The 135,890-nt window shown below is 42.2% G+C and overlaps 5 protein-coding genes across 7 annotated transcripts in view; all 5 read left to right on the top strand.

Moving 5' to 3' along the window:
- The first annotated feature begins 35,675 nt into the window (after positions 1-35,675).
- Positions 35,676-53,031, top strand: TLR3 (toll like receptor 3). Its single transcript, XM_063402086.1, has 5 exons — positions 35,676-35,957; positions 38,716-39,164; positions 40,401-40,592; positions 42,215-44,040; positions 44,824-53,031. Exons 2-5 carry the CDS (start codon positions 38,721-38,723, stop codon positions 45,050-45,052), a joined length of 2,691 nt encoding a protein of 896 aa, XP_063258156.1. The 5' UTR covers positions 35,676-35,957; positions 38,716-38,720; the 3' UTR covers positions 45,053-53,031.
- A 1,730-nt stretch (positions 53,032-54,761) lies between these two features.
- LOC134552913 (uncharacterized) lies at positions 54,762-80,387 on the top strand. Its single transcript, XM_063402085.1, has 2 exons — positions 54,762-56,374; positions 77,628-80,387. Exons 1-2 carry the CDS (start codon positions 55,863-55,865, stop codon positions 77,773-77,775), a joined length of 660 nt encoding a protein of 219 aa, XP_063258155.1. The 5' UTR covers positions 54,762-55,862; the 3' UTR covers positions 77,776-80,387.
- A 9,858-nt stretch (positions 80,388-90,245) lies between these two features.
- FAM149A (family with sequence similarity 149 member A) lies at positions 90,246-104,935 on the top strand. 3 transcript variants are annotated; one of them, XM_063402082.1, is made up of 15 exons: positions 90,279-90,402; positions 90,868-91,073; positions 92,399-92,509; positions 93,459-93,591; positions 95,109-95,251; positions 96,034-96,159; positions 96,303-96,479; positions 98,303-98,493; positions 99,936-100,090; positions 101,200-101,303; positions 101,501-101,719; positions 102,103-102,223; positions 102,889-103,017; positions 103,375-103,456; positions 104,264-104,935. In XM_063402082.1, the coding sequence occupies exons 2-15, from the start codon at positions 91,018-91,020 to the stop codon at positions 104,335-104,337; spliced, it is 1,821 nt and encodes a 606-aa protein (XP_063258152.1). In that variant the 5' UTR covers positions 90,279-90,402; positions 90,868-91,017; the 3' UTR covers positions 104,338-104,935. The 3 variants fall into 3 exon arrangements, with proteins under 3 accessions (XP_063258150.1, XP_063258152.1, XP_063258153.1); XM_063402080.1 differs by lacking the exon at positions 90,868-91,073 and having other exon boundaries at positions 90,246-90,402; XM_063402083.1 differs by lacking the exons at positions 90,279-90,402; positions 90,868-91,073 and adding an exon at positions 90,542-90,561.
- A 7,148-nt stretch (positions 104,936-112,083) lies between these two features.
- Positions 112,084-125,925, top strand: LOC134552912 (cytochrome P450 4V2). Its single transcript, XM_063402084.1, has 11 exons — positions 112,084-112,411; positions 114,632-114,744; positions 115,312-115,397; positions 116,892-117,082; positions 117,485-117,554; positions 118,554-118,680; positions 120,471-120,662; positions 122,554-122,656; positions 122,991-123,125; positions 123,294-123,473; positions 125,061-125,925. The coding sequence occupies exons 1-11, from the start codon at positions 112,195-112,197 to the stop codon at positions 125,234-125,236; spliced, it is 1,590 nt and encodes a 529-aa protein (XP_063258154.1). The 5' UTR covers positions 112,084-112,194; the 3' UTR covers positions 125,237-125,925.
- A 7,738-nt stretch (positions 125,926-133,663) lies between these two features.
- The window catches only part of KLKB1 (kallikrein B1), a 27,272-nt gene continuing 25,045 nt past the window's right edge, over positions 133,664-135,890 (top strand). The window contains 4 exon segments of the mRNA XM_063402079.1: positions 133,664-133,705; positions 134,200-134,293; positions 134,416-134,461; positions 134,914-134,972. Coding sequence (XP_063258149.1) covers positions 133,664-133,705; positions 134,200-134,293; positions 134,416-134,461; positions 134,914-134,972 — 241 coding nt within the window.

Genomic DNA, 135,890 nt, shown 5'->3' with positions numbered 1-135,890 from the left:
GCAAATCACTTCAAACCCAGACACTTTGGACACAGCTTACAAATTAGTCTTTTTGGCATAAATCCTAGTTCAATAGCTTGATTATTCAACTGTAGTTTTGCACTCCTGCTACAAAAGGAAGGAATTTCAAGCACGTTGTTTGTGAGCTGCTTACAAGCCCTCCCCTATGAACCCTGGACCTTTTTCTTAACTGCAGCAAAGCAGGCTGAGAACATACCATAGAGCAGTGTGCTGGAATAGTTTTTAAATGTTAATGAATAATATGATTACTTTATTAGAGGACCCTTCTGTGATGTGTTTCCAGGCACTGTTCAGGAATGTATTTATGAACACAATGTTTTATTTGCTTAAGAGAACTAATAATTTTTTTTGATATCCTTTGACCTTCCCCCCCCCACTCCCTCTTTTCAACTTTTCAAGTTGTTGATGTAAAACTTCTGTGAAACAAAGCAGGGTAACTGGCAGAGAACAGTGTTCTAATGTCTGCTGTAAGTACTTTTGAAGAGTCACCATCTATTCTGTATCCAAATGATTAAGGAGATCCTGTCTATGAAACAGCATTAATCACTCCTTCAATTATGTCCCTGAACTGCTTCCAGATCTCTGATTTCTCTTATTTCTTTATCTCATATTACATGTGACAGGAATGAAAAGTGGCTGTAAAAAAGTGGGTACTACTTCCTATTCTAGTCCCTGGTATACATAAAACCACAATTCTACTTATATCTGGTATTAAAAATTTGGATAATATTCTCCCTTGTGGAGAGGATACAACAACATTGATGGGAATAATTTAGGTATTTTTCTTTAAAGCAGGTTGACAACTTGAAAAACTGTCCTGTAAATTAAAACAGCTCATCCAAGCAGCTGTAAATTGCATGACTAGCACTTACTCAGCAAATGACTTCCTGTGGACCTCACTAACCTTGTCAATATTGTGAAGGGCATGGCTTCAGAAGGAGAAAAATTGCTTTTGAATAGTTGCTCTGAGAATGTACAAACAAGTATCTCCATAACAAGGAGGCATAACTTAAAAATAACATGAGAATTTTTAAAACATAGAAAGAACATACAAAAATTTTCTGTACATTTGGTGTTCCAGATCCACAGCTTTCTTGCTTGTCTCACTGTTTTGTGTTTAAAGCTATAATTTTAATAATAATTCATTAAAAAAAAAACACAAAAAAACAAAAAACAAAACAAAACAAAATCTCAGCTTGTTTGGAGGGAAGGTTATTCATTAGCTGTCAAATTTATGTAAGAGCTTCCAGCTGTCAACTTAATTGGACTACACATGCAAAATAAGGCTTTCTTAGCCCAAAGTTTTACTCCTGATGTAAGGTCAATTTCAAGCCAAGCAGAGTTTTTCTGAGAATCTAAATTATGTGCATGTCATGGTTCCAGTTGGCAATACTGGTGAGAGCTGCTGGTCTGCACTAGATTCCTCTCTGTACTTGTTTAACTTGAAGTAAATATTACCTATTGAAAAGACACTTTTCCAATGCATAATATTCATTTTAGCTTTAAGATCCTGGATTCTGTGAAATTTCTTCTTTTATTTTTTTTTTCCTTATAACTGTTTCTAACCAAAAATTTATCCAGGTAACTCAATAGACAAAATAAGTTTTGAACCCCTTAATTTTTAAATATTTTGTTTCCCTGCATGATTTTTTTTTTCGTTCACCTCTGCACTTGTCTACAAAGTAGACAAATTACAGAGCTGTTTTGTGAACTGTCTTGCTTCTTGACAGTGATGCCTTGGGAAGGCTGACCTGAAACAGAGACTAGACAGAGCTAGAGAATAAAGTAGGTATTTATTGAAATGCCTCCATGATCCACCTTGGGCAGGACAGGGCTTGACCAGGTCTACACCCAAGGTGGACTAAGAATGGTCACAAAAATGATTGACTGGTCACGAGATCTTACAGTTTTATAAGTTTTGGTCCATTTGCATCTTAGGGTTTAATTGTCCAATTACAGCTTCAGGCTGTGAGGTCCCATCCTTCTTGTTCCTCCCTTCAGCCCACCCTTGTTTATGCTTTTGGGCCTGAAAGTTGTCCTTGGTCTACAGCAGGAAAAGGATTTGTTTTGTCTACCTGCTCTGTGAAGAGAGCTTACAGGCACTTAATATGAGGCTCAGAACTACACCCCTAGGCAACACAGAATCTGAAAAACATGAAAGCTAAAACTTAAAGGCATCAACAGAAGTGATTTTATTTGTAACTTGAAGGACTTGCTGTCTCTTACCTACTGTTTCCTGAGTACCTACTGTAATGGTCTTGGTGGCAGAAATGTTTTGGAAGTTAAACAGTGCAGCTCAAGGAAGCACTTTTTGACTCAAACAGTTTTGCTGTGTGCTTAGGTATGTCCAGCCATCGTGACTTAGGTAAGACACCCAGAAGTGTTCCTGGACTATGGAACTTGCAAGGACTGTAGAACTTGCAATGTGGCTCTTTTGTAGATTTTTTTGACATTTCAAAATTGCATCTTTCAACCAGCACTAACACTATGGTAATGTCTAGGATTTAAGGCTGTCGGGCACTCTGTAAATTCAGATACTGTCTCTGCTAAAGGACTTAATTCACACAATACCCAACTGCCTGTAAGAGTAATTTCAATGGAACAAGAGAGAAGGGAGAAAATATCAATACAATTATCAGCTTAAGGAAGCTGTTAAGGCCCTGGATTTCATGATCAGTTCACTTTAAATACAGGTGGGAAAAATCCCATGGAAGGAACTGATTTGGAAAACCGGTTCAGTTCTAGGCTGTTCATTCCTGACTGCACACACAAATACAGCTGATAATATGCAGTATATTCCATCTGCAGGTGCCCATGTTTGCTCTAAAAATTGAAACCTAATTTCATCTCCACCCATAGGATAGAGAAAATTATAAAAGTGTAGTAAAATAGCCAGTCCAGGCTTACACTGTAGGGGACCATCAAAGGACAGTATTTCTTATCATCCGCATACTATTTGCAACATACTTTCCCCTTACCCTTATCTGAAACAAAACTAATAACATGACTTCCTACTGACATTGTTTAGAACAAAAGTATTACATCAAAATTATTCATCAATTCTGCCTTCAATTCATGTCTTTTTAGATACAGTAACCTGTATTGTAATTTAAGTACAAAAATATTCCACTACCTATGCTGCCTATTCAAAACAACTTATCATTACTGTGGATGAATAGATTTTATGGCTGGCTTTGATGAGCAGTGCAAAAGTCTACATTCCAATACCAAGTGTTCCTACATTGTGAATTTTCACACTTTGTGTTCAGATTGGCTTGCTTTGACAAATTAGCACAAGAATTCAGAAAGAAAAACCAGGTCAAAGGCATTTTAGTAAGGCATATATCCTCATAGCAGGAAGTAAAGCTGGTAGAAGAGACAGTTAAATCAGAAGAGAAATTCTCAGGTGCCTTGTCTGTTGCAAAAAAACTCCTTCCAAGTGCTTGCAGCTTTCTGGTTTGGCATTTTGTTTGTTTGCTTGTTTTCATAATTGTAATGACTCCACCACCAGAAAATCCTATGAATAGTTTGTGGGCAGTTTTTGGGAAGGTTAAGGCTCATGTCTCAGGAATAATAAGCCATGTATTTTAGGTGTCTCAGCACTGTCATAATGACGCACCTCCGAATTTTACAGGATGTAGTCTGTTATAAAACTGTTAAAGTGCAGTTCTGTCCATATGTTACTCCTTATGTTATTTGGATAAAATTCTGGCAAATTCAGTAGCAGCAGCAGGCGGCTTAGGAGTACTGGTGCAATACATGTACAAGATTCTATACGCTGTGGTCCTGGCTTCCCTTTTTTCTTTTTTCTTTCAGCTGAATAAAATGATTCATTCTATGTGTATTAAATGTTCAGTTCCTAGGGATAAGACAGTGGAATTTCTCATAATTCTAAATTTAATTCAACAAATTGAGTCGTGCCAGCCATGCAGCCCTGGTTCTGAAGCAGCTGAAGGATCAGTTACACATTTTCTGTAGCGAACTTTGGACTTCACGAGATAGTTTTAGGATTTGTACCAATTTCTGAACAGAAACCAGCAGGTTGGTTAGCATTTTGCAGAAAGTTACTGCTGACATCTAGTGGTGTTTTCTGAGACTACTAAACCCTGACAAATTTGTCACCTTCATGAGTAACTGTAACTGCGAACCTGATACTTCGATGCTGCCTTTTCAAAATAATAAAATGTGACATTTCCTCTTAAAAATAGATTTCTTTGGGAGGGGTGGGGTGAAATAGTGCCAATAGCACCATTTGCAGCCCTATGCTTTTGAAATTATTTTACTTTCTTATACAGAAAAGGTGATTCAATGCATTTCTCCTAACTTTATTATAGTAAAAGTACCAAAAATAAAATATTTCTCATAGTTCCATTATTAGGTCAGTTGCTAAATAATGAAGCGCAAAAAAAAGGTATTCCATTATTTTTGTAATTAAATAATGGATCCATTATTTTTGTATCAATCTACTTGTATTTCAGCTATTAGTCATAATAAAGCAGTGACTAATAGTTTCAGGTCTAAAAATCTCAAGGAATTTCAAGAAACCTATTCAGTATTTGCTTATGTATTTGGCCAGGTAGTACTATATGGGATCAAATCTGCTGCCTTTACTACCTCCTATGGTTTCTCCAAATGAAAAGCTCATTTTTTGTTTCTTTTGCTTTTAATTTAAGGTTTTGGTTTGTTTGGGGTTTTTTTTCCCCATTCTGTTCACACAAGGAATTCAGATCAGAAGGGATGCATACTATCTACTCTCTGTTTATAAAGTACAGTAAGGGAGATCACTTCCGAAGCAGATTCTTAGCAGTTAGAGAAACTTCAATTGTGTAGTTTGGAGGATAGAAATGACAGTTCTGAGACACTCTGGCTGATGCAATATACACATGCATTTGTTTTCATTACAGGTGCAGATATTAGGTATATAGAGTTAAGATGCTGAACTTCAGTTGAGGAGAAATTAATTTGATTTATGGTCATGCTTATGCAGATAAACGACCCTGATTTTACAAAGTGTTTCCCAGTGTGATCAGGAGTGATCTGGCATGAAGAACATAATATAGCACCCAACTTGTGTGCTGTAGTTAGAAGGAAAAATTGATGTGAAGTCCCTTTTAGACAGCAAAGCCTATGTACTTTATTTCCCCAAAATGGATTATGCTTTATGCTTGATAAAGCCATGCATGTTGAAGTAGGTTACTTAGATATACTGAGGCTTCATTTCTCACCTAAATTTCAGGAAATCAAAAATGTTGGAGCTATTCACTAGACAGAGGCGGACAATGCCCAAATTATAATCGTAGACTTAATATTTGGACAATTAATAAGAAATTCCTGATGGGTTTTGTTTATTCATTTGGCCAGTATTAGGGCAAGGATGTAAGATGCTCCTACTACCTAATACATGACCGTCAGAACGTCAGCCTATATTGTAAATTTAAACTGTCAATGATCTTTGTGCAAATCCTATTTTCACATGTGTACATGATCAGAAACAGTATGGAAGCCCAACATTGTAAAGAAATTGCACTAAGGTTGAAGCAATCAAAAAAGGCAATATTCCAAAGGGAAGGGCTCCAGGGAAGCTAGAGCTTAGGCATGGCGTTTTGGCTAAATACATGTTCTGGGTTTACTTCCCTCATCTTCAGTAGTGATGTCAAGGCAATGAGCTGCAGGCTGGTGAAACCCACCAAAACTTTCTCAAATCTTGCAGCATGCAAGACACGTGCAGAAACTGCTGTTTCAGAAGGCTTCTAGACAGTCCAGAAAATGCTGCTTGGCAAGTTCTCCCTTTTTCTTCTCCAGTGTGTGTTGCTCCTACAGACTGTAAGGCTATAACATTAATGTAACAGTTTTTCACAGAACTTTTTAATGCTCTTCTTATAATTTCCTGTTGCTGTCTGTCTCTTTACACTTGCTTCTCCTTGAGCAACTTCCAAATGAGCAGCCCTGCTTTTATCATCCAATAAGCAGAAGACAGAGTTGAAACCTTAACAAAAAATAAAAAACTAAATCTGTGATTTTTTTTCAGGCTATCTTCACATCTGGAAAAATATCATAGTAGTAGTTTTCACTTGATTTCTATTGATCAAATGACAAGGAGCCTATAAACTTGTCCTTAAAAGACAGTTTTTAACTGTGCATAATGTGAATGACATAACCACAACCAATAGTTTAACATGTTAAATTTGCATTTTCATTTTGGAGAAATAGAATACAGGGATTCTAAAATCTCACATTCTTCTGTTAAAAATAGCTTTAGTTTCCTAAAAAAGTAATGTCTGATTGCTGAGAAACTCAGCAATTGAGATAAGTGTGTGGTATAATATCTGTAAAGCATAAGCAAGCTATCAACGGACAGGAGACAATGTCTTGCTTCATGTGACAATTTTTCTAATAATCCTTTGCACTGTACACATTATAGACAGGTCTATAACAAATTTTCTTACTGCGGGATGCTACCCTTGTCAATGTATGTTCTCTCTCCTGCACTTTTCCTGTGCAATACTCTCTTTGTTTTTCAGTTTGTACTGCAGGTTTGTGGTTCCTCACACTGTAGGTAGTGTTTTGTGGTCTGTGATAGTGGCCTGTGCAGATGTTTGGCAGATCCTCCTGATCTAAACTGTCTGTAAAAGCAGGAAGCAGATCTCAATGATATGGACTGTCACTTACAGTGTTGACTGTCATAACAGTGGCTGTGTTGCTTGACAAGATTTTCTGCAGAATGTAAAATAATCTCTTGCAGAATCTTTCTAGCTCTCAGTAGCTTTTTTTTTTCTTCTTTTTAATTAACAGTGATCAGCAATTGGTTGCATAACACAAGGTTTCAAATTGATATTAAAAACTCATTAGACAGATTTAAGTAGTCTCTGTGGTGACCTTCAATTGTCAGGTTATCTAGCATATTTCCTGTGTTACTAGCAGTGGATGATAAATCCTTACTTCTGGTAAATTAAGTCAGAATTCACTCAATGTAACCTGCTGTGGAGCAAGATGCTAGTCTTAGAATTTTTCTATATGCTCTTTTCTGATCCCTGGTCCTTATGCTTCCTACGTGTCTCTGTGCCTGGGGTGGTCTCATCACTGCAGCAAGGACCCATATTTTAAGTGCATAAATTCTATATCTCATTTTCTGTTGTTTGCATAGATGCACAACACACTGCAGGATTTCTTCTTGTCTTTACTGCCCATTGATATTATTATCAAGCACCCCCTGATACTTTAGAAAATAGAAACCCTACAGATAACCAGTTTCCAATGTTACAGACATGCTGTTTTAGTTGTGCTAAACAGAGTGGTGATTCACACTTCCTTACCATTGTTCTGCAGTTCTACTTTTCCTAATGCAAATCAGTCTGAATGTTATGCTGTTATTCCATTAAATTCCCCACTGGGTCAAAATTACAGCCAAGTTACTGGTGCATTAGGTAATTAAATCCCCTTTTCAGGACGGTTAATGGAGAGCAGCAGAGCTATTACCATGCAGGGGAACATATTTATATGGAAATGTCTATTTGTGTTTACAAACATTTGTTTCCAAATTTATTTTATATGCTCAAAGCAATAAACTGTAGGCAAGAAGAAACTGACCTCAAGAAATGCGCTTTGTGCAATACAGTAAAAAAATTGTAAAAGTCTCTAGATTCAAGACATTGAATCAGGCCCAGTGCTTTACATTTTTAATGTTTTCCTGAATTTCACAAATTTTAATAGACAAATTTCTGTCTATAATAGTAATATTTCCTCTACTTACATAAAACTTGACATACTAATTAACTGAAATTGTAAATGTGTATCAACAGTTAAATCTAGTATTTTATTTCGCCAGTTACAATAAGACACACTTCTCTATTTTTTGTGACCTTGTTCTGACTAGGAGAAGGAATTGAAAGATATTGTTCCATGCTTTATTTATAGATAAAAGTTTTCACATTCTTAATCTTAGAAAAACAACAGATGTTTAAGGTCTGTAGACAAATTTGGTAATAATCTAACACACAGGTCTTCATATTTCAATCTAACAGGATTATAGTTAAAGCCTGATATTTTTGCTAGCAGTTATGATTGATCTTTTTTTTTCTTCTCTCTGAATAATTTTCTAACTCTCTCTGTCTTGCAAATAGAGGGCTACAATGGCACTGTAGACAATGGACCTAAAAGACCTGTTGATTGGATTAGCTATTCAAATAGCTGTTGTGTTCACTTGGATTCAGAATGAAAAATAGAAATTTTAAACACCTGTAGAACCAAAGTTTTAAGAACATTGAATCATGTTGTTAGCGTAGGAAAACATATAACCACACGAAGGCGATCATATGCGGTTCTTTATTCAAGCACGCGGGACACAGGGGTGACGATACACCCAAATCTGATGTCCAAAGGATACAGAGTCGATTCGTGATTTTTATAGTTTAAATTATACACATGTTAACTAACTCCCACCCTTAGATACTGATTATCTTATTCCTTAGTTACTATCTTAAATCATACTTACGCTTCTACCCTGATCTACACTTGATTTGGTTAAAACAATGCTTCTCAATTATCCCCTGAGCTGCAGTCACACTTGATTCGGTCATTACAATAGCATGGAGCTGTTTGCAGAAGCTGACGCTTGTTTCCGAGCTAGCTGCGTCAAGTTCTAGTTGTACGTTCTCTACTTTTCTCTCTCTACACATTACTCAATCCAGAAATTATATTTTTTAACCCTCCACCAACATTCCCCCCTTTGAAAGTATTTTCACTCTAATATACTAAGTGTAAATGCTTTCACTTAATACAGTCTATTAGGCTTCAGAGTTCATACTGGATGTTTATTTTCAAATCTTCTGTTGTCGTAGGCTTTGTCCGGGATGTTGTTGCGGATTGAAGGTGCTGGGTTCTGTGCTAATGCTTTCATTATGGTCCTGTTCTAAGATGCTTTTTTCTGTATCTCTCTCTTCAGGATTCTGTAAACTAACTAAATTACTAAAAATATAATCAGTAAAATTATCAGATTTTCAAGGATCGACTTTATCTATGAACTCACATTTTATTCTAATCTTTCAAAGATTTTACTCAACTAGCTAGTAGCTAAATCCTTTTGTTCTTTTTGTGCCTCATGCTCTATTTGTTTTAACTGACTGATGTCATGTTCTACATCTGCAGTTACATTTGGGATGTGGATGCAGCAATGGTCGATTTGTCTCTTTAAATATCTACACACTCTGTGTTCTTTCAAAAGTAACATATCTAAAGCTAAACGATTTTGCAGGGTCATTTTGGTGGTGGCCTGTAATTGCACATTGAGTTCTTTAAATCTCTCTCGTGTGATTCTTGTAAATCTGTCTACCTGACCTGTGAGTCTATATAGCATTTCTCTATTTCGATAATTTGCAATGGGACCAAACAAGGATTCTAGGGCTCACTCAATCTTTACTCCACTAGAGGGTTCTTTCTAAGTGTCATCTGGGTTCTTGTCTTCTGAGACGTCTCGCTTTGCTTTTATTTGCAAGGCTTCACTGCTCTTGTTAAATGGGGATTTCTTCTAAATTGGACATAAAGTGGGAAGGCCCAGGGTGATTTCTCTTACTTCTCCGTCTATAGGCAAGTGTGTTGTCCATGTGCCATCACTCATTGCTCATACAAATGGTCTTGGACTTCAAATTGTACTCCTGCTACATCTTACTATAATCTTAGAATCTATTTTGCCTTGTTTGTGTTTAATTTTCCTGCAGGCACAACTAATTCGTAAGGCTATTGCCAATGGTGACTACTGTTTCATTTCTAGATTATCAGAGGTGCAATCATAAATTTTCTTACATACTTACTAACTTACCTTATTTGCTTTTTTCTGACTGCTAGTATCAGTATTCGTCACTGTGGGATCTGTCTCATTTTCAGAGCTTTTCTATTTAATGCACCAGGGTGTGCTTTTCATATATTGGAATTTCTGGAGGATGCTCACAGACCATGCACTGTTCTAAGGTTCTAGTCTTTTCTAATCTTTCTCTTCACATTTCCACACTACAACACTTTCTGTAGCGTTGTCCCTGATCTTTTGATAGTGTAGAAACTAACATTGCCATTTTGCAAGGTCTTGGTCTTTAACCTACTACTCTATGATTTGTTCTAATTTGCTATTACTAAGAATGCACTCTGACTTTTTCATGGGTTGTATATAGGAATCTTCTGTTATCTTCTAGTATTCTCTGACTACTACCCTTGACTCTGGTACTTGTTTACAGTTAATTGTTTTGTTCTCTCTTATTTCAGGTAATTTTGACGTTATTATTCTCTAGCTTACTGGGTCTCTTGCTGCCTTTGGTATTGGCAGACAGGCTGTTATTCTGCTGGTATTATGCATTTTGGCAAAGTTTCTGACTAATCTAATCATTACATTCTCAGCCCGGATTTCATTAGAAATTTCTATTACTTGTGTTTTTGCCTGTATCTCTCTCTTCATTCTAGAATGAAGAGTTGTTAGTTGACCCTTCTGTATCCCATATCCCAAAGTAACAGCAATCCCTACTGGTGACATTAGTATCTATGAAATTAACATTACCCACAGGAAGAGCATGAGCACAGTTACTAATACTATTTGAACAGTTACAGACGTTTTAGCCTCAGCTTTGTTGGTCTAAAAGTTTCTACAGCCTACGACTGGACTCTACGAGGGACCTTCTTCACACGCGTGTAGTGTATCTAGGGTTCTACTCCAGCTACTTTGACTGCTGTAAAGGTGGTTAGCAGTACTTGATGGGGACTAGTCTATTTCTCTTTTAGTGGTTCTTTGTCACAGTGGACACAGGAAGAACCACACGAGGACACGCTGGTGAGCGAAGCAGGAAAAGAGAGCGAGTTTATTTACAAAACCCAGTTTTATACATTTCCCATGGTGCCCGTGGATTGGAGGATGGAATTCCACCTCTCAATCCACGTTGGTCGAGCTAACTGTCAATCACATTTCTCCTCCTACCTAGAAATATGTAAACAATAAAAGACAGTTAGCAAAACATGGCCAGTGTTTATAGTAGAAAGTGTGATAAGGTGAAACTTCTGACTCCAATATGAAGAACATAACAGAAGGCTTAAAAAAGTCTTCAAAACCAGGGTGACATCTCACCCTTTTTATCTTTAAAGAAAGAAAAAGGAGAAAAAGAAAAATGAACAATTTTTACAATGGAAAAAACTGTACAGAGTTCAATGATTATCCATGGAGGAATCATCAGAGCGATCACTCGCGTCATCTGCGTCCGAGTCATTGCCCAAGGATTCATCCATTTGATGACCTTCCGTCTGGTCACGGCCTCCATCTCGCCTATCGGCCGGATTCTGCCTCTGCTGTCTCAGGTCAGGACGGACACACTTTGAAGGTACCCAGCGTGCCCCAGTATCTGTGGACACGCACGCATACCCACGCCCCATAACGATCAGGTCATAGGGTCCTTCCCATTGTTTGGTAACTAAATTCCGGACCCGAACCTTCGCTCGAGGCTGATGCGTGTCATCTGAAGCCTGCAACGAGAGGAGGTGGTTTACAATCACAGGGTTACTTGAGTTCTGCGGAACTGTAAGGTAATTGATGGTGTACAATGCTTTGGCCAAGCGACTGTGTGGTGTTTCACCCTGCATTCCTGTTTTTGCTTCTGGAGGACATGCTTGAGAGTACCATGAGCACGCTCTACAATTGCTTGTCCTGTTGGAGAATAAGGGATGCCAAAGTTGTGAGTCACACCCCATGCCTGTAGGAACTGCCGTACCTGTTGAGAGGCATAAGCAGGACCATTGTCAGTTTTCACGACAGAAGGTATGCCTAGTACAGCAAAGGCCTGCCTCCAGTGGGCAATGACATCGCGGGCTTTCTCTCCAGTGTGAGCCGAAGCCCACATCGCAGAGGAGAATGTGTCCACCGTGACATGCACATACTTGAGCCGGCCAAACTCGGCGACCTGGGTGACATCGGTCTGCCAAAGCTCCAAGGCCTTAAGGCCCCTGGGGTTAACCCCTGCCGGCAACGGCGCACCAAGGGCATGACAGTCGTCACAAGAGTCAACAATGTCACGAGCCTCAGTGGCCGTCAGGTGAAACTGCTTCTGCAGCGTATGCGCATTTTGGTGGAAGAACCCATGCGATGCCTTGGCCTGTGCGAGTGTGTCAGGCTGAGGAGCAACCCATGCTGGGTTAGCCAGCTTGTCAGCCCTTGCATTACCTTCCGCTACGAAGCCTGGCAAATTTGTGTGACTTTGAACGTGCAGAACGTAATAGGGATGAACCCTGGACTGAATTGCACACCACAAGGTCTTCAGCAGATGAAACAAGGCAGGGTTACTGACTTCCTTCAAAACTGAATACCCTAATCGCTGTGCAATGTCGGCAACATAAGCTGAGTCCGTGACCAGATTGAAGGGTGTCTGAGAGAATTTTTCGAATGCCATGACGGCAGCCCTTAGTTCAACCAGTTGGGCTGACCCGTCCTCATGGCCTTCCAAAATCTGCCATTCAGATCCATCCTTCCAGGTAACAATGGCTTTTCCTGTTTTGCCTGAACCGTCAGTGAAGACGGTGGGTCCTTGCACTGGCTCTTGGCTATTTTTGGGTCGTAATGAAAATCGAGTATCTTTTGCCACTTGCAATAGCTTGTGGCTGGGCAGATGATAAGTGATCTGCCCTGAAAAACCCTCTAGAGCACTTTGTAGCGAAACGTTGTTCGCATAGCTCCAATCAAATTCCTCCCTCTGAACTGGGAGTATGATCTTTGAGGGATCTGCACCCATCAATTGTAAGCAGCATTGTCGACACTTGATTATCAAGTGCGCAATCAATTCAAACAACGCAGTTGCCGTCTTGTGCGGCTGATGAGGCAGGAAGACCCATTCCAAGACGTGCAGAGGATCAGTCCAATCATCGTTCCATTGGCCAATGATACCTGTAGGATGTAGATCAGGAGTGGTGATGAACACAGTGACATCAATGGAAGGTTCAATACGGTACACCTGGCGGGCTGAAACAGCTTGTTGCACCTCCTCCAGCACTTTTTGTGCCTCAGGGGTCAATTGACGAGGTGACTTTAAATCAGTGTCCCCTTTTAATAATTCAAACAAGGGAGACAGTTGTGCGGTGGTTAGTCCTAAGTAAGGACGTAACCAAGTGATGACACCTACCAGCTTCTGAGCATCATTCAGTGTCTTCACAGGTTGCACAAATTGCACCTCCTGATGACGGATAGTCCGTTCCAGAATTTTGACACCTAAATATTTCCAGGGAGGTTGCTGTTGTACCTTTTCTGGAGCCACCTGCAGTCCATGTGAATGCAGAGCATTCAACAACTGAGGCTGTATCCTCAGCAGCTCATCCTGGGTGGGCGCAGCCACCAAAATGTCGTCCATATAATGATAGACGTGAGCGTCAGGAAACTGCTTGCGGACTCCAGATAAGGCACGGGCCACATACCATTGGCATAGTACCGGGGAATTTCGCATTCCTTGAGGCAAAAATTTCCATTGATATCTCTGTGCCGGTTCAGCACTGTTTATTGTTGGTACCGTGAAGGCAAATTTTGGTCTGTCATCGGGATGCAGAGGGATCGTAAAAAAACAATCCTTCAGATCCACGATGAGGACCGGCCAGTCCGCGGGAAGCATGGTAGGCGATGGCATGCCCGCCTGTAATGTCCCCATGCCTTCCATCATGGCATTGATTTTTCGGAGGTCTTGTAGCAACCTCCATTTCCCAGACTTCTTTTTGATACAAAACACAGGAGTGTTCCAGGGACTGGTAGATGGTTCTAGATGCCCCTGGTCCAACTGCTCCTGAACAAGTTCACGAAGGGCGACTAGCTTGTCATGAGAGAGGGGCCACTGATTCTCCCAGATGGGTTTGTCCACTAGCCACCGTAAAGGAGGCGTGGGACACTCTGCGCCCTTCATCACAGTGGCCCCCATTAAAAATCCGTGCTGAGTCGCACCCCCCACGTGGCCAAGACATCCCTCCCACAGAGGTTCTTAGCAGTGTCCGTAACATAAGGCCAAATCGTGGCCGTCTGTCCCTCCGGGTTGGTGATGATCACAGGATTCTGGCTCACATAGCACTGCTTCGTTCCTCCTATGCCCGTCACAGGTGTCTGCACCAGGCTCAAAGGCCACTGAGGGGGCCAAGCCGCCAGGGAGAAAATCGTAACATCGGCCCCGGGGTCCAGGAGGCCGCGAAGTTGAATCTCTAGCGGCGTTGCACCAGCCATGGACACAGTACACACCATCTCAGGACAGTCTTTGGTCAGGGCAACAGTCCAGTGCATTTGAGGTGGCCCAGTAGAGCCGAAGCCGCCGTCACCTCGTGACCAGTCCTCCGTCCTAGAAATAGAAGACTTAAAAGGAACAAGTTGAGCAATTTGTGTGCCTTTTGGGATAGTCAGAGGGGGGGTAGATGTGGAGACCATCGCGTGAATCTGCCCTGAAAAGTCGGCATCGATGAGTCCTGTGTGCACAATGATACCCTGAATGATGGCACTAGACCTCCCCATGAGGAAAGCACTCATACCATCACCCAAAGGACCAAAGGCATCCAAGGGGACCCTGTGTATCTTGTCCGAATTTATGAGGACAGATTCTGCTGTGCAGACGTCAACACCCGCTGAGCCGCGGGTGCTGGCTGCAAGCCTGCTAAGCAGACCTCCATCGGTTCGGGTGGGGGCAGAGACACTTGTGTCTGAGCGCGTCTCTGCTTCGCGCTGCGTTTCGTGTTTCCCGACACCAGAAGGGGATGGCCATTAGCATGCACCGTCGCCCTGCAATTATTTGCATAGTGATTTGGTTTTCCACATCGAGCGCACAGAAACAAGGGGGCCGTGGTTTTTTGCACTTTCTTCCCCTGTTTTTTCCTGGTTTTGGGACTGCCCTGCTGTTGCAGCCTGCCCTGAGGGCCCATCCAAGCAGGCTGCATCACAGGGGCCATGGCTGGTTGTACAGCCATAGCCACAGGTGACTGCACAGCATCAGCCAAGGCAACAAACTTGCGGCTACGTGTGCTTATCTTTGCACAGGCCTCTGCCATCTGAGCGATGGACGGATCACCAGGAAGTGTGTCGATGATCCTCCTGCAATCAGTATTGCAGTTGCCTTGGCCCAGGTGCTTAAGTAATACCTTCCTATGCTCAGGATCACCGACCTGCTTTTCCACTGCAGCAGTCAGCCTTCCTGCAAAATGCAGGAATGGCTCATCAGCTCCTTGAACAATTGTGGCAAACGGTTCCTCTGGAGCAGCCATTGCTATGGTCTGAACCAGAGCTGCCATGCCTACCTGTTGGCACTGCTCAAGCACCAAGGGCGCAAACCCAACTTGTCCATTGGCATCGGCATAATTTCCAATGCCCAGCAGCTTATCGGTATCAACCGTGCGCCTGACATCAGTTGGGCCTAATGTGGCATTTTGCTCCACTGTGCTGTTTGCTAACTGACTCCATTTTGATTCGAAAATTTCATATTCGACAGGTGGAAACAGAGCGCGAGCTAGACTCCGGATGTCATAAGGTGTTAAAAGATGACCGTTGAAAAACCTGAGCATCTGCATTACTTCACTAGACCCCAAGCCATATTTCCCCACCTTATCATGAAGCTCCATCAAGGCTTTCCAATGCAAAGGCTGGTGGGTGTTATGGGTAACACCTGTTATGACAGGGAAAGCCTGGAGACCTCCTGGTAGGGTGGCAGGACCTGCCACATCCCGTCCCGTGGGGTCCACAGGGACAGAGGCAGACACTTGGCTGGGGGCCAGCTGAATGCCAGACACCGGAGGTCCAGCGGCGTCAGAAACAACAGCAGTAGAGCTAATCTTTTCAGACTCCGGAGGACGATGTGTACACATGCAGTCCGTCACTTCCTCCATCTTGACTCTAACTCCCCCCCAAAATCGCTGCTTGTCCTTTGGCCGCACTGTGACATTACAAGGAGGGAGTGTCCAGGTGGAGGATCCCAGAGCGCGGGGTCTCTTGGCCCTGGGAAGGGCCGGCCGGACCCCAGCTGCGTCCCCACCAGCGCTGAAATTAAAAACTGTAGCGCCTGCTCCCATCGCAGGCGCAGCGCCGGTGAGAGGCTGCGGGGGCGGGCCCGCTGGCGCTTCCGCAGCCCCGGCGGTGCCTGCGTCCGCCGCAGCACGGGTACAGGGCTCTTCAGTAGGTGTAGGTTCCGATAGAACCCCCGAGTCCCATGCAGGCAGATTACAATGTGCTGGGACGGGTGCGGCTGGCGGAGCTTTCGCTCCACTGTGCGCCGTGCTCAAGGGCGCCTGCGCACTCAGCGCGGGGGGGGAACGGGGGGCGGGCACCGGCGCTGCCCGCGGGGCTGCGTCCCCGTCTCGCGCCGCGATCAACGGCGCAGGCGCGGTTCGCGGGACTGCACCCTCTCCACGCGCCGTGCTCAGCACCGCAGGCGCGGCCGGTGCAGTGGGGGAGGGACCCAGGAAGGGAGCAGGGATCGGCGCCGCTCCGCCCTTGCCCGAGCCAGCCGCCGCTCGGTCCGGGATCCCGCCGAGTAAGGTTTCACCGAGGCTCCGCCGGCCAATAGCAGGCGGCAGCCCCCCCGACAGGGAATGCACGGACTGCCCACTCAACAGGACAGGGGCCGGCAAAGAGCCGATACAGGCCCCGCCTCCAGCGGCGCCCGCCCCCTGCACCCTCTGCAGAGGCGGCGCAGGCGCAGAGGCGCCCAAGGAGCCACCCTCGGCGCCCAAGTGGGGCTGCGCGGGGGGCGGCTCCACCCTTGACGTATCCAGAGGATACGTCGTGGAAGTTCCGCATTTCGGGCAGAGCGTGGTAATAGAATCATGCTCTACAAGGGGCGGGGCCCGCGCCGCGGTCTCCTCCCCGCCCGTCAGTGCTGGGAAGGCCTGAATGGAAGGCTCTTCCATCCCCACTCTCCGGCGCTGTGGGGCATGAGTGGGCGGGGCCGGCCGTGACGACTGCGGGGCCCCGCCCTCTCGCTGTTCGAACGGCCGGGGCGGGTTCAGGCTTCCCTTGTTCCCCAAAAATTCGAAATCCGAATCGGAGAGGAACAAATCTTCCAGCGCATCAGCCGGAGGGGGAGGAAAAGAATCCTCCGACCTCGGAGACAGGGGATCGAGCTCGGACGGAGATCCCACGTCCGACACCGCGGCCGCGTCCCTTTGCGGCCCCCCACCTACCACCGGAGAGGGAGGGTCGCTCAGAGAATCTGCCGAGATCTCCGAGCTAGCGGGATCCATTTCCCGGAAAAAGAGATCAATCTTTCGCCACACAACCAACAACCTGGCTGCCTCCAGCACGAGGGGGGGGGGAAGAGAGAAGGTCCATGAGGCACTCCCCCAAACTGCCCCACACCTCCCCAGAAAATGCGTCCGCCGGATCGCTAAAGAAGCCACGCCCCCGGGCCCATTCCAACAAACCCTGAAGTTCTGCCCAGGAAACAGGAACGTACTTTCGTTCCACAATAGACTTCCAGACATCCAAAGCTATGGAGTCCTCTTTCAAGACCGTATCGAAAGGCATTGTGCAGCAGAAAAGGGGGGTAAACCCGCCAAACAGAGCCACAGAGCCTAGGGAAGGAGTGAAAGGCACTACAGAGCCACAGAGCCTAGCCAAAGAGTGAAGGGCCCGACAGAGCTCACCCAGACAGTCCTACCAAACACGTCAGGGTCACCAGATGTCACAGTGGACACAGGAAGAACCACACGAGGACACGCTGGTGAGCGAAGCAGGAAAAGAGAGCGAGTTTATTTACAAAACCCAGTTTTATACATTTCCCATGGTGCCCGTGGATTGGAGGATGGAATTCCACCTCTCAATCCACGTTGGTCGAGCTAACTGTCAATCACATTTCTCCTCCTACCTAGAAATATGTAAACAATAAAAGACAGTTAGCAAAACATGGCCAGTGTTTATAGTAGAAAGTGTGATAAGGTGAAACTTCTGACTCCAATATGAAGAACATAACAGAAGGCTTAAAAAAGTCTTCAAAACCAGGGTGACAGTTCTTCGTTCCAGGTTTTGATGTATACTTCATTTCTTGGTTTGATATTGTGGACTGGATTCTCCAGGGCCAGTGGTCTGTTCTACACGAGAACACTTCGAAGCCGAGCTAGAGTTTTTCCGAGGGACAGAACATAATTATACACATCTTGTTTCCCTGTGACATGAACATTTGGATTGGGGTTAGGAGATTCATATGGTTTCTCATACAATATTTCATAAGGACTAACTGACATCTCACTCTTAGGCTTTATCTGAACCCTCAGCAATGCGATCGGCAAAGCCTGTGGCCACTGCAGTTTGGCTTCCTGGCATATTTTACTGATCTGCTTCTTCAGTGTCTGGTTCATTCTTTCTACTTGCCCACTTGACTGGGGTCTCCATGGTGTGTGGAGGTCCTAAGATATTCTTAATAACTTGCTTACTTTTTGTACCACTGTGGCTATGAAGTGTGGGCCTCTGTCTGATGATATCTTTAGGGGCACTCTAAACCTGGGAATGATTTCTTGTAATAACTACTTAACTGTTTCCTTTGCTTGGTTTGTGTGACAGGGAAGGGCTTCTGGCTATCCAGAAAACGTGTCAACCCCTACTAACAGGTATTTGTATCCTTGAGTTTTTTGGCAGTTTTGCAAAATTTACTTGCTAATAGTCTCTTGGTTCTATTTTTATCTGAATTCTGTTTAACTGTGCTTGTCGTCTAGCTACGGGATTGTTTTTCAGACAGATTTCACATTTAGACATTACTGACTTGGCCATTGTTTGCATCTGTACTGAGATTAGGTATTGTCTTAACTACTTTACTAACACTTCTGCACCTTAGTGACACTCATTATGTTTTACTTGTAAGATTTCTTTCATTACTAAAGGAGGTACTACTATTTGCCCTTGTGCGGTTACATACCACCCTTCTGCGTTCTTCTGTGCCTTCAGCAGTTGTGCTAGTCTGTCATCTTCGATTGTATAGTTTGGCTTCGGAGGCAAATTAAATTGAGAGATATTAAGTCTTGATGGTATTAACGCCATTGTTTTCTGCACTTCTCGCGCTACCTGACGGGCTGCCCAATCTGCTTTTCGATTTCTTTCACAAATTTTGGAGTTGCCTGATTGATGTGCCTTGCAGTGCATGATTGCTACTTGTTCAGGTTTTTGTACTGCATCTATCAATTGTAGGACTGCATCTTGATGTTTAATATTTGTCCCTTGGGAGGACAGCAGTCTTCTTTCTTTCTATAAAGCTCCGTGTACATGCACTACTCTGAAGGCATATTTTGGAGTCAGTCTAGATATTCACTGTCTTCACTCAGCTCGAGTGCTCTGATTAATGCGATTAGTTTTGCCCTTTGTGCAGACGTGTTAGGTGGTAGTGATTTTGCTTCTATTACTACATTAATTGTAGTTACCGCATATCTTGCGTATCTGGCTCTGTTCTCCATGAAGCTGCTTCTATCTGTAAAGAGTTTCCACTCTGGTTGCTCCAGGGGGACATCCTTCAGATGTGTTCTTGCTGAATAAGTGTGCTCGATGACTTCTAGACAGTCATGCTCTAATGGACCTTCCTCAGCTGTGGCACCTAGAAATAGAGCTGGATTCAAGAGGTTAGTTGTTTTTAGTGCAACATCATCTTGCTCAGTCAGGGTTACCTGAAACTTCATCATGCGGCTTGGAGAGAGCCAATGGCCCCTCTTTTGTTCTAGGACTGTAGTTACCATGTGTGGCACATAGACATCTATGTGTCTTCCCATTGTGAGCTTCCTGGCTTCCTGTATCAGCAGCACGGTAGCTGCCACTGCCCGCAGACATGAAGGCCATTCGGCACTTACGTTGTCGAGTTGTTTGGAAAAGTAACCTACCGGCTTTTTCCAGCTTCCTAGTCGTTGGGTCAGGACTCTCAGTGCCAGTCGCTGCTTTTCATGCACGTACAGCTGAAAGTCTTTAGACAGATCAGGTAACCCTAAAGCAGGAGCAGTTGTCAGTGCTTCTTTTAACTTCTGGAAGACCTCTTTCTGTGGTTTGTCTCAGGTGAACGGCTGCGTCTTCTGAGCTTCGTACAAGGGTTTTGCAATCAGTCTATAGTCCATGATCTACAGGCAACACTACCCTGTCATTCTGAGGAAGATCTGCAGCTCGTGTAGATTCTGGGGCTCTGGAATAGCACAGATAGCTTGAATACGATTAGTACCTGTTACATCCCCCTGGGGAAATGGTTTCTTCTCCCTCAGGGACCCCTGGAACTCCTGTCATGTAGTCTGACCCTTCCTTCCCCTTCTGACCCCATTGGCTGTGTGCCAGCTAGCCCCTCCCTCAGAGACCCTGAGAAAAAGGGACCCCTGTCCCCCGGGAGCTCTCTCTCTCTCTCCTGGGACATCAACCTGGAATAAAGGACTTGCAGCTAAAAGGGTAAGAGAGCCTCTTTTGAATCCTTATCCTGTCTTTCTTGATATAATCCTATTAGGCCTGAGAAGGGCTGAGCTAGCTGAGACCCTTTGAGGGAAACAGGATTGTATCAATTGGCCCCCAAAGTGGGTTTAATTATAGAAACCCATGCGGAGCTGGAGACCTTTCATGGTCTTAAAAGCTCTTTGGGAAGTTCAATTACCCTAGGCACTTTGGCCACATGTTGTAGCTATAGGTGAGTAGGGATAAGCTCGTAGCTTGTGGTTGCCCAGTCACGAGTGAGCTAAAGACAGGACCTTCAGTTGCTTCTGACTCAGCATATGATACCACGGACCAGGTAAAGTCCTCCGTTTGATCGGTACCGCAAACTGGGAGGGCGTAATTTTACCTTTGCTAGTAGCAGCGGGTGGATTTTAGGACCCTGCGGTGGCGATTTTTTTTTCTTTTTTTTTTCTTTCGTTTCTGATTGCCGCAGCCCGCGGACCCGTGGGGCGGCTCCGCACAAGGAGCCCTGCTTTTCGGGGAAACCCCGGCCCGGGCACGTATCCCATCGGCCAAGCAAGGCTGCGGGGACCCCCCCGGTGCCACCGGGGCTGGAGAAACGGCGCGAATAAGCGACCGCAGCCCCCGAGTTTTCCCCGCCTGTTCTCTCTGGTTATAGGAGACACAGGAGTTACATACAGCTGACTGTAGCAGCTGGAGGCTGGATTTTGAGCTAATAGCTTTCAATAATATCGAATCATGGGCATACAGCTATCAGCTCCTCAAAAGAGTATATTAAAACAACTCCAGGACCTTTTAATTAACGTTAAAATTTCCAAAAGGCTGCAAAAACGTTTTGTTCGCTGGTTAGAACATGAATTTACTGAAGCTGAATTGTTGCAGATAGATTCTGTTTCCTTTTGGGACTACGTGGGTACGGTGATCACAGATAAAGTCCAAAATAATGATCACGCCGCTTCTGTATTTATCCCAATATTTTTGCAAGCCCGTAAACATCTGTTAGAGTTAAACAAACCCAGCCAGGAGCAAAAACTTACCCCATGTAATCCTCCCTCTGATCCACCTTTATACCCGGGTTTACCTTTGTTCCGGGATCCTTTTAACAAAGCCAGTTTCTCTCCTCATGATCACGGCGGGGGGGCAGGGGCGGCCCGGGACTTCTGCGAGGCGGCAGGGTCCCTGGGAGACCCCCTCCACGTGGCTGATAACAATGGCGGCTGCCATGTGCCCCGACCTTCCCCCCACGACCCCTTCCCCTCCCAACCCCCTCCCTCTGCCCCCGCCCCCACCCCATACCCCTGTGCCAACCCCTGCTGGCCTCCGGCAGCCCCACCCCACCCCTCCTCCCCCTGCCTCCCTCCCGGCTGTTGCGGCGGCTCAGAGGGGGCCGGCCCCTCCTCCCACTGCCTCCCCGGCAGCAGGGAGAGGGCCGCCCCCCCCACCCTGCACGGCCACGGCGGGAGGTATGATTGCCACACGGCGGGGGGAGGGGGACAGCCTGGGCTGCCCAGCCAGCACGGACAGAGCACGCCTTTCCTTCCCAACACACAAGGGACTGCTAACACTGTAACCCCGGTATCCCCAGACACGGGGGGACCGGCAGCAGCTTCCAGACCCTTGGCAAATGCAGATGAACCCATTTTCTCTGTAGCTCCAGTAGCATATGTAGGCAGGAGGCAGGGTTCTAGGCAATACCAGCCACTCTCCTACCAAGACAAGAAAGAACTATGTAAAGTACAACGTGAGTTTGGCAGGGACACCCCCATCTTTAAAGGGATGTTTAGAGCCACATTTGATTCTAATGAAATGGTCCCTAATGATATTAAGGACTTATTCAGATGTCTGTTATCTCCCTCAGAGTATGATCTGTGGGACAATATGTGGAAAAGAGCTTTAAGAACACTTTTACAGGAGATTCAGCAAAACCCTAATATGGCTAAGGACACTGAAAATAATGATATTACATTTGAACATCTGTGTGGTGAGGGTGCATGGGCTTGCCCCGAAAAACAAACCCGAGTATTATCCAAACAAATTTTACTTAGGATTAGCAATGTTGCAGAGAAAATGTTTTATCAGCTACCATCAAGGGAAGGGAAAGGAAGTTATGTCAATGTTAAACAATTTCCTACGGAGAATTTCTTACAGTTTGTTGATCGTCTGAGGACACAGGTGGAACACCAAATACCAGATCCCGTGGTGCAGGCAGAGCTGATCAAAGAGATGGCTCAAAGAAATGCTAATGAGACCTGTCGTAGAATTATCCTCACTTTACCCTTGGACCCACCACCTACTCTGTCCCAGATGATAGAAGCTTGTTCCAGACGGGCAGAACTGTTCTGCACATCTGAAAGACATCCTGGAACAACACACCCACAGCATACAGCCCCTGCTGGACCACACCCCAGCAGGCAACAGATGCCACCAGACCAGCTGCAGCGCATCATCTGCCTCCGCTGCAAGAAACCAGGACACTTCGCCAGATCCTGTCCCCAGACGCAGAAGCAGAAGAAATTCAACAAACAAAAAAACTGAATTTACAGTGCGTGCCCGCGGTTGATACTACAACGCGCAAAGATATAAATGTAGCGGGACTCACATTGGCAAAAGCTTCTCTCTTAGAGAAAAAGGGGGGGGAGGGCAGGTCACGGGGTGTGGGGGTGCAGAAAAATGTAAATGTTAAATGCTCAACTAACAAGGTTTGGCAGCCATTTGGCCGTTTTAGACTTGTAACTACCAAAGGTTTCCATTTCAGATCTACTGAGTGGATGGTTATAACAGTTGACCTGTCTAACATCTCACAGGACCTGACGGTTTACCACATGGGATTGGACAGTGAGTATTTTGTTATTGGGGACACGGCACACACACCCTTGGAAATTGAGATAGCTCCCATGACCATAAAGGGAAAAATAATAGGCCTCATGTTGTTGGCTCGTTGTTCACACCCACCCTTTTATCTGGTAGCAGGACAAATTCTTGCCCAAGCTATACCAGTTCCAGCAGAGATCACAGCAGACGGTAAATCACCAGAGGTCTACTGGACAGAGGTGGTGGGGGAACCTAAACCCTCTATGAGGTGCAACATCACCTGTGGATCAGAGCGCCTCCAAGTGGCGGGAGTGCTCGACACGGGAGCTCAGGTCACCGTAATGCCACAAAGCATGTGGCCTTCAAACTGGGAATTAGAGCCGGTAGCAGGCAAACTTCAGGGCATAGGAGGAATCTCAATGGCAAGGATTTCGAAAAACGTGGTGCAAATTGAGGGACCTGATGGAAAGGTGGCGAATGTCCGTCCTTTCGTAGCAGATTATAACGCCCCACTGTGGGGGAGGGACACCATGTCTCAGTGGGGAGTCCGATTGGTCATTCCTAAAACACCCCAGGATTTTTGCAAGTAGCCACTGTGGAGCGCCCTACCCAGAAGTTAAAGTGGTTAGAAAACACCCCCAGATGGGTAGCACAGTGGCCTTTGAGTAAAGAAAAGCTCAAGGCGCTGGAAAAACTCGTGGAAGAGCAATTGGCTCAGGGACACATTGTGGAGACAACTAGCCCCTGGAATTTCCCGATCTTTGTGATAAAGAAACCGGGAAAGGACAAGTGGAGGTTGCTCCATGATCTAAGAGAAATTAATAAAATAGTAGAAGACATGGGACCCCTCCAACCAGGGATGCCCACTCCAACAATGCTCCCCCGAGATTGGAAATTGGCTGTCTTAGACATCAAGGACTGTTTTTTCCAAATTCCATTGCACCCTGAAGATGCCCCTAGGTTTGCCTTCTCAGTTCCCACTGTCAATAGACAGGCCCCAATGAAGCGTTATCACTGGAGGGTCCTTCCCCAGGGTCTCAAATCGAGTCCTTTCATATGCCAACAATATGTAGCCTCATTACTGTCTCCAATACGCGCACAGAGGAAAGAAGCCATCATCCTTCACTACATGGATGATGTGCTAGTGTGTGGCCCCAATGACTCTATACTCCAACACACGCTTGACCTAGTGGTTAAAGTTTTAACCTCTGCTGGATTTCAATTACAGGAGGACAAGGTTCAAAGGATGCCACCTTGGAAATACCTGGGCTTGCAAATCAGTGCAAGGACTGTTGTTCCACAGAGCTTAGAAATTGGTTGCAATCCAAAAACTCTAGCAGATCTCCACTCCCTGTGTGGGTCCTTGAATTGGGTAAGACCCTGGCTAGGCCTCACAAATCAAGATCTAGAACCCCTCTTCAATTTATTGAAGGGGGAGAAGGAGCTGACGTCTCCCAGGGAGCTGACCCCAGAGGCGAAGACAGCAATCGAAAAGGTACAAAAAACCTTGTCAGAGAGACAGGCTCACCGGTGTGAGCCAAAGGTGCCTTTCCAGTTCATTGTTCTAGGAAAACTGCCACACCTGCATGGCTTGATCTTTCAATGGATCGAGGAAGAGAGAGATTCACTGTTGATAATAGAGTGGGTTTTCCTCTCCCACCAAAGATCCAAGACCATCACAGAGCCACAGGAGCTGATAGCACAGCTGATTCGGAAGGCCAGGGTAAGATTGTGTGAATTGGCAGGTTGTGACTTTGCATGCATTCACCTCCCGGTCAGACTTTCAGAGGAGGGAAAGAACTCTCCTGAGAGATTGACCAAAGAGATGTTTGAGCATTTGCTGCAGAGCAATGCCAGTCTCCAACTATCTCTGGACAGCTACAGGGGACAAATATCAGTCCATGCCCCGTCCCACAAGTTGTTCAATGAGGAATTCCACCTTATTCCTCATGAGAAAAGGAGTCGGAGACCACTCAAAGCTCTCACAGTCTTCACAGACGCATCGGGTGCTTCCAACAAGTCCGTCGTGACTTGGAGGAACCCACGGACTCAGCATTGGGAAGCTGATGTTGAGTTTGTGGAGGGATCCCCCCAAGTGGCTGAACTGGCCGCAGTGGTAAGAGCTTTTGAGAAGTTCTCAGAACCAATCAATTTGGTAACCGACTCTGCCTATGTGGCGGGAGTAGTGTCCAGAGCGGAGCAGGCTGTGCTCAAAGAAATAGAGAATGAACATCTCTTCAGGTTGCTTTCAAAGCTAATCTATTTGGTTTCTCATCGACAGCACCCGTTTTACGTGATGCATGTGAGGTCACACACTGATTTGCCAGGTGAGATCGCAGAGGGGAATCGCCAGGCAGACTGCCTTGCTGCCCCAGTTGAAAAGGCACATCTCCCTGATGTCTTCCAGCAGGCAAAACTGAGTCACCAACATTACCATCAAAATGTGCCAGCCCTGATCCGACAATTCCAGCTAACACGGAGCCAGGCTCGAGCCATTGTAGGTACCTGTCCGAACTGCCAGCTCCAGGTCATGCCATCGATGGGCATGGGGGTTAACCCCAGGGGCCTGGGCAGCTGTGAGGTATGGCAAACAGACATCACACACATTCCTAGTTTTGGTCGCCTCAAATATGTTCATGTGAGCATTGACACATATTCAGGTGCAGTGTATGCCTCTGCCCACGCAGGAGAAAAATCTATACATGCCAAGCAGCACCTAGTGCAAGCCTTTGCAGTGTTGGGAATTCCAAAAACAATCAAAACTGATAACGGCCCAGGGTATGTGTCCAAGGAGTTCCTGGAATTTGTCCAGCAGTGGGGAGTGGAGCATAAAACTGGCATCCCTCACTCCCCCACAGGTCAAGCTGTGATCGAGCGTGCACACCAAACGCTCAAACAGGTTCTGGCTAGGCAGAACTGCTCGGCTTCGTGGATGACACCACAGCAGAAGCTCTGCAAAGCCATGTTCACCATCAATTTTCTAAACTGTTCATTTGAAAACATGAGTCCACCTGTGGTACGTCATTTTAACAGTGGTGATCAGTTTAAATTGTCTCAGCGTCCACCGGTTTTGATTAGGGATCCTGAAACTTGGGAAACCAGAGGTCCCTATGAGCTTGTGACCTGGGGTCGTGGCTATGCATGTGTGGCTACTCCCTCAGGCCCTCGGTGGATTCCCCAGAAGTGGGTGAAACCTTTTGTCCCCAAAAATCCAGCTCCAGCAGAAGGGGACGAGAAGCAAGTGACTGATGCTTCGAAGAGAAGACGCCGCCGGATGGAAGAGAAAGAACCTCCTTAGAGGTGAATTCCTTCTGGCAGAAACAGGAACCTTTTTAACATGTTTTAAAAAATGTTTATTTTTCCCTTCCAGAGAAAACCTACCTCCCACTCAACCCTATGATGAACCCCATCCAAGTTGTCATCCTGCTAATGCTGAACAGTCTGGCAGCTGCATGGATCCTCCAAACATCCATGCTGCCCTCTGAAGCATGAACAACATGATTGGACAAGTGAAGCAAGAATCAGAAGATTGGATCAAGGAACTGTTCAAGGGCTGGGGATTCACTGGGTGGTGGACTTCTGTAGTCAAAACAATTTTGTTACTTTTTGTTATCCTTTTCCTTGTAACCATAGCATTCGGAATCCTACGCTGTTTGATTTTCAAGGCTATTAATGGCCTCATATCTTCTACCTCAGAAGTCAACCATATAGAGTTGGCAAATCTAAAGCGGTCCGGTCTCCCTACCAACCATAAGTGGTGGGAAACCCACACTCCGTGTTAAACAGAATGTGAGAACTTCTCTCTGTATCTTTTTAAACAAAAAAAGGAGGAGATGTTACATCCCCCTGGGGAAATGGTTTCTTCTCCCTCAGGGACCCCTGGAACTCCTGTCATGTAGTCTGACCCTTCCTTCCCCTTCTGACCCCATTGGCTGTGTGCCAGCTAGCCCCTCCCTCAGAGACCCTGAGAAAAAGGGACCCCTGTCCCCCGGGAGCTCTCTCTCTCTCCTGGGACATCAACCTGGAATAAAGGACTTGCAGCTAAAAGGGTAAGAGAGCCTCTTTTGAATCCTTATCCTGTCTTTCTTGATATAATCCTATTAGGCCTGAGAAGGGCTGAGCTAGCTGAGACCCTTTGAGGGAAACAGGATTGTATCAAGTACCCAGTTTTCTCTGCCCTTGTGAGATTTCACATCTTAGGTAAATCACAGTTTGTTGGGCAATTTGTGCTTTTTCTCTGGATACTTTATACCTTCTCATTCTTAATGAATTTAAGATCTTAATGGTTACCTTTATGCAGGTCATTTCTTCCTCTGTTGCAATCAAAATGTCATCTACATACTGGAGTAATAAATATTGGTCTCTTGGTACTTGCTTTTCTCTGGTCTAGATTTCTAGTTCTTTTGCCAGTTGACTTCTAAAGAGAGTGGGGGACTCCTTGTACCCTATTGGTAATCGAGTCCAGGTGAGCTGAGTTTTTCTTCTACTTTCTGGATGTTTCTACTTAAAGGCAAATAGTTTCCTACTTTCTTGGTCAAGGGGTATACAGAAGAAAGCATCTTTTAAGTCAATTACAGTAAACTATTTATATATCTCCTTTACGGATGCTAACAATGTATAGGGATTGGCAACCACTGGATGAATGTCTTTTGTTATTTCATTTATACCTCTTAAATCTTGTACAAGTCTATACTCACTATTGGGTTTCTTCACTGGGAAAATTGGGGTGTTGTATTCCGATTTACATTCCTCTAGAATTCGATATTTTAAAAATTTATCAACGGTCTTTGCTATTCCCTGTCGTGCTTCTGGTTTTATAGTGTATTGTTTAATTCGTACAGCTTTTGCTCTTTCTTTTAACTTTACATGTACTGGTTGTGCCAATTTAGATTTTCCAGGTACATCTGTTTCTCAGACAGAGGGAATTACTGCATCTTCTACTTCTTTAGGAATATTAGAAATTGGTTTTTCTTTTATCATCAAAATCTTTCTTGTCTTAGACTCCGGAATTTTCATTACGAGTTCACTATTCTCAAAAGTAATTACTGCCTCCAGTGCTGCCAGTAGATCGCGCCCTAAGAGCGGAGTTGGGCAGTCTGGCATGTATAAGAATTCATGGGTCAAGATCTTATCTTCAAAGCTCAATTCTAGGGGTTGCAAGAATGGCCGTACCTCTTCTTTCTCTGTGGCTCTAATGACTGCTGCTGACTTGTTCCCGATTTGCGCCTTAAGATAATTTAGTACAGAATGTGTGGCTCCCGTGTCAATGAGAAAATTTACGTCTTTTCTTTCTAAATGCAAAGTCACCATGGGCTCTCTTGATCCTGGCTCTCTCTCATGTAAAACTATGACCCTGGCTACACTATCTAGCTGATGCTCACTACTTTGATTAAACATACTGTCTAACTGAGGCTGACCATTGTGGCTGAACCGGTTTGGACACTCCTTTTTCTAGTGTCCTTCTATCTGACAATATGCACACTGATTCAGACTTAATCTACTATGACCAGAACTTCTGCCAAAGCTACCTCTATTAACGCCACGACTACTTCTACCACGTCCTCGCTCTTGTCTCTGTAAGACTGCTAAAAGGCTTTGCCCCTGTTTCTTGACAATTTCTCTGTCCCTGTTATTATAAACTTTCTAGGCAATCTCTAAGAGTTTATCTAAGTTTCTTAACTTTTCACCTTCTAGTTTCTGTAGCTTTTTCTTAATATCTTCTTGTGCCTGACCCAGAAAAATAAAGGCAAGCTGAGTTCTTCTTTGCTCACTGTTTACTTGAAGATCAGTATATCTTCTTTCAGCGGGTGTGGGCGGGGGAGCAGGATAGCTTTGAGCAGGTGTATGTGGAGAAGGGGGGGGTTCTCTGAGCAGGCGGAGGAGGGACAGGCACCTGGGCAGGCGGAGGAGGGGCAAGCGGAGGAGCGGCTGGCACAGGCAGAGGAGGATAATTACCTTCAGCAGACAAAGGTGGGGGTGAAACATATTGTGCTGGCGCGAGCGAGGGGGGTGTAAGAGAATCAGGTGGGGTCAGGGTGAGCGGGGTAGAACTTGGTGTTGAGGGGGCCGTGGTGGTTCCGGGAGCTATGGGAGATACTAATAATTCCGATTCTAGTTCATCTCTTTTTTCCCTTAAAATTTCACTTAAAACTGCATGTTCTATACAATGCTTATTTTGGACGCAAGCCAGACACTTATTATTCTCAAGCTTCATTGCTTTCATTTTGTCAAGCTACAAAACCGGTTTCTCAAGTAAGCACAGAAATAAGTCAATATATGGTAATTGTTCTACTCTTCCATCTTGTGTACAAAGCGATCTAAGTTGCATAATAACTTTCACATCAAAAGACCCGTTTTTCGGCTATCTCTGATTTTCAGGCAAAGCGTATTTTGGCCAGTGAACATTACAATATTCAATCAACTTATCTTTTCGTAATTCTTGACGGAAGTTCTCCTCTTTCTAATGTGCCAACAAACAACTCAACGGAGAAGAACTTGGTATAGAGGCATTATTGCTGCTCAAAACCTCTTTTAACCCTTTTAGTTTCTCTATATTACAGATACATAAAAACCACAGATGCCGAACTTGCAACGCTTTCGCGATGTCTGACGGACGGCTGCCTAGGCAATACTACCAGGAATTCCTTTTGCCCAACCAAGCGTAGCTTTCGCTGCGTCTTAATGGCAGGCCCCCAGACTAGAGAATAAAGAACTTTACCTCTCACCAGGGGTCGTTGTGAGCGGCGAGGGTCGCGGCTCCGATGGGCTCCCCGAGAAATTACCCAGTGCCGGCTGGAGCGTGATCGGGTCGCGGGGTCCTGGCTGCGCCCACAAGGTCCCATCTGGGTCGCCAAAAATGTTAGCGTAGGAAAACATATAACCACACGAAGGCGATCATATGCGGTTCTTTATTCAAGCGCGCGGGACACAGGGGTGACGATACACCCAAATCTGATGTCCAGAGGATACAGAGTCGATTCGTGATTTTTATAGTTTAAATTATACACATGTTAACTAACTCCCACCCTTAGATACTGATTATCCTATTCCTTAGTTACTATCTTAAATCATACCTACACTTCTACCCTGATCTACACTTGATTTGGTTAAAACAATGCTTCTCAATTATCCCCTGAGCTGCAGTCACACTTGATTCGGTCATTACAATAGCATGGAGCTGTTTGCAGAAGCTGACGCTTGTTTCCGAGCTAGCTGCGTCAAGTTCTAGTTGTACGTTCTCTACTTTTCTCCCCCTACACATTACTCAATCCAGAAATTATATTTTTTAACCCTCCACCAACAATGTTACTTCGCCCTATACTTTTACTGAGTTCATAATTTCTATGTTATATTTGTTACATTTAAGATTACATAGGTCACATTTACCACTACTAAAATAAATTCTAACATGTCAAAATTTAATGAGGAAATTGAAATTATTTGGTATTTCTTCTTCAAAACTTTGTCCAAGTTGTTCCCCAGATACCAGAACCTGGTTTTATAAGGACTGTTACAATTTCTTCAGCTGTCCTGCTTGGCCACCTCAAACCTGTAACTGAAATTGTATTATCTTGATTTTAGTAGTTAATTAAAGGCAAATTAAACAAAGTTGTATTTGGAGCAATGTACGAATGTCCTTGAATTCTTCACAATAAAACAGAGCATTGCCAAATCCCTCACAGTTATGTAGAATAGACAGAAGAAGGATCATCTGTGTGAAGTCCAGATCACTGTAAACAGTGATATTTCCAGAAGGCTCACAATCAATATTTACTGCATTTAAAAGTATGCTCATGATTTGTTTACTACCTTGTAAGGGAAGTTAGATGTAGCAACTCGTGTATGTGGCTGTTGTGATACACCTTAGAAATTTTTAATACCTGGAAGCTGAGATTGTCTTCTTTCTTTGCACTGGAATTTGGTAGGATTTAACATATATTTCTTTTCATGAGTTAAAAACAGCCTAAAGAATAACTTATTGCTCCTGTTTCCATATTTTCATGAGAGCTATTAGAAAACAAGTGTGGACAAGACATGTGCTTGGGCCATTGTAAAGAAGCAATTTTGGATTTGAAGTCACCTGTCAGTACAGCCAAATACTTCTGGGAGACGAGGAATTAAAAAGTATTGACTATCTGGCTGTGCTTTCACAGTTATTTCTGTGCACCTTACCTTCTGTGAGCAGAAAGGGAATCTGAGCACATAGGGCTTTGAGGCCACAGTGATTCCTCAGGAAAAACATCAATGCAAAAAGATACTGGACAGAGATTTCAGTAAATGGAAAGCTAAAATGCAGCTGTGGCTCTTTAAAATACAGGTTACCTTCAGAAGCCAGAGACCACATTGCCTTCAAAGCACAGTGGGGAAATATTTTTAAAAGTAGTAGGCTTGTCCTAATGTTTGCTTTTGTGCTGCAAGCATGAGCGTAAATCAAATGATGGAATTTCTGCTTTATTATTAAAGTTTGCCGTCTTCACAGTGCAACCACTTGGCATGGGAGCCACTGTACGTGACCTGCACTGAGTCCTGTTGGAAATATACTGTGAAAACATGCGTGGCAATGTACCAGAAAAAGGGGGAAGAACAAAAAAGGAAGGGATTCTGAAACTAGACAAATACATACTTTGGGGAGATGCTCTTAAATAGAATCTATTGCAATAAAAATGTTTAATACACATGCTTAATTGAGAAATCTGGATAAGAACAAGATTTTAGGCAGGCTGTCACCTTTTGGAGAGAGTTCTTTGAGGTACAAAAATATTTCCAGAACACAAGAATATCTAAGTCCTAAATTCTAGCTCCTTTACTACTTCCTTAGGAAAAAAGGCTAAAACATTTAAGAGCAGTAGTTATGTATACATGAATCCAGTGCTGCAAACATGAAACATTGAGGGACCCCTTTTATAAAATGGTGGCATAAGGAACTGAAACATTTTGACCTCCTCTAACCCTGTCTAAAAGGTTAACTTAAAAGTTACTCACTTCTCCTTTGTCTGGCTCCAGGGTTCTGTCTTTGGGATTAGAGTTCCCTGGATGAAAAGTAAAAGTATTGACGTAATATGTGTGCTAGTATTGATGCATCCTTGCTGGAGCAGCGGAAGATGCAGTGAAAAGGGTTGCAAAGGCTGCCTTTGTAAGTGTCCCAATAAAGAGAGAAGAGGTAGTGTTTGAACGGGAATCCATCCTAGAGCTGAATTCTCAGTTCTCTAATTTGCCTCCTGGCTAGGCTAAGTAAAGCAACCTAACTGTAGTGAACTGAGCTTTTGTGAATGCTCTTACAGGCCAGAATATTTCAGATACCTGTTCTGCTCAGGTAATGTGACCTATTCTGCAGTTGCAGTTGATCTTTACAGTCAGTGCAATACACCAAAACATGTACACCACGGTGTCAAAGCTGATGAGTCAGTGCTGTACTTTATCTCTGCATGTTCACTGGCATTTTGAATGTTATTTGCAGGTGACAAACACTTTAGTCAGAGCCACTGCTCTTGGCTGGCTCCTAGATAGTTTAAATCCCCCAAAATGGATGGAGTTCTCAGATACCTCCTAAGGTCATGTTCTCAGGTTTTACTCACAAACTTTTTTTTTTTTTAATTTTCCAAGAGGAATTAAACAAAGAAATCCATAGAAGCAAATTCTTCTGCCTTTGATGTTTGGGAGGATGCTAATGAACATATTCTGTCTGTGATTTCTCACATACTCTTTTCCAATTTTGTGTCAACAAAAAGCTAATGTAATTTAATTTTTATTTTCATTTTAATTTGTAAATTAGCAGTATTGACTGAGCAGCCTTAGAGGAACTATTGCACCCCAAAGTCATGTGACCTGCTAGATACTTCAACAGTACAGTTAAACTTAGCCAAATTTATGTAATCACAAGAGAAGAAGCATCTACTCTTGTCTCAGGAGGCAAATCCAAGCTAACTCTGTCTGCCACACTGTCCTGCCTTCTAGCTGCCTTGATGTTGCAGGAAGTCTTCTGTCAAGACTTGACTCAGATCTCTAGTGTTCAGGTCTGCTCTTTCCTGCTTTCTTTCTCCTGGTAGTTGTACTCACTTCCAGGCATTTTTTAATTCTGTTTCCATGACCCTGTACATTGCTGCATAGGGTGTCTGAATCCAGCCACAACAAAAGATGCTTCCACCTTTTGAGCGGCTGACAGTCATTGAAGTGTCTGCATGTGTTCTCTCATTTTAGGTCTTCCCCCTGATGCTTGCAGCATGACTTGCAGTTTACAAAAACACTGAAGTCCCATTAGCCATGTGCTAAGTTAATACACTTCTTTGTATCTGTAGATCAGTTGAGATCAGTAGATTTCCTTTTTCCCTAGGCTCAGGTTTGGTGGCATGTTAGCTCTGGCAGTGTTCCATGAGATACTGCACATACATCCCCACCCTCTTGTGTTTGTAGACTGGATAAGCTCAAGCTGGTTACTCTGCTCTTAAATATGTAAGTGAAATGGCTGCATCTCCAGTATTTTGCCTGACTGTGTTTTGTTACCATTCAGAACCACCTCACTCAAGCTTACCCGGACCACAATATGAAAGCCTTGCCTAATTTTTGTACTGCTTTTTTTCTAAATTATTCTCTGGACATGTGGATTGCTTGGCTATGCTCTCCATTATGTGCTGTCATGTTCTTTCCAGAACTTGAAAACATAAGTATAGCATAAAGTAGGCTACACAGTGGAGTTATGGCGACTTGGGAACTGATGAGATTGCACACCACTGAAGTGAGCACAAAGGTATCCACTGTGTTGTCTGCCTCAGAACTACCAACCGTACTTGTTGAATCTGCATGGTTCTGTATGCCCTAAAGTGTATCTTGCACAATACTATCTTGCAGGCGCTTGTAAATCACACTGCAAAATATTTACAAGAGCCTAGTTGCTTTGAAATTTTCTGCACTAGAAGAAATGTTCTTACCCCCACTGCAAGACCTCCAAAAGAGTGAAGATTTTGACCACTCCCTGAGCCACTGATATTTTTGTATGGCTAGAGTGTTGAGAAGGCCTAAGTAAAAAAATAACAGCTTCACTAGCATTAGATGGTTTTCCTCCATTGTGCCTGGGAAAACTGTAGCTTCCTAATAGTCTCCTCTGTATATAGGGAAGAGAGGTTTGAGAAGCAATAAATTGTAAGGTGAGATCAAAGAGCACATTTTATCTGTAGTTATGAGTATGGTGTAAGGAGAGATAAAATACCAGACAGCATTGCTATGCTGGAATAGTGATCTGCAAAGGTTGTTATTATTATGTTTTATTATTAAGTTGTATTATTTTGTTTTTTACCATCAATGTAATCTTCTGTGTTCTAAAGCAGCAGAATTATAACACACAAAGCGAAAATCCTCTTCAGATTAACTTAATGTGACTTCAGCTGGCTGTGCTTCTGATCAAATGACCTTATCCTGACATGAGCACATTGGACAGCACAGAAGAGAAATTTACTCTTCCCACACCAAGAAGAAAGGGAGGATCAAGTTCGTTAACTGTGAAATAGAATGAAAGGCTTTAGAGCCTTTCAGCTCCTCAGGATCTTGGTTCTGGTCTCAGTTTGTGTCCCAGTTCCAAGAATTAAAATTAATTTCAATTCTGCAATTGCTGAAAGAATCGGAGAACAGAAGTAGGAAATAAGGGCCTCCATCTCTCTGTTACCCAGCCTATCTCCCAGATAACCTCCTCCACAGCAAATTTGTCCCAGATTTAGGGCAGAAACCAGCACAAGATCCCTCCCTCCCCAGAGGGCCTGATGGGCAGGCAGTTAACACATTGCCGCAGGTTATAATTTCAAACATTTCCAATAAAGAATTAAAGCCCAACTTTATTATTTCCTGGGTTAGTCTGCAGCTATTCACTCTTCACTTAAGAGGGGACTGCACAACTAAAAATATCAGCTGTTGGTGTGTTCCACATATAGCTGCATCAGTTCTGCAGAATACTCATAAATGCCAATGTTGTTGAAGCAATAGCACTTCTTGTCATGTCAAGAAGCTGGTACTGAGAAGTTCCCCCAGAATACTGATGGTCATGTCCTTTGGAAAGCCAGGACACACAGATCCACAAATAAAAGTGTGAAGAAGACACACATCTGAAAGCTGTACCTGAAACTTGAACTTAGACTTTTAAAAACAATTTGTTGGTTTGTTTTTGGGTTTTTTTTAATACAAAATATTTTATTTTCTCTCTTAGAAATTAAATCTATTACTATATGAAATAATCAAATTCCCTTTTAAAAGGAATACTGTACATGGCTCTGTAGGAAACATTGTTGCTGTTTCTACTTTAAAAACTAATATTCCTATGTCAGTAATCTGTCTGTCAGGATATCGGCTTTTGGGATATGCCCTTGAGGATTTTCAGAGACACTGGAAACAGCCAGGAATAAACTGTAACTGAGTTTTAAATAGGATCGTGTGATGCTGCCGCTCACTTGTGACACATCTGCGTGTTTCAGTCGGTTTACTTGTGGTCAGCAACCACAAGCGGCAGCCCAGCTGTGAGGGTAGGAGCTGTCTGCACCCCAGCACCTCTGCACCCCTCGTCTCAGCGGGCTCGGTGCGGACGGGGACGCGCGGCTGCCGCTGCCGGGATGCTCCTGCCGCGGGCTGGCGGAGCCGGGCCCGCCGCTCCCCTGGCCGCGCTTTCGCTTTCACTTCTTCCGCCTCTGGGCAGAGCGTTTCCCCACTCTGTGCTGAGAAACTAGTGCAGAGCTGGGATGCTTCCAGACAGAAGGGGATAAAGCCCGCACAGGTGAGTCGGTAAAATTCTTCACTTCCTAGGAATAAATGTGAATGTTGGGGTGCGAAGGCAAAAGTGCTGCTCAGGAGTTTGGCTGATTTCCTTGATCCTGGATTTCTCTTAACTTGCAAGTTAGCCAAGTTAGTGCCAGTTTTTAAAGTTCTTGCTCATAATGTTAAAAGTGTATTTCTTTCTCTTGCCCGTCTGAAACGCTGTCCCTGAAGTTTGATAATGGTGTATGCTTTCTTCACTGGACCCCCAGACACAGCTAAAACACCTGAAGCTGTTTCCAGATTTCTTGCAATAAAAAAACCAGGAAAAGGCAGCCCATTGGGCCTTCCTGGAAGCCAGCTAAAGAACCAGTTTTGTGATTGCACAATAGCTTTCTTCTGCCTTTCAAACATAAAAGTGAGCTGGCAACAATCGCTGCAGTACCCAGCAGCTGCCTGATCACCCTAAAACAAACCCTGAGAACCATGCAGACCAGGATGCAAGATTCTGTCACAGATAAGATTCCCTTTTGTTTTTCATAGTGTTTCCAGCAGTTGGGGTGCAGAGGAAAGAGGTAGAACAAGTGCTCCTTTATTTTCCTCAGCTGCCAGGACACAGGTGCTGTGTTTGGCAGCAGCTGTAGTGGGCCAGGCTGTCCGCAGGACCAAGAGTTTGCTGTCCCCTCCTCTTCCCCATTGACCAGTGGCAGATGAGTGGAGAGCCAGGCTATGAGAACTGCAGGATGTGGGTCAGCCTGACATGCAGTCCCCAGCAGGGAATTGTTTTTTCGTTAAGGTTTATTTTAAACCGTCTTTTGTAGTCCTTTGTGTGTACCTTTGCTATGTTTTGTGTCCCCCTATCTCTTGCTTGTATCCCCACTCCTATTGGATCATACAAATGTCTCTCCTTAGATGGCCAGGTTGCTCCCCAAAAGGCAGCCATGAGGTTCCCCTCTGGCTACTATTATGTGACTTTTTGTCACTGGAGCAGTCCTAGTGCATGCCCTCCTAAAAGGCAGGTCAGCTATGGAGTCAGACTGCTGGGGTGTCACCTTCTAAGCTCCTGTTTGGCTGCAGGTTGCCGTGTCAGTTCCTTAGAGTGTTTTTGTTATGCTAGTGGAAATTTGTCTCTTTAGAAAACACCAGTTATGAATAATTTTTCTTTTTTTTAATGCAAATGTGCTGGTTTAATTTCTCTTCTCATTTCTTGTTTCATTGTTTGCTAAAGTGCAATACTCTAATGTGCTCAAATCTTGATCATATTAATTAAACACAGGTTCCTAGCAAAGGAAAATAAGAGCTATAGAAGTAAGAAAGCTCATACTTCCCATGAGTTGGTCTTTTGAAAAGCTCTTCTAGCTTCCTGTTAAGTCTAGGCAGATTTATTCCCATCTATAGCCTGTTCAGTACCAGGCAATAAGAGCCTTCTCTGCCTGGCAGCCCATGCTGCTGAGACTGAAATCATGGGTAAATTGAGGTTGGTAGGAAGGTCCCAAGTTTGTTGACAGAAGGCCATACAGATATGAGTATATCAAGACTGAGACACTAAGTATCAAGGTTGAAAGTATAAGCTTTCTATTTTTTAAAAAAGAAAAAATTGAAGACAGGAACCTAAGCTTACTGTCCTCTGCTAAAGCATGGAGAAAGACCTTCTAGTAAGCACTCACAAAGTTCTCCCTCTACTAAAGATTACTTCTGTAGAGAATAATATGGGAAATACAGAGGACTTTTCTTTTGATTAGAAGAAATCCCATTTAATTAGAGAAGCTCTGTGACTCAGAAGACTAGCTGAGTCATAGAGCCTCAAACCCTTCTGAGCTCTTACAGCTCTGTTCTGGTTAGAATTTATATGGAATTATTTTCTTCCTTGTGCAGTAAAGTTTTATTACCAAGTGATGAAGATTAGATTCACCAGGTGAATTTAAATCTAAGGGATACTACATGGAAAATCAACAAAGTATGAAAAAGCCTAAGTTTCATTAGAAATGTAATGACAAAACAGGTATAGCAATTGAAAACTAGAGTTTCAATTTTGATATCCTAATCTAAATGACCAAAAGTTATGGAGTATATAAATTAATAAATATGTACGTTTTCCTGAAAGTATTTGCATAAATCTGTGGGCAGTGTCTTCTCTATACCTTGGCTCTTCTTCATTTCATTCTCTGATTAGGTTGGTACTGATTTATTTTGTGTGTTCTTACTTTCTCATGTATGTTGCTATAGCCTGGTATTTCTTCTTTTTCTGTAAGATGGAATGACAGAAATTTGTTTGATTGACTTGTAAAATAAAAATTGGCAAGAACAGTAAAAGAAACAAGTGGTATGTTATGTATTTTTATGTATTTTTGCTGCATATAACTATAAATATTTTCCATGTAATTAATCTCAGAGATCAATTACTAACAATGAGATGCTTATGCACAATTTGTCATATTTATTGTATTTCATGAATGTTAAAGCAATGCAAAATTAATCAGAAAAGAGAAAGCTATTGGAAATTTTTATCGATAATAGATAAAGTTGGTAGATTTTGAACATATCTATTTTTACATAAGACAATATTATTGCTTTTAAATAAAAGTCTTTATTTAGAGAGATTATTAGACATAACTCTTCTGCAGAAATGAATGCAGAAAAAAATTCATGGGTTAAAAACATTGACTGTTTGCTCACTATGAAATCACATCTTTTTTAAGCCTTCCTTGCTTAGCCTTCAGTTGAAGATGCAAGTTGTGTCAAAATGATTGTAATTTGCAGTGTTCATTTTGCCTTTGCAGATAGAATGATGCGAAACTCTATTCTTTGGTGGAGCAGCTTATATGTCAGACTGATGTTTGTCTTCTGGCCATGTGCATCAGCTGGAAAGCAATGTCATATCCAAAATGAAATGGCTGACTGCAGTCACCTCAAGCTGACTCAAATTCCCTCTGATCTTCCAAACAATATAACGAATTTGGACATTTCTCATAATCAGCTAAGACAACTAGGTCCTGCAAATCTGACCAAGTACAGCCAGCTGGTTTACTTGAATGCAGGCTACAACATCATCTCTAAACTGCAACCAGAATTGTGCAGAAATGTGCCCCTGTTGCAGATTCTGAAGTTAGAACATAATGAATTGCGTCAGCTCCCTGACAGAACCTTTGCTTCCTGCACCAACCTGACTGAGCTCAGTCTAGGATACAACAGACTAAATATAAAAAATGATCCTTTCAAAACCCTGAAGGTAAGAGTTAGAAATGTACCTTTTCCGTAAATAAAGTATAAAGGGGGAAGGTCCTGTATTTTCCGGTGTGTAGACAGAACTGCTGCCTTGGTATCTCAAAATACCCAACGTATAATCTTTCACTGATTTTTGCTGCAGAGGCCTTGGGGCTTCTTCTGTTACAGCATGTTGGAGTCTCAGTGATCTTTGTGAGTCAATGCTCTCCATTCCTTTTTCTGTATTGCATCCCTTTGAAGTGCCTCTCCATGCAGGATATGTGCTGAGCGAACAGCAGCAGCAGATGATGAGAACAGCAGCAAGGTGGATGGTGTGGAACCTGAGCTGCCTGGGTAGCTGGTAGCCTAAATTCTCAAGGTTGAGGTTTAAGTATTCAAACCAGGAAGGCCAGTGCTTAGGCTGAATGTAGTGTCTCTCAGGATTTTCAGAATGGAGACAGAGTAAAAATGTTTTTATTGTACCTTTGCTTTACTTAGTAGTTTACATGTGGTTAAATATTCTTGTCTGTAGCAGAGATTGGGGAACCACCACAGAAAACAGGAAAGGACTATTTCAGTGTCTTTACACCAGGCAGGAATCACACAAAAGGAAGAGGCTAAAGACAAAAATAAGACAATATCAAAAAAAAAAAGAGTAATTGTCACTCAGTATTCTAATGAGTGTGAATGTAGTTTTGAGTAAGTCTGAACTTTTCTGCTAAACTCAGTATTCCAGTTCAATTACATCAAGTCCACTTTCTTGCATTGTAAGACTGCTGATACAACTAAATACAAGTGAGTGCAGCCAGCTTCCATGCTGGGAACTTCACCTTCCTCATTCCATTTACGGGGCTGGACCATGCTGAAAAAGCGCGGAATGCAATGTTCAATACTGCAAGAGTTGTAACTGCAGCCAGCTGTTGGCGTTTGCACTGATCACTTTCTCTGAGGCAGGAGGGCCTTCAGTGGATTAAGGAACTTCAACTAAATCTACTTTGGCTTGCAGTAGTTACTTTAGCAGGTTAATACTATTTAGCAGGTTATTACCATGAAAGTTACTGGTGTGAAAGAAACAAAATGCTTCTTCCAGCAGGAGCTTGAAAGCTGCCATTTCTCTATTACAAATTTATTTTAAGTGTAGTATTGCAACTAATTTCTAATCAATTATACTTCAAAGAAATATTTCTAAATTTTTTGTGTATTACATAAAATAAAAATTTAAAAATAATTTTATACTTTTTTTCTTGCATTGTCTCTCCAGAACTTGAATATTTTGGACCTATCTCATAATCCTTTGAAGTCAGCCAATTTAGGATTGGAGCAACAGTTGGAGAAACTCCATAAGCTCATGTTGGGTAGCAACCAAATCACTGAGTTGAAAAAAGAAGACTTCCGTTTTCTTAGCAACACCTCATTGAATAGTCTTGATTTGTCATCAAATCCACTAAAAGAGGTAGGAAGAATTTCAACAGAAATTCAACAGGTGTAAGCATAAAATGGAACTATCCTGATTTACCCTTTATGGTTTTATGGCATTTACATTACAGTTTTGATCTGCTTAGGTCCAAAACCTATTCTATTTTAAACATCATTACTCCTGACCTCCAGCAGTGATTTACAGAATTATTGTTTTGCCACTGAAACCAGCACAGGCTAGTTTCATATAGGCTGGTTCCATGTAGGTCACAGGTCTCAAGCAAGACCGAAATCGAGGTGCTCTAAGAATTCTTACCAGGTATTTTCTGTGCAGAACTTTTGCATGTGCTGAAGATGAAGGGCTGACACACTTTCTAAGTGGGTAAAAAGTGTGGTACTATGAAAGTCTGGTTATACAATCTAGGTTTCACTTTCCTGTTAATCAAAGAGAGCATTCACTTGTGGCTATGGGAACCCCAGAGAAATAATCGTTCCAGAAACATATACTCACTCCCATAAAAAAACCCACATAAATACTTTGTCTTCCATCTACTTCAGTGTGCTCTCTAATCTGCTTCTCAGTGTTACAATTCTTTGAAGAGTGATGCTAAGTGTGGCAATTCTAAACTGGTTGACCCTCAGCATACAAACACTGAATATGCATGGACTTGCCTTGATTAGTTTGGCTTTTGTTTGTTTCTTTTGCTTTGTTTCCCAGTTGATTGATCTCTAAAAGTATGTATATAAATCTAAAAGAATATTTTAAGGTGGTATAAGTTTGTATCACTGCTAAGAGTGAATCCCACTATTCTCTTTTTCTTGGCCCCTTCATCCTTCCCTGTTTCTGATTCCAGCTTTTATGAGGACATGTGCTGGATCACTGGGAAAACTCTACAGGTGTTTTGGCTTGCTTAGCTTGAAGTCACACTGGTTCCCCACCTGGTTCACTGTGTGACTACATGTAGGGCTATTCTGGCACAAGGGTCCAGGGTGTGGACGAGTAAAGGCTACTACTCCCTTCTTGGGCACTACTACTTTGTGCCAGTTTCAGCTGCTCTGGTTTATAGTTCTGCTATCTAAAAGGCAGCCTTATGCATTTGAATCATTCTGACAAATGGAGTATTTAATCCCAGCTGATATCTTAATCAAGATGAGGGGCCAGCACTATGATAAAAGCTTGTGATCCGTATTGTGAAAGCAAGTGTGCAGTATTAGATTTCAAAATAGCTTCTGTTTGCACAGAGAAACTGGGTTACTTCTCATCTGTCTGCAGACCTAAAAACTAGTAAATTATTATACCTAGCAGATACCAATAAAAGAAAGCTGAAGAAAGATATCAGAAATTTTAAGATACTTCTAGAGAATGAGTTTCAATCTTTGGATACACACTTGCATCTCACCAAGCGGCTAACTTCTTCTAAAATAATACTACTCAGATTTATGATAATCATGTTATAAATGATAGAACTATTGTCACAAGAAGTGTAAACTCCAAAAAAGTGTTTGTCTGAACTTGGCCGTGAAGCAATCTGCGTGTAGGAGTTCTATTCTGCTTGAAAATCTCATTTGAAAACCTTTCCAAGTTTTTGTTTTACTGGTCAACTTTCTTACATAATCCCCTTGTTTAGGTCAAGAATTTTTTTTTTCTTGTCCTTTCAGTTTCATACGGGATGTTTCCATACAATTGGAAATCTGTTTGGCCTCATACTGAACAATATTGAACTTGGTGAAAATCGCACAAAGAAACTTTGCACAGAATTATCAAACACAGCAATTCGAAACCTCTCGCTGAGCCACGTGAAGCTTTCCTACATTGACAAGTCAACTTTCCAGGGACTGCAAGGAACAAACCTTACAATTTTAAACCTTTCCCAAAATTCTCTCTCTGTCATAGAAAATGACTCATTTCAGTGGCTTTCAAGTTTACAATACTTAAACCTGAAGCTTAATAATATTCATGTATCTCCGCGTTTATTTTATGGATTATCCAGTCTTAAATATTTGAATCTTATAAACTCACTTACTGGGAAAATTGAAGATTTTTCTTTTCATTGGCTATACCACCTGGAGTACCTTGTAATGGATAATAACAATTTTCCAGGAATTACTGCTAATATGTTCACAGGTCTGAACAACCTGAAATATCTGAGTCTTTGCAACTGCAACATAAACTTACAAAGAATAACTAATAAAACATTTTCATCACTTGCTAATTCTAGCTTACAGGTTCTCAACCTCACAAAAACCAGAATCTCTACAATAGAAAGTGGGGCATTTTCTTCCCTGAGACACCTGAAAATTCTTGATCTTGGTCTCAATGAAATTAGTCAACAGCTTACAGGTCATGTGTTTAAAGGTCTTGATAACATACAAGATATTTATCTTTCCTATAATAAAAACTTGACTTTGCAAAGTGAATCATTCATTTTTGTCCCAAGCCTTAGAAAACTGATGCTGAGGAAGGTAGGCTGCAATAATCTGGCACTTTCTCCTTCACCTTTTCATCCTCTACGAAACCTGACTGTCCTGGACATCAGCAATAACAACATAGCAAACATAAAAGAAGACTTGTTTGATGGACTTGGGAAACTTGACATCCTGGATTTGCAGCACAACAATTTAGCCCGGCTTTGGAAACATGCAAATCCGGATGGCCCTGTTCTTTTTTTAAAAGGTCTTCCCAAATTGCAGATTCTTAATTTAAAATCAAATGGGCTTGATGAGATCCCAGTTGAGGTTTTCAAGGGTCTGTTTCAATTAAAACACTTGGATTTAGGATCGAATAATTTGAATTTGCTTCCAGCAACTCTGTTTGATGACCAAGCCTCTCTGAATTCACTGAACCTTCAGAAAAATCTGATAACTTCAGTTGAAGAAAAAGTATTTGGCCCACCTTTCAGGAGCTTGAGAAAACTAGAGATGGATTCCAATCCCTTTGATTGTACCTGTGAAAGCATTGCTTGGTTTGCTGATTGGCTTAATAAGACCCAAGTAGATATACCTGGATTGAGGTCCCAGTACATTTGCAACACCCCACCTAAATATCATGGTAGTCTGGTTTTGTATTTTGATACCTCAGCCTGCAAAGACAGTGCTCCATTTAAACTTCTTTTTGTGATCTCTACCACTATTGTGACACTACTCATTTTTATTGTCCTTACCATCCATTTTGAAGGGTGGAGAATAGCTTTCTACTGGAATATTTTAGTTAATCGAACACTTGGATTTAAAGAATTTGAGAGACAACAAGAACAGTATTATTATGATGCCTATGTTATTCATGCAAGAGAGGACAAGAATTGGGTGTCTAAAAATTTCATATCTCTGGAAAAAAATAACCACTTTGAAATTAAGTTTTGTTTAGAAGAACGGGACTTTGAAGCAGGTATATCTGAATTTGAAGCCACAATTAACAGCATAAAAATGAGCAGGAAGATTATTTTTGTTGTGACTGAACACCTCTTACAGGATCCCTGGTGTAAAAAGTGAGTAGTATATAAAATTTTATCTGTAAGGGGAAGAATTTCTCAAGAGGTATTTTAACAAGATATTTTTTATTGTAATTTAAAAAATGGCATTTTATAAAAATTACCCATGCAAAATCTACTTCAATATGTTTACCTAATATATTGTAACTTCAGAATAATTCCTTAGTTAAAAAGTTAATTGTTTCACACATATGGTAGTGTACATTTGAATATCTAAGTTAATGTTTTAGGCATTTCCCTGGGTTTTTTTGGGGTTTGTTTATTTCTTTGATATGTTTGTTTGTTTTATTTATTTTTTTGTTTGTTTTTTTTTGCTTGTTTGGTTTGTTATTTTTCTTTTTGTTTTACAGGTTTTGGTTTTTTTTTGGGGGGGGGGCAGGTTTCTTTTGTTTTGGTTGCTTGGGGTTTTTTTCCAAAAATCAGGCTGCCACCTTTGCAGATTGCTTTCCTTAAAATTACACATTTGAAGAAGAGCAACAATGAGTGAGGCCACTAACACTGAAAGATGATTTTTGTTTGCCTTTAGTCTTTTCACCACTCTTATATAGTGGTCTCATAAAGAAAGGGATTTTGCTAAACAAGGCTATATCAAGACAGTAGACTTGGGTTATATTTTTAGAGCGTTAATTTATTTTTGTAGTTAGAGGCAATTAATTTAAGAAAAGTAATAACCATTGTATATCACAAAATAGACATTAAGACCCCTGTTAAGAACTGTTTGTCTTTTCTTTTTCTTTCACATAAAAGAAAACATTGATTTCTGTCTTATTTTTGCTTCAGTTTCAAGGTGTACCATGCTCTTCAGCAAGCTGTTGAACAAAGTCGGGACTCCATCATACTGATCTTCCTGGATGACATCCAAGATTACAAGTTGTATCATGCCCTTCACCTGAGAAGAGGAATGTTCAGATCTCGTTGCATCTTGAACTGGCCAGCCCAGAGAGAACGAGTCGGTGCATTTCATCAGCAATTAGTGATGGCACTTAAATCTAAAAGTAAAGGGTGCTGATTTTTGAGCTACAGATTTGAATTATGGGGTCATTTTATTGTATATTTTCTACCACTGGAAACTAGCAAGCCTTCATGAAGGTCTGAAAAAGTTTGTCATCCTGTAAATGAATGTAAGAGTCACTATAATTTAAATTTATTTGTTTATATTCATGTTTTTGCTGATATTTTAATTCAGCTGCACAGAAGTGATGTTAAAAGGGATCATGGTGGATAGTCATTTCAATCAGTATATAAAAATGTGGTAGATATTCTGAAAAGCTGTGAGGATCACTGATGTCCTAGGAAATGATGTAGGGTAGAAAAGACATAGACTCTCTAAGGGGATATACAAAAGAAAATGCATGAATGATTAATTCTTTGTAGAAGGTAGAGTGGACACTACTTCTTGCTTTTGAAACGTGGGGGATTCAGTGCCTCAGACTGGAAAGCTTTCCTTGTGAAACACAGTAAGTAACACAGAAAACTAGTTCTGTAATTCAAACCAAGAAATACAGCAGTTTCAAAATGAGTTTTAAAATCTTTGTGATTATGACTTCTGGGGGAGCTAATACTGGTTGCTATCAAAAAGTGATTTTCAGGCTGATGAGTCAACTGATGTAATAAATTTGGTTCCAGGAAAAAAAATAATTGCTGTTCTCTAGTGAAATTCAGAGAGCTGGCACAACATTACCACTCAGAGATGTCACCTTGATTCTTAGAATGCACACAAAACTGTATGCAGGCTTGTACACAGAACTTGAAATCAATGTGAAGCATGTCCAAGGCACAGCTGCTGCACCTGTATGAAACAAATAAAAGGCACAGATATTTTTGTAATATAACCAAAAGACAACCTTTTGGAGAAAATGGTGCTACTGCAATTTCATTACCAAAAATTTTGTTACCGGTGAAGCAACAACAAAAACAAAGAAATAGTTTTAAATAGTATCAGAAACATTATTGTGACTACAGTTACAGGTAGAGTGGGAAAAAATAATTTCCAAAAGTAAATTAATTTCAATTTTTTTTGTTTTCTTTTATACACAGTTTTGCCTTTGATAGCTAAAAGGAAAACTGTAAAGAAACCAGATAGAATTCTGTAGTTTAATTACTTGCAAATTAATCTAGTTTGATTTTTTCCTGAACCTATTTTACAGAAATGTAGGCTAGATGGCAATTGACAGGTGATTAAGGTTCAAACATATGGCCTAGCAGCTTGATCTGGAAAGAGAGCTGAGACTGAGCAAAATCCGCATTGCAAGGGTGTTCATAATGTTTAAGACTGGCTAAAATGTTATGGTGAGTCTGAGCACACGTAATTGTAAATTAGACATGTGAAAAACGTGAGATGATTAATTCATGTTCTTATGGTAAATTGGAAAATTATAAAGCTGTATAAATTTATATCAGGTAAAAGTCTATGTTTCAGGAGGTTTCTGCAGCAGATGGTGAAACTGACCACCCTGAAAATCAGGCGTCTCCATTCAGAAGGGAACAAAAGACTTTGCAGCCTTCTCAAGTATTGGGAGGGGACCTGTTGAGATGAGCCAGTATCAGCAACTCACACCTCGGGAGCCACCTTCACAGACCATCAAGCAATATCCCCCATATCTCAAACATTCATCAACTATAAGGATCCATAAAAACTGAATATTAACACATGGACTTGGGAGGGGAGCTCTTTTTCAATCCGACCGGAGACGAATTTGGGTTTGAATAGCTAACCAAGAAACAAAGGGAAGTATGGGGAAATATTGCCAGAGGCAGAATAAAGAGTATAAAAACCAAGCCTCGAACATGGCAAATTCGTGTACCCAGCTAGAGACACCGACGGCCAGGTTCCGTGTCTCTGGGTCACCCTTGGCTCTCTTTTTTCCCGGGAGAAATTCTGTCAAGTAAGTGTCGCTGTTTGTGGGGTTTCGTATTGTTTTGTTTTTATTACTTAAAATTCTGTAATTTGATTCCAAATTTTGTGATTTGAATTTTAATAAACCAAATTATTGAATTTGGCAATAAATTTGTCCTGGCATTTATAACAATTTTGTCGCCCAACAGAGGGGCCAGTTTTGAATATTCTACGGACCCCTGATTCTGACTGGGAGGCGCCCCGCCGTAAAAAGCGGCCTGGCAGAGCGGGTAAGTCCAGTAGAACGAACTGGCTTTACGAACCCAGAACCCACAACAGCGAAAGTATTAGGTATTAGGACAAGCTAGCTTGGGGGGGGGCTCGGGAACTCAGCAGGGGTTTTCCCCTAGAACCGCGGTATTGTTTCACTCGTAACAGTCTAAGTGCACGAAGAATCCACGCAGGAAAAGGACCGTAAGTATAGCGTGGTTGAGTGGGGTGACCAAGTGCTTGAGAACGTATATGTGCGTGTGAGTGTGTGCGTGAACGAGACGTGATTTATCACGAAGCGAGAGCGGACCTTAAGGTCGCGGTTCCGCTGCTCCCGCGAGGGACACGGCCGACCGACGGGGAAGCGATTAGAACGCGTGATATTTCGCTTCGTGTGTGAGTGTTACCCGATGGGGTGTGGGAGTCACCAGGGGTCCTGAAGGAAAGAGGACGTCCCTTTTTGAGTTCGGGGACGAGTAAGCCTTCTTGACCGCGACCGAGTGGGGTCCGTCAATTTTTTCGGTGGCGGTTACAGAGCCCTGCGGTTAACCGAACATCCACGGAACGGTCATCCGTTGGATCATTAAGTTAACGGCACCGAGTTCGGAAACTCGGGATTTAATTTTTATAGTATCCCATAACTTCTGTGCCACGGGGAGTATGGGATCGTATCTCAGTAGAGATCGGGAGGATTCCTTAAGGGAAACCTCAGCGGGGGCTGCTCTTGAAATCCCTCGGAAAAGTCCATTAGGAAAGTTGTTGCAAGATTGGCAAGAATGCCCAATTAGGAGAGGGGCATCTAAAGATCGGATGATTTATTTGTGTATGAATGTTTGGGGAGGAAAGGAGATAGGACCTAATCTTATATGGCCTGTGTTTGGTACTTTTGACGAATGGGCATGAGAAGCTCTGTGGGAACATGTAGCGAAGAAGAAAAGGAGAGAATTTGAGGAATTGGCATATGTTCTGTTATGGTATGGGGTACGAGTAAAGCTGTATTCTGAGGAAAGGGAAACACGGAATAAACTGGACTACGGGATAAACTTCTCTCACGGCTCGGTGGCCCACATCCTGTCAGCTCCTACCCCGACCCCTTCCTCCTCCTCGGCCTTCTCAGTGGCAGCGTTAGCACTGCCATCCGAGACCCATGCGGAGCCCCGAGCTCAGAGGCCACTCCAGAAACCTCCCTCCCGCTCAAGGAGATCCCCGAGAGGGAATCCTGCCCCCGTTTCTGGTCCTGACCCCGCACCTCGGCCACCGACGCTAAACTATGGAGAAAAAGAGAAGAAGGGTAAGAAAAACGAAGGGTGGAAGAATAAACCAGACAGGTATACACCAGTTAGAGCCCTGGCTAAAACCAGGACCCCCGAAGGAGATCTTGAAGAACCCGGAAGGGATTCAGGGTGGGACAGTTGGTGTGAGAGCAAGAACGGCCCGGGAGGAAAAATGGGGAAAAAGAAGCATTCCCGTAAGAAATTTAAGCTAGACAGTAGAGCAAAACAGAAATTACCAAAGGTGAATTGGAATGCATTAGAGAATAACTAGTGGTGTTGGGAAGCGTGCAAATTAGAAATGCGAGAATTCACGCAAGTCTGCAAAAGGAGAAAAAGATAGAAAAAGGAATTAAAAGGAATCTTGCTTACTCTTTTCCTTGGTGGTGGTGGATCTTTTACTTCAGGCTGAATACATTTTGGAGGCTCCCTAGAGTTGTGTATTTTGCTTTAAAGGGTTTTTTCTTCTCCTGGACGAGATCGGCGGAGTTTTTTTAGGGTTTTTTCTTTTTTTCTTTTCTTCTCTTTTCGCTAACGTGGGAAAGGAACGAAACCCGCCCCCCTTCCCCCCCGCAAGCGGCAGGGCGAGTCAGTCCATGGTTGCTGGGAGACGAAGGAAAGCGGCAGTTTTAAAGTGACTAGACGAGGCTGCCTGGGGCAGAAAACTGCCATGTAAGGTGAAATAGGAAGCAAAAATGGATAAAAGTATTGAGAGAAGAGACCAAGAATGAGAGCTATACTTATGCGTGGGAAATACCTAGGTGTTTGTTCTTGAAAAGCTGAAAATATATTTTCCTTTTGGTTGCCTGTCTACTGCATGTGAGGATTTCGTGCAAATCAAAATGTTGATAGTATGGTGGATGTAGTTCGTCTATGTTTGAAACAATTGCTACATTTTGAATTCGGATTGTTAGCTTGAGCAGGAATATGGCATTTGTGTTGGCAGACAATGTATTGCAAGGGTTTTGTTTGTTTAAGTTTTTCTTTCAAAAGGTTGAAGCATGTGGCCGGTGGAGTCCAAATTAAAGCGGCTGTTGAGAGGCTGGAAACTAAATCTTTCTGTCGAGATAGTGTTAGAATGGTAGTTGGAGTCAGGATTCTAGTATTAAGTTGGGAAAGTGGTATAATTCTCTGTGTTGGTAGTTACAGGATTTTTCTTTATTCTTTGCAGTTCCTATTCTGTATGTATTTTGTCTAGTTGGGAACCGGGTTTCTTAATTTTAATTACTGACTCCTTAGAAGGAGATAGTTTGTGTTGTCCCTTTGATATTATGTCTTCTTACTTGCTCCTCAGTTTGGAGGATGTGAACCTTGAGGTTGCCCTGGTGCCTGTGTTTCAGGGGTGGAGAGTAGGTGATGTATGAGAGACAGCGTTTGTGTCACCGGTGTTAAGTATGGTCGGTGTTTGCTTGTGGTCCTTCGAGCCATGTATTTAGGTTTAATAATACGCAAGAATGGATAGCAAATACAGGAGCTTTGCTTTGGGAATTAGGCATAAGTTAACTCGAGTTTGCTTGTTAAGAGAGGCTAAGTTTGTGAAGTTTTTTTAGGACTGAGGTAAAAAGCAGTAGTGTTAATGTTCTGGCAATTGCACTAGATAAAGCTGTCTGATTACCGGGGCCTGAAGTTTACAGTGACTCCTGGCTTTGGAAAACTTTTCTGAGTCTTAAGTTCCGAATTTAAGTAATGCATGGTATATTACAGAGTATTTTGATGCATTTTAACCATAGCTTTTGATGCCTTCCATCTAAAACAGATGAGTTAGTCTTGCTACTTTATTCACTTCTTTTGATAAAAACTGAAGAAAGCTCAGACCCGCAATAAGTTAGAAGTGCCTGAGGCGATGCCATTTTTATATTGCTGCCAGTATTGTTCTTATAGCATCTGTATATGTCTAGAATATTCTATAAGTGGTAAAGGAATAAGTTCTGCTATTTGTAATATCATTTTCTTCTATTTAGTGTGCCTTGTTTTTTTTTCTATGTCCTGTTAAAATACTCCCCCGGGATTATGGGTGAGGTCTTAAGTTTTTCTTTTAATTTGTATTAGGTACAAATGTTGCTTAAAGGTTATCCTTCATTACGTTGTCCTGCTCACTGATTGTTTGAATTGGCTCCCTGTCGAAGTGGTCACTTCAGCTGTTACTGTAGATTGTATCTTGCCGCGCTGGGTAGGGGTCTGAAATATAAATTTGTAGTTCAGTTAATTAGCAGTAGTGCGGACTCATTGCACTGAGACTGCAGAAACTGAGGGAAGATGTGTGTAACCTTCACAACTGATTCTCTTGGAAACTGCTGTTGTCACAAAACATTGTAGGATACGGGGTTTTATGAATGTTTGTCTGTATACCAAATCACTCTAAATGTGCTGAGTTTGATTCTTGAAATAAGCCCAAATTGTTTGTGCTTGTCTATGATTTTTTTTTAAACTGAATTTTTCTTTAAAAAGCTAAAACCTGTGTTAATGCTATGGGATTTGGAGTAGTCTTAGTGTTTATTGCTTACTCGCTATATATCCAGTGGACATTGTCAGAAGTATTGGTAGAATATAAAAAGAATTGTTTGTATGTTTCAGTATAAACCTCGTTTAATAAGAAGTAAAATTCTCTTTCTGTTAATTTTAATTTTTCCCTGTAACAGTACAAAAAAAAGAAGATTTTTTTTTGAATTTTGTATTGAGTTCCTTGAATTCTAGATAAGGAATTAAATCATTCTTGTGTGAAAAGAAGATTTTGAGTCGTATGAAGAATTGTAAATTATTCTGTATAAAGGGGATGAGTGAATTATGAGCTAGAAAACTCATTCAAATATTCAGATTGTCTGAATAATAGTCGTAGCATGTTTCCTTCCTGTAAGGTATTTCCGGAGATTTTTCAAAAAGTACTGTTCAAAATTAAACTTGCATTATACCTAGATCTGAATTGATAAATTTAATTTGAAGCCAGCTGTGAGAGAGCTTCAAGATGTTAATTTATAAAATCAGATAGATTCTGGAAAAAGAGGGTTTTTTTCATGTGACAAAGGTGTAGTCTGTGCTAACCCCTCAGTTTTGGAGGGTTCCCCTGTTTTGTTTTTAACAGGTGCTAGTACGGAAGAACATCAGGAAGGGTGAATCCGGAGCTACAGAAATTTAAAGAGAAGGAACTCCACCCCCAGGATATCAGAAACAAATGGCAGAAGAAGTATCCATTCGCTGCTCTGAACCTGGATGCCCCTGCAATCCATATATCTATTTCAAATGCAATTATTGTCTTGAAATTTGGGTGGTGCACTGCAAGTGGGGGTGGAGGCCGCTGGGGTTATGCCACAGGAGTTCTGAGGAAGAACAGACTCTGACTATGCGATTCTTAGACTGTGCCACACGTTTGGGATTGATAGAACCAGATTATCCCGGGTGGTATTCAATATACGAAAAAAGGGGTTAAAGGGAAAATTGGATCTAAAGGCCCAAGTGTTAGCCACTGAGTGCCGTCGAACTAATGTAGTGCCGTGTGTGGCAGAGCCGGTAAAGTTATCTTGGTGGGGAGCTTGTAAAAGGAGATATGCCGTCCGAACCACCCCGAGGGTCCGAGCAGAGAGCCCCTGCTGTCGCGAAGAGAAAAACTTCCCCGTTGTTCGGTTGCAACCCGACAGACGCTGGGCCAGACAGAGGGAAGCTCCTGCGGATCACTCTAGGGAGTGTGAACCAGGCTGTGCACTCAGTGAAGAGCCAGCCCTGTGACATATGGCTCCTCCAAAAAGTTACCCCTGTTAAGACACAAGTTAACTGGCTGGCACTCAAAGGCAGTCAGGGACATGGGAATTGGAAAGATCAGAAGAAAAGCAGAAAAGGCAAACATGATTCAGGAATCGCTGGTCAGGTGTTTCTCCAAGGAACGAGAAACTCAAGAGAGGAATTTTAAGTAGATTTAAAGAAAAATCTAAAATGATGACGATGCGAACATGAATTAAATGGTTAACAAAAGAAAAGAAATGGGGGAATTGTGAAAAACGTGAGATGATTAATTCATGTTCTTATGGTAAATTAGAAAATTATAAAGCTGTATAAATTTATATCAGGTAAAAGTCTATGTTTCAGGAGGTTTCTCCATTCAGAAGGGAACAAAAGACTTTTCAGCCTTCTCAAGTATTGGGAGGGGACCTGTTGAGATGAGCCAGTATCAGCAACTCACACCTCGGGAGCCACCTTCACAGACCATCAAGCAATATCACCCATATCTCAAACATTCATCAACTATAAGGATCCATAAAAACTGAATATTAACACATGGACTTGGGAGGGGAGCTCTTTTTCAATCCGACCAGAGACGAATTTGGGTTTGAATAACTAACCAAGAAACAAAGGGAAGTATGGGGAAATATTGCCAGAGGCAGAATAAAGAGTATAAAAACCAAGCCTCGAACATGGCAAATTCGTGTACCCAGCTAGAGACACCGACGGCCAGGTTCCGTGTCTCTGGGTCACCCTTGGCTCTCTTTTTTCCCGGGAGAAATTCTGTCAAGTAAGTGTCGCTGTTTGTGGGGTTTCGTATTGTTTTGTTTTTATTACTTAAAATTCTGTAATTTGATTCCAAATTTTGTGATTTGAATTTTAATAAACCAAATTATTGAATTTGGCATTAAATTTGTCCTGGCATTTATAACAGACACAAAGCAGTTATTTGTATATTTTTGTTAACATTTAATTGCTGCTTCAAGGACTTTTTAAAATGTTGTCAGCTTTTAGTAGGTCTGTGATCCTTCAACAGCTCAGGAATATTTTTAAATTGCTTTTTCCCCTCCAGCCTTTCCCTCATCAACTTCAATACCGGTATTGCTACAAGAATGTTGTTTTACTGCTTTAGAAAACAGTTCTATACTTAACATTTTAAACAGGTTTTCTCATTATTTGCTATATGTATAGAGGAAAAACACTAGGTTTTAATAGGTTTCCTATGTCCCATGAGGTTAAAAACCTAAACAAGACAAATAGTTAGTGAAATAAGATTTTTCATGCACTGGAATAGTGAAGGGGTAGCAGATGCCTTCACTTGCTCAGGAAGTCCTGGGTGAAAACAGGCTTTGTTTACAGCTGAAGTGATAGATGATGATTCCTTAATTACAGTAATAGGATTATCCCCATTGTCGTGCTTTCATCTCATCTTTCTGACCTATTCAGGTGAAGTGACAAATTCTTTCTTCATGCTTAGGCCATGAAAGTTGAGGAGACAAGTTGGTAATTATGGTGTGCCAAGTATGCACCATGTCAATTGTTCCTTTTCTTATTTAAAGATGTGACAGGGTTCCTGTCCTAAATCTGCAATTACACATAGCATCAGAATTTCTCTTTACGCATCAATATATATTGTTTAGAAAATGGTAGTACTTCACATGGATATTAAAAATGACGTAAAGATGAAGAGAATGCATGGAGAAATGCTGCGGTGAAATGTGATACAAGAGGTCAGACTAGAAGATCAAATGGTCTTTTCTGACCCTTACAGCCTGACAAATAACAGCATTTCTAAATTTCTAAAGATTTTTCTAGCTACTACAAAAGCCCCCAAACTTGGTTTCAGAACAGTGGAAAAAAATGTTATGAATGCTAAGTTTTGTAATACAGCTAGGAATACGAACAAGAAGTACTTGGTGATGAGTGAAAATTATAAAAATATGATCAATACATTCTAAATGGTTCTTTTTTAGTACCTACATTCCATTTTAAATAATTTACCACAGTAAAAGGTATCATAAAGGTTCACAATGAGAATAAGACTACTGTATAAAAAAAAAGGCACAAAAGTTATAATCACAGAGCTAATGGTAATCATCAGTTATACCAGACCTAAAATTTTCCTATACATTTTCCCTGTTTTTCTGGAAGTTACCTACTTCTGCTCTGCTCGTGTAGATTAGTTTGACAATTTTATTGAAAGTAAATAAATGGGCTTACCATGACTAAGAGTTGTGTTTTCAGGATTCACAGTCTGTGCCTGAGCTGGGCAGTCTCTTTGCAGTGGGCAGGATCAGATTATATTATACTGATTTGCTGATCAGTTGAACACCAAATAAATCAAAAGTAGTTCCAAACTTGTAATATCAAAGATATTACATAGGACTAAAGAGGAGCCATTTGTATTGAAAGCAGAATATGTAGAGGACTTGAGTGAGGCAGAATGCTCAAGTCTGGAGACCTCAAGTGAATCTTGACTGTTTCTGCAGATCTTGACTTGAGAGGGTGTCATGGTTTAGGAACAGTATTCCCCAATTTGGTGTTCTAAATCATGTGCTGCCCCACATGGTTTAGAACATCTAAATTGGGGAATAGAACCACTCCTCCCTCCCCCTGGCAGGCTGGAGAGCAGAAATGGAGGCACAAAAGGTAAAAGATCATGGGTTGAGATAAAAATGTACTTGAAGAAGCAATGAAACAAAAAACAAACAGTAACATGAACAATATTAATAACAGTGTGTACAAGAGAGGTGATTGATTCACATGTGAATTCTTACCACATGGAATATGACCAGAAAGGACTCCTGTCCCTCATGCTTGATGTGAGGTGATATAGAATGACCTCAGGGTCCTAGCTATGCCCCTCCTTGCTACTGCAAATATCAACCCTCTGCTGGCCAGAACCAGGACACAGGGAGTAAGGAACAAGTTACAGACAATGATGTTCATATATATAGCTGAGATAAATATACTACCCACCAATGAGCTCAGTTATGCTACTTCCACTGTGGCTCAGTCAGGGGTTTTTTACCATGGTAGGAATAAATTCAGATTGTGCTGCTTTTAGATTTAAGTGCATCTATTCCATAAGGTTTTGTCAGTACGTTTTATTTCAGGTTATAAGAAATAGTCCAGGAATATCCCAGTTTCAGATCTCAGTCCTCTACTTGGTGTTCTGTGTGCTCTCTCTTCCAGGTCATTGTGCTTCTTGATGTGCTAGGAAGACAAGGCAGGGATGAAATTCCTCACTTTGTACCCTTGGTTGTGGACCAGCATCTGCCAACTTGAAATCCATAGTACAACTTGATGTGTGAGCCTGGGGCTCACACAACTGGGCTAACCTTCAGCCTGTGCTGTACTTTTTGGCACTCAAGGGCCATGTTTTGTGTTCTGAGCTGGCACAATGTCTACCTTGTCCATAATACCAAGCATCACAGTGTTCCCGAACTGCTGCTGGTGTGGTCACATTTCTCTTCACCCAGGCAGACAACCCAGCGTTGGAAAGCTAGGGCAGAGTTAATTATTCCCACTCGTGTGCCCTCAGCTGTCTGGCTTGTGCCGCTGACACCCTCCACTGCTCTCCAAAGTGCCTAGGATGGTTGGGAGTGTCTTTAAAAGCACATGAGTTGTTCCTTCCACACAGCTCTGCAGTCTGCCTGGCATGATGATAAAGATGTGCTGGGCTGGGTGGCTCTCACTCCCCACCTCTGTAAAGCCCTTCCTACGCACAGATGTATGAAGAGGGCCCTGCTACCCTGGCAGGTGGGCTTCGTTTTTGCCCCTTAGTATTAGATGGGATTCTAACCGAAGGGGAAATCCCACACTTTGCCCGCAGCAGGTTGCTCCAGGCTGACCGGGGCTGCCCTCGGGCCTTCCTCCGGCGCGGTGCTCCCGCCCAGGGCGGTGCGTGCCCGCCGGGGTTTGCCTCGCTTAGCAACGCCTGCCGGGCCGCAGGCAGCTCCGCCGGAGGCCGCCGGCCCCTCCACCGGGCTCCAGCCGGGCAGGGGCTCCCGCCGCACGCTGCCATGAAGGTGGTGGCCCTGGGGCCGGGCGCTCTCCTCTCCAGGCTGCGCCGCGCCCTGCAGGCCTCCAGCCCGCGACCCCCGTCCAGCGGCGGCCGCGCCGCGGACAAGGAGCCCGGGGAGCGGGCGGCGGCCAGAGGGCTGCTCATCGCCCTGCCCGGCATCGGCGAGGAGGCGGCGGCCGAGGGCGGCGAGGCGGCCGGCATCCCACGGAGCCCCGCGTGAGTGAGCGCCCCGCAATCCTGGGGGTACCGGGGAGACGTGCCCCCTCGCTCCTGTGGCTTCCTCCCCCCGGGCTTTTCCTGCCTCTGGGTGTCCCGAGAGGTACCGAACATCTCCGTGGGCAGGGAAGCGCACCTCCACGGGCAGGAGCGATGGCTCGCACGGGGCTGTGTGCGGCGCCGTAAGGAACGAAGAGCTGGAAAACGCTCGGGGGACGAGGGACGTGCAAGGGGACGGCAGTGAGAGCCCGGCCCCGCATGGCCGGGGGAAAATTGTCCCGTCCCCACCTCGGGATGCTCAGGGAGAGAAGCCGAGGTCCAGAGGGCGCGGAGGGAATGGTGAGCTTGAGTAGGAATCGTAAAGGTCCCTCACGCAGGGGTGTGTGAGTTGTGTCAAGTTCAGTCCCGAAGTTGCTGCTGCGCATCAAAGCAGACATTTCAGTCACTGCCTAGTGAGATTCCGAAGTGTCAGTAACAGGTGTGGCACTAGGCTTGGATGCTTCTGTGTTTAATTTTCAAGTCTCACCTTGAAACCTATTTTACCGTATTTTACCGTATTGGTGGGATCTTTCATACTATACAATAATAAAAAAAGGGGGAGCTACTGTATATATTTCATGAACAGCTGTAATTGCCGCTTCTGTAGTACTAAATTGTTAAGTACTGTATTTACTTACAGTATTTCTAATATTGTAATTACTTACAGTAATTCTGATTGTCAGTAATAAAGATTAGCAGTACTGAACTGTTAATCTTTATTACTGACAATCAGAAGAACAGTAATGTTTTGTTAGATGTGGATCGGAATGAATGTATATTTCAGTTTTTAAGTCTTTAGGACTGAAATCTCTTTTAGGACATTTAAATTTTCAGATGGATTTTGGAACCTCTACTTGAAGTTCGGTTTCCATGTAGCATAATATTTAAAGTAGAAGCACAAATACTCCCTGATATACTTCTTTTATTTCCCTCTACTCTAATCTAGAGCTTTTAATTTTGTTTCAGATTGTATTATACGCTCTTTCAGGCTTAAACTTTTACTGTATTTGTGTTAAATAGTAGCCTTTTGTGAATAGGGAGGTTAATGTGATTTTATGCATAGTAACAGAGTTCTGTTTATAAGATGTTTGGTGCTTTATATAAACAGTGGCAGAACAAATCAGTGTTATGTCCCTGTAATTTCCCCCAGCTGCTTCTTTTTCAGTACCAAAATAAAGCCAAGTAAAATGTCAATGGCTTTTATCATTAAAAAAATTAAAGAATAGAATCCACTCTTAAACTGATTGTATTGGGATGAAGAATAAACCGTATTATTTTAAAACTGATTGTGTCCAGCAAAATACTAATTTCGACTTGCTATTGAACCACTTATAAATTGATATCACCCAATTATCCCTAACTTATACTTTTGTATGCATGGTGGCATTTCAAACATTTTATTCATAACAGTAAAGGTTATACTGATAAGGTATTGTCTGTCTTCAAAAAACCAAAACCAAACCAGAAGGAGGTAGAAGAAGCAGTAAGATACATCACTTTGACAAGGAAAGTCTATACCTCTGCATTAGCATTTTTTTAATTAGATGGTTTCACTTAAGCTTTTAGAAGCATCTTAATTAAATATTGAAAACCTTAGTATTCCTTGCTTAGAGTTGAGATTAGAATTTGTGAGTTACAGAATATGCTAATATATTATTGATAATTATACACAGGAAGCTTTTGCTTACCTAAATAAAGTTCCTTCATGACCAGTTATATTGCTGTTTAAAATGATTTAAAAGACATCAATGGCCAGTGAATTTTCATTGATAGCAATCTAACTATGAGTAATTGGTTAATAAAGGGAAGGATCCATTTTATGTCTTAGTATTTTTTTTTTTAAGTATGGACAAGTTAATAGCAATGACAGTACATGGAGAGTGCAAAATAGTGAAAATCTGCCACTAAATTATTTCTATCTTTGCCAGATATGCTAAATTTTCTGATTTCCACAACTACCAACAAGTTGTCCTAACAGTGTATAGGGCCAAACTATGGCAGAACTTCGTGAGATTTTAGATTTACTACTTATTTACATAGCAGTTTCCTGTTCTTTTAACAAAATTGAAGGAGGATTTATAATGAATAAATATTTTTCTTCATAATGGAGAAAAAACTCAGTTTTTTACTCTTATTTGAAAGAAAACATATTCTGCTTTAAATGATAATGGTATTTCTTGAGAAGCCGAGGAGACACCTTATGCTACACTTACAACAATTTTTTAATGTACCAAGATACATAGATTCCTTTTTAAAGAAACATTATTATTGCTATCCTAACATGTTGCAATAGGTAGGCAAGATAACAACCCCCACCTAGTCTAAAGATAAATTGGGCAAAACGTAAGTTATCTTGTTTAGGGGTGGCTAATATTTTGTAGAAACTAATTTTACTGCTGCCTATTTTCAGAATGGTTCTGACACGTGGAAAAAAATGTTTGTGAACTTGGTATGAGAAGTGTAGCTTTATCTGTGATGTACAAATATCATGATCTTTTGTCAACTTTTATTTCTCGAGGCTCAAGCTTTGGGTTTCAAAATGATTAATTTTGAAAATGTGGATATAAGTAAACTGATGAGCTGCAGAAGAGGGTGGAAACCCTGATTCCCTGTCTCCTGTTTTACCCACTAAAAGCAATAAATCTCTTCATGCTGTAATGCATACTAACCTAGATAGGGCATTGTAGTTTTACTAAGCTGGTCACTTCCCTTATTCTACTGATCTAAAAGAGTAAATGTAGTTATGTGGTGGTTTGCCACGATCTATTTCTTCATTGCAATTAAGTGTACAAGAACTCAGAAGTAAATTTTAATTTCACATGGTACTACACATTCATCTACACTCTTGTCATGGGTTGGCACTGGCCAGATGTTAATGCACCCATGAATATATGTTTTTTCTCTAACAACTCCTGTGGGAGGTGATCAGGAACAGAGCAGAGCAGGCTTAAATCTTGAAAACAAAAAAAAAACCCACCAAAACTTTATTAATTACATAAGAACAGGGACAGAAATACTCTTAAACACACACAGAGACAGAAATAAAAACTTCTTGGAACATTTCTTCTCCCAGTTTCTACCTCCCCACCCATCACTCTTCACAGACCAACCTTTGGGTTTTAGATCAAACAATCACCACTCAAAAACAAACTAATCTTCAATTCAGCAAGGGAGAGAGGAGTCTCTCTGGCACCACAGACTGTTCTCCAGAACACACAGGTCTACTCCTTATGTGTTCCCATGTCACCCGTGGCACCGCCCGGAGCAGTCTGCCAGGGTGACACTCTCTTTTTCCTATGTCTAGCGCTCTCACCGCTGTCTCATAGGCCAAAACTACATACAGGGCTCTTTTAAGGATACTTGCATGCCGAGCTCTCCCCTTTTTACCCAGGGGCCGGGGTTCCAGGAGCAGGTCTCCCCTGAGGGCAGAGGGCGCCACCTCACCCTCCCCCTCTTTTCTCTGCTCGCTCCACTCTTCAAGTGCCAGTCACTGTAGCAAAAGCAGGGCAGCTGCATCCACCCAAAATGCAGTTTATGTTCAAAAGAGACTTAAGTTCAGTCCATGGCTGACATTATGCAAGAGAAGTCCAGCTCAGAAGGCTACTCCTCTCATTCTTCCATCAGGTTCCTTCCAATCATGCTTTATCATCTCGGTCCCAGGCCGCTTCCCTCTCTCCGAAACCACCAGTCATGAGAATCAATGTCTAAGAAAAGTTTCTTTCTGCCAAGCAAGGGTTAACAGTTTTTTCTCGGCAGGGTGCTGCAGGCTCAGGCACTCTCAGGCTCCGCAACTCCCACGTGACTGGGCACCTTCTCCTGGAGTTTGGGGGGAAGAGGGGGTGAGCACACACAGAAGGCACTTCCACAGTTTTCCACCCCTCCATCCTGGACGGGGCAGTTCAGTTCCAGTCCGGTCCACTCTCTTCTCCCCCTTGGGGCTCTGGCTTACCTGAGCCCGACCACGTGTTTTCCCCTCCCCCACCCAGCCTCGTGGCTGGGCAGGGGAAGGAGGCCGGAGACGTCTCTCTGCTGAAACCGGGATCCAAAAAGAGGCCGAACCCCCTTGGGGTCCTGCTTTTAACTCTTTGTGTCCTCAGAGGCGTGTCCAAACCTCCGAGTGACCAATCCAGGTGCTAGCAGAAAAGCTGATTACTGATTGGACTGCCCACATCCCCCTGGAAAAAATTCACCTCCCCCGCAACCACGACAACTCTGTAGATGGATGCGACTAAAAATAATTACTAACATTTAGTAATATTGTATATAAACCTCAGGTTTTGGAAAATGTTATGGACTTCCAACAATGGTTTGGGTTGCAAAGGACCTTAAAGATCATCTAGTTCCAATCCCCCTGCCATGGTCAGGGACAGCTTCTGCTAGACCACATTGCTCAAAGCCCTGTCCAACCTGGTCTTGAGCACTTCCAGGGATGGATCATCCACAGCTTCTCTGGGCAACCTGTTCCAGTGCCTCACCATCCTCACAGTAAAGAATTTCTTCCTGGTATCTTATGTAAACCTGCCCTCTTTCAGTTTAAAGCCTTCCTCCCTTGTCCTACCACTACATGTCTTTTTACAAAGTCCCTCTTCAGCTCTCCTGTAGGCCCCCTTTAGGTAATGGAAGCTTTGTCTATGGTCTCCCTGCACTCTCAACCTGTCCTCCTAGGAGAGGTGTTCCAGCTCTCTGATGATCTTCATGGCCTTCCTCTGGGATTACTCCGAGAAGCTGACATCCTTCTTATGCTGGGGATCCAGGAGTTAGAAGTAGTACAAGCTAATCAACTAGAGAATAAATGTTGAAAAAAAAAAGAAAGGGTAACTACAAAGCCCCTAAACCCAAAGGATCTCATTTTAGCTCTAAGTCCTTTAATTGTTCTTAGATGCAGAGGACTTGTGTTATTTGTTGAAAACTAAGATGATATGTTTACAACCAGGTATTTTATTTCTGATCAATAAACAGGATTACTAAGTCAACCATGAAAAGAAGAGGAAGGGCCCTCAGTCTATGTTGTCACTCTTAACTGTCGTGAACTCTAAAATTTTGTGAGTTAGGGGACTATTTCTTTTTGATTGTTTGCTAATGTAGAGTTCATTGTGCATTGTTCATGGGGGTCGCACTTTTAGTTAAGGTTTGGGCCCATAATGGGTATTTTTCTTTCTTCATTGATATTTTTGGTAAGGAAGAAGATTCTTGAATACTGCAGTAGTTTGCTGAAAAATTGTGGTCTTTTCAGAGGTGAGATCATTCCTGTCAGTTTTGTCAAAGGCTAAAGGAATTAAAGATTTCTTGTCTCACAGAATACTTGGGACTGAAGCAATCAATCTTTTCTCACTGTTATTACAGTCTTGTTGGAAAAGCTTTGATGTGGTGTGAATGTGTACTTGTGCATGCATGTTCACTATATGGATAACAAATGCGGGGATTTCTGTGCTGACTTGAGTCCTTCACTTGAAAACATATGTTCATAATGTTCACAAGTTGGCATGTGTTAGTTTTTACATCCTTACTCTGAGGACCTCTGTCTCCTGAGTAGATGCTGTGTTTTTAATTCAGTATGAGAATGATGTTGATAACACACCAATGTTTGGTAGTTGCCAAGCAGTGCTTACCCCAAGTCAAGGACTTTCAGTGCCCCAGGCTCTGCCAGTGATGAATTGCACAAGAAACTGTGAGGGAGAATGGCCAGGAGAGCTGACCTGAACTGGCCCAAGGGATATTCCACACAGGTGGTGAGCAGTGGTATTGTGCAATTGCTTGTTTTTATTTGTATTTTATCTCCCTCTCTCTCTCTTTCTCTCCGGTTTTTAGGAAAGGAGTTGTGGTTGTGGGATAAATAAAGGGTCGTTACTTTGTTTTTCAGTAGACCCTTTCTTCCAGTACACCACCATGGAAGTCACACTATAGCAAGAGTAGAGGAAAGCTTTGAGATCCTCAGATCTGTTTGGCTTCATCATATTTCAGCAATGTGATATATCTTGACATCTCAAGCCAGATGTATTTGTGGTTATAGAGGAAGGAGAAAAGTATTTAGTATGCCTGAACATATGCAGACTAAGGTCTCCCCACAATTGCTTTGTTTCACTCTGCTATAGAACTGTCACCACAGAACATTTCAGATTATTTTTGGTTTTTGTTGGGCTTTTTTTAAAATTCTGTGAGGATAAAGTTCTGCACCTGTTCTCAGTGATTCATTATATGTGCAATTTTCTTCAGAGATCAGTGAACAGAAGGGAAATGTGTTCCAATCTCTGTGATGTGATGCTACTGAAAGAAGTCTGATTTAAAAGAAATATTTACTGGGTTTCCAAATTTACATAAAAAGAATACACAGGGAAAGTCTTATGGATCAGTTCCAAGTGTTTTGTTAGGGCACTACTCTCTCCCTATCTGTTCAGACACTTGATCCTGCAGCAGTAAATGCCTCCTATCAGATCCAAAGAAATAAAACACCTTCTCTAAGACACTAATTAGCATTCTTTATTATTGCAGTTAATTAAGATGATAGTATTTTTCTCAATGTTGATTTGTAATCTATATTTTGAAAAGTCAGATTTACTTCTATAGTATCTTGCACTCAGAAATTGTTTATATTTCCTACAACCAAGAATTATACTTGCAGTTATATTTTTACAGTGAATCAAAATCAAAAATAGTTTTAAATTTATATATATAATAATTTGTAAGCTCATGCCATCTTGGATGCATTTCAAAATTATAAAGCCTCTCAAGTTTGCAGAAGAATAAAATTACTATATACAAATAAGCCTGTCTTTAAAATTGGAGCAATTTATTCTTACTTTGTTTTATAAAGATAGGAACAGAATTCAACACAGGTCATGGTTAGAAAAGCCTTAAATCTGTCTCAGGATTCCATATGAAAATGTCTAATAAGAGGCATTGCATTTAAGTGTACGTAATACAAACAGCTGCCTGAGATGTTGTGTTGTATGCACACAGATTGAGATTGTATTAAAAATGATGCCCTGCTTTTAGTGTTAGTGATTGTCATGGGTTAGCACTGGCCAGATGTTAGTGCACCCATGAATATATGTTTTTTCTCTAACAACTCCTGTGGGATGTGATCAGGAACAGAGCAGAGCAGGCTTAAATCTTGAAAACAAAAAAAACCCACCAAAACTTTATTAATTACATAAGAACAGGGACAGAAATACTCTTAAACACACACAGAGGCAGAAATAAAAACTTCTTAGAACATTTCTTCTCCCAGTTTCTACCTCCCCACCCATCACTCTTCACAGACCAACCCTTGGGTTTTAGATCAAACAATCACCACTCAAAACCAAACTAATCTTCAATTCAGCAAGGGAGAGAGGAGTCTCTCTCGCACCACAGACTGTTCCTCAGAAAACAGGGGTCCACCCCTTATGTGTTTCCATGTCACCCATAGCACCGCCCGGAGCAGTCTGCCAGGGTGACACTCTCTTTTTCCTATGTCCAGCGCTCTCACCGCTGTCTCATAGGCCAAAACTACATACAGGGCTTTTTAAGGATGCTGCATGCCGAGCTCTCCCCTTTTCACCCAGGGGCCGGGGTTCCAGGAGCAGGTCTGCCCTGAGGGCAGAGGGCACCACCTCACCCTCCCCCTCTCTTCTCTGCTCGCTCCAACTCTTCAAGTGCCAGTCACTGTAGCAAAAGCAAGGGCAGCTGCATCCACCCAAAAATGCAGTTTATGTTCAAAAGAGACTTAAGTTCAGTCCATGGCTGACATTATGCAAGAAAAGTCCAGCTCCAAGGCTACTCCTCTCATTCTTCCATCGAGTTCCTTCCAATCATGCTTTATCATCTCGGTCCCAGGCCGCTGCCCTCTCTCCGAAAACCACCAGTCATGAGAATCAATGTCTAAGAAAAGTTTCTTTCTACCAAGCAAGGGTTAACAGTTTCTTCTCAGCAGGGTGCTGCAGGCGGAGGCACTCCCAGGCTCCGCAAACCCCCACGTGGCTGGGCACTTTCTCCCGGAGTTTGGGGGGGAGGAGGGGGGTGAGCACACACAGAAGGCACTTCCACAGTTTTCCACCCCTCCATCCTGGACGGGGCAGCTCAGTTCCAGTCCTGTCCCTTCTCTTCTCCCCCCCCGGGGGCTCCGGCTTACCTGAGCCGACCACGTGTTTCCCCTCCCCCACCCAGCCTCGTGGCTGGGCAGGGGAAGGAGGCCTCACACGTCCCTCTGCTGAAACCAGGATCTGAAAGGAGCCCGAGCCCCCCAGACTCTTGCTTTTAACTCTTTGTGTCCTCAGAGGCGTGTCCAAACCTCCGAGTGACCAATCCAGGTGCTAGCAGAAAAGCTGATCACTGATTGGACTGCCCACATCCCCCTGGAAAAATTCACCTCCCCCCCCCAACCACGACAGTGATTTAAGAAAATAATTACATTTACTTCTTTATTATTTTTCTTCTCTCCAGATGCAATAACAAGTGCAGACCATGACCCTAAGGGAAAGCAGGTCTTGGGAGGAAGAGGTGATTTTGAGTGCACCTAGTGAGCACTCTGTGCAGGAGGCTGCCACAGAGAACTGACAAACTGTAGATGGTGGTTGCATTGTATGGCAACAGTGACCATCGTGTCCAGGGGGGCACAACCCGACTGCAGGGAAAACAGATGAGACAAGTCTCCCTTTGGTTAGGCACGAGGATCCATTTATATTTCCCTCAGGACCGGGGAGGGGGAGGAAGGCAAGGGGGCAGACAGAGAGACCCAACAGGGGCCGAGATGTGGGGTTTTATACGGTGTTGTAGGGGCGGAGTTTTAGGGTCTGGGTCAAAGGAGGGGTTAACACAAGGAAAGTAGGATTAGATTCTAATGACCTTGAAACGGAAGGACTCACAGATGGTGACAGGCAAGCACAGTGAGACCTTCATGCTTTCATTCCTATCCTACATACTTTTTGAACCAAGTGAGGCTTTTATGTTTATTTATAAATAGAACTTTAGCAACACATGAAGAAAATTGGCATTGTGGCAAATTATGGTAATTTTGTCAGATCTAAATGATAGTCACCTAAAAAACTTATCAAGAGTTCAACTGTATGAATGCTCCCAAGGTAGTTTGATCATCAAAGCATCAGTAACGCATACATAGCTTCAAAGACAGTAAGTGACATTTTTGTAAAAGGAAAGGGACAATCAGGTGGTATGATTTAACACTATCAGTGGAAAAACTCTGATAAAGATTTGTATTTTCATGCCTCGGATATAGTCAGTACTTCATTCATTGATCAACAACCAGACGTCTGAAAGCACTGAAACACTTCTGGCAGTGCTCATTAATAGAGATGAGAGCAAAATGAAAATTATCTCCAAGCCTGTAGTGACACTTACCAATGGAGACATGCTATAATTTTTGGAGTGTATTTTTGCAGGCTGTCAAGCCTCTGGCATGTTCAGTGACAGTAATGACAAAGATGTGTTGCTGGAAGCTAAGAAGGTCAACATTTACTATATTACCTTTCGAGAAAGGTTTTCTTTTTCATTCTCCTTAATAAGCCATGTCATTTCTAAACAAACAAGCCAAACATATTATAGCTGCTTTAAAATAATTTTCTGCAGGAGGCTAGATGAATGTTTTATTAAATTTCTCATTATTCTGTGTCATTTGCATGCACCTTCTGGAGTTACGTCAGCTAAACTATTCCAGGGATGCTTTTTCAAGATATGCCACAATGACTGAGCCTGACTTTGAGAAAGCTGAAGGCATAGGGATTGTAAACAGGGACAGGCATTGTTGTCATTTACCTGGATTTTCTTTGCATTGCTGCAATAAGTGACTAAATGCTGAGCCAAACTGACTGCTTTCATGAGCTGTAAAAGTCACTGGATATGTCTCATAAAAGGTCCAGACTCCTGAAGGAAGAATTTGGTGCTCTATATTAACTAAGTGTAAGAATACTCAGCCCTAGCACAGTTGTTACAGCAGTCTTGAGACAGTACCACCTCCTCTGTGATCTGCCAATGATGTTTAATACTGGCTGTTATACCTGGCAGTTGGTGGTCACTGAAGTTGTTACAAGAGTGAAAGTGCCCTTTCTAAACATCCTTTCAATCTTGAAAAAGATGTGTTTTGCCATGCAATAGAGGGAGAGCAACTTACCCTGGCTGACTTCAACCAAGTTGGACAGATGACAACCTAACCTAGAGAGAAAAGAATATGTGTATTTCTTAGGAATTTAACTACAATACTGCGATGTGTGCCTGGAATGTTGTACCTTATCGATGTGGAAAGTAGTCATGTCTGTTTCTTGCTTGCTTCAAAGATGGAGCAGCATTAGCTGATGAATGTGTGGAAGGACCATTTTGTGCAGTGACAGTTTCTCAGTGTTTGCAGTTTCTCAGTGCTGTTGTTTGCAGCAAAGATCATACATTCTGCTCAGTCAAAATACTGACCAGGAGTGTCTATTTACTTCAAAGAAAATGCCCATGACAGGTGGGTGCTGTGTTGAAAGTGACCATTTACAGAGGAATATTTGAGCAGCCTGGATTTTTTGAGTTATGGGCTTCTGTTCACTATATCACTTCAAAGAAGAATAAGAAATAAACTTCCATGGTAATTGTGCCAGACCAGTTTAAGAAAGGTTGGTGTGATTTCAAAATCTGTTTCTTCCCACAGATGTATTTCCACAATTATTTTAGAGAGAGCTTATAGTTTGATTTTTTCTTTTCTTTCTTTTTTTTTTTTTTTTTTTTTTTTTTTTTTTTTTGTACTCTCACATCAAAGTCTTATAGATATCTGGCAGACAAATAATAATCTCTTGGTTTTACAAGACCACCAAGTGTGGGATAGACAAACAGGCAGAAAGTGAGAATATGAGTGAAATGAATAAGGAGAATCATTAAGGTTGGAAAAGACTTCTAAATCATTAAGTCTAGCCATTAATCCAGCACTGATGTGTTCACCATTAAACGGTGTCCCTAAGTGCCACACCTACACTTCCAGGGTTGGTGATTCCACCACTTTCCTAGGCAGCCTATTACAATGCTTGGCTACCCTTTCAGTGAAGAATTTTTTCCTAATATCCAGTGTAAACCTCCTCTGGCACAGCTTCTATTTCTGCTCATCCTGCCACTTGCTACTTGGGAGGAGGGAACAACCCCAACTTCCTTTGGCTACAAACCCCTTTCAGGTAGTTGTAGAGAGTGATAAGGTCCCTCCGAGCCTTCTTTTTCTCCAGGTTTAACTGCCCCAGCTGCAAATGGTAGCCTAAAAGAGAAAACATGTCTTATGAGAGCACGATGTGGGTAGTATGTTTACATTTGTAACAAATAATGCTTCCAAAATAGTAAAGAACATATAAAGATGTGAAGAGAAAATTGATTATTTCGAACAACTAGGCAGCAGCTTTATTAGCGATTGAGGATATTATACATTGTTGCCAAGGGAGCACTGCATAATATCAGGGGCTGTGGCTACAAAATAGACTTTGAATCATCTGTTAAAGAGGTCTCATGGCATGTACGACAGATAATAAAGTTAGCATTTTTCTCTGCTAATTTACTTTTCTAAACTCCTCTGGTTGAACACCTTTTGGCATGTCCTTTCTTTGATAGTTCTCTCCAGTTCCAAATTAGAATGGTGGAAGTAGTATTAATACCAGTAATATACTCCTTCACAATTATTTATCCATATAATTATCATTGCGTTGGTTGGAAAGGAAGAAAGGGCTTGGTTTAGAGAAATCCAAATGATATTGTGAGGTTTTGTGGTGGTAAGCTATGGGGGTGACCAATGGCTGAATCTTCTTGTTGCAGTGACAAAAAAGCCTTCCAAAAGGGTTGCGCAGAATTCAAGTCTTGCTCTTAGTCTCTGCACTGAGGAAATGCAGGAGAAGGTGGAAGGTTAAAATTGTATTTTCTTAATCAGGACATAACTTGCTATTCTACATTTCATCTGCTTGTATAAGTTTTTCTTGACAAATTGTGTGTGTGTGTCTGAGATATTGGACAAACCTGCTCCTATAGAAGAGTGATTGTTAAGGACGAGGAACGTTGTTATTAAACATGCAGTTTCTTAATGATTTACTGACACAGAAGAATGGGGCTTAGAAGAATGCGGAACTTTTCTTACCAAACAGGTTAAAAAAGAAAAATATTACCAGAGAACAAATGCTAGGCATTTTCTATACACCTTTCTTAGTGAGCAATATTTTGTTTGGTTATGAAACTTTAAATGTCATTTAAATGCTGATGTTTGTTTTCCTGTAAGGTGAGGCTTCATATGCCTTGCTTTTTCAGTCCTAATTTTCAGCATATTTAATGTTGCCTTTCTTTTTATTTTCTCTTTCTTGTATTTTCTTCTTGCCTATAAGCAGATCTGCTTCCTCCTTTAAGAGAGACTTTCTGCAAAATATGTAGACGCCAGAGTTTTATGTCCTGGAGCTAGAGATGAATGGAGCTAGTGGATTACTGGAGCTGGTATAAATCTGCAGCTGACAGACTATGCTCTGCCCTGGCACCCGTGCTGAGGAAAATCAGTGCACAGGGATAGTTCTGTGAAAAACATGAGATGATTAATTCATGTTCTTATGGTAAATTAGAAAATTATAAAGCTGTATAAATTTATATCAGGTAAAAGTCTATGTTTCAGGAGGTTTCTCCATTCAGAAGGGAACAAAAGATTTTGCAGCTTTCTCAAGTATTGGGAGGGGACCTGTTGAGATGAGCCGGTATCAGCAACTCACACCTCGGGAGCCACTTTCACAGACCATCAAGCAATATCCCCCATATCTCGAACATTCATCAACTATAAGGATCCATAGAAACTGAACATTAACACATGGACTTGGGAGGGGAGCTCTTTTCAATCCGAGGAGATAGATTTGGGTTTGAATAGCTAACCAAGAAACAAAGAGAAATATAGGGAAATATTGCCAGAGGCAGAATAAAGAGTATAAAAACCAAGCCTCGAACATGGCAAATTCGTGTACCCAGCTAGAGACACAGACGGCCAGGGTCTATGTCTATGGGTCACCCTTGGCTCTCTTTTTTCCCGGGAGAAACTCTGTCAGGTAAGTGTCACTGTTTGTGGGGAGCTTTTTTATTGCTTAAAATTCTGAAATTTGATTCTAAATTTTGTGATTTGAATTTTAATAAACGAAATTATAGAATTTGGTAATAAATTGTCCTGGCATTTATAACAATTTTGTCGCCCAACGTGGGGCCAGTTTTGAATATTCTACGGACCCCTGCTTCTGACCGGGGAGCTCCCCGCTGTAAAAAGCGGCCTGGCAGAGCAGGTAAGTCCAGAAGAACAAACTGGCTTTACGAACCCAGAACCCACAACAGCAAAAATATTAAGTGTTAGGACAAGCTAGCTTGGGGAAGGCTCGGGAACTCAGCAGGGGTTTTCCCCTAGAACCGCGGTATTTTTTCACTCGTAAAAGTCGACGTGCACGAAAAATCCACGCAGGAAAAGGACCGTAAGTATAGCGTGGTTGAGTGGGGTGACCAAGTGCTTGAGAATGTATATGTGCGTGTGAGTGTGTGTGAAACGCGTGATATTTCGTGTGTGAGTGTTACCCGACGGGGTGTGGGAGTCACCAGGGGTCCTGAAAGAGAGGACGTCTCTTCGAGTTCGGGGACTAGTAAGCCTTCTTGACCGCGACCGAGTGGGGTCCATTAATTTTTTCGGTGGCAGTTACAGAGCCCTCAGTTGACTGAACTTCCACGGAACGGTCATCCGTTGGATCATTAAGTTAACAGCACCGAGTTCGGAAACTCAAGATTTAATTTTTAGTATCTCATAACTTCTGTGCCACAGAGAGTATGAGATCGTATCTCAGTAGAGATCAAGAAGATGATTTGTAGAAAGACTCAGCAGAGGTAGTCCCTGAGATCCCAAGGAGAAGCCCCTTGGGATGGATGTTAGAATATTAGAACGAATGTCCTAGAAGGAGATAGAGAAATATGTAGTCTGGCCGAAGTTCAACACGTTTGAGTCCTAGACATGTCAGGCTTTGTGTAAATATGTCAAGAACAAGAAGAAAAAGGAGATAGACGAGTTAGAATGTGCGCCGTTGTGGGATGGATCCCAGTTTAGAGTGTATCCGGTAGGGGAGTTGGGAAAAAGGAATGAATGGGAGCCCCCGGACTGCCTTCCTCCTCCCTGCAAACCCCCGCCAGCGCCGGCCCCTGCCCCGATCCTGGAGCCCGCTCCCTACCCTGGTCCGCAGCGTACCCGGGTTCATCCCGCTACAGCCGCGGCACCGCCGGCGGAGAACGGGGTTTCACTAACCGAGACCCCTGCCCCATTGCTTTTCGCCACCCCGAAACCCCGCTCTTCCCTAGTTCGAGCCAGCGCATGTGCTCCGAACCAAAGCCGGTGCTCACATCCCCAGTGCGAGGGGGAGGAAAGGAGGGAGGGGAGAGAGTAGAGAAGCAGAGGCATTCAGTCAGGAGGGGATGTGTGACCGTGTTCTAACAGGAGAAAAATGCTATGGGAAAAGCCTCTCTCGCAGCTTGGTGGTCAGGGTGAAGTCTGTCCCAACCCCCGCCTCCTCTGCAGCCTTCTCAGTGATAACATCAGCTGCGTCATCCGAGACCCATGCGAGACCACGTGACCCGCGGCTGCCTGCCTCTCGCTCAAAAGGGATTCCCGAGAGGGAACTCAGTCCCCGCTCCTAGTCCTGACTTCAAACCCCCGGCCACCGATGCTAAATTACGAAGAAAAAGATAAGAAAAAGAATTAAAAAAGAATTTCGTTTACTCTTTTCTTTAGTGGTGGTAGATCTTTTACTTCAGGCTGAATACATTTTAGAAGCTCCCTAGAGTTGTGTGTTTTGCTTTAAAGAGTTTTTTTTTTTTTCCTGAAATCGGCAGAGTTCTTAGTTTTTTCTTTCACTAAAAACTAAAAACCCCAGCAAGCGATGAGGCGAGTGCAGTTCCCGGTTGCCGGGAGACAAAGAGAAAAAAAAAAAAAAAAAAAGCGGCAGGTTTTTTGCGGCAACAGGACAAGAGACGGCAGCCTAGAGCCGAAATTGACAAAAGTTTTAAAAACTGTAACAAAAGTGTGCTTAGCAATGAAATAGAGTTGATAAAGTGAAGAGAAAGGTTTTAAGGAGTCTTTTTCTTGTTTAGAATTGTGTAAATAGTAGTAGAAGCTAAACACTTGTGTTATGAACGAAAAAAAAAAAAAAAAAAAAAAAAAAACCAACCACCCCACAACTGACCCTCTCCTGGCTAGAGTAACACCCCCCACACCCCAGACAATCTGAGCAGGGAGAGCTGCCCTGAAGGAAAGTTGCCTGGCAACTTTTCCCTACCTAATTGAAATGTGAAAAGAAGCTGCCCACACCTAGATAGCCCTATTGTCCTTTGTAACTACCTCATTTAGCAAGAGTAACTTCGGCTATGACCAGGACAAATGCATATGCATTTGGATATGCAGATAGGGCAGGGCCGCCCCCGTGGATCCTGGGAGGTTTTTTTGGGGGATACTGCACCCCGGGACAAGAAGCTGGATTCGTCAGAAGAGAATGGGATAGTGCCCTGGCTGAGCGGGGAGTGGATGCACCTCCTGGCCTGGTTTGAAGATTGGCCATGACCTGTGAGGAGCCTGAATGGAATGGGAACTGGCCAGCTGAGCTGACTGATGTAGAGAATGGGAAACTCTTGAAACTTTTCCCTGAGGGCAAAGAGCTGACTGCCAGTGCTCTGCCTTCTGATGGTTGACCAGAGAGAACTGCCAGCTGTTTCTATGGGAACAAGGACTCAGCATCCACTGGGACAGCACCTGCTCCTTCAGATGGCTGCAGTAGTGTGGAAAACTCTGATCGGACTTTGCAATCCTGCTGATGATTTTAATAATGAGCTAATCACTTTAATAAAGAGCTGAATATTAATAAAGGCATATGCCCTGTTCTTTTCAATTGGGAGCTCGTCCGGGATAGCCACGCCCACAAAGGACCACCCCTGAAGAAGACGATCATCTGCTTCGAGGGATCCTTGGGAATCGCTGGCTACCCCCGGACCTTGGCATCAGCGTGGGACCAAGCAGCACAGAAGAACGCAGGATCGGCCCTGGGATCAGCGCTGGATGGGCCCTGGGATCATCGTGAAACCAAGCAAAGCAGAAGAACGCCAGATGGGTGAGATAAATCCGTGGCGGAAATGGGAGGCGAGTGAATGAGTGCTTGAGTGAGATGGGGGCTGGCAGCTCGGACCCCCAGAGCGAAAGTGGACCCCCTAGTATCGCGTTTCCGGTCTCCCGAGAGGGTGCCGGCCGAGAACGGGCGGGAAGCGAATGGCATAGAAGAGTGACTGAGGCGCCTCCTTGGGGGAGGGCCCCATCGAGCGTGCAAAGGCTCTTGAGGTGTGAGGTAAGATCCTCGGCAGGGCAGGTGAGAGGTCCCTGGCAGGGCTGCCCCAGAAGGCAGATGAGAGGAGGTCCCCAACAGGGAAGGTAATGTCCCTGGCAGGGCTGCCCTAGAAGGCAGGTGAGAGGAGACCCCAGCAGGGCAGGTGAGAGGTCTCTGGCAGGGCTGCTCCAGAAAGCAAGTGAAAGAAGATCCCTGGCACAGCAGGATGCCCCATCAGGCAGGTGAGGGATGATCCCCGGCAGAGCAGGTGCAAGGTAATGTCCCTGGCATAACAAGACAAGATGCTCCAGTAGGCAGGCGAGAGAAGATCCCCAGCAGGGCAAGTGAGAGGCCCCTGGCAGGGTTACTCCAGAAGGCAGATGAGTGAAGATCCTCAGCAGGGCAGGTGAGAGGTCCCTGGCAGGGCTGCTCCAGAAGGGAATTGAAAGAGGATCCCTGGCACGGCAAGATGCCCCATCAGGCAGACGAGGAAAGATCCCCGGCAGAGCAGGTGCAAGGTAATGTCCCCGGCATGGCAAAACAAGATGCCCCAGTAGGCAGGTGAGAAAAAGTCCCTGGCAGGGCAGGTAGAAAGTCTCGGGCAGGGCAGGATGCCCTGACAGGCAGGCAAGGAAGATCCCTAATAGGGCAAGTGGGAAGCCCCTGGCAGGATAGGGCATGATGTCCCAGGAGGCAGGTGGGCTGTCCCCAAGAGAGTTTAAGCATATCCGGGCAAGCAAGTAAGATATCATTAGCAAGCAGGAAAGCAGGCATAAAGGTGAGGAAACAGACAAGAAAGCAGACAGGCAAGCAAGAAGGAAAGCAAGATTTATGAGCAAAAAATAGGCAAACAAAAAGAGCAGCCAGATAAACAAAAAGGGAGGCGAAGGGGACTCGGCCGGAGTTCGGGTGTGAGGCTCGGCAGGACGTTCGACCTCACCCCGGCAGGGAGTTCGAGTCTCCTAAGCCTAGGGGGCAAGGGGGGCTTGGCCGGAGTTCAGGTGTGAGGCTCGGCAGGACGTTCGACCTCAGCCTGGCAGGGAGTTCAAGCCTCCTAAGCCTTGTAGGAAAGGGAGGCGAAGGGGACTCTGTGGGATTGCATTTTATGGAAATGGTTTGCTCTGGCTCACCCTTGGAAAATGTATGGTTTATCCCAAGTCTGTATCCTCCCTGCAGTATCCTGTATCTGTAACCTCATTGGCTGGAGAATGTTACCGCGCCCCTTTGAACCTCTGTGATAAGAATGCTAAGGCAGAAGGCTCTCCCCTTCTTGCCCCTCTACCCCTGGAGGCGTCCGGACGCTCCTCTCTCCTCTCCCCCCCTTCCCCCTCCCCCTTTCCCCTCTCCCTCAGTGAATAAACCCTCACCTCATCAGCACCCCACCGGCGTCTGAAGTCTCTTTGCCTGCCAGCACGGGAACCCCACGACCTCAAAAGACCCCGGGGGTCTCCGGGGGGCACTCCCCGGGGACCCCCCATAAATTTAAACAACAACAGGACTCGGCCGGAGTTCGGGTGTGAGGCTCGGCAGGACGTTCGACCTCACCCCGGCAGGGAGTTCGAGTCTCCTAAGCCTAGGGGGCAAGGGGGGCTTGGCCGGAGTTCAGGTGTGAGGCTCGGCAGGACGTTCGACCTCAGCCTGGCAGGGAGTTCAAGCCTCCTAAGCCTTGTGAAGTTAGAGAGTTCAAACAAGACTCAGCAGGGGTCCAAGCCTAGAAAGCCTAGAAAGAAGTTCAGACTTAAGTCGAAAAGTTAAGAGAGATACCCTTAGCAGAAAACAATGGGTGTGATTCATAGTAGTACGTGTCATAGCCAAGAGAGAGTTTTAAAAAGAGACAGACGAAAAAGTGTCAAAAGTGGGTTGCCAAGAAATTATATTCTGACCCTTTAAAGTTCAGCAAAGAGATTCAGAATGTTTAGTTGTGAGAGATCAGACAACCTTTAGTTATCTTAAAGTTTAGATTGCCAATCAGAATATTCCAGTTTAGATTGAAGCATTGTTAAAGTACTTCGTTTTTCCTTTTATTTTAAGGCCTAAAAACTGAGATGATGTTATAGTAAACAAGCAGACCCTCCAAAAGGACAGTAAAGAAGATTCTCCCTAACATCCCCCTAGAACAATTGTCAGACCAATAATATCCTTAAAAGACCACAAAGAGTCCAGATAAAGTTAAGATGACATATTATAGTAAAAGAATATAGCTGAGATTAAAATTACAAAGAGAGTAGTCATAGTGTAAGACCTGAATTCAGTAAATGTGTAACCACTTAAACCAACATCTCTAAGCCCAAGAAGACCCTGATGTAAAACCACTATCTTATGCAGCCTGCTGGCTAGAAAACTATAAGTAATGAAAATGTTAAAATATGCAAACTCTCCCTCCTACCCCAGCTGTACCTCCAGTCTCTTCCTTAACCTCTCCAACAGTTCCCCTTCACCAATTGTGATACCCTCACTTCCCCACTTGGGAGTGGGAACCACCCCTGCCCAGTGTTTCTCTTGGCCTGTCTCCACTACTGCTCCCTCTACCTGGTGTTTTAGAGGAAGAGACAGATTACAACACCCAATCCAAAGCACCAAGAACAGAGGAGGTCTTTCCCCTTAGAAAAGTTCCTATAGATTAATTAAAAAGATTAAAATTTATAAATGCACCTTTGACAGCCCCTGAAGCCCAAGACTCTAAGAAAGAGAGAGGGTTTAGTAGAAGACCCCATTGGAATGTCTAACCAGCTAGACCAGCTTCTGAGGCCAAATAGTTATTTCTAGAGAGAGTTAAACTCTATTCTAATAGTTCTGTTCACTCCAGAAGAAGCCCGGATAGTCCAGATAGCAAAAAAAAAAAAAAAAAAAAAAATAGACTGTGACACCCAAGAGACCATAAGATGCCCTTAATAGACACCAGCTAAAATTCAGACCAAGAAAAAAAAAAAAAAAAAAAAAAAAAAAAAGAAGCAAAGCATGAGAGACTATAGATCCCTGATAGTGAGAATCAAAGTCTACGGTCTACCTCTCAAAACTACTAGACCCAGTAGTTAAGAGATAACCAACTTGCCTGCAAACAGTTGCAGTAACAGCTACCCTAATAAAAGAAGTCTAAAAGGTTGATCCTGCAAAAGAAAAATTGCTAAGCCAGAAGACTTAACACTAGTTGACTGACTCTAAAATAATGAACACAAGTGACTTAGAATTAATCACCCTATGCAGTTTCTCGCTAGAGAACCCCTAGCCAATCTAGAACATGATTCAAAGTAAGAAGAAAATTAGTAATTGCAGACAAAAAGAAAGCAGAAGTGCTTTATGCTTTGTTTTGCTGCTGTCTTTAGTGAGAAGACAGCTTGTCTTCAAGACAGTGGTCATACTGAGTCAGTAGATATTTTTAAAGAACAGAATAGTCCTCCTGTTATCAAAAACAAAGTAGTCAGAGAAGTAGTAATTTGCTTGAATGCCCACTCACATGAAATCCATCCCAAAGAGATAAGAGAGCTAACTGATAAATTTGCAAAGCCACTCTATCATCTACCAACAGTCTCAACTCACTAGTGAAGTTCTAGATGACTGAGAGCTAGCCAATGTAATTCCCATTCATAAAGAGTAGAGAAGAGCCTAGTAATTATATGCCAGTTAGCCTGACCAAAGTACCGAGTAAGATGATAAAGCAGTTTATACTGAGAGCTATTGTGCAGCACTGATGAGATAAACAGAGTATCAGACCCAGCCAGCATGAGCTTAAGAGAAGTAAGTAGTGTTCGACCCCACTAGCCTCCTTCTCTGACCAGGTGACCTGCCTGGTAGATACATGAAAAGTTGTTTATGTTGTCTATTTAGACTTCAGCAAAGTCTTTGACACTGTTTCCCACAGCTTATACAAGAACACTCTTTGCTAAGTTAAGAACTGGCTAGATACCCAAGCCCAGAGAGTAGTAACGAATAGTGCTGCATCCAGCAGGCAACCAGCCACCAGTGGTGTCCCTCAAAAGTCTGTGCTGAAGCCAGTTCTATTTATTATATTTATTAATAACACAGATGAAAGTATTGAGTCCTTCATTAGTAAATTTACAGATGACACTAAGCTGAGAGCACGTGTCCATCTGTTAGAGAGTAAGAAGACTCTGTAGAGAAACCTAAAATGATTAGATAGATAAGCAAAATCCAAGAAGATAACGTTTAATAAGTCCAAATCCCAGGTGTTGCATTTTAGCCACAATAACCCCCTGCAACCTTACAAGTTGAAGGTAGTGTAGCTAGACAGTACCCAAGCAGAAAAAGACCTGAAAGTGCTAGGTGATAACCAACTAAATATGAGCCAGCAGTATGCCCTGATGGCCAAAGCTAACAATATCGTAGGCTGTATTGAGAATAATGTGGCCAGCAGAAGCAGAAAGGTCATCCTTTCCTTACACATAGCATTGGTGAGGCCACTTAGCATTGGTGAGGCCACTCCTTGAGTACTGTGCCCAGTTCTGAGCCCCTCAGTTTAAAAAAGACATTAAGATGCTTGAGCGTGTCAAAAGAAAGCAACAAAGCTAGTGAGAAGCTTAGAACACTAGCCCTATAAATACTAGCTGGAAGAGCTGAAGTTGTTTAGCCTAGAGAAAAAGAGATTCAGAAGTAACATTATCACTACAACTCCCTGAAAGGTAGTTATAGTAAAGTGAGAGTGAGTCTTGTTCTTCAAGCAGCAACTGATAGAACAAGAAGACACAGTCTTCAGTGGTGCCAAAAAAAAAAAAAAAAAAAAAAAAATTCTGCCTTGAGAAGTAGTAAAGTCACCATTCCTAGATGTGTGTAAGAAGAGAGTAGATGTAGCACTTAAGTGACATCGTGTAATTAGAGTTAGACTTAATCCTAGAAGTCTCTTCCAGCCTAGTGATTCTGTAATTCTGTAACTAAAAAGAGGAAAATTATGAAAGTCTCTTCCAGGTGCTGCTCACCACACATACCACAGTGCAAACTCCAGAGAGAAGTCAGACCCACGTTACTGGAGTCACAGGACCAGTACCGCCCCTGATGCCGAACCAGACCCAACAGGACCACCTGCCACCTCTTCTACGTAGATAACAATTGAGAGACCAAGAGACCTATCCCTAGTTAAATTGTTATCGAGTGTGTCTTAATTCCTGATAAAAAACCCAAGTTTGAAGGCACCCCTCCCACATCTGCTCAGTCTCCCGCTGGGCAATTCCCCTAGAGAACTCCTAAATTTCTTTGAGCAGTGTCTACTGAGAGGATACACAGTAGGAAGCTGCAAGTTGATGCGGGCTACAGCCCGATCAAAGAAATAGAGGAGGGATTTGTTATGAACGAAAAAAAAAAAAAAAACCAAAAAAAAAACCAACACAACCACCCCACAACTGACCCTCTCCTGGCTAGAGTAACACCCCCCACACCCCAGACAATCTGAGCAGGGAGAGCTGCCCTGAAGGAAAGTTGCCTGGCAACTTTTCCCTACCTAATTGAAATGTGAAAAGAAGCTGCCCACACCTAGATAGCCCTATTGTCCTTTGTAACTACCTCATTTAGCAAGAGTAACTTCGGCTATGACCAGGACAAATGCATATGCATTTGGATATGCAGATAGGGCAGGGCCGCCCCCGTGGATCCTGGGAGGTTTTTTTGGGGGATACTGCACCCCGGGACAGGAAGCTGGATTCGTCAGAAGAGAATGGGATAGTGCCCTGGCTGAGCGGGGAGTGGATGCACCTCCTGGCCTGGTTTGAAGATTGGCCATGACCTGTGAGGAGCCTGAATGGAATGGGAACTGGCCAGCTGAGCTGACTGATGTAGAGAATGGGAAACTCTTGAAACTTTTCCCTGAGGGCAAAGAGCTGACTGCCAGTGCTCTGCCTTCTGATGGTTGACCAGAGAGAACTGCCAGCTGTTTCTATGGGAACAAGGACTCAGCATCCACTGGGACAGCACCTGCTCCTTCAGATGGCTGCAGTAGTGTGGAAAACTCTGATCGGACTTTGCAATCCTGCTGATGATTTTAATAATGAGCTAATCACTTTAATAAAGAGCTGAATATTAATAAAGGCATATGCCCTGTTCTTTTCACTTGGAGTTAATGAATAACACTTTAGAAAAAGCCAGGATGCTTTTTTTTCTCTCTCCCTTTAATCACCTGAATTTGTGTAGTTTTTGTCCAATATGGTGAAAGGGTGCAGATTGCTTTTTAGGCAGTTTACCCTCCCTTCTCTCTATTAACCGTTGTCAGAAGTAAGACATTAAAAAGTCACGCCCATATGCTTGTGCGGGAGAATGTAGGTATGGACTCCCTGTTCCCATGGGGTTTTCTTAGGAGAGCTTTAGAAACTGGTGTGTTTTCTGCTGGTTGGAGCTAGGCTGCCGAGGCTCAGCGAGATTGCCTTAGGGAGACGTATGAAAGTTTGCTTTGTAGTTGTGGACAGTGTAAAAAGCTATTTGTATTTCACGTATAAAAGGATATAGGGGTAGCTGTTTTTAAATGCCTAGAACAGTAGGCATTGCAGTTGCTTGTTTATTGCATGTGAGGGTTTTTGTGTACATGCTAAGATTGTGACCGATGTAGCTCATTGATGTTTGAAATGATTGCTACACTTTTAGGTTAGATTGTTAGTTTAAATATGAAATAATAATACAGCGTTTGTGAAAGCAGGCAATGCGTTGCAAAGAGTTTTTTTTCTGTTGATTGAGTTTTTTGAAGCGTGTGACCAGTAGAGTCCGAGTTAAAATTGCTTCTTAATTGAACTAGCTATGATTTTTTTCTGATTCTCTGTAATCTTCTTTTTTTGTGTGTTTGCTTGAAAGAAACAGGGAAGAGTTTTTTATATATAGCTGATTTCTTAAAAGGGATAGTTGATTCCTTTAGTATGGTGTCTTTTTGTCTATCCCTGGGTTTGGAGGGTACAAGTCTTAGAATTGTTCTAGTGCTTGTGTTATGAACGGAAAAAAAAAAAAAAAAAAAAAACAAACCAAAACAACCACCCCACAACTGACCCTCTCCTGGCTAGAGTAACACCCCCCACACCCCAGACAATCTGAGCAGGGAGAGCTGCCCTGAAGGAAAGTTGCCTGGCAACTTTTCCCTACCTAATTGAAATGTGAAAAGAAGCTGCCCACACCTAGATAGCCCTATTGTCCTTTGTAACTACCTCATTTAGCAAGAGTAACTTCGGCTATGACCAGGACAAATGCATATGCATTTGGATATGCAGATAGGGCAGGGCCGCCCCCGTGGATCCTGGGAGGTTTTTTTGGGGGATACTGCACCCCGGGACAGGAAGCTGGATTCGTCAGAAGAGAATTGGATAGTGCCCTGGCTGAGCGGGGAGTGGGTGCACCTCCTGGCCTGGTTTGAAGATTGGCCATGACCTGTGAGGAGCCTGAATGGAATGGGAACCGGCCAGCTGAGCTGACTGATGCAGAGAATGGGAAACTCTTGAAACTTTTCCCTGAGGGCAAAGAGCTGACTGCCAGTGCTCTGCCTTCTGATGGTTGACCAGAGAGAACTGCCAGCTGTTTCTATGGGAACAAGGACTCAGCATCCACTGGGACAGCACCTGCTCCTTCAGATGGCTGCAGTAGTGTGGAAAACTCCGATCGGACTTTGCAATCCTGCTGATGATTTTAATAATGAGCTGATCACTTTAATAAAGAGCTGAATATTAATAAAGGCATATGCCCTGTTCTTTTCAATTGGGGACTCGTCCGGGATAGCCACGCCCACAAAGGACCACCCCCGAAGAAGACGATCATCGGCTTCGAGGGATCCTCGGGAATTGCTGGCTACCCCCGGACCTTGGCATCAGCGTGGGACCAAGCAGCACAGAAGAACGCAGGATCGGCCCTGGGATCAGCGCTGGATCGGCCCTGGGATCATCGTGAGACCAAGCAAAGGAGAACGCCAGATGGGTGAGATAAATCCGTGGCGGAAATGGGAGGCGAGTGAATGAGTGCTTGAGTGAGATGGGGGCCGGCAGCTCGGACCCCCAGAGCGAGAGTGGACCCCCTAGTATCGCGTTTCCGGTCTCCCGAGAGGGTGCCGGCCGAGAACGGGCGGGAAGCGAATGGCATAGAAGAGTGACTGAGGCGCCTCCTTGGGGGAGGGCCCCATCGAGGGTGCAAAGGCTCTTGAGGTGTGAGGTAAGATCCTCGGCAGGGCAGGTGAGAGGTCCCTGGCAGGGCTGCCCCAGAAGGCAGATGAGAGGAGATCCCCAACAGGGAAGGTAATGTCCCTGGCAGGGCTGCCCCAGAAGGCAGATGAGAGATCCCCAACAGGGAAGGTAATGTCCCTGGCAGGGCTGCCCCAGAAGGCAGGTGAGAGGAGACCCCAGCAGGGCAGGTGAGAGGTCTCTGGCAGGGCTGCTCCAGAAAGCAAGTGAAAGAAGATCCCTGGCACAGCAGGATGCCCCATCAGGCAGGCGAGGGATGATCCCCGGCAGAGCAGGTGCAAGGTAATGTCCCTGGCATAACAAGACAAGATGCTCCAGTAGGCAGGCGAGAGAAGATCCCCAGCAGGGCAAGTGAGAGGCCCCTGGCAGGGTTACTCCAGAAGGCAGATGAGAGAAGATCCTCAGCAGGGCAGGCGAGAGGTCCCTGGCAGGGCTGCTCCAGAAGGGAATTGAAAGAGGATCCCTGGCACGGCAAGATGCCCCATCAGGCAGACGAGGAAAGATCCCCGGCAGAGCAGGTGCAAGGTAATGTCCCCGGCATGGCAAAACAAGATGCCCCAGTAGGCAGGTGAGAAAAAGTCCCTGGCAGGGCAGGTAGAAAGTCTCGGGCAGGGCAGGATGCCCTGACAGGCAGGCAAGGAAGATCCCTAATAGGGCAAGTGGGAAGTCCCTGGCAGGATAGGGCATGATGTCCCAGGAGGCAGGTGGGCTGTCCCCAAGAGAGTTTAAGCATATCTGGGCAAGCAAGTAAGATATCATTAGCAAGCAGGAAAGCAGGCATAAAGGTGAGGAAACAGACAAGAAAGCAGACAGGCAAGCAAGAAGGCAAGCAAGATTTATGAAAAAAAAAAAAAAGGCAAACAAAAAGAGCAGCCAGATAAACAAAAAGGGAGGCGAAGGGGACTCGGCCGGAGTTCGGGTGTGAGGCTCGGCAGGACGTTCGACCTCACCCCGGCAGGGAGTTCGAGTCTCCTAAGCCTAGGGGGCAAGGGGGGCTTGGCCGGAGTTCAGGTGTGAGGCTCGGCAGGACGTTCGACCTCAGCCTGGCAGGGAGTTCAAGCCTCCTAAGCCTTGTAGGAAAGGGAGGCGAAGGGGACTCGGCCGGAGTTCGGGAGTGAGGCTCGGCAGGACGTTCGACCTCACCCCGGCAGGGAGTTCGAGTCTCCTAAGCCTAGGGGGCAAGGGGGGCTTGGCCGGAGTTCAGGTGTGAGGCTCGGCAGGACGTTCGACCTCAGCCTGGCAGGGAGTTCAAGCCTCCTAAGCCTTGTAGGAAAGGGAGGCGAAGGGGACTCGGCCGGAGTTCGGGAGTGAGGCTCGGCAGGACGTTCGACCTCACCCCGGCAGGGAGTTCGAGTCTCCTAAGCCTAGGGGGCAAGGGGGGCTTGGCCGGAGTTCAGGTGTGAGGCTCGGCAGGACGTTCGACCTCAGCCTGGCAGGGAGTTCAAGCCTCCTAAGCCTTGTAGGAAAGGGAGGCGAAGGGGACTCGGCCGGAGTTCGGGTGTGAGGCTCGGCAGGACGTTCGACCTCACCCCGGCAGGGAGTTCGAGTCTCCTAAGCCTAGGGGGCAAGGGGGGCTTGGCCGGAGTTCAGGTGTGAGGCTCGGCAGGACGTTCGACCTCAGCCTGGCAGGGAGTTCAAGCCTCCTAAGCCTTGTAGGAAAGGGAGGCGAAGGGGACTCGGCCGGAGTTCGGGTGTGAGGCTCGGCAGGACGTTCGACCTCACCCCGGCAGGGAGTTCGAGTCTCCTAAGCCTAGGGGGCAAGGGGGGCTTGGCCGGAGTTCAGGTGTGAGGCTCGGCAGGACGTTCGACCTCAGCCTGGCAGGGAGTTCAAGCCTCCTAAGCCTTGTGAAGTTAGAGAGTTCAAACAAGACTCAGCAGGGGTCCAAGCCTAGAAAGCCTAGAAAGAAGTTCAGACTTAAGTCGAAAAGTTAAGAGAGATACCCTTAGCAGAAAACAATGGGTGTGATTCATAGTAGTACGTGTCATAGCCAAGAGAGAGTTTTAAAAAGAGACAGACGAAAAAGTGTCAAAAGTGGGTTGCCAAGAAATTATATTCTGACCCTTTAAAGTTCAGCAAAGAGATTCAGAATGTTTAGTTGTGAGAGATCAGACAACCTTTAGTTATCTTAAAGTTTAGATTGCCAATCAGAATATTCCAGTTTAGATTGAAGCATTGTTAAAGTACTTCATTTTTCCTTTTATTTTATGGCCTAAAAACTGAGATGATGTTATAGTAAACAAGCAGACCCTTCCAAAAGGACAGTAAAGAAGATTCTCCCTAACATCCCCCTGGAACAATTGTCAGACCAATAATATCCTTAAAAGACCACAAAGAGTAAAATTACAAAGAGAGTAGTCATAGTGTAAGACCTGAATTCAGTAAATGTGTAACCACTTAAACCAACATCTCTAAGCCCAAGAAGACCCTGATGTAAAACCACTATCTTATGCAGCCTGCTGGCTAGAAAACTATAAGTAATGAAAATGTGAAAAGATGCAAACTCTCCCTCCTACCCCAGCTGTACCTCCAGTCTCTTCCTTAACCTCTCCAACAGTTCCCCTTCACCAATTGTGATACCCTCACTTCCCCACTTGGGAGTGGGAACCACCCCTGCCCAGTGTTTCTCTTGGCCTGTCTCCACTACTGCTCCCTGTACCTGGTGTTTTAGAGGAAGAGACAGATTACAACACCCAATCCAAAGCACCAAGAACAGAGGAGGTCTTTCCCCTTAGAAAAGTTCCTATAGATTAATTAAAAAGATTAAAATTTATAAATGCACCTTTGACAGCCCCTGAAGCCCAAGACTCTAAGAAAGAGAGAGGGTTTAGTAGAAGACCCCATTGGAATGTCTAACCAGCTAGACCAGCTTCTGAGGCCAAATAGTTATTTCTAGAGAGAGTTAAACTCTATTCTAATAGTTCTGTTCACTCCAGAAGAAGCCCGGATAGTCCAGATAGCAAAAATAAAAAAATAGACTGTGACACCCAAGAGACCATAAGATGCCCTTAATAGACACCAGCTAAAATTCAGACCAAGAAAAAAAAAAAAAAAAGGCAAAGCATGAGAGACTATAGATCCCTGATAGTGAGAATCAAAGTCTACGGTCTATCTCTCAAAACTACTAGACCCAGTAGTTAAGAGATAACCAACTTGCCTGCAAACAGTTGCAGTAACAGCTACCCTAATAAAAGAAGTCTAAAAGGTTGATCCTGCAAAAGAAAAATTGCTAAGCCAGAAGACTTAACACTAGTTGACTGACTCTAAAATAATGAACACAAGTGACTTAGAATTAATCACCCTATGCAGTTTCTCGCTAGAGAACCCCTAGCCAATCTAGAACATGATTCAAAGTAAGAAGAAAATTAGTAATTGCAGACAAAGAGAAAGCAGAAGTACTTTATGCTTTGTTTTGCTGCTGTCTTTAGTGAGAAGACAGCTTGTCTTCAAGACAGTGGTCATACTGAGTCAGTAGATATTTTTAAAGAACAGAATAGTCCTCCTGTTATCAAAAACAAAGTAGTCAGAGAAGTAGTAATTTGCTTGAATGCCCACTCACATGAAATCCATCCCAAAGAGATAAGAGAGCTAACTGATAAATTTGCAAAGCCACTCTATCATCTACCAACAGTCTCAACTCACTAGTGAAGTTCTAGATGACTGAGAGCTAGCCAATGTAATTCCCATTCATAAAGAGTAGAGAAGAGCCTAGTAATTATATGCCAGTTAGCCTGACCAAAGTACCGAGTAAGATGATAAAGCAGTTTATACTGAGAGCTATTGTGCAGCACTGATGAGATAAACAGAGTATCAGACCCAGCCAGCATGAGCTTAAGAGAAGTAAGTAGTGTTTGACCCCACTAGCCTCCTTCTCTGACCAGGTGACCTGCCTGGTAGATACATGAAAAGTTGTTTATGTTGTCTATTCAGACTTCAGCAAAGTCTTTGACACTGTTTCCCACAGCTTATACAAGAACACTCTTTGCTAAGTTAAGAACTGGCTAGATACCCAAGCCCAGAGGGTAGTAACGAATAGTGCTGCATCCAGCAGGCAACCAGCCACCAGTGGTGTCCCTCAAAAGTCTGTGCTGAAGCCAGTTCTATTTATTATATTTATTAATAACACAGATGAAAATATTGAGTCCTTCATTAGTAAATTTACAGATGACACTAAGCTGAGAGCACGTGTCCATCTGTTAGAGAGTAAGAAGACTCTGTAGAGAAACCTAAAATGATTAGATAGATAAGCAAAATCCAAGAAGATAACGTTTAATAAGTCCAAATCCCAGGTGTTGCATTTTAGCCACAATAACCCCCTGCAACCTTACAAGTTGAAGGTAGTGTAGCTAGACAGTACCCAAGCAGAAAAAGACCTGAAAGTGCTAGGTGATAACCAACTAAATATGAGCCAGCAGTATGCCCTGATGGCCAAAGCTAACAATATCGTAGGCTGTATTGAGAATAATGTGGCCAGCAGAAGCAGAAAGGTCATCCTTTCCTTACACATAGCATTGGTGAGGCCACTTAGCATTGGTGAGGCCACTCCTTGAGTACTGTGCCCAGTTCTGAGCCCCTCAGTTTAAAAAAGACATTAAGATGCTTGAGCGTGTCAAAAGAAAGCAACAAAGCTAGTGAGAAGCTTAGAACACTAGCCCTATAAATACTAGCTGGAAGAGCTGAAGTCACCATTCCTAGATGTGTGTAAGAAGAGAGTAGATGTAGCACTTAGTGACATCGTGTAATTAGAGTTAGACTTAATCCTAGAAGTCTCTTCCAGCCTAGTGATTCTGTAATTCTGTAACTAAAAAGAGGAAAATTATGAAAGTGTCTTCCAGGTGCTGCTCACCACACATACCGCAGTGCGAACTCCAGAGAGAAGTCAGACCCACGTTACTGGAGTCACAGGACCAGTACCGCCCCTGATGCCGAACCAGACCCAACAGGACCACCTGCCACCTCTTCTACGTAGATAACAATTGAGAGACCAAGAGACCTATCCCTAGTTAAATTGTTATCGAGTGTGTCTTAATTCCTGATAAAAAACCCAAGTTTAAAGGCACCCCTCCCACATCTGCTCAGTCTCCCGCTGGGCAATTCCCCTAGAGAACTCCTAAATTTCTTTGAGCAGTGTCTACTGAGAGGATACACAGTAGGAAGCTGCAAGTTGATGCGGGCTACAGCCCGATCAAAGAAATAGAGGAGGGATTTGTTATGAACGGAAAAAAAAAAAAAAAAAAAAACAAACCAAAACAACCACCCCACAACTGACCCTCTCCTGGCTAGAGTAACACCCCCCACACCCCAGACAATCTGAGCAGGGAGAGCTGCCCTGAAGGAAAGTTGCCTGGCAACTTTTCCCTACCTAATTGAAATGTGAAAAGAAGCTGCCCACACCTAGATAGCCCTATTGTCCTTTGTAACTACCTCATTTAGCAAGAGTAACTTCGGCTATGACCAGGACAAATGCATATGCATTTGGATATGCAGATAGGGCAGGGCCGCCCCCGTGGATCCTGGGAGGTTTTTTTGGGGGATACTGCACCCCGGGACAGGAAGCTGGATTCGTCAGAAGAGAATTGGATAGTGCCCTGGCTGAGCGGGGAGTGGGTGCACCTCCTGGCCTGGTTTGAAGATTGGCCATGACCTGTGAGGAGCCTGAATGGAATGGGAACCGGCCAGCTGAGCTGACTGATGCAGAGAATGGGAAACTCTTGAAACTTTTCCCTGAGGGCAAAGAGCTGACTGCCAGTGCTCTGCCTTCTGATGGTTGACCAGAGAGAACTGCCAGCTGTTTCTATGGGAACAAGGACTCAGCATCCACTGGGACAGCACCTGCTCCTTCAGATGGCTGCAGTAGTGTGGAAAACTCCGATCGGACTTTGCAATCCTGCTGATGATTTTAATAATGAGCTGATCACTTTAATAAAGAGCTGAATATTAATAAAGGCATATGCCCTGTTCTTTTCACTTGTATTTCTTAGGAGTAAATAATTGTATAGACTTCTTTCTTTCTTAGTGTTTTTGCTTTAGATTTATTTCTATAGTATCCCTCAAGAAGTTTTGCATTTTTCTGAATGTTGTTAACATTACATGCAGAGAAAAAAAAAAAAAAGAGAAAAATATGCTCTTCAAAAACAACTGATGTGTAAAAAGACATTTGTGTTTGGTAGATACAATAGAAAGAAAACTAGTTGCCTGAGTTTCAGCTATTTGAATAGTTAAATACTATATTTTAGTAAGTAAATATTTAAATAGTACACTGAAGGCATAATTAAATTACATATATTAATTTGATTATTTTTTTAAAGAAAAAGTAAATTAAAACTGACCAGTTTAGATCTAAAATAAATAGAAAATAAGTTAATTTTGTAGAAGCTCTTTGTGACAAATAATAGTGCCTGTATCTGTATTGGAAAAGATTGAGTAAGCTAATAGGGCCTGAGTTTCAGGGTGACTCGTAGCCCTAAAAAGTTTTCAAGTATTTTAATGCCTGTTACAGATGAATTAACCCTGTTGTTTTATCCACTTCCTATGATAAAAGCTAAAAGAGATCAGACCCTCAACAAAGTTATATTCTATAAGTAGTGAAAGAATAAGTTCTGCTGTTTGTAATATCATTTTCTTCTATTTAGTGTGCCTTGGTTTTTTCTATGTCTTGTTAAAATACTCCCCCAAGATTATGGGTGAGGTCTTAAGTTTTTCTTTTAATTTGTATTAGGTACAAATGTTGCTTAAAGGTTATCCTTCATTAAGTTGTCCTGCTCACTGATTGTTTGAATTAGCTCCCTGTCGAAGTGGTCACTTCAGCTATTACTGCGGATTGTATCTTGCCGCGCTGGGTAGGGGTCTGAAATATAAATTTGTAGTTCAGTTAATTAGCAGTAGTGCGGACTCATTGCACTGAGACTGCAGAAACAAAGAAGATGTGTGTAACCTTAACAACTGATTGTCTTGGAAACTGCTGTTGTCACAAAACATTGTAAGATACAGAGTTTTATGAATGTTTGTCTGTATACCAAATCACTCTAAATGTGCTGAGTTTGATTCTTGAAATAAGCCCAAATTGTTTGTGCTTGTCTATGATTTTTTTTAAACTGAATTTTTCTTTAAAGAGCTAAAACTTGTATTAATGCTATAAGATTTAGAGTAGTCTTAGTGTTTATTGTTTACTCGCTATATACCCAGTAGACATTGTCAAAAGTATTAGTAGAATATAAAAAGAATTGTTTGTATGTTTCAGTATAAACCTCGTTTAATAAAAAGTAAAATTCTCTTTCTGTTAATTTTAATTTTTCCCTGTAACAGTACAAAAAAAAAGATTTTTTTTTGAATTTTGTATTGAGTTCTTTAAATTCTAGATAAAGAATTGAATCATTCTTGTGTGAAAAGAAGATTTTGAGTTGTATGGAGAATTGTAAATTATTTTGTATAAAGAAGATGAGTGAATTATGAACTAGAAAACTCATTCAAATATTCAGATTGTCTGAATAATAGTCGTAGCATGTTTCCTTCCTGTAAGGTATTTCCGAAGATTTTTCAAAAAGTACTGTTCAAAATTAAACTTGCATTATACCTAAATCTGAATTGATAAATTTAATTTGAAGCCAGCTGTAAGAGAGCTTCAAGATGTTGATTTATAAAATCAGATAGATTCTAGAAAAAGAAGTTTTTTTTCATATAACAAAAGTGTAGTCTGTGCTAACCCCTCAGTTTTAGAGAGTTCCCCTGTTATGTCTTTAACAGGTGCTAGTGCGAAGAAACATTAGGAGAAATATTAAGAGACATTTTTGACCGTGTGATCAGTAGAGAAAACAAGAATCAATTAGATAACACCTAAAATTCAGTAAGCGGGGGTAGAAAAGCAAAAACATAGAAACCGAGATTTTGGTCCAAAAAGCTCCTGACCGCGACAGAACAGCTAAAGCCATCTAAAAGAAACCACCTGATAGATATGTAGCAGAAACCAGAAAGAGGATCAGAGCAACCTTTACCTGCTGTTTGAGAAGAAACAAACACCTCGCCATTTGGATGCAACCAAATGAGCGCTAGCATAAACAGAAGAATCGGTTTGTGGATCACTCTAATGGTCATAAGCCTAACTGAGCCCAACAGAGAGCTGGCATAATGAAACTGAACTTAGCCTGAGGTTTCCCAACCTAGACAGCCCTAAAGCTAAAATTCAGTCCACCTTAGAGCACCCTCAAAAGGGAAATTTAGACCAAGAGATGAAATTAAAAAAAAAGATTTCAACCGATAGACCTTACCTAAAGATCATTAGTCACAAATGTTCTCTTTATCCTCAGAAATCCCATTGAAAAGGACCTCTGAGGGAGTTTAACCTCACGCAGTAAAAGCTATAGAAATTTGTAAGAAATAGTACCAGAGAAAACAAAAGCATTGAAATTTAGTCTAAAATTGAAAGTTAAGTAAATATGCAATCAGAGAATGATAAAGATGATGTGAACATGAATTAAATAGTTAACAAAAGAAAAGAAATGAGAGAATTGTGAAAACGTGAGATGATTAATTCATGTTCTTATGGTAAATTAGAAAATTATAAAGCTGTATAAATTTATATCAGGTAAAAGTCTATGTTTTAGGAGGTTTCTCCATTCAGAAGAGAACAAAAGACTTTGCAGCTTTCTCAAGTATTGGGAGGGGACCTGTTGAGATGAGCCGGTATCAGCAACTCACACCTCGGGAGCCACCTTCACAGACCATCAAGCAATATCCCCCATATCTCAAACATTCATCAACTATAAGGATCCATAAAAACTGAATATTAACACATGGACTTGGGAGGGGAGCTCTTTTCAATCCGACCGGAGATAGATTTGGGTTTGAATAGCTAACCAAGAAACAAAGGGAAATATGGGGAAATATTGCCAGAGGCAGAATAAAGAGTATAAAAACCAAGCCTCGAACATGGCAAATTCGTGTACCCAGCTAGAGACACCAACGGCCAGGTTCCGTGTCTCTGGGTCACCCTTGGCTCTCTTTTTTCCCGGGAGAAATTCTGTCAAGTAAGTGTCGCTGTTTGTGGGGAGGTTTTTTATTGCTTAAAATTCTGAAATTTGATTCTAAATTTTGTGATTTAAATTTTTAATAAACCAAATTATAGAATTTGGTAATAAATTGTCCTAGCATTTATAACAGTTCGGAAGAGAACTCAATTAACAAGGAAAAGTCTTTATGTAGCTGGACAGCATCGCATAACCTTTGTTAATCTACTAAAGCGAGGGAAACCTCCTCTGGTCAGAAAGACCAAGCTCGGCGTTCTTTGGCTGCGTATTGCGAGGCGAGAGATGGGGAGATTGCACCGCTGCCGCCCAGGCGGAGGCTTTAGCTCTTTGAGGGGAGGCCGGAGGGGTGCGAGGCCTCGCCGCGGGGCGTGGCGCGGGGAGCGGGCGGTGCGGGCCGGCGCTCGCCGCGCTGGAGCCGCCGGGGCGGTGCGGGGGGCGCCCGCCGCGCCCCCATGCGCAGGGCGGGGGGCGCCGGCCCGCCGGGCGGCTGCGGCCGGGGGCTGCTCGTCCTGGGGTGAGTGAGTGTGGCGGGGCCGGGGGTGCTCGTCCTGGCGTGAGTGAGTGTGGCGGGGCCGGGAGCTGCTCGTCCTGGCGTGAGTGAGTGTGGCGGGGCCGGGAGCTGCTCGTCCTGGCGTGAGTGAGTGTGGCGGGGCCGGGGGCTGCTCGTCCTGGGGTGAGTGAGTGTGGCGGGGCCGGGGCCGCTCGTCCCGGGGAGTGTGGCGGCGGGGCCGGAGCGGGGCGGTGTCCGCCCCTCGCCTGCCGTCGTGCCGCGGTGCGGGCAGACAGCGGTGTTGTTGTGCCCATTTAATGCCCGTCGCTGCGGAGCTTTCCGTGAGCAACCGGGAGCTGCTCCAGCTTCTGGCGTTCGCTTGCCAGCGCAGGGGAAGTGATGTTATATATATGTGCTGGGAGAGGTTTTTCCTTTCGTTTTATTTTATTGCAATAATTTCCTGGCACATCTAATGGCACGTGATCCAAGGAGTCGGGAGACGCAGTACAGCAACACGCAGTGGAAAAATGTGGCAGAAACGCTGCTTCGCTCCACCTCACATCAAGATGAGAGGACACAGCCTGAAGTTGTGCCAGGGGAGGTTTAGCTTGGATATTAGTAAACAGAAGGTAACAGCAAATGGTTTCCTCCTCCAGTGGTGTTTCATTGGAATCTGACCTGGGCAGTTTGAGCAGGTAAAGAGCAGTGAAGTGAGAAATCTTGGTGGTAGTATTAAGTTGTGGCAAAATACTAACAGCAAGGGTCAGCTATGAAAAAAATTGAAAGACCTTTTAAGACTGCCTGAGCAATAACATGGCAAATGTGAGACAGAGAGGGATGTACAGGAACAGAAGGAAACAGCATTCCATGTAGAAGACGGACTGTGAGCTCTCTGTTACTTCCTGGGACATAGATCCTGCTGTTAGGAGGAAATGAGACTCAAGTCATGGGACCGGACTTTATGAATATTCATAGAGCCTCCTGGTGCTTACTGGCCAAAACCAGATGCCTAGGGAAGAGATTAGGGTATGAACTGCAAACACATGGAAATGCTTTCCACTGCTGTTGTACCAGCCTCCAAGAATTTTAAATATAAGGTCTTCCCTGATGAGAAGTTTAAACTTATGGTAGGATTTTGATGTCTTCTTAACTAAGACATAGAAGTCGGATGTGTTATGTGGTCCATCTGAGTGGGGAGTTAGATTCTGACATATTTGTAATATGTATAATGGCAAGGTAAATATCCAAAAGGATAAAAAGAAGACGGAGCAAACTGTTGCAGGGCCAATCTACAGTTCTTGTCTAAAAAATATGAAGAAAATTATTGAACTGTGAGCTGTTTTCTTATAGTTACTCATTCACGAATGTACTTCAGTGCAGTCATGCTGCTGTGAGGGTTTTATGGCATGAAAATAGGTGAAGCAATCTGTTGTTGTAGGTGTTTCCTAGAAACATTTCACATCTCTGTGTATGTTCTGTATGTTTAGCATATTAATAACCCAACCTCATACATTGAATGTAATATGCAATTGTGGACAGCTGTGTAATTATAAACAGTTTCCATCTAAACAAACAAACAAAAAAAAACCCCAGCAAAAAGCCCCACCTCCCCCCAAACAAAGGAAAAAAATTCCTTCATTAAACTGCTGTATGGGCAATTACTGGTTTGTGCCTTTGCTGTGTTGTTGCAATAGTGAGGTACTGCTTCATTTGCAAGTGCTTTTTTGCAAAGTTAGGACTGCGATATCCAAGGAAGATGCCAGTGGAGTAAAACAAGTCTCAAAGTATATTTTTTTTGAAACATACCTTTGTAAGCAAGGCAAATTAAAGCTATTTTAAAACAAGGTAGTTTGGTTCAAGCAAATGGTTGTCTTGATGGATAGGATTGAAAAATTGAAAAATTCAGCAGAGTAGCTGTCTTCCTCCTCTCCTCCTTTCCCTTGCCCTCCTCACCTCTTCCACTGGAGATGTGAATTAACTTTATTTAAAATTATGACATGTTATATTTCTGTGTTTATAGGAGGGGACTGTCCAGAGGCTCCCCAAGTCAGTGTCTCTCTGGAAAAACTGGAGTGTCTCTTCCATCATTTTTTGCAAGAAATGTGCAAGAAGCCATTGACAATTATACCTGGTATGTGTGTACTTCTGAAATAATACTTAATTAACTTACCTTTGACTTAGTTATTTCCAGATTGAAATTAATTTTCACTAATCATTCTTCCCGTCATTCTCGTGGATAATAACCATTGCACAATATATTGCAGGATACAAATTGACCTTATCTGCTGTTTATAGGTTTTGAACTTTACTCCTGGTTTGTGATATGGATTTGAGTATTTTAGGACTGTAGTAGAGGGCACTGATTAGGTCTGGAAGGGAAATCAGACTTTAATTTATGATTAAATTGAAATCATACTCACCAATGTTGCAGGTTAGTTAACTTTCAAGAGGTTTCATTCCAGATGAAACTGGTTAGGATTTGCCTGGCCTGCACTTTGAATTGCCAGTACTTTCCCTGCATCCTGGGGTGGGTGGTAGCTGGCAGGCACCAGTTAGAACTTTGGGGGCTTGAGTTGCTGCAGCTCAAATTTTGAAGTGCAGCAGATTTAGTAACATAAAAAACACTGCATAGAGACATGTTACTTAGTGCTGTTTGAAACATTTGTAGAGATATTGTGCTTAGTTTTGCAAAAGTTTTCTTGTGGTAGCTTCTAATGTGAAAGAGTTAAAGAAAGCTTATGTTATCTTTCATGTGTTTTTCACGTGATCACTAGCTGACGTGGAGAAACTAAAATAATTGTTCTAGCTGGAAACATAGATACATGCATATAATTATATTCAAATACATACACACATACATATGCATATTTTAGAGTGCCACAGAGTTGCAATGATGTATATACACACAAAAACATAATAGTGTAGAAGGAATTGCCTCTAAGGCAGTAAATGGTACTGAGAGGAGCATGTACTCACTGTACTTTAAAATATCCACTTTCACCATTTACTTGATTGATTGCTTTATTTAAAAGATGTTTATACAGAAAATAATTGTGTTTTTCACTTTGTCCTCTTCTCAGTGAGACACTTTCGTCACTTCCATCTAGTGGTTGTACAACACCCACGGAGCTGAATAATTCTTGGTCTGGAATAAACAGCTATACTACTAGTTTGTCTACTGAAAGAAGTTCCATTTACTCCTGGAGGGATGATGTATGTCACAGAAACATTTACAGTACACTTTCTCTAAATATGTTAGAAAATATTAGTTTTGACTGATGTTGGACAAGCAGCACCTCATCCATAATAGCCTAATGAATAAATGTATTAATTGGATATTTAAAAAAAATAGTTTTGGTTGCAAGTTGGTATTGGTGCAGCTCATGTGTAACAAAGGAAAATGGAATAAAATGATAAATGATGATGTTTGGGGAAAACTAAGCTGTTTTACTGAAGAAGGAAGGCTTAGGTTTCTGAGTCCAAGTGAATGATAAAACATGTTTTTTCAAACACTGTATAGTCCAGGCGATGTCTAAATTGAACTGTTTTCAATGTTTTCAGTTATAAAGCACATTCATGAACATGCATATAAATTTCCAAGTCTTGGTAAATATTTAGCTCTTATATTAACTCAGTTATTTTATGCAGATGATGCAGAGAGATTGTGTCTGTTACAAAGGCAGACCTCTGAGGCATACCTGGTGCAGGCTGGTGTGTTAAATAAATCCAAAAACTTTGCAGTTGCTGCCACTTTCATTTCAGAAAGCCTTCTGTGGCTGGTAGTGGTAGTTCTGCCATTCTTTTTGCATAATGCCCAAACCTTTTGGGTACTGACCCCATCTCTGGCTGCCAGCCCTTCAGGAGAAAGCCTGACTGGGTATTACAGTAACCTTTGTGAGAGTTATTTTCTCATTCCTTTTCAGTGTGATCCCCTCTGCAGTCTGAAGTGCTTTGAGGCATTCAGCTGGAAGTGAACAAGCATGATTTGGGCCTTGAGTTTTACCAGTGTTTTTAATGTATCAAAGTGCCTAATGTAAGAGGCAAATGTCATCCCAAACAGTGCCCCAGCTGAGGAACCCTCAGCCAAGTGCTTGTTTCCACATGACTGGATAAAATCAGGCACTTCTCTACTATTTTCATTTGCCTCTGTGTTAATCTAGCCTCTAGTTGCACTGAGTTGTAGGTTCAGTGAAGAAGTATGGAAGGGCATTTCTCACACTGACAGCTGTTTCCTAAGCACTAGACTAGGTTACACAGGTGTAAGATGCCCCCTCTTTGCCCTCTTAGCTGTTGTGCTTAGAAAGGCAGAAGAAGAGCACTTCTTTAAAGGGCAGGGAGTTTTGGTGCCCTGGGTGTCAGAGATGCAGTGTGTGCGCTTCACACTGGCACAGGAAATAACCTGAGAGTCCAAACAATTTACAACTGTTTGTTTAAGTTTTTTGTATTTCTTTAATATGTGGGCTGATTCTAGGCAGCTGTATGTATGTTATACGTTAATGTCAAAGAAATGCAGTCTTGTAGTTCCTTTTGCTAAATCAACTTGTTCAGGCCAGCTCTCTGGGATTTTTTTTTTTTTTTTTGTAGTATTTTGGTAGAAAAATTGTGTCAAAATAAAAACATGCATTCTGACGTGCAGCCAAGTTGATTCATGTTGTTCTGTTCTTTAAATATCATGGAAATTTTAGTATCCATGCATATTTGCTAACAACTATCAACTTTATGATATATAGGAATTTGATAAAGCCAACACACAGAGAGTGCATCAGTTATTTTGGGAGATTGATGAAATGCTGTTTGAAGGAAAAGTGACCTCGCAAACAGAGAACCTGCAGGCAGAATGCACAGATTGGGTTGAACAATTTCCTCATCTAAGGTAAGGAAATTCTTGCTAGTAGTAGTTTTGATCAGTTACCATTCTAATTTGAATTTTTGGGGTATCCTCTTATGGTTTGGGCATCACCAACACTGGTGCATTCAAATCTGTATCTCTGGGACTGAGCTGTGCTATAGTTGCTCAGTAAATCTGGGCAGCGGTGCCTTAGCAACTGATACCCTTTATTTTGATTAATGAAATGATTACAGGCAAAGTTGTTCAGAAATTATTTTATTATATTATTTAGTGTATATTTATTAGAGTTGCTTTTGCCTTTTCTCTCTTCCTCTCTACATTATGCATGTTGGAGTTTGCACATTTTCTGAACTTTTTTGAACCCCTTTCAGAAACTGTAGCCTTAACTTTTGATGTAAACATTTCTGATCAGCAATTTTACTCATATTGATGGGTACTGGAGTTGGAAAAGTGAAGTCACAGCAGATGTTTTTTGTCTTCTGCATCCATTTTTAAATGTATCTTACAGAGTTTTTTATAAGAAAGGAAGTGTGTTTTCTTTTGTCTGCCTTTAGAACAACCTAACAAGTTTTACTATTTGATCTTGAAATTTATAAACTAGAATCTCATCTTGTGTAAATCAGCTTAACTTTTAATGATTTAAATACTAGGCAATATTAAGGGAATACACAGGGCTCTGGCCCCTCAAAGCAGATGTCAGTTGTGCTTTTGCATTGCTTACTGTTTGCAGGTGTTTGTATTCTTGATATTTGAATAAGACTAAGGTTTCCATCTATGACAGTGCTTGTTCTCTCCTTTTTATTCAGGGTTCTAGGAAAGCAGCTCCTAGTGCCAAAGGATGAAGGCTTTCAGCATTTTCAGAGCAGAAATGATGCCCATGGAGATACTAAGTGTGTGCCTGGCCTCCTTGAATGTACTGGTCATACAAAAGAGTATGTTAATTTTCTTTTGTTTTGGTGTTCCCCTTTCAGAAACACGTACAAATAATATTTTTGTATTACTGAAACATGTCAGTATAATTAAATATGCACTTTCTTAGAATGCTTAGTTCTCATTTTCTTGGTATTTTTTTCAGACTCTGTATCTCAGGCTTTAAACTGATCCCAACAGCATCTCCAATACATACATCACCAGATTCAAGTTCCACTAGGATTTCTGCTTCGGACTCAGCCATGTATTCCTTCCTGGAAGAAGAAATTTACGATGAGGATGGAAAAATAGAGGAATATCTTGCCTTTGACAACAAGGAACTGTAAATAACAGATATATGTATTTTTGAAGAATGTAGTGAAAAATTATCGATGAACTGAGTCTGGGTTCATAAACTGTGTTTCTCTTCTGTAAGATATAGTTCCTTCTGTCCCTGTGTTGGGTAATACAGTGGTCAGAACACTCACTGGGCATGTCAAAGATTAGGTATCTTGTCTTTCTAGTGGTTTAAAGCTCACATCTCCCATTTCAGAGGAATGTGTCTTAACCACTGGTTGTTTTGAGGAATTTGATGCATGGAGATTCAATAAAATCAGTGTTTATCTTTGAGGTGGGGTAGAATTAAGGCATCCTTTCTCCCCAGGTGAGTGCCTTGAGAATCAGGTTGTTTAGTGTCACTACATTGTTTGTGCTGTCATTGGCTGCCCTAATGAATCTTAAATTCTTTCTGTGAAGAGTAGAACAGCTTTGTGAGGAAAGCTGCATTTAGAGCAGGTTATAGCCTGCATTTAGAGTACTCTTGTGAGTGAAAAATCTTTCAGTCACCTTCTTGACAGTGCAGCCTAGGTTTCCTGCAAGCCAGTTGAATGTTCCAGCAGCTAGGCTATTGGGTGGATGAAAGATCACCATGTGCTGTTTTCTAAAAGGCCTTTAAAAGGCAAAAAACTTTGGTAGGACTTTTGGGCACAAAGCACAGCTTTTTGTGCTAAGGCCTTATGCACACTCAGAACAAAGGTATGGTTGTTCTGAAAACCTGAGGAACCAGAGAGAGACCCTTTCAGTGCTCTTTTTGAAAGAGAAGGCTGGAGCTGCTGCCTCTTTAGGAAGAGTTTAGGTTTAAGAATACTCTCAGTAGTTTTCTCTCTGTGTTTTACTAAGTAAGTAAAAACTTAATTTGAGAGAGAGACTTGTCTGAAGGTATGCTTCTCTCTTTTGTCTCCTTCATATGCTTCTTGTTTCCTTCAATTCTGAAATACCTTGTTCTCCATAACTTAATACTGTAGGTGTTAAAAAGCCTGACAGGAGAACACCTTGGTCACTTTTGTGAGTTGGACCACTCAGCCACATCTCATGTACAGTTAGGAATTACGCAGTGAAGTTTGAGGAAGAAGTGAAGAAGTGACAGAGAAGAGAAAGGGAGGTAGTAGAAACCAGTAGGAATTTGGAATCATCTTTTTGATCTCAAAAAAATTCCTCAGCAACATTCCTTTGAAAAAAATACGATGGCATTACAAAAAAAAAAGTTAAAACTTTTCTCCTGAGAGGATGTATTAGAAGACCAAGTTTGGAAATGTTCCTAAAACATGCTTCCCTAGATACGGAGGAAACAGAAAAAAATTAAAAAGCATAAATGTCCTTACTGTAGGGTAGAGGAAGAAGGTATGTGTAAGGCTATGGACTCTAATATTCTTGTGACACTGTAGAAATCTTTAAAGTTGTTTCATCTTTGATCAATAGTGGAAAATTGCAGATGTGTGCAATTACACAGGACATGCTGAGAAAGAAATTTTCCATGTGAGAATCCTCTTGACAAATAGAACAGATGTTGCTGCCTATGCTACTGTAAATATCATAGGATTTAGTCTCAAGTGTCTATGTGCCACATATAAAACTTTTTCCTAGACCTGTAGATCTTTCTGTTGTAATGCCCTAATGGGATTTTTAAATTTTTCAATGGAAAGCAAATGAAAGAGAAATCAGTATATGTATTTGATAGGTTCTCTTCCTTTAGGTGAATTTGAGTTTGAATTTTTTTGTTATCTCCAGGTGACTGCCTTTTCTTCCTTATGTATGTTTCTCTGTTGAAGGAAGTGGGCTGGAAGTCAATTCCCATGGGAATTCTTTTGAATTTGTTTCCTTTATTAGTGAGGATGAGATTTGGGAACAAAAGAAAATGCATCTTTCTGAGAAGAGGTGTAAGCGTGGCATTCCCCCTGTTTCTCCCAATGCCTGTATCAAAGATGCTGTGGCTTCTGAAGTATTTGATCATATCTGGAGCAATGTCATTGGAATATTGGAGGAACTGATTAAAAAAAATTGGGAAACTAGTATCCCAGGTATTTGATATTTTCATTTGAAAATACAGTATTTATTGAAACTAATCCAGAAAAGTCATCCTTTCCTATCCTCTTAAATTAAGCAAATTTTCCAAGCTTTAGTTAAGATAACCAGTCCTGTAGAACTTTAACATGTAATGCCTTGCCATGAGAATGTGTGCACACACATGCACCTGAAATAAAACTTTCTTCCTAATTTTCAGAGAGTTTTGTATGAGAGGTGTAAAAAGAAAAATACTGACTGAAATAGCTTCATTGCAAGCATGCATGCTTAAAAAATATAAAAGTACTAATCACTGACTTGAAGATACAAATTGATGCTGTTAGTCATCATTAGCCAGGGGATCACTGACAATGTGATCTGGATCTGGAACCTAGGAATCAGCGTGTCCTAGTCCTCATTTTTAAAGATTTATTAATAAAAAGAACCTTTGTGTAGTCATAATGTTAAAGTGAGACAGACAGTCTTGCTGATGTGCAGCAGTTTATGAGTTCACTATAGCACTATAGGATAAAGAAAAGGTGACACATGTAATTTTATTTTATGTTTTCATGTTCTAACAGACTGTAGTGAGGAAAAGGAAAAGACAGGAAAATTAAGTAGAAGTTAAAATCTATTTAGTGTGCATGTGTTGTCTTTGGAAGCTGGGGGAAGTTCCAGTTCTTTCAATGTATTTTAAAAGGACAGAAGTAACAGAAGAATACCTGTGTGGGTCTTGGAAATTACCTCTAATGTAAGGTACACTCAACCTCAAATATAAGAATATAAGAACAACAAAGTAAGAAATGGCAAAATTTCTCTGAATGCCTGCAGTATCAGAACTTAACATTTCAGGTTTTACTGCAATTTAAAAGTTCTTTTGACACCACAGGTGTATTATTTAGCTCTCAGTATTATAGTTTAGGGAGGATCATTTAGCAGTATTGTGATAAGTTTGCCCTTTTATATTTTTGAAGGTCATCATCAGCTGATTACAAATAGCTAGTATTTCACCTAGGAAGGTAAAAAATTTGGTTTATAAAAGAAATAAGATGATAGCATATACCCAAAATGAAACAGTATATATCTGCTGTCAGACAAGGCTAGTTTCAATAGACTTATTTAATATATATTTTAATTTTTTTTTCCTATTTAAAAAGGAAAAGCTCTGGGGATTTTTAGACAGCATTTCAATAGTCTTAGCAGTATTTTCTTAAACAACCACCTCCAAATCTATCTGTATAGACCAGCTTGTATGTCAGTGTCAGAGAAAGCTTAGACAAATGGAAATGCTTTCAAAAACCCCTAATTTATGTTAGATTTTTAAATAGCATGGAAACGTATAGCTATGTGAAAGCCTTTATTTACTGTGTAGTGTAATATTGTTTGAACCCCAAGAAATAATGGCTGGTTAACCTAGAAAATACTTCTTATTCCCTCTACTTTTTTTGCTGTTGTGCAGAGTGTGACCAACAAATACAAAAACTGAAAACTGTTACAGCAAAACTGCCGCATTTTCCAGTCATTCATATTACAGCAGATGCTGGGACCATTCCTCTTTCCAGAGGCTCTGAAGCACGAAGTGTATCTTTCGGAACTCATTCTGTTTCATCACAGGTAAAAATAAAACAAACCTTTCTGTCAAATATTCTTCTTTTCTTCTAACTTTGGACAGTATTGATTGAAACTTGAAAAGGCTCTTTATCTTTATTTCCTCTTTTTTTTTTTTCTTTATACCAATTAGGTGTACTTAAAGTCATCTAATTTAAAAGGAGGTTTAATTCAGTGTTCATTTTTTTGTTTATTGTCACTTGTTTTTCTTTGATGGTCCTTAAAGGTACAATTTAGAACTAAAGTATTGCTGCCATTGGTTTGCAAAGTCTAATTAAATTCTGTTCTGTCCTTAAAAACTAATTCTGCTTTTATTGTGATACAGTAATTTCTCCATGGTAGAGTTATGACAAACTGGGATGTGAAGCTGCAACTTGAAGTACTTTTCTCACAACACTGCGAGTTTCAGACTCTCCCCTTCCTTCTCTTTTTCTTTGCCTCTTGTGAAAGGGGATTCTGCAGTACCTCCACCAGCATGCTGGCACGAGGCCTTACCTGTCTTTGTGGAAGCTGACACTTACATTGATAAAATGTCTTATTTTGTCCTGCTCGCTGTCTCCTCTCTCCGTCTCCTGATTCGTGTTTTGCACATTTATTTCCTTTTTTGCCACTGCTTCTGTTTTTTTATTTTCCTCCTGTCTCTCTCTGTTGAGTTCAAGTGAGTTAATTTTCTTCCTTCAGCTCTTTTTCCATGCTTGCTAAACAGTGAGGTAAGGAACACAGGAAAGAGAGCACAGCAGTCTTGGTTTTCCCCATAAGTGTGCTTTGTTCTGTAGTGGCCCCAGCAGCCAGCAGAAATAAAATGCTTTGATAAATCATGTCCCTGTGCTGAGGGAAAATGGAAAGTTTGAAAACTCAAACTCTGGCTTCAACAGAAATTTATATTGTAAATCGAGTTGCAATTCAGTAACTGAATTACACAAATTGTATTTATAAAAATCTGTTTAAGATGAGTAAAAAAACCCCATAGTTGCCCCATCTACTCCTGAGAATTCTACTGAACCATCTTAAAAGGAATTTATGTAAAAAACCTGTAAAATACCTCTTGACTATGTGCTTTTTGAGATCTTCTTCTAAAAAAGTAAAGGTTAACACATAGTTCTTGCTTTTAATAGGTTCACCATTTCTCCAGCAACTTCTGTAGCAATCTGAATGGTGTGATGACAATTCAAGCAAAACCACTCCAACAGAGGCATGCTGCCACAGCAGAAAAAATACAGTAGGTGATATTGACATTTAAAAAATATGACATAATTCACATTATGTAAAAAATGTCTTGCAATTAAAAAAAAAAAAAGAAGGCAGTGATCTTGTGTGTACCACTGATATGATAGTAATTTGCAGAGGTTGAAATGATGCACTGTTAAACCCTTGTTTTTCTTGATCTTAATTCCTTATTTCTTTCTCTTTCCCTAGGAATGAGCAAGAAGACAAACAGCATAGGATTCCTTCCAGCACTCCAAATTCAGCACATGCCAGGTTGGGGAGAATTTCTAATAACAGTGTTCTCTCATCATCTCCGGTTCTGCTGGCATCTTCTAGGAAACTACCAAGATTGCCTTCTCTCACCTCTGACCAGCCCTGCTCAGAAGTTCCTAATAGGCACAATGAGGAAATCCGTAAATGGAAAAAATTGTGAGTTTTTCATTTTATTCTTTTCTTCTACCAGAACTTTACTGAAATTTCACCACTGAAGGATTTTGCAAAATATTTGAGAACTAACCTGCGATTTATTATTAATTGGAGAAGTCAGAGGGAAGAAGAAAGCAAGCAGAGCCTTGATTTTTTGAGGAAAGGAATTTGTTTTACTTCTTTATTGCTGTATTAGGTGTGGTGGTGGGTTTTTGTTTAGCTGTTCTGAGTTCTGTATTTCAATGGTTCTCAATTAGGTGCTGTTACTTTCTGTAGCTGAGCTTTATAAAGAAATGTACTACTTAAGAATTTCTTATCAATTTCTTATCAATGAAGAAGTCTGTCATGTGAATGCTCCTAAAAGAGGAACCCTTAAAATTCTGTAGGGTTGGCAGCCGGGGTCGTTTAACTTCTGCTCATGTGCCTGCAACCTGGAACAAGTTACCACCAATAAACTCTGAGGCTGTTGAACAACATGTTTCAGTACCTCAAAGGCAGCAGAGCTCTGTAAGTTGCCTTCAGTTTTCTTCCTGGTGAAGAACTTCAAGCTATTTAGAAATAAACTATGCTGTGTCAGTGGTTGAAATGAGTGATTTTAGAGCTTGTGTTGGTTTGTATTTAATTTATAGTTTTAACATGTTAATGTGTGTTACGTTGCGGTGCAAGAGTAGGGAGTTTAAAACCGTAGGTCACAGACAGATCATAATGAAAAGACTTCTCTGACAACAGAAAAATCTGTTTAAAAAAAAAAAAGCTAAAAAGAACCAACCAACATAATAACAAGATAGTAACCTTACTCTTCTATGCATCTGAATTTAAATAGTTCTTTTCAGTGTTTTATTCACTCATCTTGGGTTATAAGAATTAGAAAATTATGCTGACCGTAGAAACGGGTAACCACTGAAAAAAACCTAGATTTTATATTGGCCTATTTTTGAAGGTTGGAATAAATCACCAGAATGAAAGTAAACTACCATCTTTATATATCAACATGCCAACATAGAAACAGTCTCACATCTGTTTACAAAACAGGCAAACATTTAAAATGCTGCTTTTGATTATTGAAAACATATTTTTCTTATCTTCTTGTGAACTTTCGTAAGTCAATAAAAAAAATATTTAAACTTATGCAGTTGCTTCATTCTCTTACTGCTTTTTTTTCATTCTCTCAGCACCAAGAACGATGTGCTCATAGCAGAGTGTCAAGTGCAGTAGCTGGCAGGACAGAGCATCAGCCATTCAGAGAAAGAGGTGTTACTGTTAATCAGTTTTCAAGACCCAACACAACACATACATTCAGGGTATGTTACAGTGTAAGTGGAGATGTGGAAAAAGGGAAGAGGTTTTCTTTTTCGCTGTTGGTCTACAGAAGAGCTCATTTCTGGGTCTCTCCTGACTTCTGATGTACAGGGATTCCTGCTGCCTTTAGAGAGGAGGATGCTAAAATCTTGGGGAGGGTGTGGGACTGTTGTATGAGGAAGAATTTTTTTTCAGGATTTGAGGGTGCGTTTGCTAGAAGTGTGCAGTTTCAGTGCTGTTTGGAGCTTTGCACTTTGGTAGGATCCAGTCTGCTGGACTAGATCATAAAAACCATAATCAAACCCTCCCCGTAGATAAATGGATCACACTAGCTAAGAGTATATCTTTCCCTTTTACAGAGAGACACACCTCAGAAGAAGTCATTGACTCCCGTGGATTTTGGTAACCACAGAAGGACCGGTCAAGGATTTTTGATAACAGGTAGGCAAAGAAGAATGACTTGGAAGGTAAAAGGCCAACAAAACCTATTAACCCATCTGTCGAGAAAGTGTAGTGCTTAGGGAGAACCATCTCAGCATAAAAGAAGAACAGGTTTTCTTGGCAGGATTTTTTGAGTTTGGTTTTGGAGTTTCTTCTCACTTGTTCTGAGGTGTTCCTAACTCTTATGGGTAGGAAGCCTGTGAAGCTTCTTTTTCTTGTTACGACATGGGAGGAAAAGAATTCTGTCTCATCTCTTTTTTTTTTTTTTTTTTTTTTTTGACATATTTACAGCTATAGCAAGAGTATGTGGTGTGTAGGCTAGATATTTATATTTTTGCAGCTGCTTGAGTAGTAACACTGCTGCATGCTTGTGAACTGTTAATGGCAAATTTTATTTAAACCTGTCATAAACTTTTTGTGTGAAGAAAAAGTAGATTTGAAAATGTGTTTTTTAAACAAAAATATAAAGGTCTCATAAAAAAAAGTCAGTATTGATTTGCAGCTCTGTCTTGAATTTACAACCCCAAAAAAGAGAACAACCCTATGTGGCTCAGTTTGTTCCATTTATACAATACAGCTGACTAGCTAGTTCCTGGTGTATTTGAGTCCTTATAAATAACCTTTACTTGTTTGGAAGCTCCTTGAGTTTAAATAATGATATCATTAACATAATTATATAACAGGTGATATAAGAATAAGGGCAGGTTAGCAAATATTGATCTGAGCACATTGGTGGAAGTAACTCATATGTAATCTTGGAGTGTCTTTTAGAAACTACAATAATTAACAATGTTTTATATTTTCCAGGTTCACAAAATTACTCCAGATCCTTTCAGAGAAATCCCCCAACCTCAAGGAAGAGATTTCAGATTGCCTCTTAACCTGTTTTAGGAAGAAACAGAAACCCTCTGCACTGAATGAAAGACTGAAGCACTAAATTTGCTGCTTAGTATCTTGTGTAACAAAGAAGGTGTGCATATGCTGGTGTCTGCTGAGCCTTGCAATCCTCAGGATGCCTGCACTACCTTCTTTTAAAATTATTTGACCAGAGGTTAGATTAGAAATTAGAGCAAAATGAAATAAATGGTTGAGGTATCTGCTCTGTTTGCAGTATCAAGAGACTGTGGTTGCACTTTCTTCTCAGGCATTCCTCCTTTTTATGCCTTTCCTAGGGAATTGTTTTTCTACCTATCAAATAAGATACATTTAGAACATAAAGTGCTGTTCCCACTTTTTTGTTTTCTTAAATATGTTCTAGTCTAACTAAATATTAGTCATATGTAAAATTTTAAACAGGAGTGTAGAGTACTTCCTCTTTAACTGCTGTTTTAACATTTCTTCATTTTTCAGTCTGTCTGCTTATTATATTATTATAACATTTGATCTCTTACAACTATTATCTGTACCAACCTTTTCTTTTTCCTTTAATTGTTTTGAAATCTCGTTTATTGCTGTTCTAATCATCAGTAACCATGGGAACTGCTGGGATAAACTTTGTTTACCGCAAGTAACATTTTCCCTGCCAAGCCAAACATGTTTGTAGATGCTGAGCAATTGAACCACATGCTGACAAATCTGTAAGACCATTCCCACTTTTTGAGATTTCCTGTACAAATGAAGAGAAGAGCAGAACAAAAAGCATCTGCTTCTGCAGCTTAAAAAGAAAGATTTGCTAATTACTAGAGCAACAATGAATTGTTCAATGAGTGTCAAGAGAGAGGAAGAGAGATGTTTGCTGTCTACCAGAAGTATTTTAACACTTCTCCCTTTTGGTCAGTTTTTGGGCACCTGACAATCACAGGTCGTCTTACATCCTGATAATCATTATAGACTCATTCCAGGTTGGAAGGGACCTCAAGGATCATCTGGTCCAATCTTTGCTGGCAAAAGCACAGTCTGGATGAGAAGGCCCATCACCCTGTCCAGCTGAATCTTAAGTGCCCAATGTTGGAGAATCCACCACTTCCCACATAATAGAGAGATTATTCCAATGGCTGATTATTCTCATTGTGAAAAATTTTCTTCTTGTGTCCAGTTGGAATCTTCCCAGGCGTACCTTACACACATCACTCCTCACTTTTCCATAAGACTCCTTATAAAAAGGGAATCTCCATCTTCTTAGTAGCCACTCTTTAAATACAGGAACATGGTGATACGGTTTTCTCAGCCTTTCCTCACATAACAGGCTACCCAGTAATTTGGTCATCTTTGTTGCCCTTTACTGTACCTTCTCCACCCTGTCCACATCTTTCATGTATAGCAGGGACCAAAACTGAACACAATATTCCAGGTGTGGCCTGACCAGAACTGAGTAGAGTGGGATAGTTACTTTATCTCTCCTGTTGTTGATGCAGCCAAGTCTTGTGTTGGCTTTCTTTGCTGCAGCAACAAACTGTTCACTCACACTGAGCTGCTTGTCCATCAGGACCCCCAGATCCCTTTCCATTGAGCTGTTCCCTAGCCAGGTAGATCCCTAACCTGTGCTCCTCTCCTGGATTATGTCTTCCCATGTGCAGGACCTTAGAATTGTCCTTATTGAACTTCGTAAGGTTCTTGTTAGCTTAATCTTTCAGCCTGTCCAAGTCTTCCTGCAGGGTGTCTTTCCCTTCCAAAGTGTCCACTGCCTCACACAGTTTGGTATCACTGACACACTTCATCCAGGTGCACTCGATCCCATATTCCAAACCACTGATGAAGATACCAAACAGCGCTGGGAGACTCCACTTGTGGCGGCTGCCAATGGGCAAGGGAGCAATTCACCACCACCCTTTGGGTGTGGCCGGTCAGCCAATTCCCCACCCACCACATGGATCACACACCCACACCATCACATCCACGTTTCTGTAGGAGGAGGCTGTGGGAAACCATATCAAAAACCTTGGAGATACCCAGGTAGACAACGTTCACCACTGGCCCCACATCAACCAAGCAGGTTCATTTGTTGTAAGAGGCAATCAGGTTTGTCAAGCACAATTTGTCCTTGGTCAATCTGTGCCAGCTTTTCCCAATCATGGGCTTCATTTGATTTGTAACAGCCCCCAAGAAAATTTGCTCCATAGGTTTCCCAGGGACTGAAGTAAGACAGATGGGCCTATAATTTTCTGGATTCCCTCTGAAGTTCTTCTTGTAGATAGGAGTGACATTAGCCTTCTTTTAGTCTTCTCATATGTCCCCCAAATTCCACAACTTGAAGATTATGGAGAGTGGCCTCACAGCTATATCAGCCAGCTTTCTGTGGTTGGATACTGTCAGAGTGCATCTATGCTTAGAGGGCAAGCTCCTGTAATAGTTCAGCTACCAACCCTTACTTCACACATAGTGGATCTGTGTTTGTGTCAGCCCAGATTTTTTTCCCAAGGCCTGGTGCCGGTGAAAGGACATGGCTGAAGAAAGTGTTGAGTACCTCTGCCTTTTCAGCCTTGTTGACTTGGTGACTAATTCATCTCTCCTGTTAAACAGCAAGCAAATACTTTCCTTCTGTCTCTGCTTGTTTACATAGCTGTCCTGGTTTCAGCTGGCATAGAATTTATTTTCATCCTTGTAGCTGGCACAGTGCCGTGTTTTAAATTGGCATGAGAATATTGATTACACCCAAATGTTTTAGTTCTTGCTAAGTTGCATTTGCCCTACATCAAAGACTTTTCAGTGTCCCATACTCTGCCAGTGAGAAGGTCCACAAGAAGCTGTGAGGGAACATGGCCAGGACAGCTGGTCCCAGCTGGTCAAAGGGATATTCCACACCACAGAAGGCACTGCTCAGTACATGAACTGGGGGATGGGCAGCTGGGAGGGAGCTATTGATGCTTGGGGATGGACTGAGGTCAGTAAGTGGTAAGCAATTGTTTTGTGTAATTGCTTATGTTCCTTGTGTTTTGTTCCTCTCTCTTCTTTTCCTGGTTTCATTTTATTTTATTATGTTTCAATCATTAAACTTTTCTTACCTCAACCCATCTCAAGGGTTTTATCTTTTTTCTGCTACTCCTCTCTGTTCCACTGGGGTGAGGTGTATGCATGGTCCTTCATCGTGGTCTAAGGCACGATAGCACCTGAAGAATTCTTTCTCGTAGTTTTTGACATCTCTGACAATTTTCCTTTTGAGCTGAGGTTTTGCTTTTCTAACTGCACACACCTCTGCACACCCTTGCAATGCCCTTGTGCTTACTTGGACATAATCCAGAAGCCCAGAATATGGTTCACAGAGAACTGGACAAGGTGTTTGGTAAGTTTTCCATTCCTCCTTTATCAAGATTGAAGAAATTGAGATAGGAATGCACCATGTGGCCATTCTAGGGTTTTAAGTACCTAGAGGTGACTGGGACAGCTGCTGAAATATCTGCAGAAGAGAGTACTGAGAAGGTTTGCCAAGTAAAGGGTAGGGTTTTGGATTTCTCTCTCTCTTTCTTTTTTTTTTTTTTTTTTTAATGGTACAGCAGTTATAGACAGCCACCTATTTGCTGTTGTTTTGATCCTTCTTCCTTTCCCTTTTCTCCTCAGGCGGATGTCGAGTATTGAATGGCACAAATACTCTGTTATAATTTGTTTCCTACCGAGATTTTTCCCTGACCTGGAGGAGTTTAGTGCTGAGCGATTCTTCCCTGAACATTGTAAGAAAAAGCACCTGTATGGTTTCCAAATATTTAATGTTCTTGATAGTTCGCATGCATCCATCACTTTGTAATGGGCATTTCTGGTCTCACTAGGGGGTGATGTGAAGGACATTTCACCAGTATTTTCCCTTTCAGTCTTGTTTTTGTTTCATGGTAGGTTTTTCAGCTGAGTGTAGGTGTCATAGTGTCAGTAGCAGGGCTGCTGCTGGGGTGGCCTCTCTGAAAAAAGGCTAGAGAGGAGAACACTGGCTTCACTCCAGAATTCCTGCTGGCTCCACTCTGGAGCCACTGCAGGACATAGCTGAGTTCAGCAGCCAAGCCAGTGGCACCTCTGTGAAAAAGTATTTACAAGTGTACAAAAAAATGCTAAACAGAGGAGTGTGGGGAGGGAAAAGAGAGGGGAAAAGCAGTGCAAACACCAAAGTCATTGAAGAAGGAGGCAGTCCTCCAGGCTGCAGAGCAGAGATTCCTCAGCAGCATGTGGAGAAACCATGCTGGAGCAGGACAAAGAGTGAGGAGAGAGCAGCAGAGAGGAACATTTGTGTTTGTTTTTGACTTCCTCATTATCTGTTTTTAATTGTTTATGAATTAAATTGAATGTCAAAAGTTGGGTCTGTTTTGCCTATGATGGTAACTAATAAGCGATCTTCCAGTCTATTTTGGCCCATAAGGTTTTGTGTCCTGTTGAGGGAGGGGAGTGAATGGGTGGATGTCTGACTGCTGGCCAAGGCTAACCCACCATAGCTTCTAAGAGCTATGACAGCTATGACTGTGTTATGTGCAGGCACATCAAATGTGGACAAAGAACTTCCTAGAGCAAATCTTATCAAAAACTACCAATACCAAATCTTCCATGCTTCAAGAAGGCAGGTAACAGATTTGCAGTGCTGTGCTTCTGTGACCCACAAGTTTTTCCTGGTCTGAAACTGCCCTGTTTATTCATTCTTCATGACCTCTGGCTCACTTCATGTAGTGTGTTGCATTCTGCTAAATGCTTTATTTGAACTTGCTGGAATTTAGCACGGAGGAGGCCCTGTACAATCTAGCCAAATCACAGACAAGTGGGCGGAATCTTCACTTGTGACCTTGGATGAGTTGTGATCATCCAGCTTGGGAGTGTGCGCTTTCTTTGACAAATTGATGAATAAATATAGGTGTGGTGCTTTGGTAGCTACTTCATATTAATTGTCTGTTAGTTATGCCAACATCACTGACACCTTATCAGAATTGCTTTACAACAGTAGTCTGTGTTCTGGGGCATGAGTGGTGGTCTCCGTTATTGTGTCATGTTGTTATCCTGGTAGGGAAGATTATGATTTCTTAGGAGGCAGCCTTTTGTATCCTGTTGGGGATAATTAATTCATGCAAAATGTCTTGTAGTGAAGGATCCCAAGTGATGGCTACAAAACAAAGCAGATGCTGCTGTACAGTGAACACTATGCTGCAGAAACCAAGCAAAGTATGCTTTTGGCATCAAAGCAATCGGTCTGCCTCTGAAAAACAGCTGTGGTCTCTGTCTCACAAATGCTGTTAATCTCCTTTATCTGTGTGAGAAAAGATCCACAGAAACACTTGAAGCTGGAGTCTTCCTCAGGATTTGTTCTTGGAAGCCTAGATTTTGGGCATGAAGCTGTACTAGCCTAGTTTGGGCATGAAATTTAGTATCAGGCCCTAAAATTACTCTCTGAGGACTCAGGAGATCTCTGAGATTTCCAGCTGTCCAGCTGATTACATATTTTGAAATGGAGACGTATTGTGTTATATTTTCTTTGACTAGGTGATGGCTGTTTTGGACTACAAATACTGTATTTCAGAGTAGTTTTCTGCTTAAAACTTAATCATGTTGTGATGATGTGTGTTTAGACATAGGCTTTTGCTAAGAAAGCCTTTCTTATGAAAAAAACAGTTTTTCAGAATGAGTTGTGTTCTCTATTGTCCATCTGTTGTATCAGATCTGCTTTAGAAATGCTTTGCTTTGGTTTTGTTTTGTTGCTGTTAATGATGATTTTATTATTTTTTCCTATTGAAGAATCTGGGCTGCATTCTAGGGACCAGCAGAAGCCCATGCTGTCATTGTGTCTCTTGGCTGACACAGCTGCATAACAGGTTGCTTGTCTTCTGTCAGCACAGGTAGACAGGCTTCCACTTAGGCGAGAGGCTGAATAAGAGCAGGTTTGCACTGTTACAAGCATTTTTATATGAAAGCAAAGATTCACTAACCAGTGGAGTGCTCACAGAAATTCAATACTGAACAAATAGGTCTCTCTCTAAAAAGGAAATGCTGATCCCAATCTGGTAGAAACCTCATTTCCTACACAACATCCTCTAAGTTTTGTTATTATTCCAAGTCTTGCTGATATAATTAGGCCTCATATATGCTAGACCTCTCATTTCTTGTTTCTTGGGTATATAGATTTATGTCTCATCCCAGTGTTTCTGCTGCCTTTTATTAACATCGTTGCTAGCTGCTGGCAGGATTTTGCAATGTTTGTTTTGCAGTGTTCCCTACTGCTTTCCCAATGCCTTTCCACCTTCTCTTTGCGGTTTTACAGTTTTGGTTTTTTATTTTTGTTTGTTTGTGGGTTTTTTTGTGGGGGGGAGGTTGATTTTTTGGTGTTTGTTTTTTTTTTTTCCTGTAGAAGGAGTAATCAGCATTTAGAAGTACAGATTTTTGACTCAGAATCACAAATAGACACTTCATCTAATTATTGGTCCAACAAAGGCAACAAACTGCAAGACTTTTTGTAAATATAGGAGTATAATTATTCAGCTGATCTCTGTGTTAAAAAGGCAAAAGGTGAGTCTCTTCATCCCATGTGCTTGCTTCCTTTCTAGGATGTCACCTGAACAAAAGAGGGGACTGATGACTGTGTAACTTGCTTATGTGTTTTCAGGACTGGGCATGTATCTGCTGCTTTCTGTCACAAAACCATTACAAACAACGGCAAGAGTAGCAAAGTTCATTTCCAGCTGTTTACTGTGCAGAAAGATATAACAGTCAGCAATTATGGTAGAGTCTCTGCTAGGAGATTGCAAGAACAAAGTGCCAAAATTTACCCCCATCCGATGCCAAGGGTCACAAAAACCTTACTTAACTTCTGATATTCTGAGCTTTCTGTATGTGTTTTTATCTTAGTTGTTGTGTTTATGCTGTTTGTTGATTTGCTAAAAATGCTTGTGCAGTCACTGCAGTAATTTTTGGCTCAAAGCAAAGACGGTAAGTGTGACTATGGCCATAAATACCATTTGTGCTTTTTTTGGGAGGGTGAAGTTTTGTGAATTGGCTGTGAACCATGCTGCTTCTACCAAAATTCTGTTTGACCAAAAGGTTTCTGAGCACCCACTTTGAGAAGCAGATGCTAAGTAGCCCTGCAGCAGTGAGAAGAGACCCTGGATCCTCCTGAGGCAGGAGGGGCAGCAGTGTATGGCGTGGGTTTGGTACTGTGTCTACCCAGGCACTTTGCAAGTTGGAGCACAGGTTCTGGTGCTGCCAGGTGTTTTACTGGCACCCTTTAACCTGTGCCTGAATGTTCAACAGTGAGATCAGTAAAGGCCATTTGAGCTGAGAAGCATCAGTGTGCTCTGCAGTGCTGCTGTTGGTCAGGGGTCTTCATGGGCTTTGGTTTTGGTAACCCCTTGAAGCCATCAATCCAGCTGAAAAAAAGGTATTCTCCATGTGGCCCTTTAGTCATCGTGTTGGACAGCACTGGAGCAGTTCTCTATGGCAAAATGGTGCTGAGCACCTGAGAACAGTTTAAGAAAGATGATAGTGAGAGAACTCATCTATCCCAAATCAGCAGAAAGGTGTTTTTTCTCCTGGTGGTTTTTCCCTTCTGAGGTATTGCACGAGCCTGCAAAGAAGGTTCTCGCTCCTCACTTGGCTTGAGCCAAGTGAGGGTAGGAAACTGTTCCCTCTTGCTTGTCTTCCACCAGGAAATGCTAGAAGGCATTCCCTCTCCCTACGAGTGTTTTTTAGCTGTGTTTATTTTCCTGGCAAGAAGCTACGCCCGCGGCTCCGCCTCCCGCTCTTTTGGCCAGCCTCTCCGCACCCTCGGCTGGCTGCAGTGCCAGGTACGGGCAGCGCCGGCCGCGGGACGGGGATCAGCGCTCCGGGCAGGAGGCTGAGCGGTGATGATGATGGAGGCTGTGGAAGCATTCTCAGGGAAGCTCCAGCTGCTGCCCTGGGGAGCTGGCGCCATTGCTCTGCTTTTGACAATTGTGACCGTGTGCTCCCTGCCCTCCCTGATGGAGTACTGGAGGCGATGGTGGATGACGAACTCGATTCCGGGTGTCAGCCCCTGCTATCCCGTGCTGGGAAATGCCCTGCTCTTAGAGCGGAACGGAGAAGGTAATGGCAGCTCACCGTGTAGCGCAGCTACAGTGAGTTCCCTGCACTGCCTGGGGTTTGCTGCAGGAGCCAGTGGCGCTTAGCTGTGGCCGGCTGGGGAAGGGGAGTGGGGTATCAGAGGATGTGCTGATGCCTTTAGGTCTTTCTGAGCAATCTGCAGAGGGGAACAGTGTGAGGAGTGGGCAGTGAAGAGGAAAGGAGAGGAACTGCATAAATGTGGCATGATTATTGGTGTCAAAGACTAACTAGAGGTTAAGTCTGACAGCAGCTGCTGCTGGGCTCAGACCGTTAAGTTGTTGGTGGGGTGGAGCACGAACGCCGTGGAATGTTTTGGTGAGAGGGAGACATGCTTCTTGCAGGAAGTGCTGTTTCACAAAGTTGAACAGTATGTCCTCAGGACCTTTTGCTGTGATCCAAACAAAACTTGGAACAATTACCTTCCCCCAAGCAAGCATGTGCAAAGGACTTGAGCCAAGTTGCTTTTACCCGGGCTCACTTCCACAGTCATCTGTGACTTAGATTTATGTGTTAAATGCGAAAGAACTTGCTGAGCATTTATAGTACATCCCTCAAAAGCAATAGCATTTATAGTACATCCCTCAAAAGCAATTTTTTTTTGTTCTTGAACTGATTAAAGGGACCTTTTTGCCAGGTGCATGAGAGAGCACTTCTGTGCTAGATGCTCCCTTTCCATTTGGTATTCATTTTTTAACGGGAACATATTTCTTAAGGAGTTAGTGGTATGAAAGCATTGCTGAGTCTGCTGCCAGTGGCCCACACTGCTCTATGTGTGTGATGCCTGTGTATGCCAGTTGTGCCCTGTGCGCATGTATTGCTGGCTGTGCTGCTGTGCATGCTGCCAAAGGAGAGACTATTGGGTCATGGGAGCATGGTGAAGTCAAGTGTGAGTACAGCATTGGAACACGCATTGCCCAGTGCTGACCCATGCTGAGACACAGTGCCTCTGTTCACAAGGCACACTGTCCTATTGTTCCTCTAGCTCCAGTCCCGTATCTAAGTACAAATACGAGGGATCTGTGGCGGATGTGAAGGCAGGCAGATTTCTACAGCTGACTTTGGGGAAGCAGTAGGAGGATCATAGGATGTTTATATGAGCTGGACTGAGAGATGAATCTTTTTTTTTTTTCTTTCATATCCTCTTTTTAAAAATCTTCTTAAACCAAACTGGAACATTGCTTCTATCTCCAGAAAGCAATCTGATGTGAATTCTCATGTTCTATGTAGTCCCTAATCTCATTTGTGAGCAGGGATCACATAACTCCCATGTTCAGACATCTTTGTTCTTCATTATTTATGTAAAAATGGGTGAAGTTTGTGGTTTATAATCTTTTCATTAAAAATATGACCTAAAAAACTTTTAGAAAGGGTAAAGTTCTATAGCAGAAAGGAAAATAACTTTTCATATGGTGGGAATTTTTTTATTGGTATTACTAGACAGTTGCTGGAAAATGTGCTATTTTATTCATGGCACTCTTAGGAAAAAAATTTAAAAATGGCAAAATAATCTGACACTCTGAGTCTTGTTAGATGAGGTGTCATTAGAACTTTTTGTAAGACTAGGGAAAGCTGTATTTGGGCATCTATCAGGATTTTTTTTCTTTATCTTTTTTTTTCTTTGATTTAGAGACCTTTGAATTTTCAACCCTAGAGAGGCTTGTAAAGGTGTTATTTGTTGTTTAAGCTTTTTTCTGAAAGGCCAAATAAGCGTTTAATCCTCGAACATTCTGGTCCCTACCTCTAATACTGCTGAATGAACCTGATTGTCCTATGTGATGAGATAGTAGCAAAGATCTTTTTGGATCAAACCAAACACCATCTAGTCTTCTTCCTTTGCCAACAGATTCAGCTATCTCCCATACTTTCTGTGTAGCTGAATTGACAAGACATGGAATGGATAATTGCATAGTAATGTGGGAGGAGAATTCACTGGGTTACTGAGCTCACTGGTGTGAAGTCCAACTGACAGCTGGACAGCAGTGGTATACCTCAGATTGATCTGTGGCATAAATTATGCTGTGAGTCTGTACCCAAAGAGATTATGACACCTGAATTTTAAAAATCCACAGGTGCAAAATATGCTGCTTAGTCACAGCAGCAGGTTAAAACTACAGAAAAAAAAAATCAAAATTGCATGGCATGTGATACAGAAGAGTTTGTAAATCCCTCTTGTTGAAACTCTACTCTTATTTTCTATTCCAGATTTTTTTAAACAGCTACAGTTTTATGTCGAAGAATTCAGAAGTTGGCCACTGTTCAAGCTTTGGATAGGACCGGTGCCTGTCATGGTTTTGTATCACCCTGACAGTGTGGAGGTGAGTGTGCTAGTCTCCTGTCTGTTCTGCTGTCATGCAGAGCAGTGTCCAACCTGTTAGTTTCTATTATCTCACCGTAATTTTTGTTAAAAGGGACTTGGACTGATTTGCTTTGGCATGATCCTCTGAGTTAGTGCTAAACAAAGGCATAAAGTGAAAGAATATAAAAAGGCCCAGCCAGAAGGGATTGGAGGGAATACTGAAGATGACCAGCAAATGAAAATACCAAAGAAGCATCTCTTTTAGCTTTGTTTTCACATGTTTGAAAGCTTCTGCTTCCAAGATCAGAACAAACAAGCAGATAGTGGGGAAGATGAGACTGTTGAAACAAGGATGGAACATTATAAAATTCAGGTTGCAATGCTTATGTCTCTTTGATAGACTTCTGCATTAGAACTTGGTGGGTCTGTTTTGATGCCATGAAATGTAGTCATTAATTTTGCTACTGACAGTAATTGTCCTTGAACTAATACCTTCTCTGTCGGAGTGTTAATTGAAGAAATAGTGAAGAAATCTCTCTCCATCTGACAACTAGTATTTTTTCCTCTCCATTCATTTTTCTGACAGGTTATTCTGAATAGTTCAAAGCATATAGAAAAATCATACCTGTATGAATTCCTGCATCCATGGCTGGGCACTGGACTTCTGACAAGGTACAATGTATAATGAAATGTGGATGCACTGCTGTCTTCTTTAAATTTGCAGGATATATGATAAGAAGAGGTCTTGGTGGTAGGAATGCTGTGTGTATTTCTGAACAAAGTGATTGTGTACATTGTTTATCTCAGCTGGTCATGCTGCAGACCAGTAGGATAGGCCTGAGGTTGGTGATGCTTTGGGGTAGGATTGGAGAGTACCTGCATCCTTTCCTTCATTTCATTCATAAAGTAGAAGATCATGAGAAGTGAGCATGAGTAGGAGCATAAATCAGGAGTGGAGAGAGGAAGGAGCAGTGGTATAAGGGTTTGGTTTCCTCTAGTCATGGAGGACCAAAGGAAGGATTGGTTTGGATGATGCAGATATTCAGGAGTCAGAGTGAGTTAAGTGTAGAGTGGCTTTGGTGTCTTTGAACCTCTTCTGAGTTTTTCAAAAGAGATCAATGTTAACTTTGTTGATTGTTTGGAGCCCTCGGAGGTGGACTCCTCATATGGTGGGACCATGGTATTGTAAAAGCCAGCTGTGATCATGTGGTGTGGAAAGTGGAAGTTCATGTGGGAGGATGAGACATGAATTTTATCCTGAGTTTTGTTCATATCCTTTAGGAAGGCAGTAAGTAATCAGTAGCAATGTGCAGCGGTGAGGTCCTCGGGCATGGTGTATCCTCACTGTTCTTCCTTACTGGTTGTTTTGTCTTCCAGAGACATACAGAGGTATTTTGACTTCCTTGTGGTTGCAAAAACATAGAGGAGGAAAATGTTCCAGTTTCTACTGATTAGGGGCAGCAGTGGCAGACAGCAAGCAGCTATGCTGGCCTGTGGAGTGCCCCAGTAGCAAGTTAACAGCGGCAGTGGTGTGATGGTTTTACCCTGTAAACAGAAGTGCCAGCTGTGTGCCTGTGGGGCGTATGATTTAGAAAAAGTGAACAAGGAGCCCCAGGAAGCTGGTGACACTCACTGTGGCTCCGTGCTTCTCGTTGGCATGTGGGAAGTGATACCTGTCTCTGAGGTAGTAGATTGTAGCCAGGCCTTGAGGCAGTCATTTTCATAATGTCCCTAGGCCCTAGTTCTCTGCGGGCCTCATTTCATGGTCAGTGGATGAAGGCAAGCACAACTACTGCTTCAGAGGGATGGGGGGGTGGGTTGAGGCCTTGATGCTGAATAGCTGGTTTGGCCTCTGGTTGGCTGCTGCTTGGTCCCTGTAAGCCTGTGCACTGGCTAACAAGGATGTATTTTCCAGAGGCTTTTTGGCATCTCTGTTTGGTGAGATCAGCTGGAGAAATGGTGGCTTCTGCTTCCAAGAGACCTGGAGCAAGAAACATTTCGATTTGCTCCTTCTGTGTAGTGCTATGAACAGCTTGAAGAGACATGTACAGTGTGTCCACCTCTTCCAGGCTGCTGTAGTCACTGTATTTGTTCTTCCTGTAATGGTGAGGGTGTTGTTTTTGACTCACAGTTTTTTAGCCTTCCTTCTCCCCATTAATTTTACAGCACTGGAGACAAGTGGCGGTCACGGAGGAAGATGATAACTCCCACATTCCACTTTGCAATCTTGAATGACTTTCTAGAGGTCATGAATGAACAAGGAAATATTTTGGTGAAGAAACTTGAGAAGCATGTTGACAAGGAGCCATTTGATGTCTTTATGGACATTACTCTGTGTGCCCTTGATATCATTTGTGGTAAGTCCTGTTTGTTATTGTGGTAGAACTGTGAGTGATGCAGAAGATCAGGAGTTTAGCTGCACCAGTTTGTGTAAGATGATTGAAGAGGCATGTCCCTGCATATTTTCTAAATACATTTCCATCCTTCCCAATGTTTTCCTCAGGGTTTATGACATGCATCTGAGCAGCTGAGTTGGTGGGACTGGCAGGACAGAGGTAGCAATCTGAAGTGAGGTTGTCTTGAGGAGCAGGATTCCTAGGCATGGAAATACAAAGAAAGCTCATTCCCTGCAAAGGGATACATGTATTCACCTGTTGGAGGGATGGTGTGGTGATAGTCAGAAGCTGGGAGCAGTAGTAACTTACTGTGTACGCTGCATTTCACTTTGCACTTGTGAAATGTTCATATTTTCTTCCTAGAAACAGCAATGGGCAGGAATGTGGGTGCCCAGAAGAATAAGGACTCTGACTATGTTTCTGCTGTCTACAGGTAAATGCACATTTTCCTTAGTTACTTTGTAGTTGAGCTGGAATTAAGGCTGCTGGTGTCAGGAAGGAAGGCCAAGGAGTCAGAGAGGGAGAGATGTAAAGCATTGGAGCAGACTAACTCTGAGTCACTAAATACCCTGGAGGTGTTTGAAAGACACGTTCCTATGGCACTTAGGGTCATGGTGTAGCAATGGGCTGGGTTAACACCAGGTTAACAGTTGGACTCAATGATCTAAAAAGTCTTTTCCAAACTAAATGTATCTGTGATTCTATGATCTCACTCCTAGCTTTTGATGGAGCTTGTTGAGACAGGTATGATACAAAAACGGGTAGATCTGAAGGGTTTGATGATCATCGGTTCCTTGCCTTTTCCAAATCATACCACAAGTGCACTTGAAGTTGGTAATAATTACTCCACAGCAGCTGAAGCATGTGCAGGGCTGAATAGCAATGACAATCAGCCCTTCCAAATGTACTCCAGTTGTGTTTGAGCATACCTGAAATCTCATATTGTTCATTTCAAATACACTTTAAGTACTTTTACCTGTAGTCAGGTATCTGGACGTTCAAGTAGGAATGCAATGCTTTCAGAAATTGAGTTCTTGGGGCAGATATTTTGGAAGCCTGTCATGAGTAGTCTTTACAGCACTGTCAATGCTTTGCTGAAGTGGGGCATGACTGGACTGGAAGACTTAATAGGACTGTTTCAAGAGGATTCCAACTAAATGAGAATATGCTATTCTTCTCAGAGACCAATACCTAAAGATATAAAACATGGTGATGCTGGGATAAGTAACAGAAATTTTGAGATGGTGGAAAATCAAGACGCCAATGTGATGGCCATCCTTTCAAATAATGGGTTTAAACCTAAACAATGTGTTAAGTTCTACTTCATTAGTGTACATAGAAGGGGTTTTTTTTGTTGTTGTTGTTCTTGAAATGTGCTATAATTTTGTGGTTTTGTCAAGTAATGTGACACGATATAATTTTTTGACCCTAGGATGAGTGATCTAATCCAGCGGCGACAGTTGAGCCCTTGGCTTTGGCCTGATTTTTTGTATATATTGTTCAAGGAAGGAAGAGAACACAAGAGGAACCTCAACATCCTTCACAATTTTACAGATACAGTATAGAGTCTTTTTAAAAAATATTATTTATAATAATAATAATTGTCATTGTTGGATCAAAGTTTTGCACTCATATCTTCCAAATGGGAATGAGGTTCAGCCTCCTTGATATGCTTTTTCTCTATTGGGATGTTGAGGAATGCCCTGAAAAGAAAACAAGAACTGACTTCCCTTTCAGGATCTTTGTTGAATTTAAATGAGGAAGTAGACTACTCCAAGGGGATGCCAGAACTTGCAGGTCCTTGACAACTGAAACAAACAACAGAAATTCCTTGAACTCTGGTTCTGCCCCAAAAGCTGCACATTTGGGTCACCTCCAATGGCTCACTGCCAAGTTTGGAGCAGTAAACATAGGGCTCTGCATGGTAGTGCCAGTAGGTTCAGCCCTCAGAACCTGAAGCCTGTATTCATTTTCCCCAATTCAGAACAGAACTGCTGAGAGGAGCAAACACATACAGGTCCCCACATCAGCAATAAGGCACTTTGATGCAGAAATCATTAGGCATGCATCACTCACTCGGCATAAAATAAAATGTTCTCCCACCTTGTTAGACTGTGGAAGTAACAGCCCTTTCTCTCACCAAATAATTCCTATGTTATTCTTGCCAAAGTTTGCCCTCCCAAATAGTGTTAGGATGTTATCAGAGAAGCTGCTATCCCTATGCATGTACCCCATGATGTCATTGTATCGATGTCTATGGCAAAGGAAATAATCTCTGAATTTTGGCTACATATAATGAGCCACATTGACTCTGTGGGCTGTTTTATGCTTCCTTTCATTCAAAGTTGCAGCAGGGAGTCATGAAAGAGGTTCTTAAGAGGACCTAAGGTAACACTTGCCCTCTTCCCATGATGGGCTGGTGCACTGAATATAAGAAGCCAAATCTTAGAAGATGACAAAGGACCATAAATAATAATTGCACCTGGTGTAGGTGCTGGCAGCAAGCACTGAGGTGAGGGATGGGTCAATATATGACACATGTGCATGTTCAGTGAGGACAGCAATGTGTGTGTTTGGAACTGTATTTTTTTCTTCCATTCAGTGATTCCTCCAAACAGAATTGCATGCTCTACACCCTTTTAAATTATTTTGTTGTTTTTAAGGACAATGCCAGTTTATTAAAGGGTTCTGTTTTTGCTTTACAGCAACAGTAGCAACAGTAAGAAATTTATGTCTGTTACTGGGTCTGTACTTTGACCTAAAAAAGAGACATTCAGCCATTGTTCTCGTACTGGAGAAAATTTGGGGAACTTTAGTGTAGCGGGTTCAGCAAGGTGTGTAGCCTTGACACGGGGTTCTGGGATGCCCTGGCTTCTCTTCAGTTTCCTGAGTTTTTTGGAGGTTGGAAGTGAGATCTTTCCTTATTTCTCAGATGGGATAGAGAAGATCTTATTGGTGATTAACATGTTCACACTGTGGTGATTTTTTTGATGTGCTGTTTCCATTGTTGGCGTTCATGATTGGTGTTCCAGATACTTTGGGTATGTTTGCACTACTTGATGACCCCCCCCAAGCTGTTTATGTAGTTTAGCTATCTATTTTCTTGGTCACACAAAGGCCATTCAAGGTTTATTCTATTGCTTAGGGCAAGAAAGGTTGATCATAATTCACTACTAATACAAAAAGTCAGTTAAATTTCATGATCTAATGCTGACAGCTGTGCCAACTAGCTCATGTAGACTGCTACAGATGGATGTTGTTGTTTTGATAAGTTAAGACAAAACTGTATGAGGCAGACGGTGCACTTGTGCTGAATTCATCATATCTGGTGTAATGCTTCTAATCTCAGGTCATTGCAGAAAAAGCTGAGGAACTTAAAAGCACCCAGCAAAAGAAACAGGATAATGATGGCAACTGTGAAGAAAGTGGTTCCAAAAAGAGAAAAGCATTCCTGGACATGCTGCTGAACGCCACAGATGATGAAGGGAAAAAATTGAGCCATAGGGACATTCGTGAGGAAGTGGATACTTTTATGTTTGAGGTAACCAAGGAACTTATTGGTTTATTGTTCTTTTTTGTTGTTGTTGTTGTTGTGTTGGATGGTTTTGTTTGCTGGTATTTTTTGTTTGTGTTTTTTTTTTCTCCAAACCCAAGATTCAGAATTTGCAGGTGGTGACTCTTGTTTTAAGTTCAGGAGGTTGCTTTTAGCATGATGTTATTTAAGCCCTGTAAGCCTAAGAGAAAATATTAGAAGTAGGATTAGAAGCATTGGTATGCCCTGGAGAAATTTTGGATAATGCAAATGTGGTGGCCCCTGCCTATGTGAGCAGAGTCTACTCCTGAAAGCAGGTGAGAAATGAAAGCTTAGTGGTTGACATGGACCATGGGCTTTTGACTTTTGCTGCAAACTTCATTAACACTGAAGAGAGTTCTAAATAGTTTCACTGTTTCGACTTGCATTTTGTCATGTCTGCTCACATTTTTTCCCAAGCTACATTGGTTGCAGTCTTCTGCTTCTGTTGTCCACTGTGCATCAGTGCTTCATCTTCTTGTAGAAACTTGTCATGGAATTGCTTGGGTTGGAAAGGATCGTCTTAAAGATCATCTAGTTACAACTCTCCTGCCATGAGCAGGGATGTCATCAGCTAGATTAGGTAGCCAGGACCTCATCTCGCCCGGCCGTGGACACCTTGAGAAACAGGACATTCAAAACTCTCTAGGCAACATGTTCCTCACTAATCTTTGAGTAAAAAAATTCTTCCTAACATCTAATCTAAATCTCTTCTCTTTTAGTTGAAAATCATTCCCTCTTGTCCTATAAGTACCTGCTCATGTAAAACGTCACACTTCCTCTTTTTTTTTTCAATAAGTCCTCTCTATGTAGTGAAAGGCCACAATCAGGTCTTTCCCAGAGCCTTCTTTTCTCTAGGCTGAACAACTCCAGCTCTCTCAGCCTGTCTTCATAAGAGAGGTGTTCCATCCCTCTGATCGTCTTTGAGGCCCTTCTTCTTGTCTGATTCCCTAAGGGAAGATCTGAAGAAGATTTTCATGAGTTTTCCACACACTTCCATTAGATGGACCTGAATTCTCTCAGAAGAGCTTAATTCATAGAATCATATTAATGCTGTTGTAACCTAGAGAAACTCTCTTCTCATTTTGGCATTTCTGTACTACAGCAGCATCCTGAACTTCACCACAAGTGTGCTTTTTTAGTATCAAAATCCTTTTTGGGTCAACTTTTCCCTTTTCTATTCCTCACTTTTTTAATGGGTGTTTTTTTGTTTTGGTTTGGTGTGGTTTTTTTGGGGTTTTTTTCTATTTTTTTTCTTTTTTTCTTTTTTTCTTTTTCTTTTTTCTTTTTTTCTTTTTTCTTTTTTTCTTTTTTTTCCCATCATTGGTTCACCTTTTGTCTCTCCTTTACTCTCCTCTCCTTCCCACAGTGCTGGGAACTAGTAGTTGATTCCCTTCTTCTTATAGAAAACCAAGTATTTTCCCCTATGGCTGCCATACTCTGTCTCATTAGACCATTTTTAGATAATCTTGTAAAAGTTACAAGTTGTGTCCATTGTATCTCTCCTGTGATAGCCACTTCCCCCTCACCTCAGATATTGCCTGGACAATAATCAAAAAGATGAGTACACATCTGATTCATTGTGTAGATACTGATAGTTCACACAGCTCCTAAAAATCAGCAGAGAGGGATTTTGCTTGGGTTATTTCAGTACTTTCCTCTTTTGTCAGCACAGTTGTGGATCATCTTTTATCTTGATAGTTAGTGTATTGTAAACAGTTATTCACTCTTGATTCATGTTTTTATCATGGTCATGGGACTAATAAGTCTCACTTTTCATACTAACTGCACACCTAAGTGTTTACAAAGCCCACTGGTGCATGGGAATAAAGTGAATGTCTTTGTAAATCTGGACCTGTAGGGCCATGATACAACAGCAGCTGCCATAAACTGGGTCTTGTACTTGCTTGGACGTAATCCAGAAGCTCAGAAGAAGGTTCATAGGGAATTGGATGAGGTGTTTGGTAAGTTTCCATTCCCCCTTCATTGGGGTTTTACTGCATTTGTGAGTGGAAATGTGTTAATAGCCTAGAAGTAGAAGGGGATTTAAGAGCATGCCTTGTAGCTCTTCTGGAGCTTTCAGCAGCTAGAGGTGGTTGGGATGGGTGAAGAAAGGTCTGTAGGGGGCGTACAACCAACCTTATGTCTTTGAGGCAAGATATGCATGTTCAATATATTTATAATGCCTTCCTTTATGTAGTCTTGGTGCATGATGAGAGTTTCTGGGGGGATCCAGGATGAGTTGTTTAGCCAAAGATGGGGAGTTTTGGTCTTTGTCATCCCTCTGTTTTTGGACAGACAATACTGAACGTTCTGTTACAACGGACGATTTGAAGAATCTTCGATACCTTGAATGTGTTGTGAAAGAAGCTCTTCGTCTCTACCCTTCAGTTCCCATGTTTGCTCGTACCTTGAGAGAGGATTGCTGTATCAGTAAGTGGTGTTCTGTGTTTGCCACTTTCCCTTGTGTTAGCATTTCTGCAACAGACATGTTTCCCAAGTAAAGGGCAGCATTGTATTTTTTTTTTTACTGTTCTGTTGTGTATAGGAAATCACTTGTTTTGCTGTTTTGACTCTTCTCCCTTTCTCTCTTCTCTTTAGAGGGATATCAGATACCAAGAGGTACAAATGTACTTGTTTTACCTTACGCCCTGCATAGAGACCCTGAAGTCTTCCCTGACCCAGAGGAGTTCAGGCCTGAGCGATTCTTCCCTGAAAATTGTAAGGGAAGGCACCCATATGCTTATGTGCCCTTCTCAGCTGGTCCCAGGAACTGCATTGGTATGTATCTGAAGAGGAAGCCCCTGTAATGTAACAGTTCTGCTTTTGAATGTGGTGCGACAGCAATGAGTACTGTTTGTATAGTGTTCTTCCTCACTCCCCACCCCTGAATTGTGGGTACTGTGTGCCCTGCAAGCTTAGTATTTGAGCTGCCCCATTTGTTGCTTCCAAAGGATTTCCTTTCTTCCAGTGTCTATCATGCTGATGTTTCTTCCTCACTGCTGTGCAGCCTGGCAGCACGTTATTGAGCTCCTGTGTTAAGATATGATTGCTTCCAAATTTCTGATCCTCAGTGTCAGCAACACAGAATGAGAGAAGACAGGTGTCCTGCACCTGTTTTGCTCTGGAAACACCTCATCTGTCTCTCTCAGGTTCTGAGCTGAATGTCCAAAGCATGCAATCTGCAGCTGATGTATTCTTTCCCTATTTCTGACTGTGTAGTTGGTTTGGTGTTGGTTCAGTGTGCTCTGTCATCCCAGAACTTGTTAGTACTTTCAGATGCCACTGAGACGCTTGGCTTTTATCTGTGCTTCAAGTAAAGGCAGTGTTGTTTATATTGTAGAACACATGAAAGACTGTTCCCTGCACTGGTTTTAAATGCAGATGGGGAGCATCCAACCATTGTCGTGCCATTTACAATGATCAGAAATATTGCTTCTTTTGGGTTTTGCTTTGTTTGGTTTCTATTTTTGGGGGTTGCGATTGATTTGTTTTGATTCGTCTCATTGGTATTAGCTGCCCTTTTCCCTAAGAGCAGTAAACTAGGTCTTTGCTTGTTCCAAAGAAATCTAATTTAATATAACATATCTAGCTAGTTCCTGAGCAGGAACGTGTGAAGGAGAGGTGGTTCATTAGTTTCATTGCAGAAGTGCATCGTGTGTATGTATGTACAGACTTCCATCTGTGTATATAATACAGAAGGGAGAACATACAAAGTTCTCAGCACTGCATTTTGTGTCCTGTCTCCATTTTTTGGTTTTTGTGAACTGCCTGGATTGTGGCACTTGGTTTGGTTTGCCTCACATTTCTCTGTTCTCGTTTTCACGTTCATCTATCTCTGAACTGTAAATTGAACTTTGCCCTCTGTGCTACCAAATCATCAGTGTGTTTGAGGCTTAATGATCGCTGAAGTAAGGTCTGTCTGTCATTCCTTTGCAGTTGCATTCTGAAGGAAGGTCTGTCTGTCATTCTGTTGCAGTTGCATCTCCTGTGCTCCTCTCCACATTTATGGAACTATGAGATTTTTCTCTACCCACAGTCCCTGTGCTGCATCTTCTGCTCTGGTCTGCTGTCCACCCCCCCTGCCTTTTCCATCCAAGACAAGGCTGTGTTTTGTAGTAGTTCCATATAAAGGGTTGACTGTTGCTGGTTTTGTTCTGTATACTATAGGAAGGAGAACATACAGTGGATTATCCCAAGAACGCCAGAGTTTTCATGTAGAGAAAAGTGCTGGTGTTAGTTGTAGCCATATGAGCTCGATTTTGGCCTAAAGCTAGTTCTGTTCTTAAGTCCTGTGGGCATGCAAGTGCAGCAGCTGTTGATGCAACATGACAATAACTATTTTTGTCTCTGCCCTGTACCTTATAGGTCAGCGCTTTGCACAAATGGAGGAGAAAACTCTTCTAGCCCTCATCCTGCGGCATTTTTGGGTGGAATCATGTCAAAAGCCAGAAGAGCTTGGTTTATCTGGAGAATTGATTCTTCGTCCAAATAAAGGCATCTGGATTAAACTGAAGAGGAGACCAAATGCTGGATCAGAATGAAAGGAATTTCAAGAGTTTACTTCCAGAAGTTTTTAATCTATTTGGACTGAGACATATTTCGAAAACAAATATTTTGATGTCAGTCCAGCAATTTGTTAAAACTAGTCGTTACTGTTTTATTAAAAAAAAGATGCAGTAATAGCCCTAGTTGCTCTACTTTTATAGTGCTTGTGAAATTCATGTTAATCTTTGAAATGCAAGTCTTTAAACCTTAAATTTTAGTGCCTTATCTGCTCAGATGAAGCTATTCTATTGCCACAATGCCACAAAAACTTTAGCTGTGATAATAACAACAGCAATGCCTGTGATGAAGCGATCAGCTTATATGCCATAGCATTTTCCAAGTAACTGGAAGTCTCAAGTATTTGTAAGGGTTTCAGGTTTCTTTGGTTCTGAAAAATACAAGTGATAATCCTTCTTGGCACAATTTTCTTTTTTTTTTTTGGTGATGACTACCTTTGTAAAGACCAAGCAAAAATCTCTGATAATTTCACTCCTCCTTGGTAAGCATTTACAGCAGTTTGTAGGAAGGGAATGCTCTGAATTATTTTTTAGCAAACTGTACCAAAAGCATTAACCTGTATAACCATATCAGGAGCTAGACAGTATGCAAATTACGCACAGGATTTGATAATGTCAGAAGCAATGTATTATTATAAACTTTGAGAATAAACTTCTATTATGCCTCAGTGTGGACTGAAATTTTATCTGTTGAAATTGCATGCCTGTGTGCAGGTAAATGCTGATGAATAAGATTTTCTTAGCATCAGTTCCTCTATGGTGATCAATTAGCTAGATTTTACTGTGCTAGTCAAAGCTGAAACAATGAGCCAGTGTGGTGTTGCCTTCTAGTGCCCTGAAGGCAACATAGAGTTTTTTGCTAATAGATGCTGAAGAGGAATTACAGAGATGGAATGAAGTGCCTGTGAAAGTTTCTGATTGTACCTTCAGGATGGGTCAAAATCTGCTACAGGCCATACAGCTGGGGAATAGACTCTCCATGGTTTTTTGTAAGCTCTTGAAGAAAAAGCTGGGGCTAAACCAAGCTGAGGTCCTCTAGCTGCTTTAGCTTTACTTGTGCCCTATGTTTTGGGGCTTCTTTTGGCTGGTGTGTGTTGCTGCAGCATGATGGCTATTCCAAGAGGAGTGCCCACCAATAGCTACACTCTTTAGTTGTTCCTGCCACTTGGCAGTGAGGGCTTTTGGTGTGTTGTTGCCTTGAAGTTGCTCTTGGGTTGTATGGACTAATATGATCCATTCTAATATGGTCCACTCTAATGATTAATGTGTTACAAAATAAGGAGTAATCTGTTCTTACTCATTTTGTTGACATTTACAGATTTTCTCTCTTCTCTGTTTCCATGTGTCCTTTTTCCCTGGTTTGGGGGGGGAAGTAAGTTTTCCAGGAAGTTGTGGGCAAACCAATCAGTGGTCAGGTTTTGTGCTGGCACCTGGAGTGGCCACTGTGGAGTTGGACGCGCCTCTGAGAACACAAGGAGTTAAAAGCAAGGACTTCAGAGGGAGTAGCCGTCTTTTTGTTTCCAGTGGCGAGGTGAGCACACATCTCTCCCCTTCCCCCCAGCCTGCAGGGCTGGGTGGGGGAGGGGCAAAGCCATGCAGGGCCTCTTCAAGATGAAGGGGTGGAAAACTGTGGAGGTGCCCTCCGTCCCCGTTCCCCCCGCCCCAGGAGAGAGACTCCGCTTCGGAGCTCTGGAATTGATATTGGCGGCAGCAGGTGCGGGGGGGGGGGTGCGGGGAAGAAAAGTTCCCGGCTGTGTAGAGATGTGCTGAGCCTGCGACCCTGCTGGGAGCCAGGAACTGTTAACTCTTTCTTGGCAGAAGGAAACTTTTCTAGACATTGATTCTCGTGGCTGGTGGTTTGTAAGAAGAGAGAGAGAGACAGCCTGGGACTGAGATGACAGAGGAAGATGAAAAGGATCCCAGATGGGCAGTGATGAAGAGGAGTGGCTTTTAGGCTGGACTTTTCTTGCATAATGTTAGCCTGTCCTGGTTTGAGGGGAAATGAGTTTTTCAGGAAGCTGAGGTCAAACCAATCAGTGGTCAGGTTTGAATGTTGGCACCTTTAGTGGCCACTGAGGGGCTGGACACACCTCTGAGGACACAAGGCATTAAAAGCAAGGACTCCCAGAGGGACTTCCTCTTTCTGGCTCCACTTTCAGGAGAAGAGCATCTTTTCCCTCTTCCCCTGCCCAGCTGACCAGGCTGGGCGGGGGAGGGGAGCCAGGTAGGCCAGGCTGAGGTAGGCCCGTATGGGGGGGTGGGGAAGAGAGAGAACGGGACTGGAGCTGGGCTAGCCCCATCCAGGATGGAGGAGTGGAGAACTTTGGAGCTGCCTTCCGTCCCCCTTGTCCCCGTCCCCCCCTCGTCCCGTCTCCCCGCCCCCCCAGGGAGAAGGTGCTGAGCTGCTGCTGTGTGTGGGAGCTGCCGGAGCCTGCGAGTGCCTGAGCCTGTGGCCTTGCCGGGAGCCAGAAGCTTTTAACTCTTTCTGAGGCAGAAGAAAACTATTCCCAGACATTGATTCTCATGGCTGGTGGTTTCAGAAGAGAGAGGGACAGCCTGGGACCGAGATGATAAAGGATGATGGAAAAGACCCCCAGATCGGCTAGAGATGAAGAGGAGTGGCTGTTGAGCTGGACTTTTCTTGCGTAATGTTAGCCATAGATGGACCCTGAACATAAATAAGACTGTATTTGGGTGGATGCTTTTTGGCTCAAAACCAAAGGCTTTGTAGCCTATTCTTGGAACCCTTGGCCCCAGGGGTAAATGTGGGGGGGACTGCTAGTCCCAATATGAGAAGACGGCTGGTTTTTGGTACTTGTCCAAACATCCTTAAAAGAGCTCTTTATGCGGTTTTGGCCCATGGACAGTGGTGAGAGCACTGGACATGGAAAGGAGGGTGTCACCCTGGTAGAATTCTCCCGGTGGTGCCATGGGTGACATGGGAACACGGGAGGATGGACCTGTGTTTCCTGTGGGGGTCTGTGGTGTGAGAGAGACTCCTCTCTCCTTGGATGAATTGAAGATTGTTTTTTTAAGGGATGATGACTTTGATAGGGAACCCAGGGTTGTGGAAGGTTTAAGCAAGTAAGATGAGGGTAATGTGCAAGTCTTAACTGTTTGAGCATGTAAGGGATGGAAATTGGGGGGAGGAGAAGAAATGTTCTGGGAAGTTTTTCATTTCTGTTTCTGGGTGTTTGGGTTTTCTTTTCTTTTCTATTGTCTGTTATGTAGTTTAATAAAGTTGTCTTTCTATTTCAAGTTTTGGCCCTGCTCTGCTCTGTTCTTGACCACATCTCACAGTAGCTCATTAGGAAAATCATACACTCATGGGTGCACTGACATTTGGCTAGCGCCAACCCATTGACATAGCCATAGACTGAACTTGAGTCTCTTTGAACATAAACTGCATTTGGATGGATGCAACTGGCTCGACTTTGCTGCAGTGACTGACACTGTAAGAGTGGAGCGAACAGAGAAGAGAGGATCTCTGTTCCTGCAAACCCTCGGCCCCAGGGTTGGGGATGGGGAGAGCCTGGCATGCAAGCATCCTTAAAAGAGCCCTATAGCAGCTTTAGCCCAGTGGTGAGAGCACTGGACATGGAAAAGAGAGTGTCACCATGGCAGACTTCTCCGGGCAGTTGTTTTCTGGGGTGCAGTTTATGGTGCAAGAGAGACTCCTCTCTCCCTTGCTGAATTGAAGATTAGTTTTTTTGAGTGGTGATTGATTTAAAACTTTTGGTCTATGGAGGGTAACATGTAAGGGGTGGAAGTTGGGGGAGGAGAAGAAATGTTCTGGGAAGTTTTAATTTCTGTTTTTTGTGTGTTTAGGGTTTTTTTTTTCTTTTTCTATTTCTGTTCTTCTGTAGTATAATAAAGTTTTTTTTTTCCTGTTTTCAAGTTTTAGGCCTGCTCTGCTCTGTTCTCGATCACATCCCACAGTAGTTTTTAGGAAAAACATACACTCATGGGTGCACTGGCATCTGGCCAGTGCCAACCCATGACACCTTTTGACAACACTTAGTCACTTAATACCTGGGATACTGCTGTACTTTGCAGAATATCAATAAAACAAAAGAATTTATATTTGTTCCAAATAAATTAGAGGTTTCGTTGAACTTGTCAAATTCTTTGTATTCTGATAAGCCTTGTTTTTACCATTTACTGAGGATCTTCTAAAAAGAAGTGTTTTATGATTAGTTTACATAAATGAGATCACAGATCTTGACAAATAGTCTATAGTCACTACCTTTATTTTCCCATTAAGACAAAAAGTATCTTTAACAATAGTAATACTTGCATTCTTCAGCCTTCTTTTTCAAAGATAGGTTTCATTGCTATGTAATAGCAAGAATTTCAATTTCCAGGGCTGAATCTAAACATTGTCATCTTTATAATGAGATAACTTTTGAGACCACCTTTATATGTTACTGCATATAATACACATGTTTTCCAAAGAGACTCTAAATTAAGGAATTATTTCATGCTTTTGGGTACTTGACAGTGTGAACTTTCAAAGTAAATAAGATTAGCATCCAGAATATGTTTTCTCAGGAGATTTGGCATGTAATTGAAACCTAGGGGAGGTACCTCATATCTTAAGCTATGAGCATAAGTTGAGGACTTTCAAGACAGATGAAAACTAATATTACTTCTTTTTCTTCTGTGGGATCTGTTTCATGGAAACAATTTGTGAGATAGACCAAATTATAACAATTTCTTTCCATAAGATAATTTTTATTACTTCTGACCACACTGACCAATATTTTTTCTTGCACTTTGCTTTTGTAGCATGCTCTTCTCATATGTGTATATATCTCCTAAAATTTCCTTATACTCTCCAAAATGGCCAAGAAAATAATTGAGACAAAAACTGGATAAAAATATGATAAGAAACTCATTATGAAAAGTGTATGGGTTCAAATGCTGGCACGAGGAGTCCAATGTGACAAATGCCTATTTAGTGATGCACAAAGTGCCTTTGCCAACACGAGCACTTATGTAATCCTATAATCTTTGTGTTCTGAGCTGTTCTGAAATGGCAGTGATCTCTTATCTTCTGTTGTGAAAATCGGTTCTGAAGCAATCTGACGCTGCTGAGGAAATAAACAGTGCTGAACATACAGGGAACTTCATGCCTGCTGGGTAGATGTTAAATACTTTGCATTGTGCTTTTATTAGGTTAAACCATGTGGTGTGTAGTTGTTGGTAGTGCTCAGCAACAACCCTCTGGGTGTGGGGGTTTGTTTGTTAGTTTGGGGGGTTGTTTGTTTGTTTGGGGGTTTTACTGTGTGGGGGGTTGTTTTTTTCCCTGTAGGATTGCGGAATGCAGCACAGCATTCCCAAGTTTGGTGATAAAATAATGGGACAATAAAATACAGTGTAACAAAAACTGCATGTGCATTGTAGCTGTTTGTAGTTTTTTTCTGGAGTTCCAGGTATCTGCTGTGATATTAAGGTAGCAGTTGATCTCTAAACCAAAATATTTCACCTTCTATAAAGATCCCTTTTGTATGGTGTTGGAAAGGACACAGCTTTCTACTGGGATAGCAGACATGGAGTGTGTGTTTCTGGATCATGGTTTACAGCTGCTAAGAACACTGACAACAAACAATGTGTGACCTCCCTCTTTTGGGAGGTTCTGCTTGAGAGCACCTGCAGGTGCCTCAGAGGCAGTAGAAATTTCCAGCCACCTTGACACAAACTGCTTTTTGGACTCTGAAAGCTGCATGTTTTGGACACATGCGGGAGGTGGAATAGTGATGCATATCCACCTGCCTTCCTGAATTTAATCCTCATGCTGTAAAAGAAAAAAACCTCATATATAAATGTTAGTACACTGCCACAAACAAATCATTTTGTTGTGTTTGACCTCACATGTCATCTCCTCTCCCAGCAGCTAGAAGAGTCTTAGCCTTTGGAGAATCCTACACCAGTTTTCTTCCTGAAAGAGTATTGGTGCCATGTCCTGGTAAAACTTCCAGTATAGAAGTACCTCAGTTTATAGTCAGGTCATATTTAGAAGATGACCTTCATGGTCTGCAAGGATTAAAATAATAAAAACTAAATTAGCTCACTTACTGAACTGAAAAAGTACATACACCTGAGATGCTTCTGAAAATGGGAGTTATACTCTGCTAACTATCTTTTGTTTAACAAATGGACTTTTCTATTTGATGCCTGGAGTATAACTTGTGGAGATATTAAATGTTCATTGAAATTGTGAAATACTTTGATCAAAGAAAGGCAAAAATTATCAGTTAGCAGAAGACTCAGCATTTGGCGTAGGCCCGAAGACCTCATTCCAGGCTAGTAATTGAGGGACACATACAACTTGCTCAGGAGATACTGTTTGAAAGTTTACAGGCCTTGATCAAGATACTGCAACCCTTCAGTGTATGTTGAAACATTCTGCCTTCTGTAATATCTAACAATAACCAGCATCAGGTGCTTTAGCTCCAAAAAGTAAGGCCTTGAGCACCAATGTGATTTTCCATTTATAAAAAAATGGCAAATCAGATTATAAAAAAAAAATCAAAGAAGACCTCTGAAATAACAAACCCAGTAGCTATTTATAGTTTAATATTTGTAACTCTTTTATTTTTTAAATATGATCCTGAATTTTGTTTGCATTGATTTTTTATTTGACATCTGATTTGCAGTTTTTTCTGGGCTCTGTTTCCAGGAAGACTGTTGTTGACATGTAGTTTCAGGATATGGAACTACTAAACTGCTTTTATTTTGATACAATACACAGTGCTGCACTATTGACAAATCAGTAAATTATTCTGTCTATCTTTCTGCAGCCATTTTAGGTTGTATCAAGTCAAACAGGAGATCCTGCCTTAGTGAGACAGGATTCTTCACTCAGATAACGGCATCTTGACTCATGAAAAAGATCTAGATTGTTGATTGTAGGGAGAACAGATCAAGATTTTGATTTGGAGTTTGTTTTAGCAGCATTTGATATTTTATTTCTCTCTCCTTTTTCATACACATAATGATAGCCATGAAGTTCTTCAGAATATTTTTTGATTGGTGGATTTTTTTTTTTCCTACTGGAGCATTCAAGTTCATGAAATTATTATAGTATCCTCATTCAAATGGAAGGGCGTGCATAAAGCCAAATCAAAATGAGGATGTGGGTTCTTCCCACCATACTGGTGCCTTCCTCCCTTTATTTCCTCTGAGAAACTTTTCCTCTTGCTCCACATCACAACCAGTGGGTGTTGTCTCATCACAGACAGTAGACACTCTTCCATATTGAAGCTGTTTTTTGAATAGGAATGCCATAAGAAATGTGGGATTTGGTTCTGCCAGGCAGAATTAGACCTAAATTAGGCTAGAATTCATTAACTTATTTCCTGAGGTGAAACAGTTCAGTAATTCCTGCCACCTTTGCAGATGAATGGGATTTGTGCATGGATCACAGTGGAAATCAGCAGAAAGCAGTACCAAGTGAGTAGGCAATTGCACTGCCAGGGAGATGTCATCTTAGCGAATGTGCTTAAGCTGAAGCAGGTTTTGGTTTTTAATCAAAAGTCAAAATGAAGCAGAATCAAACAGAAGCAAACTCTTCATTGTATTTTAGATTATTCAAATAATTTTTTAACTTGGATCATCAAAATAGTTTCCATTTATAAAAATCTTTTGATGAGCTCTTTTATTTCTGCTATCTGAATTACTGAACCCTAAATGCAAGATCCCGATTTAGCTAATATTTAGAATAGTGATAGCTTAATATTTAGAATATTGGTAGCTAAGTTGATACAATGAGGGAATTAAGACCAACAGTAAACTTATTTATTGAGCTCTTATGAGCCTAAGAAGTATTAGATGGTTTTGACATTCTATGCACTTTAAATTTCTAACTCTTCTCGTAGTTTAAATCATATAATCTCTGGATTTCAGAGAGGCCCAAGAAACTTATACCAGCTGAGAATTTGTCTCAGTATATTTTGTAATTTATCCTATAATTAGTATGTCCTATAATAAACAATAACTCACTCATTAACATAGAGTCCACAATACATTTTTTCTCTGTTCAGAAGGATAACTTTTTTGGTTTGAAGAACAGCACAGCAGTGTAAATGGGAGCACGTCATGTAAGTAGCAGGCCCAGTGGAAGAAAATGCATTTATTTTCCAAAGTGAGCATGCTCATTATGATTCTCTTTGAATAACATTTCTGCCTTATTTCTGAGCTTCACCATCAAATCCAACTGATGCCCTTACAGATGTAATCAAAATATTTTAGAAAGAGTGATACCTAAATTTGAGAATTTCCACTTTAAGGAAATTTCTTTTTCTTCTGCTTTTTAAAATTTTTTTCCTCAGTAGTCTGCATCTGAAACAAATAGCCATCACCAGAAGATGTCACTTCCTCAGACAAAATTCTAAAATACAGACGATGGATTATAGAAATGAAATCTTACAGAAACTTCTGATGAATGTGGGTATGACTACATGTTGCATGAATGACACAAATGATCTCAGTAAAATTTATTGTCAATCTGCTCTGTTTTTCTGCTTTTATGAATGATATACCTCATTTTTCCAAAAGTGTATGATTGGAGATTTTTTGAATTTTTGGGGGGTTTTTTTCTTGTGTTTTTATTAAAACAGTAACAAACTGGAATAATTGCCCAATAGCTGAAATGGAGAGCCCAGACAAGAAATGAAAAGGAAGAAACTAATTTTATGGAAAAAAATTCCAATCTGTTTCTGCCACCCATTGAAATGAACATACACACAAAAAGCCAAAATAATTATTTGAATACTAAAGATAAGTTGAGCAACACAAAAAAATAGTAAGTTCTGCTTGTTTGTTAAATATTTAGATACAGGTAGATTTTTTGGTTGCTTCCAGGGACAATGAAAATTCTATAATTTGATTTAAAGGTGAAAATTTTTCCAGGGTTTTAAAATATTATCATCATTTTATAGGGCAGAAAAGAGAAACTGAGTTGCATGTGTGTGGTTATACAGGATCAATTGCAGTGCAGTGTGGATGACAGATGTTCTGAAAATATGTCCCAAGGTCAGTAACAGTATTGACAAAAAGAGTACCCGTTCAAAGTAAATATTAAAGATGAGTTAGCATTGCAGGTAGTAATATTTAACACAAAGTCACAACGTGTTGACTTTTTTTTTTTTTTTAAGTAGAGTGCAAACCTGATCCATGCATCCAGACTTACTATGTGTTCAGGTATGTAATCATTATTGCAACTGGTGTTCAGTGAAAAGTTTTCATAGCAACAACACAGTGTAAGCTGGAGTATTTATGGCTTATGTTTTGGGGTTAATTTATTTCACAGCTTAAGTTATTTCATGTGAATAAAGGGTTTAGAATTCTTACAGCATATGAAGCAATGTGAGTAATTTGTATGAACAGTATTTACTGAACTATCTGGACAGCCTGTACTAGTAATGTCATTTCAGTGGAATATTGTTCCAAGTCTAAGCAAAAATGAATATTCTACTGTTAAAAGGTATGCCAAAACAGTATATCACAGCTGCAATTGTAATTTTCAATGTAATTTTGGATTAATGGTGAAACAGTACAAGTGTAAATCAGTGTTAGGCTCAGCACTGCTTTATAAAACTAATTATACACCCTTTATTGAACATATCCTAAAAAATGATTTTATGGTTTTTTAGGATGCATTGGATTTATTGGACTTTTAATTTCATTTTCTTATTTGCTTCAGTTTACAGTGGTAAGTTAACACATAATTACTGAGATTTACACACAGTGTAAAGCAGCTCTTGTAGAAGGGGAGAAGATTAGTAACTGCAGTCTGCTCTGGAGAGAGCTGTTTATCCTGCTGGATTTGGTTTAGCTAAGTTTGTGTAACTGGCATCACCCTATTGTCCGACACAGAACTTTCTAATGGGGTTTTGATGACACTGTCCTACCACCCCTATGCTGCCACCTCACCAGCACACATGGGACCATGCCACAGGCAGTTTTCACTAAAGGGCTGAGGCTGCATCCACATTGTAACTGTGAGACTGGTGGGATGCTCCATGTTCTGTGCCCAATGCAAGGTCACTAGTCTAATCAGCAGCTGGGGAAGGAGGCTCTTTGGGGGGGTAGGAGGCAGAGTAATGTATGTCTTTGGTTCTGTGTTAATGATTTACTTTGTTCTGTTAGCAAAAGTTAAACTACAAAAACGGCATTGCACTTCTCTGAAATTCCCTTTCCTGATAAATTATAACTAAGGCCTAACATGGGTATAAGTTCGGTAATGTATTAACTGTTTTCTCAGAGAACAATTAGCTAACAGCTTTTTAGCAGAATCTAATAGATAAAGGAAGTATTATTTAAGAAAAAATTTTACCTGGCTTTAAGTGACAGCAAAACTAAAATCTTGGAAAATTTCTGAGACCTATAAAACAATTAAATGAAAGCGTTCAGAACTGGCACAATTTTACATGGTGCTTTATTTAGCTTTATTTTAGCTTTACAGCATAAATAATTTTTTTGGTGTTAATTTATGCTAGGGGAAGATACATAGAGTCCAAAATATCTGATACAGTAAATAATTGCAATAGTCTTTTCTTTTAGCTTTAGAATTCACTTGGTGTATTCTAAGAATTGAAAATGTTTTTCTGTTAATGACAAAGTTGGATGA

This window comes from Prinia subflava, chromosome 7 (assembly GCF_021018805.1).
Source record: "Prinia subflava isolate CZ2003 ecotype Zambia chromosome 7, Cam_Psub_1.2, whole genome shotgun sequence".
NCBI lineage: Eukaryota > Metazoa > Chordata > Aves > Passeriformes > Cisticolidae > Prinia > Prinia subflava.
This window is presented reverse-complemented; position numbering and strand designations above follow the sequence as displayed.

Bases quoted from the DNA above. Each gene is read 5' to 3' on its own strand.
- LOC134552912 (XM_063402084.1), top strand. From the start codon at position 112,195: ATGATGATGGAGGCTGTGGAAGCATTCTCAGGGAAGCTCCAGCTGCTG. The intron at 114,745-115,311 runs GTGAGTGTGCTA...TTTTTCTGACAG, and splicing joins ATCACCCTGACAGTGTGGAG to GTTATTCTGAATAGTTCAAA. The intron at 117,555-118,553 runs GTAAATGCACAT...TTTTGACCCTAG, and splicing joins TATGTTTCTGCTGTCTACAG to GATGAGTGATCTAATCCAGC.
- LOC134552913 (XM_063402085.1), top strand. From the start codon at position 55,863: ATGTATGAAGAGGGCCCTGCTACCCTGGCAGGTGGGCTTCGTTTTTGC. The intron at 56,375-77,627 runs GTGAGTGAGCGC...AAATTATGAAAG, and splicing joins GGCATCCCACGGAGCCCCGC to TCTCTTCCAGGTGCTGCTCA.
- TLR3 (XM_063402086.1), top strand. From the start codon at position 38,721: ATGATGCGAAACTCTATTCTTTGGTGGAGCAGCTTATATGTCAGACTG. The intron at 39,165-40,400 runs GTAAGAGTTAGA...TTGTCTCTCCAG, and splicing joins ATCCTTTCAAAACCCTGAAG to AACTTGAATATTTTGGACCT. The intron at 44,041-44,823 runs GTGAGTAGTATA...TTTTTGCTTCAG, and splicing joins CAGGATCCCTGGTGTAAAAA to TTTCAAGGTGTACCATGCTC.
- FAM149A (XM_063402080.1), top strand. From the start codon at position 90,341: ATGCGCAGGGCGGGGGGCGCCGGCCCGCCGGGCGGCTGCGGCCGGGGG. The intron at 93,592-95,108 runs GTATGTCACAGA...TATGATATATAG, and splicing joins TTTACTCCTGGAGGGATGAT to GAATTTGATAAAGCCAACAC. The intron at 101,720-102,102 runs GTGAGTTTTTCA...AAAATTCTGTAG, and splicing joins ATCCGTAAATGGAAAAAATT to GGTTGGCAGCCGGGGTCGTT.